This window comes from Eurytemora carolleeae, unplaced genomic scaffold (assembly GCF_000591075.1).
Source record: "Eurytemora carolleeae unplaced genomic scaffold, Eaff_2.0 scaffold155, whole genome shotgun sequence".
Classification (NCBI taxonomy): domain Eukaryota; kingdom Metazoa; phylum Arthropoda; class Copepoda; order Calanoida; family Temoridae; genus Eurytemora; species Eurytemora carolleeae.
This window is the reverse complement of record NW_019396666.1, coordinates 191,397-317,270: the sequence shown is the minus strand read 5'-3', so window position 1 is coordinate 317,270 and position 125,874 is coordinate 191,397. Positions and strand designations below refer to the sequence as shown.

Sequence of the window (125,874 nt, the reverse complement as noted above, 5' to 3'; positions counted from 1 at the left end):
TTAATCGGAAACTATCGACCATCGATACATTCTGAACATGAAATCCAACTCGGAATTCTTCCTTTATGACTGCTTTGACCTCCATTAAGCCCGAGCAATTATCACATACATCTTCCACGCCTTCTACTGCTCACATACTCCCGCCTCTTACTGGGATTTCTACGACTTACAGGAATTTCTACAGCACTCAATTCCTTCAGGCTACTACACCAGTGATAAAAGACCTCCTCCGTACTGACCTCCAACTTGTTGATCCTGCATCAACTATAGATCCTATACTCAAACCAGATCCTCCAACCAAACCAGTCACTTCAACCAAGCCTGATCTTTCTATTGAACCAGATTCTTCAACTGATCTAGATCTTTCAACCAAACCAGAACCATCAACTGAACACAATCCTTCAACCAAAACAGATCCTCCAACCAAGCTTGATCCTTCCACAGAACCAGATTCTGCATCTGACCCAGATCCTTCAACAGAACCAGATACTGCTCCTAAACCAGATCCTACAACCAAATCAGATCCTCTAATCGCACCTGATCCTCCAACCGCACCTGACCCTCCAATTGAGCCCAATTGTGCCCAATACTTCTACCAAACCAGATCTTCCAACCGCTTTAATGCTTGATTAGAAAATAACAAATTACAAATTTACATATTTCACTGCGGCAAAAATCTTCTCTGAAATTAAAAAAATAAACTGTGTGAAATATAAAATTAAACAATATCAATTAAACATACATGATGATAAGATCCATAAACATTAAAAAATAACCAAATACTAAAAACAGTGCGAATCCATGGGTTTAACCTTAAATACTGTTCTTACAGGAAATTCGTAAACAGGGGCAATGTATCCCGTCCTACCTTCCTAAATTTAAACCCACATCTACATTAATTGTATTTGTATTTGTGATTTGCACTTAGGTGAGGTTTATTTAATAAGTTGGGGGGGGGGGGGGGTGCATATCAAGTAAAATATTGAACCAATGGTATGCAGGGCATTAGCAGAGAGAGGTAAGAAAGAGGATAGGAGTTGGATTCTATCTAGGGGGTTGTGTCAGATTGGAGATTTAATCCATCCCAGTACAAGACAAGATATCATACTTTTAGCTCCGTGTTATACTTATAACTGCTAGATGAGAGTTAGTATTTTCTTGAACCCTTTCAGGACCCCTATAGATTCTGTGTTCTTTTAGATAAAAAAGGGAGGGCTCAAAACACAGTTCTAGTAAAATCTTAATAAAATACATGTTATCTCAAAACGAACAGTTCACAATATTTATAACATTTTATGTTTAGTTAAAAGAGAAATGAGTCTGAATAGAGAAGAGGGATAAACAAAGGGCAACAAGGATAAATGTCAACAATGACGAATCATGAAGATCCAAAGAACTATTAAATCAGGAATGAAAGATACGAGGAAAGAGGAATGATAGATCTAGCATAAAGAAGAATGGAAGAAGGAGTAAAGAGGAATCTATTCTAAACATGCAATTCTACTTTACATCTTCAACTTAACATATTTCTCACTATTTCCTTCGTATCCTATTGTGTAAGGTGAGATAGGAAGAAAAGATGTTTGTGTGAGTGTTAAGTGTGTGTATGTGCCCTTTTAGCGTGAACATAGAATCAAGGGTGCTTGGTGCCCCTAAAGAATTTAGATCTCATTTTCTTTATTTGATTGGAATGGAAGATTCCCTTAAAAACTAGAAATTAACATAAACTTGTGAAGACAACATTTTCTACTATTCAAAAAGTACTATTTATGCATTTCACCGGAGGTCATTGATATTTGGAGGTCACGACCTCCAGGATCATCTGAGGTTTAAAAGGGGTCTCAGAATGGAATTGGAACACCAAAAAGCCTATGATTTGATACATCACATGACCCATTTACATTGATTTCATATTTTAACCTTTTCAGAGGTAGTTTTTTAAGGGAGGTCAAACTGGAGGTCAGATATATGTGTCAATATCAGCACATAATTGTGTTTGATTAACTTTAAAAAAGTGAATTAGAGGGAAAACAGTGGTATTTTCCCATATTTTCTGAATTCATGGAGGTCAAAATAGAAGTCAATAACCTCCGATCTTAAATTTTCTTCGTGATCCATGTAAACGACCGAAATAAGAGGCTGCATGCAAAATTTCAGTCTACTATCTCAATTTTTAGGACCAAATGCAGCCTGCAAAAAATTTGGTGTCACAAAGTGTCAAAGTCAAAGGTCGTAATTACACAAAATTTGAATTTTTCTAATCAGGCATAATAATAGCAAAATTAAGCTGTAATTTTGAAAGATTGAAGTTTCACTAATTACCCATAATTATTGCAAAATGTTGCAAAATTACTTTGATGAAATTATGCCATAAAATCGCAAAATTGAAGTTTCGCTAGTTAATGCAAAATTTTGGAAAATTATTTAGTAAAAATTACGCAAAATCACCTTCTAATTTCATGAAATCGAAGTTTCGTTAATCAGGCATATTATTGCAAAATTTCTCCAAACTATTATGTGAAATTACCCCATAATTTCTCGAAATTAAAGTTTTGCTAATTACTTATAATTCTGCAAAATTATGTTAAATGAGCATTTCGCATAACTGTGCATAATTTTGCGTAAGTAAAAAATCAATTACGTTGGAAACCCTAACTGAGAGCATCACAATCTCCCTTTTTTTTGTCTGTTAGCAATTAGCGTTAAGTATTGAAAAATAAATTCATTATTTGTTAATTAGTTTCTTTATCAAGTTAGTTTTAAGCCTTCTAACAAGCAACATTTTGATCCTCATAATCTTTCATATTAACCAGAACAGAACAACTTTAGGTTCCAATGTCAAACACTTGTAAGGGAAGTACTGGTGGCTAAATAAAAAAAAATTCTGTCTTACTCTAAAATTTAAGTTGATTTTTGAGATAATTGCAAACACTCATAACTATATATTTTTACTAGCATGGTGTTTAGAAAAAACCTAGTTGCTTAAAAATATGATTGTAACTGTGATAGATTCACAAACCATTATTGGGGTTAAAATTATATTCACAACACGATCTAATGCAGAAACCATTTTCTTTTGATCTTGGTGATTATTTCATAAATACAATTTTCTTTAAGTAACCCTCTATTTCTAGAACTTTAGATAAAGCAAAATACTTCAGAACACACAACCATTGGTCTTTTTTAGTCTTAATTAGATACCTTAGCTTTTAAACATTTGTAACTAGGTAAAAATTACATTTGTCCTGAATTTATTTTAATACATATTATTAATTTTTTAAGTTCAGTCATTATTTACAGAGGTTGAAGAGCTAATTAAAAATCATCCAAACATGTTAAGGTAATTTTTCTTTGAAATATAAAGCATTTCAGATAGTATATTTTTGCAATACTAGGATTTAGGGTTCTTCCCACCCATCTTCTATTTCAATTTTTAATTGTGGCTCTATCTGTTAGCATCTTTTTGTTGTACAATATAAAAAAAAAAAAAGTTTGTGAATTCAATACCAGCTTTTGGAGCATTTTCAAAATTTTACAAAAATAAAAACTTGGGACAGAAATTTTTGCAGTTTTGAGCATCCATAAATCTTAACTTGGGTCATGTGATGTCACACACAAAATTTGGGCTAAATCGGTTCAGCCGTTTATTGGATACAAACAAACAGATAGACACCTACCAGCATAAACCCAATTAGAGTTCTTTGGGCATATAGTACAAAACAGATATTTGAACCCTATCCAGTATCCACCCCTATTAGTATCTGAACAATTCCAGTTGTTAGTTTATCGTTCGTTTTTTTTTTAATGACATCATCATTCACAAAATTTGAATATTTTTATATGGAAAGAAACTTTGCCAAGCAACCAGTTATTCTTACCCTAAAAATTGTTATAATGTTTTCAAAGTTTCTTTTCAGCTAAAATCTCGAGATTAAACAATGCTTGTTCTCCTCTTGTTATTAATCTCAAGATTAATTAACTGATGGGGATTAAGGATATCCCATTTTAAAGTTTTCAGCTCAGGTATGATAAGATGTCTATGTTTTTATTTTTGAAACTGTTAATTTTCATTTGTGGTTTGTCTGAAATGATCAGAAATCAATACTTTTCAAGCAAAAAAACCCCCACATATTGATCAGATAAAGGTTACAAGAGTAATGTTGTGCATCTGGCATGCCTCTCTATAAATGGAAAATCACTTAAAATTGTGACAGCAGACTCTAAGCCTAAGCCTAAGAAAAGAAATCTAATCTGCTGTCTTCTATATATAAAAACATTAATAAGAATAGTAACTTATTCAAGAATTCATGCAAAACTAAGCCAATATGTATCTTAACAAGCCAAAAGTCTGGACCTTATCTTCAAAAAAAACTTTAATTTGGAAACAGCAGAATTGCAGCACTTTAAGTTAGATTGTTTTAGTAACAAGGACCAGAAATCATGTATATTTTGATAATGTTTCCTGTAGTTTATTTTGTACTTCTCATTTCCTATAATAAAGTTTGAAATTGATTGTATATTCTAAAAAATATAAAGTTTTGTTTGTTTTGAACTTTTCAAAAGTCACCAAAAGTCATTTTAAACCTCTGAATGTTTGTTTCCGATCTAAATTAAAACTACTTTAAACAATAACCATATCTTCGGGTCATAAAGAACAAAATTTAAAACTCTTGATTTTTAAGGTTATGAGTTAAAGCATTTTCCTGTTTTAATTGTTGTTTCAAATTTTCTTTCACAGCATGAAGGTTTGATCTAAACAGATTGAGAGTTTGATATTCAAACATGATAACAAAAACTTTGAACATGCTTAGGGCTTAGCTTTAGTGACTAAACTTGATTTTCACTGCACAAACTGTTTGTATTTTATCTCAAGTAAGCCTTAGGTTTAACTGTTATAGCAGAAATAAACTTTCTGTGCTCTGAAGTTGCAAGTTTAAGATTCAAAAAGATTTGCTCTATGAGTTATGATCTAATAAATCTTAATTTACTCGGAGTTGGGAAGTCTGGTTGGTTCATCTTTCTGCAGGTGTGAATAATATATACTTCTTCCTATTGATGTACTGGATTTTGTACTGTCTCCCCCTGAAGAACTTCCGCTATTAACACCTGTGTTTAAGTTAATTTAGATGAAAATCATTATTTGGCACAAACAAATAAATTCATAAAGGGCCTAAGTGATCTGGTAATTTTACTTATATGAACCCTTCCCTGTCTTTTTTAGACCTTTTGATAGATTTAAACCATCTTTTATTGATTGTCTAATTTTTGATTTATCCAAGTTGGTTTCTGAAAAGCAGAACTGTAACTTTGATGCCAGCATGCATCACAAGGATAATCTCTGTTATATTTTTAATAGTTTTTGAATTTTTGAAATTTAATTTTCCTTATATAAAAATAAAAATGGGGATAGGTGTGAAAACAGTGAGACAAACAACTAAGATAAATTATCATTAAATATTTACAGCCCTGAATCCTTGTGTATTTTCCTCGTAAGATCAGCTGCAATCTTTTCACTGAGCACAGAATTCAAGTCTTTTTCAGCGTGTTCTTTCATTTTTTTCTTAGCAAGGCTGATATCTTCCTCAGGTGGGTTTATAAGGTTAACATCCTTATCATTTAGATAGGACTCCATTCTTTGATACGAATCCACAGAATACCCCGATTGACCCAACATACCATATCCATATAGGTTTTCTTGAGATGAATTATCACCAATCTCTGCTAACTCTTTGTCAACTCTTTTTAAGAATTCATCTGGTGTTTCAACCGTATTATTTAATTGAATGCTTTGACTCAGTTGCTTGATTTTTTGTTGAGTCACATTTCCATTGTTAGTGTTTTCATTTTGAATTAAATCCGACCTTTCAATGCTTTTTTCTATGCTGGCATTAAGCTTTGGCATACCATCTGTATCAATCATTTTAAGCAAATCACTTGATTCAACAAATTGGGGCTTAGTAGTTTTGTTCAAGCTATCATAATTTATGTGAACTGCATAGAATATATTTTTTCTAGCTGGTACTTCATGCTCTGAAATTAAGGTATGGGGTCTCAACAAGGAATTTAGAATATGAGCTTACCATATTTATCTAGTGTATTACATTTTTCCAAATCTTTTATTATTGAAATTAACATTGTGTCAGATGCTTGTCTAGTAATGAAACATTTTGTGCTACTTACCCCCAAGATTTCCAGCAGTTTCAACTATTCTATCCTTAAAAGATTAATAGCAAAAAATTTATTCTTCACATTTATAAAATTTTACTTACACTTATTAGGCCATCATTTAATCCATACATTTCAGGACCACTCAGTATTCCTGTTACTTCATTCTTTATCATTGATTCTTCTTTTAGTCCGCGTTCCAATGTATGATTATCTAAGAATTTTGACTCCTGTGTTAAAGAGCATTTTTCCAACCAAGTAAATAATTTATTGAAAGGTGCCTTCTTTTCAATAAATAGATAGAATGCATTTGCAGTGAAATATATTTCAACCTAAAGAATTCTTAACATACAACTGTGATTTTATTTCATATTTTTCATATATTTCATATTTGATTTGTTCAGTTTTGGATGGTTGTAACCCTGAGGCAGCACTATTTCATCAGCTTGCTTCAAGCTCATGGCACTAAATGTTAATATCAGGGTTTTACCAGATGAGAAATATTTTTGAAATCTCTAAAAATGTTTTCATTAAGTTTTCATTTGTAATACCCCAATAAAATTAAATGGGATAATTTAAATGAAAATTTATTTATCACAGAAAACACAAAGTAAGTGATTGAAGAGAAATTTAAAAATTCCCACAGTTCATGTTGTCTAGTAAACACAATTGATAAGTAAATCCAATGTTTACACTGTATAATCATGCAAAGGAAATAAATGCTTGATAGCTTTTATAAACCTTACAAGCACATTTTTTAGGATACAAGTAAATTTTAGATGCTTGATTATAAAGTTTTTAGATGAACAAATTTGAAGTTTGTTAAACAGTTTTACAAAAAGGTACAGGTTGGCAATACCTGCCCCCCCCCCCCCCACCCAACTTGACATTTTCTTAAGTAGTGCACATCTAAAGATCAATTGTATTCATTAAATTTTAAATGATTTCTTTGGTAAATTGAGTATCAGGTTATTGTATAGTATAAATGAGAATATTAGAGTACAAGTAAGTATACAATAAACCAATCCATATTTTACTTTGAGACACTTTCCAACCCAATATGCCTGAGGTCATTAATATAAAGTTGAATATGATAGCTCTCACCCCAGTTTCAATTTTGAATAGGAATCTGACCAATCAAAGACTTATAATTGAGTAAGAAATTATCATTTAAGTAAAAGTTTAATTGTATTTGCTATTGAAACTGGAGTGTTTTATTTCTCTTATTTCCCATATTGAATTACCTGGTGTTTCATTGTCAGTCATTTCATCAGGATTCTCTGTTTTGTTCTTCTTCAAATCTTGAGTTTCACTTGATTTTGCATGTTTATCTATTTTTCCTCCTGCAGGTTTCAGTGGACCTGTTGGTCCTATTCCCTGAATTTTTAGCTCTAAATTCCCAGTTGCTTGCTTGATTGGCAAATTACTTTTAGATTCTGCCACGGTTATATTGGAGATATTGGAATTTTGGAGTGCTGCTAGAGCGTCTTCATCAATAGAATCTATTTTATCATAAATTATTACAGGATAAGTTACTTTAGGAATAATTGTATTTAAAATTAAGTAATGAACTTTTCGATTTTGTGTGTGGAAAAATTAAAGAAATGAAACTTTAAAGTTCCATCTTGTTCACATTTCTTTTGGGCCAATTCTTAAAAATATTTACCCTTGAAAGGTATTATTTAAATTCAATTTTAAGTGAAAACTAGAAAAACTTTCTTTACCTGACAATGTTACAAAAGGGTATTCTTTTAAATCCTCAGATGGAATATTTTCTACTGTAGCATTATCTAGACTAACAGCTGTGACATTCTCTGCCAGGCTTTCAGTTCCGTTTCCAGAAGTGTCTTCACAGGTCTCATTAGAAGAATTAGAACCTTAATCAAAATCATGTTCTGAGGTATTACAGGTATTTCAAAATGTATGTTTTTTTAGGTCTTCTCAAAGATGTCCCTTGTGTCTATAATTCAATGCTGTTCATTTGGTCTCTTCTCACCTGCCTCGTTAGTGCAGTTTGCTTGTCCAAACCACTTCTCCTTCCAATCTGGTTGACACAAATTAACTGGGTCTAAAACAAGGAAAAGGTTGACACAAATCAATTGGGTCTAGAATATGGAAATGTTTTACACAATTCACTATGCTCATGCCAGGCTAAATTTACTGCATAAAACGTGCTGGTTTGACTCTACACGACAACTGGACAGCTCAACTCATTGCATATACAGTACATGTTGTGCCAGCTCTGACCATGCAACTTTTAAAGTTTCAGGACAATTAGACCCTTCTAATTTTAATTTCAGAATTATAGAAATTGAACAGGTAGTCTTTAAAGTCTCATCTTTTCATATTTCCTATTTTCTTTTTTAACAGGAAGGAAATTTGGGAAAAGAACAAAAACCTGTATGGAAAACCTGTATAGAAAACCTGTATAGAAAACCTGTATAGAAAATTTTAAAATTTTAAGAACATTCTTATCCCTATGTCTGATCCAAAATGGTCTGACTGAAAAGATGTCCCAATTGATAAAAATTAGTATTATAATATTTGAATACAAACAAAAGTTTGTGGATTTAAAAAAAATGATTGTGGATTTTCAAAATTTAATCAAAATCAAATTTTGTTGGAGGCAAATTTTTGTGAAGTCACACACAAAATTTGGGCAAAGTACATACATAGAAGTTAGTTATACAAAAGATATTTTAACAATAGGTTAGCTTCACTAAAAGTTATTTATAAGAAAAATTATGTTTAAAATCAGTGAACTGTGCAAAAGTTTTTTTATGATAAGTTACGCAATTAAAACCCATAGAAAAGAGTGTATTACCTAAGACAAGTGCAAGAAGTATCCCCAGGATCAATCTATTGCTCAAGGTAGGAACTGTTGAAGCCGGCATAGTTAGATGATAACTACTATATTTATATAATCACTTAGCTAACCTTTAAGCTTCTTATTATATAAGTATTTGATTCAACATTTTAGCACAAGAGTTAAAGGTTAAAAGAATGTTTTTATGTCGAAAATAAAAAGTGTTTTTTTTAATGTCAATCTTCTTTTGTAACTGGATCCTAAAGTATTAATGGTCAATATTTGAATAAACACAAAACATAAACTAGAAAATACACAAATTAAGAAAACATTACAAAACATTTGAATAATTAAAGTATTTGATTAACAAGCTTAACAACGAAGTATTTTTGTCTCTACAGGAATTATAGAAAATTAATAAAACTGATTTGAAACATTAAAGAGTCATATTTAAACAGACTACCTAGATTTTTGTTCAACAATTTTAGCGTTAAACAGTTGCTATCTCTGAAAGTAGCCATTTAGAACTGTTCAAAAGTTGCGGATTTTTCTGTTTAGGTTAGGTGCAAACAATAAGTATGTCAACATTATTCAATTTTTTTTGGGTCTCATTAACCTTGCCTTGGGTCACGTGAATGGCCATAAAAATTGAGTCTAATTGGTTCAGCCATTAACTTTTCTCGATACAAACAAACAGACCTGACCTAGTGCTTGTGTTACGCAAAGTTTTCTTCATGTTTTATTTTTCCTCGCCCCTGAATACCCTGGAGTAAAGTTGTGAAGTCCCTACGGACGGAGGAGAGTTGAGTCTGTTCCCAAGCACCGAAACCGGTTATAAATTGTAAACTTAGTATTAGAAACCATACTGTGAGTTAACTTTTCTAAACAGTTAGACATTGATATTTGTCAAGATACCTGAGTCATGACTTTGCCTAAGGCATATTAAGGTTTCTTCTACGATTTATGTATGTTTTTATGGTTTAAACTGAAAATTGATCTTGTTTGCAAATGTTGGAACTTTTAGTTTACAAATGTTGGAACTTTTAGTTTACAAATGTTGGAACTTTTAGTTTACAAATGTGGGAACTTTTAGTTTGCAATTGTTGGAACTTTTAGTTTACAAATGTGGGAACTTTTAGTTGGCAAATGTGGGAACTTTTAGTCCAGTAAATAACGAATCTTGATATTTTTTTATTCTATGGTTAAATGTGTTTATTATCTTGCTGGATCTATTCGTTAAGAAGTTCTTTTATTATATGATTAAATATGTTTGTCTTGTTCGTTTTATTTTGAATATTTTGCTGTTTTGAATAAAATAATTTCGGTCAATCTTTTAGATTGAACTGTGTACACTACATCTAGATCACTGGTATACTTGAGATGAAGATCAGAGAGGGTAGATTCAAGTCGAGTTTATGAGGCTTGTAGGAAGTTCTGATCAACATAAGCAGAGCTTGACTAGGTGTGAGGCCCCAAGGAGTATCTAGATATTTTGAGCCCATAGCCTGTAGTCTTTTTTTCTTTAAATCATGAAATATCGCGTAGGATAATCTGTTACTAAACTATATAAATAGAAATATATCTTTGCAGATTGTAAATAACAAAAGAAAAAACAAAGATGACATTCATGTTGCAATTTTCTGATTCTAACATTTCAACCCTTAAAGTTAAGTATTTTTTATCGCCACTTACGCAATTTTAATTTTTTAGCGTTGAGGGGGCAGTAATAAAACCCTAAATTTAAGAACACTAAGTGTCTCAATTGTCATTTCAAGTCTCGCCTATTTCTAAAATAACCTGAAAGTATACAACAAAGTTTAACGTATCTATCTATCTATCTATCTATATGAATATAGAATAAAATAAATAAATAATACTTTTTTGTTTTCCTTTATAATTAACTATTTCAAAACTAACTTTTTCAAAATTAACTATTTTAAAATTTACTATTTCAAAACTAAGTATTACAAAATTAACTATTTCAAAAGCTTCAAATTTTTGCATCCTTTCATATTTTGTTCTACTTCAATCTATAAAAAAAATTATTACATAAGTAAAAGATTAATATCATTAAATTAAGTAATCCAAAATAAAAAGTAATACCAAATTGCTCATTAAACTCTTTCCATTGAAGTGAGTTTTCGCGAAAAATGAAAGGGGGTAAAGGCTTGCGTCGAAAAATATTCGAAGGTGTTTGCTACTAATCTTACTACTATCTGTTAAAAACGACGTAGCGTTTATAGAAATTCAGGCAATTAGGTTTGTTAATCATTCGATAAACGATCGTTTTTGATTAGTTTTTCAATCGTTTTCACAAACGTTCGTTTCGTTTTCGGAAAAAAACGATCGTTTTTAAAAACAACCCACTCGTTTTGAACTTTTAGAAAACGAATAACGATCTTTTTTGAAAATAATCGTTTTCATAAATACGATTTGCGACAGTTTTTTTTATACGATTGTTTTTTAAAAAAACGATCGTTTTGAAAATACAATAGTTTTGAAAAAAAACGTTTATTGAAAATTATGTTTAAGATCGTGAAAGAAGGGTCGTCATTAACGATCGTTAACGAAAGGTTAAAAAACTATCGTTTTTGAAAAAAAAATACTTTATTGAATGTCGTCTTCCATGAAGTTAAACAGTTGTGGGGGAGCTAAAACTTCTTGATATTTTCTTAGAACTACTCAATGATAATTACAACGGGTCGTCGTTAATGGTCTCTACGAAACGACGAGTTTTACAAAAACTTTTTGTTTTTTAAAACGACCGTTTTTAATAAACGAATTTTTCATTACGAAACGATAATGAAAACGTGAACAGGAGGTTTTTAAAACTTGCGTTTTAAGTTTAAATAAATTTTTTTTCGACACTGGCATTATAGATTTCCCAAAGATGAGAAGTGTTTAGTAATTATCATAAATAGTGCCCAAATATCAGGCGCGCAACTAAACATTTTGTTAGCCCCCCCTACTAACTTACAAACTCCTTCGGAGGGATGGTAATTAACAGTCAGGACACCATATACTCCATCGCAAGTTTCGTAATTAAATTCTTGAGTGTTAATTACCATCCCTCCGGTGGGGTTATTAGTGTGCGGAGTGAAAATTACCATGCTCCGATGGAGTTAAAAGCATTCAATAAAAAATGTGTATTCCCTCCATTGTAAATAATTTCCCTCCGGTGGCCTTCGCTGCGCTACAGCGGAGGGGACCAAATATGCTGCTGCAAACTTCAATCTCTCATTAAAAACAGAAGTAGATCCAAAATGCTCTTACATTTTAGATTGTGAAACTCCTCCTGGGCCCGGGGCAGGTTGTCATTCATTCTTTATGAGTAACCCTGTAGGACGTAGGTACATTTGTCGGAAAAATACTATTGAGTCTGGTTTGTAAACAAAGGTTCCATGTGACTAACAGAACCAAAAAAAATGCGAGATCTTGAATCTGTCAAACAAAACAGATTTAACACTTAACACTTATTTCTCCTTGCGTTTTTATTGTTATTATATAAGAAACGTAGTTTTTCTAAAGATACTTCATTGCTAGAGCTTTTTATTGTACTAGTCTTAAAGTTTGATAAGATTAAAAAGTATACAAATACAACAAGGAATTTTTTAGATTCTATTCACTGGTTTGTCGTTTACAAAAATCCTTGCCATTGAAGATGCTTTTACAATGTTGGAAGCTAAGCCAGAAGCTGCTTCAGTGCATTAAAATCTGCTTTTAGACTCTCAGCAGCCTGCATTAGAAACTGCTTCAACACAGTCAGCAGCTGAGCCAGAAGCTGCTTCTAATTTGTCAGCAGCTTCTGCACAATTAGCAGTCTGACCAAGAAGATACTTCAGCACTGTCCGCATCTAAGTTGGAAGCTGCTTCTGGAATGTCAGGAGCCTGGAATAAAATCAACTTTCAATCTGTCAGCAGCCTTAATTCGAAGCTGCTTCAGCGCTGTCAGTAGTTTGCACTGATAGCTGCTTCTTCACTGTCAGAAGCCTGAACCAGAAGCTGCTTCAGCACTATCAGCAGCTTGGCTAAAAATCTGTTCTTCCTCGGAATCAAAGTCTTCAAAAAGAACACCACTATAGTCTACCTAAAATATTAAAAATATTAAAATACATAAAAAATAAATATGTACTTATACATAGAATATAGATCCTTAAGGAATTGAGTTTTTGCGACAAACTCAAAATTTCCAATCCCTGTATTTTAAGAACCTGATGGTGAAAACCTTTGATATTTCAATTTCAAACTTAGGCTATTTGATCGAACAGAAATCATAGTATTAAATAGCAAAGGTCTACGACATTGGGTTGCAAAGATATAAGTACTATAAAAACAGAGTGTGTGACAAAAACTCAGTTCCTTTGTTTAAATATTTGATTAAATTTTATTCCTTCAAATGGTAACAAATATTTTAAAACAAAAAGAAGTCAAGATAAATTTTCCTCCAGATCTAAAGGTTTTCGATTGTAGATTTTTTTCTTCCATTTCCTGAAAAGTTGAATCCTGCGTCCTAATTGTGTCCTGCTGCCTTACCATTTCATGATTAGTTGTATCCTGCGTCATAATTGTGTCCTCCTGCCTTACCATTTCATGATTAGTTGTATCCTGCGTCCTAATTGTGTCCTGCTGCCTTACCTATTCCTGATTAGTTGTATCCTGTGTCCTAATTGTGTCCTCCTGCCTTACCATTTCCTGATTAGTTGTATCCTGCGTCCTAATTGTGTCCTGCTGCCTTACCATTTCCTGATTAGTTGTATCCTGTGTCCTGATTGAGTCCTGCTGCCTTACCATTTCCTGATTAGTTGTATCCTGTGTCCTAATTCATAATTGTGTCCTGCTGCCTTACCAATTCCTGACTTGTTGTATCCTGTGTCCTGATTATGTCCTCCTGCCTTACCATTTCCTGATTAGTTGTGTCCTGCGTCCTATCACGAGGACCTGCTCGGCTTGAAGTGTAGGTTGCAGGACTATCAGTCTTAATAAAAAAGCATGTGTATTGTGTGGTCTGAACGAAGAAAATCGTTGGTCTGATGAATTTGAATGAATGAATGATTTAAAGGGACTGTAAAGTGTAAGGTAAGGAGAGACCCTACATACAAAGATAAAAAGCCCGATTTACAGCAATTCCCTAGAAACCTTAATCTGATCAAAAAACGATGAAAGAGGAATGAGGTAATTCCCAAGAAACCTTAATCTGATCAAAAAACGATGAAAGAGGAATGAGGTGTTTCTGTGATTTTCTACACTGCAGAGAAACCACAAATGAAAACATGCATATCTCCTTCATACTTGATCAGTTAAAGTTTTAAGGGTGCCGTTGTAAATCGGACAATGCCAGCTTTACATGAAAGGTCACTTTAATTTAGGTTTAGCTCAGCCTCTTGATAAACTATTAGATTTACCTGGCACTGGTTGAGGTATGATGCAGGACTATTCTCAGCAATACGTTTCCCACTCAACAAACCAACCCTTAAATAAAAATCTGTATTTACCGGGTGAACCCAAAAAAGTGCTGGCTAGCTTAGCCTCAATTTTGAACCAATATTAGTGCTAAATATTATTATTCCTTGAGATGATATATTCGTAATAATTATTATTAATGTTAAATAAATTAATAATGTTGTCAGAATCATTTGTCTTAATGGTTAAGTTTAACAATGAAATCGGGATTAAAAGTACATTTAGGAGCATACAAATACACTTTCTGTGTCATTGTCAACTTTGGCAAGTTTTAGTGTTCGTGTACTACACCTCAGAAATGTGTACGGCATTTGGGGTGCTAAAAGATGTAAATATTAGTAATCAATATAAGAGACAAATTATGATATACAGAAAAATAAACACCCCCTTGCAGTATACATTCTGACATCATATTTCCAATTGTTTACAACAATACCATGGTTAATTTCTGCCCCTAATATCAATCAATTAACATTTGGGATCGTATTAGATGGAATTATTTGGACCCCTGTGTTAAAGATTATTTTTTTTTGCCACAGTATGATTAAAAGGTCTTGTTTCTTTTCAATAGATGTAAAAAAAGTCTAAAAGCAATCTTAAAATGGAAAAAATGTTCTATTAGTTTAAAAACGGTTTAAATGATTGCAATTGAACCTAAATTTATTAATAGACAAGAAATTTGCGGCAAAGTTAACACAAATAGTTAAAAACTTTAGGTGACCGTTACTCGTGTACCAGTGCAAACAAAAGTCTACTTTCTATCCATGCACGGGGTGGCTGCAAATGTGATTTTAAGTGACCCTCTATGCAAGAATGGCAATGCCCGATTCACAAATGTACCCTTAAAGCTTTGTCTGATAAAGTATGAATTAGACATTCAAATTTATAACTTGGAAAACTGTATATTCTTAATTCTTGTTTCTCCACAAAAGTAACTTGCAAATTTTTACTGCAAGAACACATATAAGAATTTTCTGTATTAACCCTAGAAAAACCACAATATTTTTCAAATTATTGATCAGAAAAAGGTTTCAAGGGTTCCGTTGTGACCTTTGCCTGAAGGGTCACTTAAAATTATGCCAACAGTCCCTTTAACCTCGGAATTACCTGGAAAGTTTTGGTGGTGTTTTTATCAACGGTCTGGATTCATTTTTACGCTTAACTGGAGATTTTTCAACAGACATTTGATATTCCTAAAATATTAAAATTGGGCTTATAAAGGACTTATGATTGTGCTATTGAATTGGCTTGGCTTTGAGATTATATCGTCCATTTTGCTAATTCACGTTTCACCTAAACCTTAACGGAATTAATTCTTTGCCACAAACACTGATTTCCTAATCCCAATATCTATGCAACCCAATGTCGTAGACCTTAGATAGTTCAAACTATAAATTATGTTAAATCAAATAATTTAAGTTTGAAATATCCAAGGTTAATGCAATCAGGTTGCATTTGTTTTACAATGTATAAAAAATGTTTACAATTAAAATAGAAGATGAGCGCGAAGTGGCCTAAAAGCCTAGTGTTGATAAATACAAAAATATATTTTACCTGAGGAATCTCTGTGGGAATCTGAGAGATGGCCTCATTAAAACCGTCGGTATCGTCGAAAGATTCAACTAAGATTGGATTCAAATCACAGTCATGAGTTACTATCACAGATGGAATTAATGATCTAGGATTAAGGAGTGGCCTCGAAGGGATGGAGGAGTTAGAGGCTGAGTTTTGAGGCTCTCCGGAGGTTATAGGGTTTGAAGTTGACATTGATAGCCTTGCTATTAGTTTAGATGGAGATGGTAGGAGCATCTCATTCGAATCTCTAAAAAGATGTGATTTTAAAAAATCTAATAAAAAATGAAAAGCTAACATTAATTCATGGTAAATCTGTGACTTACTTCTGGAAAAGATGCAATAATAGGCATAAGCCGCAGGAGAAAAATTAAATTTTTTTTTTGATTAACAAGAATAAAGTTTACTATCTTCCTGCTCTAATTAAAGAATATGGAATCATTTTAGAAATTTAATGGTAAAAATATGTTACCTGGAAACTAAATATTGTCGTATTGGAGATTTATTCCTATTTCCTTGGCTCTAGTAAAACTATGTTACCTGGGCACTGAATATTGTCGTATTGGAGATATATTTCTAATTTGTTTGCTCTAGTAAAACTATGTTACCTGGACACTGAATATTGTCGTATTGGAGATATATTTCTAATTTGTTTGCTCTAGTAAAACTATGTTACCTGGACACTGAATATTGTCGTATTGGAGATATATTTCTAATTTCTTGGCTCTAGTAAAACTATGTTACCTGGGCTTGTCGTATTGGAGATTTGTTCCTATTTCCTTGGCTCGAGTAAAACTATGTTACCTGGGCACTAAATATTTCAAATTTCTTGGCTCTAGTAAAACAATGCTACCTGGGCACTATATATTGTAGTATTGGAGATTTGTTCCTATTTCCTTGGCTCTAATAAAAACAGTATTGTCAGTTAAACAGCAATGTTATCATTTAAGAATGAAGAGACGAATGAGGCATTGCCTTTGATTTCCAACAATTAATAAATAACAAAGAGTATATACAAGAAATACACCTTATGAGCTTTTATAAATGTGGTCTTCCATTCATGAATCTTAAAATGAAGATGCCGGAAAAAATATTAGATATAAATTTGTTCAACTTTATAATCTAATAAACGGAAACGAATTTTAATTTACGTGGCATTCTTAGAGGTACTGTTGTGAATAGGACTTGTCACGTACACTGCTGAAAAGGGCCATTAGGTTTTAAGTCAAAACAACTAAAATGTTTCTTGGAAAACAACGTTTTGATCCATGTTACTTAACATCCCATCAAATTCGACTCCCAGAAGTTAAAAGTTTTGGTCTTATCTAAGGTTTAAGTCATCACATAATTTGTAATTCATTTCTGGATCTTTCCAAAAATTACACATTGTGTCTTTTGATTCTGTATTTTTAAGTCGGACACAGAGTAAAATTCATCGAGAATATCAATGACAGCATATACATTGTTTGAATCATAATTAAGAAATATAGAGCAGTCGTCAGCATACAGAGACAGCAAAACTTCAAGATTTGATACTATGACACCCCTGACATTTTCGCTATTTCTTAATTTAATGCATAATACTTCAATTCACATGATAAAGAGATCTAAAGCTATTAGGTATGTTAAAGGGTAATGATATATTCCCTGCCTGATTTATTGAAGCTCTAAGTATGTTAAAGGGTAATGATATATTCCCTGCCTGATTTATTGAAGCTCTAAGTATGTTTGAGGGAAATGCTATATTCCCTGCCTGATTTAATGAAGCTCTAAGTATGTTGAAGGGTAATAAAATATTCCCTGCAGGTAGAAGTTTATAGCTAGGAGGGTCAACAAGGAATACAATTTATATCTAGGGGGTCAATAAAGTAGCAGTTTATAGCTAGTGAGTCAATCAGGTAACTGTTCATAACTGGGAAGTCAATTAGATATCATTTAATAGCTAGGAGGTAGAAAGTTAACAACTAGTGGTTCAATCTGGTATATAGTTTATAGCTAGAAGATAAATCAGAAATCAGTTCATATTTAGAAGGTCAATCAGATAGATAGTTCATAGCTAAGGTGAATTAGGTGGATAGTTCATTGCTCAGGTAGCAGTTCAACATTAATAGGTCTAATTTGAAAACTCGGCTTTTGGCGAGCACACTTTTACAGTGTAACATGGTATATTTATTCAGCAATATTTTGATTTTTACATGTAGGTGTTATTGGCTTCCGATTCATCTGACATTTTTTTAGGAACACTTTTATGTGTATGGAACTACTTGAGCTTTGTTTTTTTTTAAAGGGTGATTTGGGTCACCCTGGTGTGCAGTGTGCACTCTATAAATACAGAGTCGTGTAAAATAACAGGAAAGGTCCCTTTACTGTAATAAGAATTTAAATATTTTTAAGATTAAACTGAACAATAATGTTTTCCTTTGTCATATTAGAGTCAAGATTCATCAGTTTTTCTCTCTTTTCCTTTTCAACCTAAATAATGGATATTATAATAAATAATCGTAAAAAAGATTTATTTTATTTCAGATAATATTTCTTCTTTATGGTGTTGAAATAAATGAATGGCATCATGGTTTACTATAATTTTTTATTCATGTTGTTAATATTTAAATAGCGACCTCTGGGTATCAAGATTTCTAACTTGTAAATTATACCTTGATTAGAAGACTCTTTACTTTCTCTTTCAATGCAGTTTGGCGAAGAGGAGGTCGTCGTCTAGAAATTTTAATTTATGAAATGTGATAAAGTTTACATTTCAATTTATTGGGAAGTTTTGGGTAAAGTAATTAATTAAGTTATAAGTGTTAAAAGTCTGTTGATTAGTTTTTCTTCGTTAAGTAGTAAGATTAAGCCATAATTATGGGTCAAATTTTACCTTATAGCATCTTGAAGTTCCTTGAATGATCCAAGGATGACGACATTCTTTTTACCACGTGTTACAGCAGTGTACACATGCTGCCATGTTTCATAGGGACTACCAGACAAAGCGTATACAATAGTGTCAGCTTCGCTACCTTGGAAATATGATTATTGATTGTGATTCAATTATTTTTGATAAAATTTAGCAAAATATTCAGAATCTTTTCACCTTGAAATTTATGAATTGACAATGCCCAAGCATGACTCAGCTTGCACTTCTTGCTAAAATATAATTCAGTTTTCCATATTCAAAAGATAACAATAAAAATATGTCTTTTAAAGTAAACCTATGCTAATAGCATTTACTAAATTGTGCTACACAGGATGAAAGGGAATAAGTAAATTTGATCAGAGGCCATAACTTCTTCATCTTGTGCACATCAACGGATAAAATAAATTCCTCTTTGATATTCCGTGGTGATCATAACCCGCAGGGATAACTTTGACTAAGGGATTTCACAGAAAAGATTTAAATTTCTATCAACATGGTTGTACATTTTCTTACAAAAATCTCCCCCCCCTTTAATTTGAAAATCATTTTTCCCCCAGAAATTATGTATATTTGCGAAAATTAGGGAAAATAAATAAATATTTGGATTAAACGTATCTTAAGATAAAATACAATAAAAAAGATTTTTATTTTTGTTCTCTTCTGTATTTATTATAGTTGCTGTGTTTGTATTTTTTATTTTTATTTTTTGCTTATATCTGTTATATTATAGGACTAACTCCTGATGATGCCAAAGTTTTTGGCGAAATATATTGAGAAGAAAATTATATAATTCTAGTGCTAGAGAGTAGGGTTGGGATTTGTTTAAAAACGATCTAAAGTAAAATCTTAAGAGATAAACAACTTTCCCTTGTCAATTTACCTAAGCATATCCTTGTTTGCTCTGACAATATCTCCTGCTAGATCATCAAGTACATAGTACTCAGTAACCATACTCCTCTCCTCTTCCTCCCTTCCTCCTCCTTCCCCTCCTCCTCCTTCACCTCCTCCTCGTTTTCCTTCTTGTAGAGAACCAGCAGAGCTTAGATTGGCTCCAGGGTCGTCTCCTTCAGCCTACATCAATTTTTTTAAAATCTTATTTGTTTGTTTATTTTTAAACGCGGTTGTTTAACATTTTTTGTAAATTATTGATTTTGATGGTTATTATATCGTTGAAACTAACGAGGGTCAACCCAGACCAAATTATATTTTCAATAAAATGTGGACCTACTTTCTTAACTCTTCGAGGTTTGGTCCATCATCAAAACCAAATTTTAAATTAATGAATAAGTGGTTTGTGCGTTTACTTAATTACTAGTTAAAATTATAATTTGAGTAAAACAGTTGTCTAACTATTCCACAGTTTTAGGGCTTACCTTTATGTGTGTACTGTGTAATAGATCTAATAGATCTGAGCTGAAAACTTTATAATGAGATATTCTTAATCCCGATTACTTAATCTAATATCCATTGGACACACTTTTGATTTTCTTCTTAAATCGTTCTTACTTGGATATAGTAGAGAGAAATCAAAAACCGGCTATTTAAAATAGAGAGTCCCTCCCGTTTCTGTATATAACTATAAATGGCGCGCAAAATTTTAATTTATCGGCTTCATATACGCGACTCTGGTTGGTGGAATTTTTTACACTCTTTAGGATAAAAGTACTAGATTGGGTTAGTCTTGATATTAAGAAAAATAGACAATCAAGCTCCAATCTCTATATCCACAATTCCAAAGTTTTCAGCTCTGGTGATCCAAATATCCTCAACATGTTAAAGAGCTTCTACCTGCAATTCTTGTTGTTCCTCTTTTTGTAGTTTGACAGACTTCTTTACAACTGCTCTAATCTTGTACAGGCTACCATTCATTAATCTCTCCTTTCTCTCACGGAGAACTAGAAATAAATGGCATATTACTTGTGTGCATATTTTTAAAATTAATAAAACTCCATTGTTATTTTCATTTTGGTCTTTGAAAAACCACAACATTTAATATCCAACATTAACTGTGGAACAAGTTTTTTAAATGGAAGGGGGAATTGTGGAGGTGCAGCGATCACAAGGAAACTATAGGAAGACGACATTAAAGCAATATTGAAGTGCATTTGATGTTTTTAAAAGCAAATAGCTTTACTAGTAAGTTATTAGCTCACTTAATGGGCCTGTTTACACTGCACGATCGCTGCCTCATGATCATTGGACTATTAAAAGTCAAAACTTGAGTTTAAAAGCCGACTAATTCAGAGTTTTCTGGAGTTTTGACAGTACCTAAATTTGGTTCTTTGTAGATTCCATCGTTTATTTCTTCAAGAATACAAGATTTTATATTATCTTCGTCTTCTGATTTATCCTCAGGCTCATAAACGCTGATAAAAGTTTAATATAGTTAATCAAAGGCATATATGGGGGGAGGGTGAAGTGCCCTGTCCCCCTTTGAAACAGCGTCGGTTGATCCCCCCCCCCCTTGACAAACCTCTAAATACGCCCCTGTTCTTAATGATAAATGAAGTCTCCAAAATAGATTCGGTTAAAAGTCAGCAAACATTTTTGATGTTGGATCTTAAGGGACTGTAAGCGTAATTTCAAGTGACCCAAAATGTAAAGATGGCACGGCCCGATTTACAAAAGTAACCTTAAAACCTCAACCAGTACCGTTGTAAATCTTTGCTTGAAGGGTCACTTGAAATTAGGCTTACTCTAGTGATTAGAGTCTAATCTAGAGGATGGGGGATTTATATTGTATATATGCTTGCGCACATATTTTTTGCGCTGATTTAGAGAAAATAAATGAATTTTTCGGTAAAAAGTAAATAAAAAGAATGAAAAAAGTTGCCTGTTTATGTCTAATTCCCCCCTCCCATCATTAAAAATCATTTCTGAAAAATATTCAACCCTGTTATATCTTTACCTAATGTCGGCGTTTTTTGTGCACATCACTTTATCTCGGATATGAAATTGTTTTTTCCACTTCTAATTCAGAATAACGTTTTATTATTTTTGACAAGAAAAAAACAAGTACTTAAGTTGCTGAAAAAAACAAACAATCAATGCTGAAGTGACTTATTTCTAGCAGTACTTGTTTCAATATACAGTGTAGTGTACACCGTACAGCCAAAAACAATGCATAAAGACAGTACAGGTACTGGGTCGTGGTCATAATAAATTTATTTTGATTTCCTTTGTCAGCTCGTACATAGTATGTTTGTTGTATACAAAACAACCAAACTGGTTTAAGCTTTCACAATCCCTAGAGTCAGCAAGAAGTCAAATATTATAGGAAAAATTTAATTGACGAGGAAAATTATCTAAAGACTAAAAAAAGTAAAAAATGTCTGGGCATAACCAAACAAAATTAATATATCCAAAGGCTTAAACAGGATCAGTAAAATCTATAGCTTCCAGGGGTTTTCAGGCTCAAAAGGACCAACAGGTGCTGAGCCCCCCCTGGAAAGAAAAAAAACTTTCAGCTCCCCCCTTGGAAAAATTCCTGAGTACGGCCACTTAATATATTGTTAAAGTTAAGAGGGAAGGAAGCTTTTGAAAATAAAGAAATCATCCGGATCCGTAATAATATCCGGATCCACGGATCCGGCTCCAATGGGTAAAATATCAACAAAAACTGTAAAAAAAACCTTTTACTTCCAAAACCCAAATTTGGATCAAAAGTATTGCTTTAAGTCTCCTTTAAACTACTAAGTCCCAGTTCTCAAATGTTTGACTATTCCTGTTGATAAATGATATTATTTGAGATTTTTCATCATCTTTGATATTGAACCTCAGCTGATTATCTCTAAGAAGAGCCCAGTACAGTTCTCTTCTCTCTACTCCCAATCCTTCACGACCCTGGAAATAACTTGGTAGGAGGAGTTGATCTAAATTTTTAGGAGTAATTTCTTCAAGGTATTACTCAAAAAAATATTTTCCAATGAGGCATCCAACAAAATGGCAATTCCACAAGCATTCATTCATTTACATTAGAGAAATTGTCTTGTGGTTTGGGAAAAATTTCACTTGATAAAATATTCAAATGAGAATCAGTAACTTAATTGATGATTCATGAAGTTTAGCGCTTAAAAAATAAACAGGTTTGAAAGCAAGAAAATCACGACTTCGCTACAGATATATGTCTGCAGCAGAAACGCAATTTTAAATTGATATTATACAGTACAAATTATAAAAAACATAGATAAAAGACACGCTCCATTTTAGAAAAAAAAATAATATGATAATCTTATGAGGAAAAAAATGTAATAATGGAAATTCTTAAACGAGATGAACTAATCTTGATGTATTCTTTAACGAAGGCCGCAGGCCTGAGTTAAAGAATGCATCAAGATTATTTCATCGAGTTTAAGAATTCCATTATTACATTTTTATCCTCATAAGATTATTATTATATCTGTTATATATTTGTTTTTAATCTTTGTAAAGAAACAATCTCAAGAACTGACGAGGGTCAACCCAGACCGAAATATATTTTCAATAAATGTGGAACTAACATCTACTTTTTTACTCTACAGAGGTTTGGTCCATCACCATCACTGAATTTTAAATATTATATCATATTTGTGAGGTTCCATGGGCACATACCCAAGAAATTATATTAAAAAATAATTTTGGTGAAATCTGACTAGTTCAAGTTGGAACAGTTCACATTATGAAAGGTTGCAAATAAGTTTTATGCTCTTGTTCTGACTAACACTGTTTTTTTATTTTTCTAATGTTAAAATGTAAAAAAAAACCTTTTAGAAGTAAAAATTGGTTCTTAATTTGAAATTAATGCATGTGGTGTGTTTGTTTCCTTAGTTTAGTTTGTTTGTTTACCAAATTCTAATGATTTTGCTCGTTTTTTAAGTTACTACATTTAGATACAGCATGTTTAATTTGCCCTGAGTTTTTTTAGATGGAGAGAAGGTATAGTAGTGGATTGTCTTAATCTACTGAACAATATCGTGTCTTCATTTATAGAAGAAATCATTTTCTGGATATTAGATCCTAAATCTTCCAAAAAGATGAGATAAAGAATCAGTTCGACATAAACTGATGAAGATCTTTGTCTTTTATTTATAAAGCAAGATTTTCTGGTTTGTTTTCATTGTTATGGAGTGCTAAGACTCCATTAAAAGTGTGACACTAACATTTCAATGATAAGTTTTTATACTTTTTTTGGTTTTGATTGTGGTTTCACTTCATCATTTCGAACTATGCGAGATATGGTGACTCGGACTGAAAAGCTCTGACCATACTATCTCAAGTATGCAGAGATTTGCAAAATCTCACCAAACTTGGTTTGAAAGGAGGATGAACTAAAAAAAAAATAATAAGTAGGCAGTGGGCAGTAAGCTTTGAGACTCGGCAGTTTGATGAAAGTGTCTAATGTAAGGCTAAAGGCATCGTCCATATTTTTGGAAATGGGCAGAAAATGTTAATTTCCACTCTTCTGTCAGGACTAGTGTTGAGATTCAAATTGATATTTCTGAATTAAGGTATATCAATACTTCAAAAAACGAAAAAGGTAAGTGAGCATGAAAAGGTAAGTGAGCATGTTTTACAAAAGTAAAAAAGGTAAGTTTGCATGTTTTGATATAAAAGAAAAAGGTAAGTAAGCATGTTGTTTTTAAGTTAAAAAAGGTAAGTTTGCATGTATTAATGTAAAAGAAAAAGGTGAGTTTGCCCTGTGCATGCTGTCAGTACAAAATAATTAAGTTAATATCAATATTGATCTATACTGAAAAGATCAATATAAGGAGCGTGTAAGAATGAATATTCTTCAACTAGTGTAAGAATTTCCATTCTTTAATGCTTGGAGCGTGTAAGAATATACATTCTTTCACGCTCTGACCGTGTAATAATTTCTATTCTTATACAGTCTGAGCGTTAAAGAAAGAAAATTCTACACCTACAGTGTAAGAATAAGCATTCTTAAACGCAAGGAAGCGAACAATATTAAAATTGTTCCTCCTGAACCGTGTAATAATCGGAATTCTTACACGATAGGTTTACTACTATGGAACCGAACAGATATGATATAATACAAATTATTATTGATTGGAAAAAAATATTAAAAATTCTTACCCGCCTCGGTACTACAGTATCTAATGGTTTAGTTGTTGAAGGATCTAGTTTAAAAGCTCCTTTTCTAATCAATGGTGGAAGTTTGTACAAATTAGAAGATCCAGGGATGATTAACGAAAAGCCTGCTTCCTTATCAAACTCTGGAATCTTCTGCTCCGAAACAGGGGTGTTTACTTATACAAAAAAAATTAAATTGGACATCAAAGGGAAGGTTTTTTCATTCATTTTTTACTTTTTACCCGAAACTTTATCAATTTTCCATTAAGAATTTTTTTTCACTTCAGCGGATAAAACCTTAAAACATACCTAAATAAAAAATGATATTCCACAGGGGGTGAAGGGGAGGAATTATTTTTCAAGAAAATATACACCCCTGCTCTGAAATCTTGGTTGCATTGTTGAATATTAGGTTTCCCTCTGATCTGTGGTTGGTTTTTAATTCTACAACCATTCCTAATAATATAGGTATATCTTAAACTAGATAAAAGCGAATAAAAGGGCTGTCAACTTTATTTACAACGGTAATTTAAACCATTTATTTGAATAACAATGAGGAAGATATCCTTGTTTTTCCATCTTTGTTTATTAAAAATCTACCTAATCTCTCGAATGCATTTAAGAGTAACTTTCAAAGAAACCAAGATTGAACTTTATCATTGAGATTTCAGAGAGCAAAAAAAATTTTTGTTTGCTGAGATAGTGGTTTAAAGGTTAATGTTGTGAATCAGGAATGGAACTCTTTTCAGTGATGTCACTTGAAATCAAATTAAAAGAAAAGCAAATGTATTTCGAATTGTTTTTTCTAAAGATCTTATACTATGTCAAATTTTGATCCTCGCAAACGTTATATGCAAAAACATGTTGTAACAATAATTTTTGCATATTTATTTTGTTAGGTGAAAGATATTGCTAGGTTTTATAAGAGCAAACTTTTACAAAAGTCAGTTTTGAAATCTATCAAGTTTTATAAATTTTTTTCTAAAAAACGATGACAAACGATTAACAACAATACCCCTAAATATTTCCGATCTCTGTTTTATAATAACCCTATATATTTGTGTTCCGAGATAAAAAGTCTTTGTAGATTTATGTTTATTGATATTTAGTCACTAAATCTGCAGATGACCAGCGGGCGAACATAACAGGTTGAAAGTTTACCTTTCTGTTTGAGAGCTGCATGAAGATCAGCCATAAAATTTCCAGGATCTACAGAGGGCAGCTGAAGATGATCACCTGACAATAGAAAATTGAGATAAAATCATCACTGAAGGTTTAACTTAAAGGAACTGTTGACGTGATTTCGAATTACCCTTCAAACAAGTATGTTCGATTTAATAAGGTAGTAATAAAAGCTTTGTCTGATCAAGAATGAATGAGATATCCATCGTTTTCTATTTACTAATTACATATTTTCTCTTTATGATGGAATTGGGGAAAGAAAAAAAGTGTTAAAAAAGGAAGAAAAATATAGCCAGCCATGTGTAACCATAAAATAATCTTCGAAACTATTCCCTACCCCTGTGAGGCCAATGACATTAAAAATCATATATAAACTCCTGTACCTAAGAGTACAATTTTCTGAAGCATGCTTCCACTCCTCAGGTATTTGATCAACCAATGGAAGAGTTCCAGGGAGACCATAGAACACTCATCCACCGCAACTATTCTAGTTTCAGCAAATTTCCATACACCCAACATATCCCCACTCTTATAGATCTTCCAACTAGCTAGAACCTGGATAATCAATCAATAAATAAGTCAATCTATCAATCAAATCAATCACTCAATCAATCAACAGATCAATTAATTATTAGATCAATTCAGCAATAGATATATCTATTGGTAGATCGATATATTAATATTAAAAATACCAAAATAATAATTCATTAAATATATTTAAAACCTGATGAATAGTGAATGCCTTTTTCCCAACTCTCTTTTTAATAACACTCGCAGCTTTACCGGTAGGTGCACAGTAGAGGATAGGGCCGTTACTAGTCGTCTTTTCTACCGCCTGGAAAACATTCAACATTTTGACCAATAATTCTTTTCATATTACTCACGCTCTCATTTTTAAATGAACTTTCTGAAGAAACAGGGTTACTCACAAAGTTGAGTCTTTTATTACGACCAAAAAACTGGAAAATAGACTTTCAATTAAGTAAAAAAAATTTTAAAGTGAAAAGTTTCATTCTTTGCGGGTAACCCTGTACATATGAAAATGAAACCACTACACAATGTTGAACCTTTTTATTCATTAATTGGTGAATTTTCAAATTCGAAAAAAAAACAAAATAGGGAAGAATGTAAATGATGAAAAATCACACATTTCCATTGAAAGATTTTAAAGAACAGGGTTAAATCAAAACCATAGTTCTGAATTTCATTGCTTAGGATCAGGATCCATTGCAGATCCGCAAAAACATATGCTTAGGATCAGGATCCGCAAAAACATATGCTTAGGATCAGGATCCGCAAAAACATATGCTTAGGATCAGGATCCGCAAAAACATATGCTTAGGATCAGGATCCGCAAATATATATGCGGAATAAAAGGGCCAAAATATCAACCAAAAACTTCCACAAAAAAAAATTTTAGCTCACAAACCCAAATATCAACTTAAAAAAAAAGAGATATTATAAAAATGTACTTATCTTTAAATGACAGTTTTGGCATAAAATGAAGCGAAAAAAACAGAAAAAAAAGATTATCCAACCTTGGAAATGGAGTTTTCAGTATCTTTAAAAACATCTGGATTATGTTTTCTCCACATCACAGCCGCGCTATCAGCATCCTCCTCATCAGATGTGATTACATCTGTCTGGTTATCCGTACTGTTATCATTTGTGAGAACGCTGCTGTTAAGATCATCTGTGAGCAGAGAAGCATCTTCACAGAGCATCATTTTCTCTGCAGCTGAGAGAACTGCAGAAACTACTTCAGTTTTACCAGTACCTCCTCTACCACTGATTAGGGTTATTGGCTTACTCCGGATACACCTAATAATACAGGGTGGAACACATCATAATGGATCATGCAGAGCTTTGAATTGTGATTTTCAGACTAAATGATCTGTAAGGTTGTGTTGTATACAATGTAAACGATCTGTAAGGTTGTGTTGTATACAATGTAAACGATCTGTAAGGTTGTGTAATGTGTATACAATGTAAAGAACAACAATGAAAGTGCGCACTGCAATATATGAAAATGAAAATATCAGAAGTGATAATGAATGAATGAATAGTGAAGAATAATGTTTTTTTTTAAATTGACAAGCAATTCTTTTATTATTTTGTAAGTATTTTAACGTTAGAGCTTAAAGATAGTCCAATTCCATTATGATATGGAACGCTCTTTGTAAACATTTACATGGGTAAAAACATAATAAAATTAACTATTAACAATCCTACAGAAGTCGAACAAATAATCAAATAAAAAATCAGTATTGAGAAAACCTGCTCTTTTTTCCCTCAATTTTATTCTAAGAGGTTTTTAAGTCTGCTTTGTTTTAAAAAATTCTACAGGCTAGAATTCCTTGCAAAAAAACTGACAGGGATCTAAAAAAAATGGAGATCTTGGGATTTCGTAAAAAATCTGTTTACATGACACAGTACCCTAATCTACTACAGGAACTACAGTCCATCTACCTAGCAGCTCACATATACTTGCATCCTGCGGCGATCTGGGTTGCCCAAGCTGGAGCTTCTTTCAGATCTCGTCTCTAATAATCTTAAAATCTTATCTACTTGTATCTTGGCATTTACTGAGATTAATCTACTACAGTCCACATACCTAGCAGCTCACATCTACTTGTATCCTGGCATTTACTGAGATTAATCTACTACAGTCCACATACCTAGCAGCTCACATCTACTTGTATCCTGGCATTTACTGAGATTAATCTACTACAGCCAACATACCCAGCAGCTCTCATCTGATCTTCATCTTCTTGTATCCTTTTAAACTGAGGTTCCTCGAGATCCACAGGAAGCTCCCAATCAGGCTCCCTGAGATTAATTACTAATCTTATTTTGTTAAAGGAATTGTTCACCTATTTGAAATACATATTTCTAATATTCCTAACGAAATGGGTAATTACAATGTAATGTTACGTACTTCGCCTAAGGCATTTCTCCAAGCGGCAACTTCTCCAGTCTTCCCTAGTTGCAGCGCTCGCCCTCATTGCAGCCTGCAGCGCCAAAAAATTCTTAACAAACTTTTAGGAAGTTGCCGCTGGGAAAATTGTCACTTGGGAAGTCGCTCTTGGTAAGATGCCTTTGAGAAAATACCTAACACCATAATTACTGACTTAAGTATATCCTGCAAATGAGAACAGATTCCCTCCTCAGCTCTCCAGAATCTCATGAGATGAAACCTCTCCTCAGCTCCTTTAATCTCCTGCATCAGGACGTCGTGCTCCTATGATTAATTAATTTTGAAAAAGTCCTTATCTGTCCGTAGCCAATAAGTCACTCGACCTGTCAGACACTCCCTCTAAATACTGGGATGTAAGCCTCAAAGGGAGGGAGCCTATTTGGACCACACACTTTATGGTTTGTATGATCATGGCCGCACACTGTACAAATGGAATGGTCCATCTGCACTGCAAAACACAAATAATTATCATAGAAGAAAAAATAATAATATAAAAATAATGATGATAATCATAATAATGACCTTTATATTTTTGGTCTGTTTTTCAGGACCTATAAATAAGGGAATATATATTTGTATAGGACCTTGAGATAGTTCAGGAAAGATTTTGATTTTTTTAAATTCTGTTTTATTTTTATCTTCTAAATGTAACGTAACATATAACCATTTTTCTTCGAATTTTTAAATAATATTGAATTAGAATTTCGCCGATTTTTTGTTTCCATCTTGTGGATTTCCAAAATTCTTGAAAAAAAATAAAAAGTTGCATTTGATGTTTATTAGTGTCTGTCTAAGATAGGTTCTGTTCTGTAGTATGTTAAAAAAAAATTGATAGAAGAAAAAAGTTTCAAAACAATCCAGATTAAAAATGTTAAATATCGGTGGTCGGATTCCATGAATGAAGAGAAGTTGATAAACTACATATCGAATGTTGTAATACTTCCCTAGTTTAACTATTCTTCCCTTTTTCATTAAATACGACCCATGAACAGTCTCAAATATTGTCTTACCAGTAAAAACAAGAGAGCATCATAAGAATTCCTAGGCATCTCCTCAAGATCTTCTTCTTTTTTAGCAAGTCTGAAATAACTTTTATAAAAATACTTAAGATAGGTATATATTTCATCTAGCACATACATTACTATACCCGGAATAAAATAGTTGTATTCAATATAAAAATATATAATATATATATATTAGGGTGACCCAAATCCTTCAAAAAAAACAAATTTTAGCACACAAGCTCAAGTAGTTCCATACACATATAAGTGTTCCTAAAAAAATGTCAGATGAATAGTAAGCCAATAACAGCCATATGTAAAAATCAAAATATTACTAAATAAATATACCATGTTACACTTTAAAAGTGTGCTTGCCAAAACCGAGTTTTCAAAATAGACCTTTTTGCATTGAACTGCTACCTGAGCAATGAACTATCCACCTAATTTACCTTAGCTATGAACTATCTATCTGATTGACCCCTTTGCTATAAACTATCTACCTGATTGACCACTTAGCAATGAACTGCTTCCTATTTGATCTCGATGAGCTACCTTGATTTATCTCCTAGCTATAAACGGCTTTGTTAATACATCTCATTTTCAGGACCAATCCCTGTACGTGCTATTGGTGGTTTGTGAGCATAGGAAAGTATGCCGTAATTAGAACTGAAATTTCTAAAGCCTAATTACCTAAAACCATTACTTTTTGACTGTTATGATTTTTTGTGAAAAATTGAAATCAACTATTATTGTTAAACTAATAAATGTAGTTTAGTTCAGTTTTAAAATCGCCTTGTAGCGGTAACACTCAATTTTTACATGAAGCTGATCCCATTAAGATAAAGGCACAATTTTTGGGGAAGTGATCTACATATCCCCTGTAACCATTAAAGACTGTATTCATGTTCAAATTCAAGAAAAAAGTAAAAAAAATTTAGCCTAAGACACCCCTGTCAGCCCATTCGGTTCAGCCGTTTGGACAGCTATAGACAACATATATATGAGTCAAAGATAAAAGTGTGATTTGCGGCGCCTGGCGCAAAATTGTACCTTTTTTTGTGCAACTCTCCTGTATGGTATTTTTTCAATATTTTTTGAAATTTTTTTTGGTACTTCAATGGCCCAGTAAAAAATCCGCGAACCTTTTTTTCTCTCAAAATCAAGAGTACAGAAAAACAAAAATGTCTAAATAAATTTTGTCTATCGAAATCTAAAATTTTAAAAAGATTGATCACAGAATCTCAAAAAATTTGAAAAATTGTAGTTAGAAAATTCGCAATTTTCACTTCTGGTCTAAATTTTACGGAAAAATTGTTTTTTAATGGTTGTTAAGGTTTCAACTGACCATAGTATATTTATTTAATACTTTAGAAAATGCTAAGAAGAAAGGAACAAGAGAATTTAAGTAACTTTTCCTTAAAAATTAGACTAGAACTAAAATTGCGAATTTCCTTATTACATTTATGCGTTTTTTTGGTAATTCTTTGATTCAATCTTTAAAAATTTTTAGATTTTGAAAGAAATAATTTATATAGACATTTTTGCTTTTCTGAAAATTTGATTTTGAGAGAAAAAAGGCTCGGGGATTTTCTTTTGGCTCATTGGAGTACCAAAAAAAATTACAAATTTTCAAAAAATATTGAAAAAAACACCATATAGGAGAGATGCACAAAAAACGTACAATATTGCACCAGGCGCCGCAAATCACACTTTTTTTCCCTCACCCTGTATATAAAATCTCTTGTTTTACTTTACAGAGTTAAAATGATTAAATATTTTTGCATAGATTTTTCTGCACTAAAAAAAGATCTAATTAAATGAAATAATTGTAAATCTATTTTACCTTCTTCTAGATTTTAAATAGCTTTCAAACCAGAAATTCATATTCCCCTGGAGAACAAAGGTGTGCCCACGGTTCCGGCATTCTGTCTTGATGGCATCATACAGCAGTAGACTGGACTTATGGATATCTTCGAGCCCATCGAAGAACCAAGCAGTCTTCATAGCGAAGTAAGGGGCTTCAAGACCTTCAGAAAAAATCTTACATTGTAAAAATATCCCTTATAGAAATAAGAAATTATTATTATTATTATTATACAACCTACCATTTGATAAAATAGAAGTAATAAAGCAGTTTCTAAATATTATGTGTGTTTGCGTCAGGTTGTGTGTGTGTGTGTAATGTGCGTGTATGTATGTTAGTTGTTACCTATTTAGCTGGCCATACCCGTAACAATTAAAGAGATGTAACTTAAATTTCAATTTTTACATTTCTCTCTAAGGTAATAATTACCTCAGATTAACAGTTTAGGCACAAAAGGTCGTCTTTTCCTGAGTATCAAATTTTAAAATAACACCTGCTACTTCTCATTGGATGTTATATTGGCTTAAAGTTATTTGTGACTTATATCATTTAAATTTCAAGTCACCCTCCATGCAAATATGGCAATGCCGGATAAACAACAGTACCCTTACAATGATTGTCTGATAAAGTAATAATTATACAATGATTATACTCCTGAAATCAGATAACTTCAATTGTTGTTTCGCGGCAAAAGTGACTTGCTCATTTCTACTGCAGGGAAAAAGTATAGTAAATACAGATTTAAACACTTTTAAACCTAGACAAATTACAATATCCTCCACATTGTTCATCAGGTAAAGTTTTCAAGAGTACTGTCGTGAACCGTACTACAGTACCAGTTTTTCATGGAGGGTCACTTAATATTATGCTTACAGTCCCTTTAAATCCTACCTGAAAAGTTAGTTTCACTGTACATAATATCTGAAAACCCCATTTTCCATGGAGCCTCCTGAGTTATCTCTTCAAGTTTATCCAGCAGAGCTTTCTTCTTCCGAACCATCTCCAGTGAATCATCTGAAATATTCTGGAGTTTAAAGGGACTGTAGACGTAAATTCAAGTGAGTGTAACCTTCTTTTAAAAGATGTCCTGTTGTAGCGGAGTCTATATATATATTTCCTAGTCAAGAATAAAATCCACCAACAAGATGTTATACTACCCGCAAGTAAGTAGTTTCGGAGTGGAGAACATATACTCTCAAAAAATATGTGATTTTGCGTTCTCTGGTGAATAAACATACTTCTAAAGTGGTGTCCCAGGCAGCAAATGGACCATTTACAATTGTACCATCAAGGATTACTTAGATATCCTTATTTTATAGCTAAAATTTTATTACCAGCTTTTTCAGGCATAACCCACTGAATATTAAAAAACAAATGCGCATTTTCTTCAAGAACAATTTGTGAAGTTCTTTTTTAGGGATATATATCTTGATAAATCAAATTAACCCTAATAATTTTCCTACCTTCAGATGGTAAGATAGAAATAATTTTCTTATTAAAGAGTATTGGTGCAGCTCTGAAGAAAAAGGGTTGATTTGTTGCTAGTAACCAAACCTTACCAGCCACTGCAGAACAAAACAAATAATTTAAAATAAGAATATTGAAATGTTTCTTAATCATTCACATTCAAACATATTACCCATTTCTGACCATAAATGACATAAAGAAATTGAATATGCAAGAGACACCAATGTGGACCCCCAGACCGTGGGAAGCACCATCCCCCACCCGTTCTAATGCCGGACCTTTAACCCCCTACTATCTTTTCCAAGCCGGGAGAGTCAATGAGATACTTCTGGTGGTTGGCAAACCAAATAAGTCCATAGGATGGTTGGTATCTGACAACCGTTAAGGTGCCAAGAACATTGCACTCAAAATAGGAACCTTATTTAGTCATGAATGTATATTGTATATCTTTCAAAATTCTGAGTGACCGCAAAGCTGAAAAACTATTTGTTTTCCTGAAGAAGATATAAGCTGACGGAAAAGTTGAGCTGCAGCGGAATTATAAGATTCAAACTTATCCAGCAGTTCAGAAAGATTGCCAAGTCTGAAAAAAATACAAAAAATAATTATCATATAAATATCTAGATTTAAGATTAGAAAACCATGGGAACATTTAGTGAACTAATGAACGTTCACTCATTCAACCTAAAAAGAAGTAATAAAGTTTTTCGGACCATCTTCAGCAAGCCATAAATAATTAATGTGTCAACATTTTCGGATTCTCTACAGCAAGCTATAAATCATAAATTTGTCAACATTTTTGGACCCATTTCAGCAAGCCATAAATCATTTATGTGTCAACGTTTTCGGACCCCGCTTCTGTAAGCCATGAATCATTAGTTTGTCACCATTTTCGGTCCCTTTTCAGCAAGCCATTAATCATTAATTTGTCAACATTTAAAACTCTCTTCAGCAAGCCATAAATCATTAATTTGTCACCATTTTCGGACCCTCTTCAGCAAGCCATAAATCATTAATTTGTCACCATTTCTAGACACTCTTCAGCAAGCCATAAATCATTGATTTGTCACCATTTTCGGACCCTCTTCAGCAAGCCATAACTCATTAATTTGTCAACATTTTCGGACTCTCTTCAGCAAGCTATTAATCATTAATTTGTCACCATTTTCGGACTCTCTTCAGCAAGCTCTAAATCATTAATTTGTCAACATTTTCGGACTCTCTTCAGCAAGCTATAAATCATTAATTTGTCAACATTTTCGGACCCTCTTCAGTAAGTCATAAATCATTAATGGGTCAACATTTTATTTTTCGGACTATCTTCAGCAAGATATAAATCATTAATTTGTTTCCATTTTCGGTCCCTCTCCAGCAAGCCATAACTAATTTATGTGTCAACTTTTTTCATGTTTTTCTACTAAATATTAATTTTAAGTTCTCACCCAAAAAGGTATTAAACGAATTTTTAGAACTTTTTTATGTAAAATAAATCCTCTCGGAAATACCGGCACAATTTAAATCATTTTAGATTATTCAACACGGCACAATTTAAATCATTTTAGATTATTCAACACGGCACAATTAAATCATTTTATATTATTAAATACAGCACAATTTAAATCATTTTAGATTATACAGCACGGCACAATTTAAATCAATTTAGATTATACACTATACAGCACGGCACAATTTAAATCATTTTAGATTATACAGCACGGCACAATTTAAATCAATTTAGATTATTCACTATACAGCACGGCACAATTTAAATCAATTAAGATTATACACTATACAGCACGGCATAATTTAAATCATTTTAGATTATTCAACATGGCACAATTTATTAAATCATTTTAGATTATACAGCACGGCACATTTTTAATTTTTGTTTATAAAAGGTTGATGGAGATATTCATTATTCATATTTTGCTAGCTAAAAATTGAGTTTTGGTAGACTCAGGTTGTATCACCTGACTTCAGCTGGATTCTCGTATACAAGATCTCTAAGGAAAACCCCAAATTCATCCTTACAACTTCCAAACCCTGCCACAAGACCGTCGTCTGTATCCTTAAACAAACAAACCGTGGGACCCACACAACTGTGGAATTAGACGATGACATTAATAAACATTAATGTATGTATTTAAAGCAAATAGTTTTACTAGCAGCTAAAAAATCAATTATTGAGTGAAATGGGTCTGTGTACACTGCACAATTGCGCGTCATGTTCATGTGAATATTTAAAATCATCAGCCGTATTTTTAAGGGAACCACTGTATTTATGTCTTTTCCACATTGTTGAGATTATTTCCCTTCCAAATCGAAAAGGTTGTAAGCTATGTTTTTTTTTTGTATGCTTCTCTTATAAGTTGAGATTTTAATATAGGTTTAAAAGTTACATTTATTACTATTAGATAAAATATTTACATTTATACTAAGAGTTAATAAGAGTTGAATGTTGAGCCAATTTTTTCATGATTTTCTCTCAAAAAATACTTGTTTCGAATTTGACAAAATGTCGTTTATTTTTGGTGGATTTATTCCTTGCACTATGAGGACAAAGACAAAGTCTAGTGTTAAACCTACCTTGTCCTTTAAAGAGTTGATAAACTGAATACATATACCCATACCAAGGTCTCCCTAATTCAGTCATTCATAATTTAGATTTATATATAACTAATAATTAATTGGTTAATTGATTAACTGAATGACTGATTAATTAATTAATTGATTATTTTATTTCTTGTACATCAGTAAATAATATTTTATTGAATAATCGACAAGTTGATTGTCGACTGCTATTTATGAACGGAATGTAATGTTTATAATTGATCAATTGTTTATCGATTGATCAATTTATTTTTCGCTCGTTAATTGATTGAAATTTTGTAAGTAAAAACTATATGAATTTTCAATGAAGGAATGAAACATAATTGAATGCATGAATAAAAGAATGAAACATTAATGAATGCATGAATAAAAGAATGAAACATTAATGAATGTATGAATAAAAGATTGAAACATTAACGAATGCATGAATAAAAGTATGAAACATTACTGAATGCATGAATAAAAGAATGAAACATTACTGAATGCATGAATAAAAGAATGAAACATTAATGAATGTATGAATAAAAGAATAAAACATTAATGAATGCATGAATAAAAGAATGAAACATTAATGAATGCATGAATAAAAGAATGAAACATTACTGAATGTATGAATAAAAGAATGAAACATTAATGAATGTATGAATAAAAGAATGAAACATTAATGAATGCATGAATAAAAGAATGAAACATTAATGAATGTATGAATGAAAGAATGAAACATAGGTGAATGCATGAAAGAATGATACATAAATGAGTGCATGAATAAAAGAATGAAACATAAATGAATGCATGAATAAAAGATTGAAACATAAATGAATGCATGAATAAAAGAATGAAACATAAAAAGGATGAATTAACGAAAGAATAAATGAAAGGATGAATAATTAAATTGATGAATGAATCCCTGAGTCTGGTTAAGATGATATTGAATAACGCTGAAAGTTCCATTATGCAGCTGATTAATCTCCGATAAGTACTTCAGAAAACAAAATATATTTGTTTAAATTCCAGTTTTTGTTTTCACTAAATTCAACGGGTTACTTTATACCTTAATCAATAATATGGAAGATATCTTTGCTTTTCTAGCTTGAAAAGGGTTCAATTCAGACCATTTAATATGCTATCTGTAGCTGAAATACGCATTCAAGTTTATATGAATTAAGGGGAACCGTTGTGAATTTGAGATACCATCTAATCAAGGGTTTCCTTAATAATTGCAAAAACAGTCCATTTAATTTTTTTTCTAAAAGTTTTCTAAAAAATCTGAGCCAAAGAAACGTTAGATTCTATTTTTCTTAACAACAATTGTGTTGATAAAATTGGTGAAATACTTTAAAACTGCATTTTAGCAAAACATATTTCCCTTCGTAACTTTACACTTCAGCTGTATGGTAGCCTAGAAAAATAAATAATTAAAAAAATTATCTTGAAAGAGGTTTCTGTTAAGATTTTCGGTTTTATATTTAGAGTAATTAATTACTCTTTTATTTCTTAAATTAGGTGATGTTCATTTGTATAGTTTCGTAAAAAACATCACTCCCCTAAAACTTTATCATTGATGTCTCCAAAATATAACGACATATTTGTCTTGGCTCTAAATTATGAAATTGGAGTTGAAGAATTTTTTTTGATCGGTTAAAACGAAGCTTTAGAAGTCTCATTTTTAATAATTTGTAATCCTGAAAGCTTTAAACTTCTTAGAAAACAACACATTTAAACCCCTGTTTGAACACAACGAGAATATTTAAATTAGTTTAGTTTAAAATCTCTCAATATCCTGACCTGAAGCCAAGGCCAAGTCCAAGGAAGACGACATTTAACTGACACTGTTTCCACTAAATAAAGCAGAAAATACAAGAAAGGTCAACTTATTATTTGGTCCACAAGAAGTGTTAATTTGTATAAAATTTAGTGATTCCCTACTCTACTTCTCACCCCTCCAGCTGTTATCATTCTCCCCTGACTCTGTACTGCACCTGGTTTGTCTAGGTTGAGAATCCTCATAGTTACTTGACGTAGTTCAGGAGTTACAGATTTTAGTCCACTCACACTAAAAACAAACAAATACAATAAGAATAATAAAGATATTAAGACCCATAAAAGACCACTGTCAGTTTAGAAACCCTCCCCCCTCGTTTCAAGACAACCACCTCAACAATTCCCTGGGAAATGTTGACAAAAGAATGGCAGCAGAATAGAAAGTATGGAAAACCTGACCCCCCCAAATGAATACATAAAAGAAAGAGTACCTAAATTTCAAAGAGAAGGATGAAAAGAAGGGAATAAGAATAGATTAGTTGAATATTTTTAAAGAATTACGGGGGGAGGGGTATTGATTTTTGAAGATCTGAGCGGAAAAATGGAAAAAAGGACAGTCAGGTCTTTTATTCTATTTCGTATTTTTAACCTAATAGTTTATTTATTTTCTCCTAACAAGATTTGTTCCCCAATGAACTTCTAAAAAAATGTTATGCGTAAACGTAACTATACTTCTGGGGGAAATTATCTTCAAAAGAGGGGGGGGGAGGGGAGAAAATATACACCCCTGTAGAAGGATGAAGAAGACTAAATTAATGGATGAATAAAAATGAACCTGAATTCAAAATCCTCTTCTTCCAATTCTTCTTCGTCACTATCAAGCTCATCCTTGTCCAGTCTCCTGGAATCAATCACATTAGATCTAGTTCAATTACATTAGATCAATTACATTAGATATGTCACTTATATTAGATTTATCAATCACATTATATTTAGATCTATTAAATTAGATATATCAATTAAATTGGATATATCAATTAAATTAGATTTATCAATCACATTATATTTAGATCTATTAAATTAGATATATCAATTAAATTGGATATATCAATTAAATTATATATATCAATTAAATTAGTTATATTATTTGAATTAGATGGATCAATTTCGTTGGATAGATCAATTACATTAGATGGATTAATCAGATTAGATAGATCAATCAGATGATATTGATCAATCACATTAAATTGATCAATCAGATTAGATAAATTAATAAGATTATATAGATCAATAAGGTAAGAAAGATAAATCAAATTTAAATGATCAAACAGATTAATCACATTAAATTAATCAATCAGATTAGATTGATCAATTACATTAGATAGAACAATTATGTCAAATAGGCCAATTATATTAGATAGATCAATTACATTAAATAGATCAATTACATTAGACAGATTAATTTTTGCTGTGTAAACTGTACAGCCTGAATTTGAGTAGCACACTCGATCCTCCACAAGGTTGTTCAAACTCACGAAGCTGACTTTGTCAATTTTCTGCAGGATTATACTCCTGATATTAATTAGTAGAATTTAGAATTTTCTTAATCTGCTGCATCATTCATGTATCCTGCAGTATTTTTGGAGAAAAAATTCAAGAGATCTTCATAGCCTATAACTGCATTCAGTTAGGTTCAAGATGATCTAGGAGCACCCCCCAGGACAAGAACTCCCATGTCAAAATGCTGATCCCTCTCGGAAAGTTTTGATTAAGATTCTACCGTGAAGGCCGTTTCTAATTAAGTTAAGCAAAAAGCCGTATTGGTGTATAATGTACTGCCAGAATGGTTCATGGCTCTTTTTATTTGTTCTTACTCTATTTGAGTATCACCCTCTTGTTTAAGTATATTATGGTCTGACTAAGCATTACAGCTTTCTCAGCGTCAATACAGAAATAACAAGTAAAGTTTGAGAGAGAGGTCTTACACAGACCAGTGTCTATATAGGATCAACTAAGATCACTCAGATTAAGATCGATCAATCACATTAAATAGATCAATCACATTAGATTTATCGATCACATTAGATTGATAAATCTGCAGGAATTAGTTTGATTAATGACACACACACACACACACACCAGCACACACCCACACACGCACACCCCATTTGATATTTTTTAACAGGAACTGATCAGAACTATTTCAAGGTCAAGCGCCGACTCGAAACCATGCTAGATGGCCGAGTGCCGCGGCTAGGGGCCAAGCGCTGCAGCTAAGGCACGAACAAAACTAAAGAAAACCCCAACCTGCTTTCCACAAACGAAACAATAAGCTTCGGTCTGTCAGACATTTTCGTACCTAAAATAAAATGACATCTGATTCAGTTCTATATTTTTCAATTTGCATTTGCAAATGGATGTGTCTGCTCGAAAACATGGTCAAAGCTATCGAAAAAAAATTATATTACTGTTTATTGTTTTACTATTCTAGGTCAGGTTAGGTTAAGACTATTTCTGGGCCGAGCGCTGCGGCTAGGACAGGATAGGGGGCCAAGCGCCGCGGCATAGGACAGGCTGACCTAAAATTTTTAAAATCCCTAGTGAAGTTTTCTAATTTATTCCAAGTGTAGTTTTCTACTTTATTCAATTTTTGTCATCCCGCACTGTGTGTGTGGTCTGCAAGTAACCCTAGATAACTGTAAACTGAACTGATAGCGTTGTGAAATAAAATTTTATTTTTAATCCGTTTGTTTGAATTGTACGGATTTCGCAGAATACATCCGAGAATGTGTAACGCTACCACTGTTTTATTGGATAAAACTGCGGCAAATGCGCGAGCTTGTCTGATTATAAACACTCTTTCCAAATTAATCGACTAGTTTGTAGAGACAGTTATTTGAATGTGTATCTTTCGACCTACGCACATCAGCTATACTACACTTCCGACCTAGGCGCACGTTATTTTACAGCTGCTAGTTGGAATTGTGGCCGCAGTGCCCGGCCCCCTAGAAGCGATGCTCGAGGCCTATAGCCTGTCCAAGATGTAGCTCTCTTGAGGGAGACTGTTTAGGTCGTTTAGGGGAGGTTCAGAAGTCCTCTGGGGACGCGCACTGCCGTAAATAGGTTAAGTGAGGTTCGGAAGCAGTGCATGGGAGGTTGCCTTCCCTCCCTCCTGTCGTAGGTCTAATATTGCAATAGGTCGGGAAGTTAGTATGGTCAGAAGTTAAATAGGGAGGTTATAGCGGTTAATTTCCTAGAGAACGATTTTTGGGTCTGTCCTAGTATACGATTTTTGGACCCCCCCCCTGAATGAATGCACAAACAATTAAGATGGGAATGAATGCACAAACAATTAAGATGGGAATGAATGTACAAACAATTAAGATGGGAATGAATGCACAAACAATTAAGATGGGAATGAATGCACTAATTTTTCCCTTCTATAGATCTGTTGAATCTGCAAAAGTTAAACTGTAATCAAACATTGCGGAAAAAACTTTCTCTCAAACATTTTAGTGACAACCAAATTAATTATAATTAAAACTTTCATTAATTGGTTAATCAATGTTCTGCATAAAAGATTGGTTGGTTTTCGGGAAAGAATCATCAAAATTTGAAGAAATACTTATGTGGTCCCGGATCCATTTTGTACATGACGGATCCAGATCCATTTTGTACATGACGGATCCGGATCCATTTTGTACAGGACGGATCCGGATCCATTTTGTATAGGACGGATCCGGACCCTTAGAACTACTGTCATGGTAACCAGGTGCATAAAGTCTAGAGTAAAGGCAAAGATTTTTCTCAGTTCAACGTGGAATTTTCCAGAGAAATATATTTGAAGGTAAAGTAGGGGGGGGATGGGGGGTTGGCGACATTAGATCATTTTAAAGTTAACTTAACTTAATTCAAATGGTCACAGAGACGATCATTCAATTTTAGCAGATAACCATGAGCATTATGGCTGGTGACAGAGAAGATCGTTCATTTTTAGCGTATAACTGAGCATTGGTTGGTCACAGAGAAGATTGTTCATTTTTATCGGATAAAAAAATGTTGGCTGTTAACAGAGAAGATCGTTCATTTTTAGAAGATAAATGAACATTGGCTGGTCACATGAGAATATTGTTCATTTTTAGTGAATAACTGACTGTTGGCTGGACATAGAGAAGATCGTTCATTTTTAAGCAGATAACAAAAAATCGTCCTCTAGGACAGACGTGTTATAGCGCATAGACGATGTAATCTTACCAGTCGTTTAAAGAAATTTTTGTCTAAACTCAAGTTTTCTTGTCCATGAAAACCAATTTTTATTGGTTAAAAAAATGGTCCAAAAAGTGTGCATGTGGCGCTCTGCTTAAAAATTTATGATTGAAACATCCAAAGAACTATTAAAATTTATTTACAAAATTTCAGATAAAATGGGTGAAAACACCAGGGAAGAAGTAAAATTGGAAGGGTATGTGCTTAAAGAAGAAATCCCCATAAAAGAGGAAACTCCATTAAGTTCAGTTGATACATACACTGTATATTTAAAAGAAGAAGATGTCAAAACTGAAATTTCAGAAATCAAAGGTCAGGAACTAAGATAGAAATCCCTTACTAAAGAGACTGTCACCCTAATTAAAAATGAATTTCCCTTTTCACGACGGTACCCTTTAATCCTTTACCTGAGCAACAATTAGGAAGATATCCTTGATTTTCTATCTCATATTTTGAATTGCTGCATTCTGTCAATTTCCCTTTTCGTCTCTGCTGCTTAAATTTGCAAATCCCTTTTAAAGAAAATATTAATTGAAAACTATCAATTTTTAAATAAATTAACAAGGATATCTTCAACATGTTTGCTAAATCTAAGGTTTTAAGGTTGCCAGACAACTCTTTGTGTCTTAATATTTTACATCAATACTCTCTTTATGCGTATTCACCAGGTTTACAGCTGGTCTTTTTGTATAATTTCTGACATAATTTTCTTCTCATAATGTTGTTATTTTTTTTGCTTGATATCCCCTGTAAATTAAACTTTGATAAATGAAATTTCGACCCACCAAAAATTGAGCATTTTTAGTGAAACGTTTTTTGTAAATCTTATCTTTCTTTTTGTTTTTAAGTATCCATTTCCTAATTTGGAATGGCAACAGTAGAAGGTCACCATACCATGGTTTAACACTGAAATTTTTAGATGAAGATATGGTTTTGAAAGAAGATCCACTTAACTCGGAACTGAATAGACCCAAGAAGAGGAAGAAACAAAAGCTGACCAGATATGAATGTTTTAAATGTGAATATTCTGCCTCTACAGCGAGTAACCTGAAACTACACATGAAGAGTAAGCATGAAGGTGTGAGATATCCCTGTGGAGAATGTGATTTTGTTGCAACATTAGCAGGAAATCTGAAAATACATATAGAGAGAAAGCACTTAGGTTTGAGATATCCATGCGAAGAATGCAATTTCGAGGCAACCCAAAAATATCTTCTAAAGACACATATTGAAAGTAAACATAGGGGGATTCAATATCCATGCACTGAATGTGATTTCTCTACCACTCTTCCCTCGTCTCTAAAAGTGCATGTTCAGAGTAAACACGAAAAAGTGAAGTATTCATGTAGTAAGTGTGATTATGTTGCGAGCCGACAAAATATTCTAAAGATGCATATTGAGAGTAAGCATGAAGGTGTGAAATATCCATGTACTAAATGTGATTTTTCCGCACACAAGGCAATTACCCTGAAGAGACACATTGAAAGTAAACATGAAGGGGTAAGATATCCTTGTGAACAATGTCCATATTCTGCCACCACAACAAGTGACCTAAAGAAACATATTAGAGGTAAACATGAAGGAGGATATCACTGTTACCAGTGTGATTATATTGCCACACAGGTAGCTCATTTAAAGACACATATTGAAAGCATTCATGATGGAATAAAATATCCCTGTGACCAGTGTACATTTGCGGCTACTCGACCGGATACTCTGAAGAAACATATAGAAAACAAACATGAAGGTGTGAGATACCCTTGTGATCAGTGCAATTTTTTTGGAACTTCCCAGAGGTATCTAAAATACCATAAAAAGAGGGATCACATTGAGTGAAATGTGAATGATATATTTTGAAAAAGTTTTATGACTCAGACACTTTTACTTTACTTTTTTTCCTAATAAAACACTCTTTTTATCTCTGCTGATATAATTTCTTGGATTTTTCACTTTTTGGATTGCAAATCAGCTTTAACTATTCAAATATTTTGCTTTCTGATCAAAAAGAAAATTATCCTATAGTAACCTTTACAACAGTGAGACCCATACAATTGTGGAATAGAAGACGACATTTAAATATTAAACATTTAATGTTGTTACGTACGGAGCAAAGTGTTTTACCAGTTGTAGCTTGAAATCAAATGGTTTTGTTAAATGTGTCTATATACTCTGCACAATTACTGTTTTCATCTTCATTGAACTATTTAAAATAAAAAGTTTATTCTTATAGCCGTTATTTTACTCCACAGCTTTATGGATCTCACTTTTTATTACAACAATCATTCACAAAATTTGTAAACCATCTCTTAAATACTAGAATATTGAAAAGATCCCAGTTTCTGAATAATCAGTGACTTATAGAAAATTTATACCAATTCCTAGAAATTTACAATTTTTTTTATTTGATGCCTAGTCCATGGATCTGTTAGTATGTATATCCAAATTGTACCCACCGCTATATTTTTGGGTGCTGTATCAACCTATCATGTCTATGACAGTGACAATGGAAAGAGATTGATAGTAATTCAACTTGGTAAATGATTTTTCTCTCTCTTTGTAATATTTTTCTGTAAGTTTAAAGAGAAGATTTTCCAGTATTTTCCGATTTCCTTGGTTTTACAGTTTTAATTTCAAGGAAATTTTATGCTTTAAGAGAAATTTTTTAAGGTGGTAAAATAAGCGTTTTTTTGGCAATATTTGTATTTCCATTTTTTTCCTATATTACCATGGAAAATTTATTGGAGCAAACGTAGAAAATGCTCCAACCAACTCTAAAGTTTGAATATTAATAATTCCAGAGAGAATGGCAGAAAGTGTTAAAGAAGAAATGGTTCCGACCAAGAAAGAAATCTCAACTGATGAGGAAACATGCACAGTATACATTAAGGAAGAAGATGTAAAGACTGAATTTAATGAGACTTCAGGTTTTAAAATCTTGTTTTCGATTTTTTGAATAAAATCTCAATATACTTAATTAAATAATAGTATCATTTCACGTAATTTTTGAAGTATGGTGTTAAAAATGAATTTTTATCAGATGGCTCTAACAGATAATTTTTATTTATTGTCTTAGTGTGTTTTCAATTATCAACTTGTCATCAAACATTTTTAATTATTTACAAGTTTTACAGATTTCACCGTTCTAATTGTTAAAAACTATTCCCAGATAACCAATAAGAATTGTAGATTAGCTTTTTTGATCATGCATAAAGAAACTTTAGTAGTAAATTCAATTGACGTAAATTTCATTCAGTCAAGCTAATACGGGTATTGTTGTGAAACGGACATGCTACACTATAAAAGATAGGAAACTTGAATATTACTTTAATGATTTATTTTTCTTGGCTAATTTAAGTTAGCTTATATTTTTGGGAAATATTAGGTCAGTTTGAATTCCAAACTTTTGAATTTTTTATATTTTAGGTGAAATCATGGATAATGAAGAAGATCCCCTTCAATTGGAACCAAAGATAATTAAGAAGATTAAACATGACAATAAAAAATACATTTATTGTGAACAATGTGATTATGTGGCGACCCAAGTTGGACATCTGAGGAGACATGTTAGGAATAAACACGAAGGATTGAGATTTCCTTGTACCTATTGTGAATATGCTGCCACCCAACTAGATCATTTGAGAAAGCACATTGAAAGTAAACATGAGGGTGTTAGATACCCTTGTAATCAGTGTAATTATGTTGCCACCCTAGCATGTCATTTGAAGACGCATACGGACAGTAAACATAATGGTATTACATTTCCTTGTGCTCAATGCAGTTATGAGGGCTCTACATTAAGTAATCTGAAAAAACATATTCAGCATAGACATGAGGGAGTGAGATATCCTTGTGATCAGTGTAACTTTGCTGCCATTACAGCAGGTCATTTAAAGAATCATATAAGAAATAAACATGAAGGAGTGAGATATCCATGTGATCTATGTCAGTATGCTTTCACAACAGTTTCGAATCTAAAATCACACAGAAGGAAAATGCACAACGAAAAAAATACCAAGTAGGGTTACCCACAAAGAATAATACTGTAAAGACGACTTGATACTCTTAAATCTATTCTAAGTTTAAATAAAGTCTCCTGCTATGAATGTAGTCTTTAAATTTCTAATTTAATGATTTGGAAGGAAAGAAAGAAGTTTAAAGTTGTAGGGAATCATGAATGTATGCCAACCCCACAAGTCTGGTTCAAACTCCAGCCACATGTATGTGATAGCAAGGTAGGGGGTGTATTGAACCGATTGAGAGCCGGGGATGCAGGGCTTGGAAACCGACGCCCAAACATCCATGGCTCCGCCACTAAATGGTGTCCGCTATGCCTAAGTAAAGGGATAGTTAACCACCTTTCGGAGCATCACGTTGTTGTATCCTGTCAAGCAGTAGCCTATGAGAGGTCTAAAACAGGGCTAGGAGCCCTTATGTCAGGGAGGCCACGGAGCAGCACGGCAATCCTTACTGGGATATTAGGGGGAGATAATGTCTCAAAGGAAGTGCTGCTGAAAAGGACTGAAAAGATAAACTTACTGCTGGAGCGGTGGATGGATTTGGCAGGAACAGCTTAATTCGGGTAACCTCTTTTCTTCGCCTAAAGGGTTGTTTGATACCAACCTTCCAATGGAGTTAGTTGATGAGCCACTGGCTGGATAGTATCACCTTTTTATCTTCTGACAATGGGCTAATTGTTGTGGGTTTAAAGGTCCAGTTAGAGTAGGTGTGGGACGGTGCTTCCCATGCCTGCCGGCGGTCTGGGGGGTTCATAACGGGACCTCTTTTTCAGATTTCTTTTCTTATGTTTCTTAATGAAACAGACAGTATAAATTTCATAAAGTCGTTTCCGAAATCTCATCCTTTTTGGGTAACCCTGTAATTGATCCAAACTAGTTTTAATTTTTTTATTGATATTAAAGAAAACAGAATTCAGCATTTATTTTCCAATGGATACTTTTTACCTCTAACCTGTGATATTCATTTCTAAACTTAGCAAGCTGTAGCGAAAGCAGGCAAAAGAAAACATACCTTTAAATATCAAAGTCTATTTCCTTATTTTGATAGAAGTATTTACTGTTATTTTGGAAGGAGGCTCAGATATGGCTTCTACGGAATGGAGGTTGACTGTTTGTATGTATGTTTACCCAAATAGTTTCCCAACAATATCAACATCAAGCTGAACTTTCTATCACTAGATTTTTTAAAAGAAATTATTTACCTACTTTTATTATTTTTAGCTCTTAAACGTTGATCTCCATAGCACAATTGTACGGATTATCCCGTTTTTGTTGGCGGATTTACAAAATAAATCTGTATTAAATTTTATTGGAGGCAACATTTTTAAATTTTACTGTCATCCCACAAATAACATTGAATCGATCGTTCTGATCGATTTTACGTTTATTGGATACAAACAAACAAACCAACACCTGACGGACAACAGAAATTTACATATTTATATGATGATGCAGATTTCATTGTAGTATAATTTAATCAGAACATAATGTGTTTACAGGGTTACCCACAAAGGATGAAACTGTAAAGACGACCTATGCAGATTTCACTGTAGTATAATTTAATCAGAGCATAATGTGTTTACAGAGTTACCCACGAAGGATGAAACTGTAAAGACGACCTAAAAACTCTTTAAATCTGATGATTTTAAGGTTAAATTAAGTTTTCTGCTTTGAATATAATCTTGTTATGGCTTAATATATATTATAATGATTAGGAAAAAAGCAACAAGTTTACTGTAGCAGTGAATGAGTAATATAAGGAAGCAGGCAGCATAAATTCTACACAGTTGTCCCTGAAGTCTTATCCTTTATGGGTAATAATGTACATTATCAAAATTGTAAACCTTGAATAAATCTTTGCATTTCAGATAAAATGGCAGAAAATATAATGAAGGAGAAAATTATTATAAAGGAAGAAACTAGTCATACATATTGTGCATTTACTGCAGAGGATTCGTGTACTGCAGAGGGTTCACGTACTGCAGAGGATACATGTACTGTAGAGGATACATGTACTGCAGAGGATACATGTACTGTAAAGGATTCGTGTACTGCCGAGGGTTCACGTACTGCAGAGGATTCATGTACTGCAGAGGATTCATGTACTGCAGAGGATACATGTACTGTAGAGGATACATGTAATGCAGAGGATACATGTACTGCAGAGGATACATGTACTGTAGAGGATACATGTACGGCAGATGATGCATGTACTGTAGAGGATACAGTTACAGTATATGTAAAGCAAGAAGATGTAAAAAAGGAAAGCCCAGATATCAAAGGTATTGCTGAACACAATTTACCAAAACAGTTTTCCGATCTCTTCATTTTTTTCTTTATTTCCTTTTATCAGGGTTAATATTTCCACAAGGCTGTTAGAGCATGCTATCCAGTTACGAATGAAAACTCGTTGTCTTGGATTTTCCAAAATGTGGTCTGCCATTATTTGTCCACATTTTAAGTTATTAAAAACATTTCGCAATTATCAACAATCTCCGTCTATTTTTAAGATAAAAAGTTAGTTTTTATTTTTTTTGGAAAGCTCATAAGATATACGATATTTATTCAAAATAAAAGACTTTCTTTATAGTCTTCTCAAAATTCCCATGTTTATTTGAATATAAATCTTTTATTATAACTAATACTTATTTTATTCAGATTTTTTAATAGATTCATCTTTGATTACAGGTGAAATTGTTAAAGCAGAAGATCCCCTTCACTCTCAATCAAAAAGACTCAAGAAGAGTAAATCGAAAGAAACGAGATTTCCTTGCACGGAATGTGATTATGTGTCATCCTACAAACAACATCTAAAAAAACATGTTGAGAGCATACATCTAGGAATTAAGTATCCTTGTGACTTGTGTGACTATGCTGGAACCGAAGCAGGAAGTTTGAAAAAGCATGTCGACAATAAGCACAAAGGTGTGACATATCCCTGTGATAAGTGTGAATATGTTGCCACAACAGGATCCAGTTTAAAGAGACATATTGTAAGCTATCATCAAGGTACGACATATCCTTGTGCTTTTTGTGAACATATTGCGTACACTCCATATAATTTAAAATCTCATATTCAGTGTAAACATGAAGGAATAAGATATCAATGTGATCGTTGTGAATTTGCAGCGTCTCATTTAGACTATCTGAAGAAACATATTGAAATTGTACACGAAAGATTGAGATATCCCTGTGATCAGTGTAGATATTCAGCTGCGTCAGCCAGTAATTTAAAAAGGCATTTTCAAAACATACACGAAGGAATCAAGCATCCCTGTTTGGAGTGTGATTACGCTGCCACTGAAGCAGGAAGTCTGAAGAAACACATTAAAATAATGCATGAAGGTGTTAAAATTCCTTGTGATCATTGTAACTATGGTGCATCTACACTTGGTAATCTGAGATCACACATGAAAAGAAAACATAATGCGTGAAAAACGACGAAAAAAGAATATTTTGAAATGAGTTGAATAAGCACGTGGCATTCAATCAAGGGTTTCCAGGGGGTTTTCAGCCCCCCTCCCCCCCACATTGGCTGCTACCTACTGCTTACTACTACCTCTTGGAATGAAAAATAAATTAAGTCCCCCGGGCCCTGGACAAATTCCTGTGTTAAAATATTTAGATGAAATATTTTTAAAATAATTTTCATATCTTTCTTTGTAAAAAACTATCAATTCTAAAAAGTTTTTAAAAATTTGATTTACGCATTAATGCATTTAGATTTTAGACTGTATTGTACAGGGTGTCCCAAAAAACATGGGAATTCAGTGACGAATTCGATATCGTCTTTGTTATGAATTAGCATTGTAATAATAAATTTAAAGATATAAAAGTATTATGTCTGCTAAAGTATTTTTTATGAAAAGGGTAAAAGACGGCAAAGATGTGTTTATACTGATGAACAGTGAAGGCGGACAAGTTTACTCTTTTTGTATACTGCAATTTTCTTTTTTTACTAAGTACAACCGTATGCAGTCAAAACATATACAAACAAAATGAGCACATAGCAGACGAAACTCTTACAGATTACAGCTTTCTCAGTAGGTATCACTATACTAAATCAAAGAATTATTTAAAAAGACAATATCGAATTCGTCACTGAATTCACATGTTTTTTGGGACACCCTGAATATGCTTGCGATACCTTTATGTTAAAGAAATCTTAATATAAATATATATATATATATAGATAATTATACATTTTGTATTCAACTTTTTAATTATACAAAGTTTGAAGATTTATCGATTACATTTTAGTGGATTTTAAAAAATCAAATCACAAATAGTTTGTAGCAATATCATTCATATAAATAAATTATTCAACTGCTTGGTATAAAACTATCAGATCCAGGTAAGTTAATGGTAATATTTTACAAAACAGATGATATCAGATATTTTCTTCTACTTAAAATCGTTAATCTATTTAAAAAATAATTGACATTCATAATATATATGTTGCGTATAGCCGGCCAAAAGGCTGGACAGAATGGGAAGAAACTTTTATGGACACTCACGGGAAATTTGCACATTTTCATTTATTCTTGAATACACATTTAGGTTTTAAATATTTTGCAGATGTTTTGGCACAATTGAATTTGCTGGGTTAAGGGCTTTTCAAAGATGTATAATTTGTTGTAATTTACGCAATTTTGTTTATGTACTTGTTTAGCTTAATTACTAGATTTTTCTTTTTTGGATTTTTGCAAATTTGTCATTTTTTGTTGCTGATTATTGAAGTAGAGTCCAAGGGCTTTCCTAAAAACGTATCAAATGTTATAGATTTGTATCACAATTAAGAAAATAGAGGGGTGGGGGCAGTTTTCTAAAAGTTCAAAACAAGTGGGTCTTTTTAAAAAAGATCGTTTTTGAAAACGATTAAAAAAACGAAGCAAAAAACGATCGTTTAACGCTTTCGGTTTAGTTCATGGTTTATACAATTAGTTAGGGATTAGCGTACATCATCACTATATACAGTATACACTATAACCTCGTCGGTCTAAACTCTCAAGATGGCAGTTTTTCTTCGTAATTGTAAAACTATGAAGTTCCGAGATTTTTCATAAAAGTGAAGAAAAATAAATAACATTAATTTTTTAAACTTCGGCCAGTCATATACTCTTCCTTTGAGGTTGGGGTCATAAAAATTTGGGCCCGATCGGTTCAACTTTTGATGTTTATAAAGTATATAAACTTATATAGAGAAGAATTATATGTAAAGCATCAGCGCAGCTTCTCAGTTTTCATATTCATTAATAGAAATTCCTCCTCTTCAGTTAGTACACATGGTGACAACAATCTATATTTAGATATGAATATAGAAGATTGGTATTTTATATGTTTATAATTTAAACAATTAAGATGGGAATGAATGCACAAATAATTAAGATGGGAATGAATGCACAAACAATTAAGATGGGAATTTGAATGCACAAACAATTAAGGGGGAATGAATGCACAAACAATTAAAATGAGGATGAATGCACAAACCATTAAGATGGGAATTTGAATGCACAAACAATTAAGGGGGAATGAATGCACAAACAATTAAAATGGGAATGAATGCACAAACAATTAAGATGGGAATGAATGCACAAACAATTAAGATGAGAATGAATGCACAAACAATTAAGATGGGAATGAATGCTGAATGCACAAACAATTAAGGGGGAATGAATGCACAAACAATTAAAATGGGAATGAATGCACAAACAATTAAGATGGGAATGAATGTACAAACAATTAAGATGGGAATGAATGCACAAACAATTAAGATGGGAATGAATGCACTAATTTTTCCCTTCTATAGATCTGTTGAATCTGCAAAAGTTAAACTGTAATCAAACATTGCGGAAAAAACTTTCTCTCAAACATTTTAGTGACAACCAAATTAATTATAATTAAAACTTTCATTAATTGGTTAATCAATGTTCTGCATAAAAGATTGGTTGGTTTTCGGGAAAGAATCATCAAAATTTGAAGAAATACTTATGTGGTCCCGGATCCATTTTGTACATGACGGATCCAGATCCATTTTGTACATGACGGATCCGGATCCATTTTGTACAGGACGGATCCGGATCCATTTTGTATAGGACGGATCCGGACCCTTAGAACTACTGTCATGGTAACCAGGTGCATAAAGTCTAGAGTAAAGGCAAAGATTTTTCTCAGTTCAACGTGGAATTTTCCAGAGAAATATATTTGAAGGTAAAGTAGGGGGGGGATGGGGGGTTGGCGACATTAGATCATTTTAAAGTTAACTTAACTTAATTCAAATGGTCACAGAGACGATCATTCAATTTTAGCAGATAACCATGAGCATTATGGCTGGTGACAGAGAAGATCGTTCATTTTTAGCGTATAACTGAGCATTGGTTGGTCACAGAGAAGATTGTTCATTTTTATCGGATAAAAAAATGTTGGCTGTTAACAGAGAAGATCGTTCATTTTTAGAAGATAAATGAACATTGGCTGGTCACATGAGAATATTGTTCATTTTTAGTGAATAACTGACTGTTGGCTGGACATAGAGAAGATCGTTCATTTTTAAGCAGATAACTGAACATTGGCTGGTCGCAGAGAATATCGTTCATTTTTATCGGATAACTGAACATTGGCTGGTCGCAGAGAAGATCGTTCATTTTTATCGGATAACTGAATATTGGCTGGTCGCAGAGAAGATCGTTCATTTTTATCGGATAACTGAACGTTTACTGGTTTCAGAAAAGGTAATTAATTTTTAGCGGATAAATTTACGTTGGCTGGCAACAGAGAAGATCGTTCATTTTTAGCGGATAATAGAACATTGGCTGGTCACTGATAAGATTTCAAATTTTCTAATAACTGAGCGTTGGCTGGCCAGTTATTACAATGAAGACTGTTAATTTTTAGCGGATAAAAGAAGGTTGGCCGATCACAGTGAAGATTGTCCATTTTTAGCGGATAACCAAACGTTGACTGGTCAAAGAGAAGAAAAAGGTCTGAAAGTAAAAGTCCCAGATTGGGTGGAATAACAAAACATATTTGCACACAAATCTATATTTACACTACAACAATACAAACAAGATGGCCTTTGATACATGGAGGTTACTCCTTTCTTCAGCATTGATTCCTCCCTAGCTCCGCCTGGCAAACTGTACTTTATTATTTATAATTGTAAATCCTCACTTGTTCAAAATAGTTCATTTTAGCAGATAACTGAGCGTTGGCTGGTCATTGGTCACAGAGAAGATTGTTCACTTTAAGCGGAACGTTGGCTGGTCACAGAAAAAAAGTTCATTTTAGTGGATAAATAAATGTTGGTTTCATTTCACGTAATGAAAATGAACGGCTCTTTTATGTTAGTTAACATTCTATTGTTTTACTACACTTGTCAGGGTCAAAGAAATTTCAGATAAATTAAATTAAATCTTTTTTACCCAAAATATTTTTTATAAGGTTATTACATAATAGAAAGTGACACAAACTAGAGTTATGTGGGCACTAGACAATCTATATCTAAATAATAATGTTTTTTTGCTAATGAAGCAATTGGAAATATCTTAAAAATAATTATGTAGCTTTCACTCCTTTTCTAAGCTTTTGATCTCTAAGTTTCTTCAAAACTTCTAAAAGGCTGAACCCCTTAACAACCCCGGCACCTCTCAAAGGCCTCATAACCTCTAAAGCTGTTTGCTTTTATATGTCTAAGCAAGGACTCTAGATTATTCAATTCAAGGAAAATATAAACGGAATCTTCAATGCTTTGTGGACAAATGATGCGTACTGCAGTTACTAAAATGATTGTAAACAAACTCTATATGAAATTTGTTTATAATCATCCTAGAAAATGCAATAAACTTTTTGTACAGTGAAACCCTTAATAACGAATACATCGAAAGAATTTATCAAATGTCGTATTCTTCACTTTCTGAAAATGGAATGTTGCAGATGCTTAGTTTTTTAATTAAATGATTATATGGAACTCTTTAAAACTGTTCCAGCATATTCATGGCTATTTATTTATTTTCGCAAATACTGAAATTTACGTAATACAGTATAAAACTCGTTAAAAAATTGTCTAGATAAATTTGAAAAATTCTTCCGGTGTATTCGTTATTAAGGGTTTCAGTGTACATTAAGCGTTTTGGAGTTCCTAGAACCGATTGAATTGGAGAGAGGTCTCTAAACTACTTCAAATTTTGAATCACCAATTCAAAGTTAAAGATTCAAGAAGATTTGAATCAAAGATTTAGGGTTTAAACCAGCTGTAGTTAGTTCAGAAACCTATCTGCATTTCCTTATATTCGTTCCTGGTGTATCTTTCTTGGTTTAATATAATCTTATCATTTGTTATCACATATTCATTAGATTTCCTTCAAAGATTCATTATCACTCCGTTTACAGGTTTACACCAGAACTAGAGGAAACCAACAATTACTGGTATGACTTGCTTGCAACCTTGAACTCTTACAGTTTTTATATTTACTCTTATATTTGAGAGTGAGAAATATATTTGTTTCCATGAAGGATAAAAAAGTCTGTTTTCTACAAATAAAAAAATCATTTCAATCAAAGGATTTGGTTCAGAAAGAGTTTATTATGATCCGCTTCTATAGCCACATAAAAAGTACCAATAAAACATTTAATTTTTCCCAGCGAGTATTTTATTGATTTCGGACTTTATCCTGCACTGGAGACAAATTAGTATTTAGTTTGTTTTCAAATACTTGATCTTCCGTGGTTATATTATGTAGATAATTCATTTATGTTTTCTCTGACCAGGATATTATTTATGGTTAGTCCCAGGGGTCACAAAAAAATTGGAGCTAAGAGACGAATCAAAAATCGTCTTTGATGACCGCTAGTGGACAAATGACATACAAGACTGAATACTTTTCAAAATGTAGTTTGCATAATTGCCTAATTGTATATATATCTCCGTCAATTTGAAGATGCAAAAATAGCAGACCTCGTTTTGGAATTTCATATGTTAATTGTTACTATGTAGTTAACGTTATAATTCCAAACAAAGATGTTTATCGGGACACCCTAAAGGATAACCTGTAGAGAAGCCTAGGCTAACTATCGGGACACCCTGTAGGATAACCTGTAGAGAAACCTATGCTAACTATATAGGTCGTGTATCTAGTATCTACATGATATAAGGATGGTTTGAGCTGGTAGTCGGAGCAGGGATACTCTAGAGTGAAGAGCAACCATATCAAGATAAAGGGGGGGTATGTTGAAGCTTAGGAGAGGGGGAGGTCCACAATTTTAATTAGAATGAGGAAGGGAGGGAGTGTTTCGAATAAAAATGTGAACAGTGGGATGGGTTGGTTGAAGCTTGAAGGGGGAAGGAGTGAGGATACAGTGGATGATTGGGGAAGGAAGAGAGTGGGGGAGGTTTAATATGTTCGGAGGGGGGTGGGGGAGTGATACAGTACGAATTTAAGATATTTTGACCTATTTATATCGGTATAAATACTACTTCCCAACCCATTAAAAAGTTATATTTGGAGTGGAACTAAAATTAGTTTAAAACCAAGAAATTCAAAATTAGTTTAAAAATATTATGAAATGAAAGGATCATAGAAAAAGAAATTTGTCAGCTTTAAACCTGTTTCCTTCAATTGTAATCTCAAATTAAATTTCTGGCTGCATGGATAGTGTTTTGAAAATTTAAGTTTTCTTTCGTTTGGCACATAAAATATTTAATACTCATCTAACCTTCAAATAACCCCCAGGAAAAAGTTAATTATGGATATTTGCAGAAAGAATGAAGTTGTTTTTCATATCAACATTTTTACTCGGAATATCAGGTTTGTATAATTATAATTATATCTTGAAAAATAAGCAACAAAAACAATTTACATTAGAAAAATATACTTTTTAAAGTTTTCAACTCTATAAGGGGACTTTACATCCTCCGTTTGTAGAGTGTTCACTGGTTCATGCATGTCTCAATCACAACTTTACTTTTTCAACATCTTTCAATAGCAAAATAGAGGAAGATATGGTCTTTTTCCTATTTTGAGAAGTGACTCATCCTGAAAATTTCCTACATCGTCTCTGCTGCATTCATCATCCTTCATCAAGCACTTTTTTGGGAAACCATAAATTGGAATGATAAATTTTCAGATTGGAAAACTAGGATAAATCTTTATTCTTGACAGAATACGGTTGTGAATGAATGAGACCCATGTCCCTGTATATTAATAGAGGATCACTGAAACTACGTCATATAGTCCCATTAAATAGATTCTAGTTAGACCAATATAAAAATATCTTAAATTCTTGAAGATAATATGTTTATTGTTGGTATTTATAGTTCCTTGAAGAAGATGCGAAATTGGAACAATAAACCAATGACGTTAATCTTCAAATTGTGGGATAGAAATAGATATCAATATATATAAATTTGGCTTGTCTGGGTGTTTGGGTGTCTGTTTGTTCGTTTGTATCCAATAAACGTGAAAACGGCCGAACCGATCGGGCCCAAATTTTTTGAGGGACATCACGTGACCACAGGGAAGGTTTATGAATGTTAAAAATTTAAAAAAATGTGTTTTAAAGGTTTTTAATATTGTAAAAAAAATTAAATTCTTGAAAACCCGCGAATTTTTTTCTTTTAAATCCGCAAAAATTTTTCTTCTTTGTTTTAAAATGTAAACAAAAAGAACATGTTTATAGTATAATTCTTTTTTAATAAAATGTCAAAACGGCTGAACCGATCAAGCCCAAATTTTGTATGGGACCTCACATATCCATAGGGAAGGTTAATGGAACAAAAATCGGTAAAAAAAATCTCGGAAAAAAGGTGGATTTTATTTTTAAACATGGGCCAATACATAAAAAAATCCGCCAAAATTTGAAAATTATTTCAAATGGTCGACTACAACAGTTAAAGAAAAAATCATTTACTGTAAAGGGGACCGCCGAGTTATTTAAAAAAGAGATTTTTTAAAAAATGTTCAGAAAAAATAATAGTGCTGTTAGATTTTTTTCATTCTTATGTTTGGCCGTTGCCATCTTTTTATCATTGATTTAGCTTTTGAATGGGTTTGATATATATTTTAGGGGATAATAAGTCTAATGTTATTTTATCAACTGAATTGATGAATGCAAGTTTAGTGTATCATAATAAATTGTTTAAAATTCGGTGTTATTGATGCTCTAAACCTCACACAGATAAAAAATGTTTACAAATTACAAGAAAATAAACAAACAATCTTTGTAAGAATTGGCGTCAAGAAAATTGGCGTCAAATAAATAAAAGGGAAACGAACTCAGGTCATATGTATAAAAGATGTTTTGGCGGATAGCAATAAGACGAGGATTTAGATAACGACTAACTATATTTTAAATATAAAGTTACAAAGTTAAAAATATATATATATATCTCGTGGCTTCTAGCAACTCCCCTATTCTTCTCCTTGCCGCGAGAAGTTCTTCAAGGAAAGACGACTTTCATAGCCGCCACATAAATAATAGAACATTTTTCTATCTTTATAGAAAACTGCAATAGTTCTGCACAATTTAAGGAATTTGTGAAATTTAGAAAAACAAAATACAAGCCTTTAATCTCAATTAAAATTCACTTTTAAATACAAAATGTTAATGTATCATTCTGAACTATTTCATCATGTTGAGAATTTTTTTAAAAAAGGTTCTTGGTGGAAATAAAAGCCAAATATTTTTTTATTGGAGCCAAAATGCGGGGCGTGGAGACAGAATGGCGGGAGGCTTGGTGACGTCACTGAGGCTGGGAGACCAGTTTTGCGGGGCCGGGAGGTAATTCTGCAAATCCTGAGGTTCGGAGATCATTTTTGCGGGGATCATGGCGCCTCTGCACCCCCTCCCTCGTTCTGTTGATCATTCAGTTTGGTTTATCAATAGTTAGATACATTTTTTCACTTAGACAGAGAAAATCTATAAAGTCCAATTTTTGAAATTTCGTTAAAAGAGAGATACTAGGCGGAAAAATCAAAATTTCTAAACATTTTTGCGTATGATTTTAAACCAATGAAAAATCCTTTTTAGGCAATAGTGTTTATAATTCAAGAAATATAAAAGGCTCGATTTTCAGTTTTTCCAAAAAATAATTCAATTTTTCTCATCTGCATATTGTACAAAAGGCTTTTTCTTTTCAGTGTGTACCCAGGGTTACCCACAAAGGATGAGACTTAAAGACGACCTGAAACTCATTTAATATGACGATTTCAGGGTTGGATCAAGTCTTCTGTATGAAAGATAGCCTTTTTAATGATTTTAAAAAGAAAGACACAAATTTTTAGTTCCAGAGAATCATATTGGAAGGACCTGACAGTAAATATTCCTTACAGTCGTCTATGGAGTGTCATCTTTTGTGGGTAATTCTGTATCTGGTTTGATAAACAAAAAACCTTTTATTTATTGTCCTCGGTCATGAATTCTATCTTGGTGGGGCACAAGTTGGGTGAAGGGCAAACAAAACACACAAATGGAATCAAGGTGGGAAACATGCTATTTTCAATGGGGTTTCACACAAATCTGCCCCTTTGGTAAAAGTAAATTCAACCTGCTATATGAAGCATAAAGTCTGACCGCATCAATCTTGTTGCACGGGCTAGTCCTGTTCATAGAGCTAGGTACAGTACAAACTTTGACTGGAAAGGTTGACCCGGCTCGGAAATTCAAATGTACTATAACGGCTGCCCGTGTTTTCAGTATCTTAACGAAACTGTCAGTGTAATTTCAAATGACCCTCAATGCAAAAATGTCAATGTCCGATTAACAATTAACGGTTCCTTTGAAAGCTTTGTCTGATCAAGTATGAATTAGATATCCATGTTTTTCTTCATTTTAACTGTTTATTTCATTCGTGGTTTCTCTACAAGAGTGAATTGAAGGAAACACTTTTGAAGTCAGCAAAACGAAGTTACCTTTCACATTTTTGATCAGATGAAGGTGTCAAGGATACCGTTTTAAATTGCTATCTTTGCCCCTGGAGGGTCACTTGAAATTACGTTTACAGTCCCTTAAATAGAAAAACATCCTTGCTATATGATTCTCTCACATACAGGTGTTTTGCAACAAAAATGAAGGACAATATGGAATTTAAGTATGCCACTATTTAACTTCGGTTCATTTAAAACTAGACAGCTAGCTATAGATCAATAATAGGCTTATGCACTGTCCGAATTTAATGAACTTAAGCCGCGTCTCAAATTCCTCAAAAACCAGTTTCAATTAAGCGTCGGCTTAAATTTTGAAAAATGTAATACAATTTTAAGTGGAACCAACCATATTTGAGCTGCGGCTCAAATTTAAGCCGCTGCTCAAGTTCTTTAAATTCGGCCTCTGGGTGCTTCGCGCCCATCTTAAGATTTTATAATGTGCTCTGTTATCGTTTTTTCGTGAATTTTGAAAAATCAAGATTTAAGTCAAAGTTTTTTTCAGCTCTAACCATCCATAAATCTTCCTTGTGATCATGTGAGGTCCAACAAAAAATGTTGGCCAGCTCGGTTCAGCCGTATTGAAATTTATCGGTTAAAACCCAACCGACAAAAATAAACACCCAAACAGACAAGCAAAGTATATATATAGACTTTATAAATCAATACGGTACAGTGCAACAAATAATTGACCCCCTTCATAGTAAGATTAATGACATGCTGTTTGGTACAACACAACAATTTTAGAATTTTTCTACAGTGTTAACCAGAAAACAATGGAAGACGACATAAGTGTATTTGATGGCGTTACAAAGCAAATATTTTACCAGACACTTATAAAATTACTTTTTTGTGAAATGGGTCTGTTTACACTGCCCAATTGCTGTGTTTTATAGAGTAAGAACAAGTATATGTGCTTTATTCTAAATAGGTAAATAAACATATTTTAATATCCAGGAATATATGTTCTTGTCTTTGAGGAAGGAGACTGACTGGTTCCTGGATTCCGGTTTTCCTGTTCCCGTATTTTCCTCATAATTCTTTACTTTCATTTAATTCATTTAGAATTATTGCTGCTACAGTTTCATGGTTATTGAACTTTGTAAAGTCAAAACTTAAATGTCAAAGTCATTTACTTTTCCAGAGTTTTCTGGTTATCACTGTAATTTAATTTTTATTTTGTTAGGATATTCTGTTGATCCATCCCTACCCTTCCTACCCCCGGATAAAGTTATATTATCCGATTACCACAACCACAACCAGCTCCAGGTATAATCAGGATACATGGTAGATCCACCCCTACCAAGTCCCTACCCGTCCTACCCCGGGATAAAGTTCGATTATCCAATTACCACAACCACAACCAACTCCAGGTATAAACAGGATACATGGTGGATCCACCCCAACCATGTCCCTACCCTTCCTACCCCCGGATAAAGTTCCATTATCCAATTACAACAACCACAACCAACTCCAGGTATAATAAAGATACATGGTAGATCCGTCCCTACCATGTCCTTACTCGTCCTACCCCCGGATAAAGTTCCATTATCTAATTACCACAACCACAACCAGTTCCAGGTATAATTCCATTCTAGATAAGGTTCTACTATCCGAACACCACAACCACAACCAACTATAGGTATAAACAGTATCCATGGTAGATTTGTCCGTACCAAGTTCCTATCATATTTTATAAATTTTGAAATAAAGCCTAAAAGTCAGTCTTTGAACTTAATTATGGTAAAAGAGGTTTCAGAGATCTTTTGAATTAAGTTCACTAATCTTAATGGTGCAGTGCAAAACAGATTATCACGCTTCAGAAAATTACACTTATCTCCATAATCTTAGACTCCGTATAACTTTGCAACCTGATGTTGTAAACCTTTGATATTTTAAATGTAAACTGTTAAATCTAACATAATTCATAGTTTAAAATATCAAAGGTTTACAACATCAGGTTGCAAAGAAATGGGAATTAGAAATTCAGAGTATGTGATAAGAGTTCAGTTTTTCACATACAAAGGGACTGAATTTTTGCCACAAACTCATATTTTCTAATCCCTGTATCTTTGCAACCTTAAGTTGAAAACCTTTGATATTTCAAAAATAAACTGTTTAATCCAAAAATATCAAAGGTCTATAGCGACATCGGGTTAAAAAGATATGGAGATTAGAAAATCAGTGTTTTACATTCAAATTTAAAAAGAATAAAACAAAATACAAAATTAGATTTAACTCTAGGATATCTTGACCACACTTGCTACAGCAGATTTTGCTGAGAAATATAGGATCGGACGCAGCGTGGAGGGAAGAGAAATAGAAGCTATCAAAATATCAGGTCAAATCCTTCAACCTTTTCTTTAAGATTCAAATCTTGGAGACGTAATTTCGTTTAATGTTTGTTTATGTCCAATTATGTTATGTTTGCTTCAAACCGTTCAATTTGTCCAATTATGTTTGTTTCAAACCTTTTAATTTGTCCAATTATGTTCTGTTTCAAACCGTTTAATTTGTCCAATTAAGTCTGTTTCAAACCGTTTAATTTGTCCAATTATGTTTGTTTCAAACCGTTTAATTTGTCCAATTATGTTTGTTTCAAACCGTTTTTCCAATTATGTTTGTTTCAAACCGTTTAATTTGTCCAATTATGTTTGTTTCAAACCGTTCAATTTGTCCAATTATGTTTGTTTCAAACCGTTTTTCCAATTATGTTCTGAGTCAAGTCGTTTGACAAATTATGTTTATTTTACACTTTTTCAATATATTTAGCTAAAATACTAACAAAAGTGCCCGGCGTTGCCCGAAAAATTTTAAGAAAAAGATTGTAATTTGTTTAGCCTATGTTTCTCCCGGATACCCTTAATGCGTAACATTCTGAATCAAACACTTGGGGGTAATAAAGGTATTGGGGGGTACTCCCTCAAATAAGGGTATTTGGGGGTACTCCCTCAAATAAGGGTATTGGGGGGTACTCCCTCAAATAAGGGTATTTGGGGGTACTCCCTCAAATAAGGGTATTTGGGGGTACTCCCTCAAATAAGGGTATTGGGGGGTACTCCCTCAAATAAGGGTATTGGGGGGTACTCCCTCAAAAAAAGTCAACCAATTTGGTCAGCTATAGCTAACATATAAATGACATATATGAGCGAAGATCTCAATTATTATATAGATATTTCCTGGTTTAGGAGGACCAGGAAGTTTATCAGAACGACCTCTGTTAAAGCCGATGGTGAAGTATATTGGAAACATGCATGGAAATGAGGCAGTTGGAAGAGAACTACTTCTTGGCCTCGCTGTTCAATTGGTTAACATGTAAGTTTAAGATTTAGCTAAAGGGTTACCCACAAAGGATGATAAAGTAAAGACGACCCAAAATTTAGAAATATGACGCATTGTAGCTTGATTTTTGGTTTCTCCATTTCATTTTTGATAGTTTACTTGTAGAAAATTTCCTACTCCATAAGGGTTTCTCAAACCCATATCTATCCAGGTACAACTCAATCTCACTTTACTATCAATGTCAAACCAAACACGATCTCTTGAGCTATTAATGTCAAACCGGACATCTCATACACTATCAATGCCAAATACTTGGCACGATCTTGAGCTATCAATGTTAGCGATATTTAGTCCATACTTAACAATAAATCCCAGAAATAAACCAGTTTTGGCCTACAGTGCAAGGAAACAGACTAAAACAATCGTCTAGTAGTCTCATTCTTTGTGGGTACCCTTTAATTAGGCTGAATATAAACGGCTAAACCAATCTGGTCATTTTTTTAGAACCTCACATACGAACCCAGGCCTTACGCCTCGTAGACCTTTGACATTTCAAAATGTGACTTTTGTTAGATCAAATAATAAAAGTTTGAAATATCATAGGTTCCAAAGATACAGGGATTAGAACATCAGAGTTTGTGTCAAAGACTCAATTGCTTTAAAAGGTTGCCTCCAAAAATTTCGATTTTAAATTTGTTAAAATGGTAATAATTATAATTTTAGGTATGGTGAGGATGAGAGAATAACTAAACTGTTGAACACTGTTGAGGTATTTTTATTAATTTTCAATTTTATTTAAAGTTGGAACTTTATTGTAAAGTTTCGTTAATCTTGAAAGTTTTATCTCAATATCCAATGTGGGCAACTTTAAATTTGCGGATAAATCCCTCAAATTAAATTTTTAATGCAGAAAATGACCACCACGGGATATCAAAGAGGAATTAAATAAATTCTTGAGATTCAGAACACAACAGTTTTTACTTTTAATAATTCATTTAATTGTTAGAACAAACTATTATATTTTGTTCCTTATAACGAATAACGAATAAGAGTTATATAACAAATTAGAGTTATGTAACAGATTAGAGTTATATAACAGATTAGAGTTATACAACAGATTAGAATTATATAACAGATTTTATCTTTGCAACCCAATGTCGTAAATAATGTAAATTTAAAATACCACAAGTTTACACCTTGAGGTTCTAAAGATATAGGGATCAGCAAATTTGTGTTACAGGCTTTCTATTCACAATATTTTTGTTTTTCTCAATATCTCTTCGATGAGAGGAGTTCAAATTGAAAACATTTTACTTTAAAGTGAACCTTACTTTGATGTGATGTATATTCTAATTATGATTTAGGTCTGCCTTGTACCTACCATGAACCCTAATATCTAGATCCATCTTGTACCTACCATGAACCCTAATATCTAGATCCATCTTGTGCCTACCATGAACCTTAATATCAAGATCCATCTTGTACCTACCATGAACCCTAATATCTAGGTCCATCTTGTACCTACTATGAACCCTAATATCTAGGTCCATCTTGTACCTACCATGAACCCTGATATCTAGGTCCATCTTGTACCTACCATGAACCCTAATATCTAGATCCATCTTGTACCTACCATGAACCTTAATATTTAGATCCATCTTGTACCTACCATGAACCCTGATATCTAGGTCCATCTTGTACCTACCATGAACCCTAATATCTAGGTCCATCTTGTACCTACCATGAACCCTAATATCTAGATCCATCTTGTACCTACCATGAACCCTAATATCTAGGTCCATCTTGTACCTACCATGAACCCTAATATCTAGGTCCATCTTGTACCTACCATGAACCCTAATATCTAGATCCATCTTGTACCTACCATGAACCCTGATATCTAGGTCCATCTTGTACCTACCATGAACCCTAATATCTAGGTCCATCTTGTACCTACCATGAACCCTAATATCTAGATCCATCTTGTACCTACCATGAACCCTAATATTTAGATCCATCTTGTACCTACTATGAACCCTAATATCTAGGTCCATCTTGTACCTACCATGAACCCTGATGGGTTTGAAAGAGAACAAAGAGAGAATGTGAATGGTGTGGATCTAAACAGGAATTTTCCTACATGGAAGGAACTCGGGAATTCAAGAGAAGAACTTAAGGTAAAGAGAGGGGGGTAGAAATGGGAGTGTAAGGGTAGCGGGGGGGNGGCTTAAGAGTTGGAGAGGTCAACCGGTCAACCTGATCCTTTTCAAAATTTAATAATAAAATAAGATGTTTATGTGTTTTATGTTTTCAAAATGCACTTTTTGATTTACGTTTTTGATTGTAAAAGTGGAATTTACCCAATATAAACAAATAAAAAGAAGTAATCTCTCTTTGTTTGTTTGTATGTCTGATCATAACTCATAAACCCCTTGACCGATTTGCCTCAAATTTTGATTTGGGAACTCGGTAGAACCACGGGAATGTTCTTAGTTTTGTGATTCTTAATTCGACTTTTAAAGGAAAATTCTAGTTTCCCGATAAATCCTAATTTATGGCCAAGTACGAGTAAACGGCTGTATTAACTATGAGTTACTCGGGCAGCTCGGGGGAATTTAGCTTGTATATATATATATAAAGTATAAATTTTTATTAAGGAACTCGTCGAACCACGGGAATGTTCTAAGCTTGGTTTAAAAGTTTAAGTTGATAAGATCGGCTTTTATAGCAAAATTTAGTTTCCAGGGAAAGCTATAGTATAAAATAAGTTAAAAAATGTTATAAAAATTATAGCATTATTAAAACAAAAAGAAAAACAAAAGAAATGAAAGTGAAAAACATAAACATGGAGTGAAATCTGTTTAAACAATTACAAGACTTATTGAATGTGCTTCATCACCGCTTTAAAGTTTAAGAATAGTTTTCATGCACGCCGGCCTTGTCATACCCTGGTTAACACTATTTCAATGAAATTAGAAAGTATTTTGTAATTCTGCCTTCATGAAGTGGAGAACACAGTGGAACCCATAAAACTGTGGAATAGGGAAGACGAAGTTTAAGTTTAAAGTCAAAGAGAATAGAATATATGTTAGAGTGGAATTTACTAGAAAAGGTGTAAAACGGCCATTTTTTTGTACTGTTTCCATACTGCAGGTGTACTTTATTTGCGCTAAATAACCTTTTGGGTCCTGGAATATCATTTTATAGAAAATCTAAAATTAATATTAAAAGAAAACCAAATTATGAATTAGGCTGGTTTCATAATTGACCAATGATCATTTCACACAGATTCTATGCATTTCAGTTTACAAACGATGATTTTCCGTTATAACTATAAATCAAATGATGTTTTTTGTTCACCTAATTCATTACAAAGTTTAATTAACAGCTTTAAACAATTCAAAATTGAAATGGATAGTCTAGGGAACATGCTGTATTAATGTACTCTACTGCATATAATTTATGAACATTTACATAATTTGTACACTTTGAAATCACTTTCAGGCTGAAAGGGACTGAAAAAATTTAAACCGAGGGATTGTCTAAATTCCACTCTAATATATATTCTATTCTCTTTGTTTGAAGTATATGATGTCCTTAAAAATATCAGTAGCTTGGAAATCAGCTTATTACGTGACATGGTTTTCTGAACAAAAAAGAGTATTTTAAAATTATTGATTAATCAATGCATTTTTACTGCAGAAAGTTTTTTCTTTGTGCTGATTAGAATGAAAAATGATTCTTCAAAGATTGATCATGTAAGTGCAACCTTGATTTTAAGCGATTCTTAAAAGTTTAAGATTCTATTACCTCTCAATAGATCAACCTTTTATTAGATTCTGCCAAAGTTTAATCTATTCCACCACCGTTATATTAGATGCTATCAATGTTTATTAGATTCTATCATCGTTTTATTAGATTCTAGCACCGTTTTAACAGATTCTATCAAGGTTTATTAGATTCTATCACCGTTTTATTAGATTCTATCAAAGTTTAATAGCTTCTATCCACGTTATATCAGATTTTATTATAAAGGTTCTACCAACGTTTTAACAGATTCTATCAAAATTTATTAGATTCTAGCAACGTTTTATTAGATTTTATCAAAGTTTATTAGATTCTATCACCGTTTTATTAGTTTCTATCAAAGTTTATTAGATTCTAGCAACGCGTTTTATTAGATTTTAAAAAAGTTTATTAGATTCTATCAACGTTTTAACAGATTCTATCAAAGTTTATTAGATTCTAGCAACGTTTTAATAGATTCTATCAAATTTTATTAGATTCTAGCAACGTTTTAACGGATTCTATCAAAGTTTATTAGATTCTAACAACGTTTTATTAGATTCTATCAAAGTTTATTAGATTCTAGCAACGTTTTATTAGATTCTATCAAAGTTTATTAGATTCTAGCAACGTTTTATTAGATTCTTTCAAAGTTTATTATATTTCTCAACCTTATATCAGATTCATTAAAGCGAAAGAAAATGAAATAATTGTTTGGCACAATTCTTTTAGTACTTCCGAGTGGGCGTAGAGTTAAACAAATTCTGTTTCAATGTATCGCTGTCTTATAAGATTCATATAAAAAATGTAAAGCATTTAACTAAAGCTTTTATTATAGTTCTAGCAGATTCTTTACAGCACAGATGTTTATGATTTTTACTCGTATTATATAATCATGAATCTAAAAAATGGGTTCTTAAACAATTCACGCTTAGTTCATCAAAAATACATTAAAAACTGTTCATCAACATTTTATTAGATTAAATGAGATTTTATAAGATTTTTGAGATCCTATTAACTTAATATTTGAAAGTATTGAATTACATTGTCTATTTTGATTTGCCAAAATAAAGAAAAATTGCCAAGACCTTTAAGTGGTCGAGCACAATTTATCAATTAAGTTCAGACTTTAAAAAAATTTTTATGATGAAACTATTAAAACTGATTTTTTTCTGATCCAACAATAGAAATATCTAAAGAGCTTTTTTTATCAAGAATCTTTCGTAAAACTGGCATTGAAAACTGATCAAAAGAAGAAAAATCGAAGAATATGCATAGAAAGTTTAAAGAAGGTTTTAAACAAAAAAAGTTTTGTTATCTTTTGAATTCTGTTTATTAAAATAAATTAAAAACTGACGGTTTTCACCAAGCCGCCTCAAGGTTAACTTCACTTCACTTCATTTAATTAAAGTGAGTGTTTACAGAAAGGGTTATATGCCATTTCAATTATTGATTTACAATCAATAAAACTCTGTAGGCTAAATTCAAAATGACTATTTTTATTTGAACGTTTTTATGTTATGCGTGTTAGCTTTTATAGGTAATTTCAAGTAACTTTAAAAAAGAGTGGTATTTTCGATTAACAATGGTACCCATAAAGCTTAATTTGATTGACATAATCATGTTAATCAATTTAAAGATTGATTTTTTAAAATTACCTTTTATCTACGAAAGCGCATCAGTGTTGTGGACAAATTCTTTTGGATTCATTGGAGACGCATGAAACGTTTCCACGATTACTGAGTTTGAGCGCAAAGTCGACATTCAAAGTCATGAATTAGGGTGGGTACGTTTTCAGAATCGTTTTTTTTTAAATTACTAATTAACGACGACGAAAACATATAGTAAAAATCTATTGTAAACAAAAATTGTTAATAAATCGAAGTTAGAATTAATTATTCCCTTTATCATCATTATATTGAATTTCTTTGTTTCTAGGAATTTGTTAGCAGATTTCTTCAAATTCTTCAAATGTCGTCTTTTTTAATAAAATTCCAGAAAATCTGCGGAAAATCTTTGTGATTAAAGAGAGATTATGGAATCTAATAATTGAATAAGATCATATTTTCGATGAAAAGAGTTAATTTTTATTTTCTCAACCTGTTCCTAAACATCTAATTAGTTTACCATTCTGAAAATTTATCCACCCAAATGTACGATTTTGAACGTCGACTTTGCGTTCAAACTCAGAATTTACAGATCTTTAAAAGTGTTATATGTCACAAATGAATCCTAAAGAATTTGTCCACAACTCTGCATACTCAAATTAACTACCTTACATTGCCGGTCTGTCCCTTTAAAAAAAAGATACAAAATCGATCATTGTAACAAGTTAATTTTTGCATCATTTTGGGATTGTTTTTGGGTAATTTTTTTCTTGTTCAGAAATACAATTTTGAAAACATATGCTTTTCTTACACTAGACAAAAAAATGACCCATCGATCATTGTAACAGGTTAGTTTTTGCATCATTTTGGGATTGTTTTTGGGTAATTTTTTTCTTGTTCAGAAAAACAATTTTGAAAACATATGCTTTTTTTACACTAGACAAAAACTAACTGAATGAACATCACTTGTTGTGTATCAGACATCTCTTTAAATGGAACATGACTTAAAGTTTGAAGAGAAGTGACTGTGAGACACATACATCCTTATACCTGAATAGCATCATAGGACATATTGTACACACTTCAGCTTTACAAGATAAATGTAAGTTGCAAAAATTGAACATTAAAAGTGCAGACCCTTTGTGCGTCCTGATGTGAACAAACTTTACTCAAATGGACGCACTATTGAGGACGTACGAATGTGTTATTTGAAACTAAACTTTTCCTCTAAAATTCAACCGCCTCAACTTTTAAATCTTTAAATCAAGGTAAAACATTTCCCGTGGTGCTACCGAGATGCCCAACCAAAATTTGAGGCAAATTGGTCAACAGGTTCATTAGCTTTGTAAGTTGGACATGCAAACATACACACAGAGATAGTATATATATATATATATAAACTGGCTAAAGTGCTCGGCGTTGCCCGTAAAATTAAAAAAAAAGTTTGAAAAAATATGATTTGTTATCTTTTGTTTCTCCCAGGGTACCCATGAGTTTCCTCAACAAAATTCAGCCAATTTGGTTCAACCATGGTTCAATCGTTTGGCCAGCTATAGCTAACATATAAATGTATTTTATTATATAGAGATTAATGTATTAATAGAAAGGAAAGGAGAAGGAGACTGCAGCAATGATAGATTGGATTCTTGACAATGATTTCCTACTTTCAATAAACTTTCATGATGGTGCTGTAGTTGCTAACTACCCTTGGGATGATAGAAACATGAGGAAACAATTAATATTTATACAAAGTTTGTTGTTGCATCATTCGAGAGAGAGAACTGGGTGAATTTAATATTATTGTTGCATCATTCCAGATATAACTGGGTACACCTATTATTATTGTTGCATCATTCCAGCCAGTATTAGGCATAATTTGTATTATTAATCCATCATTTCAACTAGAATTTGGGACAATTCACTTTTTTATTGCATCATGCCAGCTAGAACTAGGTAAAGTTAATGTTAATTTTGCATCATTCCAACTAGAACTGAGTAAAGATAATGTTATTATTGCATCATTCCAAATATAACTGGGTAAAGGTAATGTTATTGTTGCATCATTCCAGCGAGAACTGGGTAAATTTAATGTTATTGCTTCATAATTCCAGATAGAACTGAGTAAAGTTAATGTTATTGTTGCATCATTCTAGATAGAACGGGGTAAATTTAATGTTATTGTTGCACCATTCCTTAAAGTACAGGGTAAAGCTAATGTTATTATTGAATCATTCCGGTTAAAGCTTGTTTTTAATGTTAATGTTGCGTCATTCCAACTATAATTGGACAATTGTGTCAGTAGTGCAACATTTTAGCAAGGTCTTGGCAACTTTAACGTCGTTGTTGCATCATTCCAGATAGTGATTGGCAAAATAATGTTATTGTTGCATCATTCCATCATTTCAACTAGAACTTTGAGACAATTCACTTTATTATTGCATCATGCCAGCTAGGAATGGACAATGTTCATATTTTTATTGCAAAATTCCAGCTAATGTTTCTGAGCTAATCATTTAAAATTTGAATCTGTTTTTATTTTCTTTCAAATATGTCTGATTTTAAAGAAAATTTCAGTTACAAATTATTTTCATAACAGAAAATAGAAAAATTATTCCACTGTTTTCTTATCAGTATTTCACTATAGATATTACATTGTTTGATGTACAATTGATGGATTATTCATAATTGTTAAATTTGATTATTTACAGATTTCTATTTTTTTTTCTGAAAAATATTGCATTTTTAATTTTAAATATATATGGACATATTTTCAGATTATTAAATCAAATGATTATTAAGTTTTTGAGGAGAATTGACATTTTATTGATTGATGAAACATTTGATTAGATTGATTATTTTATAAATAAATATATTGTCTGCAGACCCTCTACTGTATCTAAACGGTTTCTTTCTGATGGGGAGAATAATAGATCCCCGGACACCAAGGTCTTTGAGAACCTGGCCAAGCTTTACTCATCCAGGCATACTACTATGCATGTTGTAAGTATTTAAGTGAAATCTATTGATTTCAGGGGGTTATCAGGCCCCAACGAGTGCTGAGCCTCCCCCCCCCCCACCTGGAAAGAGAAAAAAAATTGAGCCCCCCCTAGACAAAAACATGAATACGCCCCTGTGATAAATGTATGTGTACGCCTCTGAATTCCTACTTATAGATACTTATTGAATAGCTGTCATATCAAGATTACCTTTTATCATCCCTGAATGATCGTATTAAGTTGCAGTTACACTTTATTTCACAAAAATATGAAAAATTAAAGTTAAAAAAAAAACAGAATTTTGACATGCGTAGTTGGCTTTATGTAGATATTTCAGAGAAAAGTCATAGAGTCACTTTTTTTCAAATTGAAAATCTTGAAATTTTTTTTTTGTCAGGGTGGAGCCAGCTGTGTGTCCGCCGGGTCCTTTGATTACTTTGAAGATGGAATCACTAATGGAGTTGATTGGTATCCAATCGCTGGAGGTATTTTTAATCTAAACCCAAATTATATTTTTTTTTCATAACTCTAAAAGTGTTGCTCTGAGGCTGTTAAAATTTTCATACTTTTTCTCAAAACTGGATTAATCACGAACTAACTAATTCCTTCGGTACACTTCCTAAATACCTATTTTTTTCTTTGCCGACATAAACCTCTGTTTTGGCCCATTTTTATATAGTGCATGGTTGTTTTTCATATAATGTTTAGCTTTTATATAAAAGCATAATTTTTGCAAAGAAATTTAGCAAACTTTTTTGCACACACTCCTTACAAGTGAATGTGCAAGTACTCTTTACATGCTAAAAAATGGCATGATCAAGAGACTAGAATACTTAACTTTGATAACTTTCAGGTATGCAAGATTTTAACTATCTATTTACAAACTGCATGGAGATAACTGTCGAACTATCATGTAATAAGGTATAAAAATAACACATATTTTGATCTTACATTATAAAATTTGAACTTTTATTTTTTGATGCTATGATTTTAAATTTAAAAAAAAAAATTTTTCTTAATTCCGTAATGTTTTGTTTGATATTTCAGAAACCTGGAGCTGACAAATTACAGGGTGAATATGCTAAAAATATTGGTGAGTTAAATACTTTAAATACTTTAAACATAATTTTCATATTAGGAGCATAATTACAGGGACTGGATCAGTAATTTCAATAAAAGATGACAGTGTCCGATTCACAATCATTAACAATGTGGAAGAAATTGTCGTGCTTCTAGGTTTAAAAGTGTTTTATTCTGACAATTCCATAATGCGTTCCTGTAGTAAAAATATGCAAGTTGCTTTTAAGGGTACCGTTGTGAATAGGGCTTAGTCATCTTAGCATGGATGGTCACTTCAAACCGTGTTTACAGTCTCTTTAAATCAATCTTTCCGCTCAAAGATGTTCCTGAGGACCAAAATGATCGAAACTTTGAGCGATATAATGTTTGCCAAATGGTCCTCAAAATGTGTCCTTCCGTTTTTTCGAAAATAGATTTAAAATCAGATATTCATATTAAACTAGGCCTAAGCTTGAACTCCAGATGTAATCAAGTTTATTGAAATCTGTCTCGATACAAACAAACCCTGGCAAACATTTTTTTAGAATTTACTCTTGAATTTGCGTGAGATATTCTTTTTTTGTATTTTAAGAATCAATGTTGGCGTACATTGAGTCCGCAGAGAAAGCAGTGAGAGGACTGGTAATGGACTCAAACAACAATCCCGTAGCAGGTAAACTTTCATTTTCATCATTCCGTAGTAGGTTGACTTTCATTTTTATTATTTCTTAGCAGGTAAACTTTCATTTTTATCATTCCGTAGCAGGTAAACTTTCATTTTTATCATTCCGTAGCAGGTTAACTTTCATTTTCATCATTCCGTAGCAGGTTAACTTTCATTTTTATCATTTCGTTGTAAGTAAACTTTCATTTTTATCATTCCGTAGCAGGTTAACTTTCATTTTCATCATTCCGTAGCAGGTAAACTTTCATTTTTATCATTCCGTAGCATGGAAACTTTCATTTTTTATCATTCCGTAGCAGTTAAACTTTCATTTTTATCATTCCGTAGCAGGTTAACTTTCATTTTTTCATTTCGTAGCAGGTTAACTGTCATTTTTATCATTTTGTAGCAGGTAAACTTTCATTTTCATCATTCCGTAGCAGGTTAACTTTCATTTTTATCATTTCGTAGCAGGTAAACTTTTATTTTCATTTTCATCATTCCGTAGCAGGTTAACTTTCATTTTCATCATTCCGTAGCAGGTTAACTTTCATTTTCATCATTCCGTAGCAGGTAAACTTTCAGTTTCATCATTTCCTAGCAGGTAAACTTTTACTTTTATTTTCATCATTCAGCAAGTAAACTTTCATTTTCATTATTCCGTAGTAGGTAAGCTTTCATTTTTATCATTCTGTAGCAGGTAAACTTTCATTTTCATTTTTCCGTAGAAGGTAAGCTTTCATTTTAATAATAGCGTAGCGGGTAAACTTTCATTTTCATTCTTTCTTAGCAAGTGAACTTTCATTTTCATCATGCTGTAATTGTCCTGTTGTGGGTGAGCTTTTATTTTTATTATTCCCTATTTTCCTTTCGGGTAAACTTAAATCTTCATCATTCCAAAGCAGAGGCCAAATTTAAAGAATTTGAGCGGCGGTTTAAATTTAAGCCGCGGTTTAAATATGGTTGGTTCCAGTTAAAATTGTACCAAATGTTTCAAGATTTAAATCGGCGCTAAATTTAAACCGGGTTTTGGCAGATTTAAACCGCGGCTCAAGTTCTTTAAATTCCATCTCAGGACAACTTTTAATTTTTCTCATTCCCTAGTGATTAAATTTTCATCATCATCTTTGCAGACCTTGATAAATATTTTTATTTTATTTCTAATAAACTAGAGTTAAACGTTCATTTTTATCAGTTTGTGATTTCCTACAAATTTTTTTTTTATGATAATTGATATTTTTGTATTTAGATGCTGAAGTGATAGTTGAGGGGGAGGGGAAGATAATCACAACAACGAGCAGGGAAATATCTTTTCATCATTTTATTATTTAGATATTTGAAATACAGTAGGGCACTGTACTGATCTGTCATATAATAAGTTTTTTTTGCGAAGAACCTCAAAAACGGCGTCAAAAATAAAGAAACGATTTTCTTTTTATTCTTTTTTCTTTCAAAATCATAATTAAATTAAATAAAATTTTCCCATAACATTATTTTCCGTCGTTCATTTGGATGTTTTACACAAAACAAAAAGACATGATCACGTTTAAAATTCAATAGGAATTTAAATTAAAGAAATGAAAATGAATTGAATGAAAATAAATTGAATGAAAATGAATTGAATGAAAATGAATTGAATGAAAATAAATTTAATGAAAATGAATTAAATGAAAATGAAAAAGAAAATGAATTGAATGAAAATGAATTGAATGAAAACGAATTGAATGAAAATGAATTGAATGAAAATGAATTGTATGAAAATGAATTGAATGAAAATGAATTGAATGAAAATATTGAATGAAAATGAATTGTATGAAAATGAATTGAATGAAAATGAATTGAATGAAAATGAATTGAATGAAAATGAATTGAATGAAAATGAAATGAATGAAAATGAATTGAATGAAAATGAACTGTGTGAAAATGAATTGAATGAAAATGAATTGAATAACAATGAAGTGAATGAGAATGAATTGAATGAAAATGAATTGAAATAAAATAAATTGAATGAAAATAAATAGAATGAGAATGAATTGAATGAAAATGAATTGAATGAAAAGGAATTGAATAAAAATGAATTGAATGAAAATGAATTGAATGAAAATGAATTGAATGAAAATGGATTGAATGAAAATGGATTGAATGAAAATGAATTGAATTAAAATGAATTGAATGAAAATGAATTGAATGAATATGAATATTGTGTCCTTGTTGTTGACATATTTTTAAAAAATAAATTGAAAAAAAGATTTTAAAAGGGGAGAATATTGGAGACTACTGATCCCAGGGAAATACAGGTTAGTTACAATCTTCGTGAACTTTTTATTTTTAATCGGTGGTTTTGGATTTGAACCGGCGGTACGTAGTTCAGCCAGGTTTGCCAGGTTTGCAATTGTCTGTATTTCCAGACTTTTAAAACACTCGCAGCTCTTTCTTTTAACAGTTTTAGCTTGTCAAGTCGCCATTTTATCTTCATATAATTTCGGTGATTTTTCCCACTTACATTCATGAAATTCTAAATAAAATTAGACCGGTGTCCTGTATTGAGCAGATTCTTTCTTGGGGCGGACTCATCCAACTCTTGAAGTTGTAACCATTTAACACAATGGTAGACATAAAAATCAATGTTAAAACATTAAAAATTATTAGTTGACATTTATTAAATACCTATTTAGTTCTTAAATGTGTTTAAAGGGGGTAAAAAGGCAAAGAAAAGGTTATTTCCTCTAGAAAGTCGACCTCCATTCAAATCATCCATCAATTAATATTTACTCGAGACATAGTTCTATTTTAATGTGTTTTCAAATCAAAATACATTCATAAATATCGGAAAATGTCATAACATTGCTTTTTATGTATAACATTGTGTTGAAATGCTTAAAATGGAGTCCGCCCCAGGTAAGAGTCCGCTCCATGCATGACACCGGTAATAAACGTGCTACAAACGAATGCAACGTTAGTATTTATTTTATATATATACATGACCAAGATATAAAGCTAAATTATTACAAAACATTTATAAATAATATTCCTTGGAACTCTGTAACTTAAAAAAAAAATCGATCAGCCCTGTAGTAATTTCCCCGCGTCCTGTATACGCCCCTGATAATGATAAGAATGACACCTAAACATTGTCACCGTATTGTTTGTGTGGGTGGTTGGGATTATAAAAATGAATTCTGACGTGGTAATATAAATAAATATACTCTAACTAATAATGTGAATAATATGGACTAAATATAGCTTAATGAAATAGAAATAAATATATGCACGTTGTACGTACTTTCCACAATGATACATTATTTATAATAAGTTTATTTAGAACATGTTTATAGAAGTTTATGACAACATATCGTAATGAATGATTTATTAGAAACATTTCTTTCATACTTATAAATGAGATTTTTTCTCAGAAGGAACAAAAAAATGAAAGATTCTATCTATTTACTTCATTGTAATGGGTAGTATTAAGTGCGAAAAAGTTGTTTGTTTAAGATCAAGATGAAAGTACATTTTTATTTTGATCGAGAACAAACTAGTAAAATTAAAAATCACAGCAAAAACTTTTTCGCACGCATGATACCCATTTCAATAACATATATCTTTATACTCAATTTTACTCAAATTATTTAAAAGCAGGTCGATAAATTAGGTATGAAATTTGAAATTTAATACCAGGGTGAAAATGTTACTTTTTAGCCCTGTTATAAGGCGATAATTTCTTAAAAACAATTAAAAAATTTTCTGCTAATTTTTTAATTCATTTGTATAGATATATTTACTAATGCTAACGAAATAAAAGTAATATACTGAGTATTGAAGACAATGTTTTATAAACAATTAAAAAAATACTGTTAGGTTTAAAGCTGTTGGGAACGGCCAGGAAAGTGACTGGACTGAGGTATTATAATCTATATATAAATTTGGATTGTCAGTCTCTCTGTTTGTTTGTATCCAACAAACGGCTGAAGCGATCGGACCCAATTTTTTTGTGGGACATCACGTGACCACAGGGAAGGTTTATGAATTTTAAAAATTAATAAAAGTGTTTTAAAGGTTTTTAATTTTGTAAAAAAAAAAATTCTTGAAAATCCGCGAATTTTTTTTTAAATCCGCAAAAATTTTTTCTTCGTTGTTTTAAAATGTAAACAACAAGAACATGTTCACAATTTAAATAGAATATGGGCGCGAAGCGCCCTAAAAGCCTAGTAATATAAATAATGATTTCTAATTTCGTTTAAATTATGAAAAAAAATTTTACAATAAAAATGAAAGATTAATGATGATTTTAATATTTTTCACATTTGTTTATTTTGTTTTTTAATTCATCTTCTGACAGTTTGACAAACAAAAAGTATTATTCGACGCTTATTCCAAAAAAACGTAATTTTGAAAATATGTTTTCTTTAGAAAAGAAAAACAAAATACTAGTAATATCTATAGTTAAAGAAATTTTATTTTAAAAAAGATTTATTGTTTTTTTTTGACAAAAGAAAAAAGTTATTGTTATATTGTTAAAGGAAATATAACGAAACTTGGTTACAAATAATAAAATCTTACATTTCTGGGTTTAAAAAAAAATCTTTTAGACAATAGTTTGTTTTTATTTAATATATTTATTTAATTTTAAAACTGAAAAAGGTTGATGTTACTGATGGCCCAGGTCCTAGGATTGACCTCAGATTAACAAAGGTACGTTTTTACCATTTTGAATATTTTTTTTTTGATGCCGTGCTACATGACGTCATTACAAATCGAAATACTGTTTTCATTTCGAAAAAAGCGAACAATTTGTTTAGAGTTTAAATCATTTTGGGAGAGGGGGGGGGGAGGAATCATGGTTCGTCAAAGGCGGTAAAACGTTTTTAAACCTTAGATTTCTGATTAAAGGTTCAAAATATTATTATCAGGGGGAGCGGGGGGAGCTCTTTGGCTGGCTTTACACGGATTCAAACAACTAGAGGTAGGGCTGGGCACGTTACAGGAATAGGGCTGGACTCGTTACAGGACTAGGGCTGGGCACGTTACAGGACTAGAGCTGGGCACGTTACAGGACTAGAGCTGGACACGTTACTGGACTAGGGCTGACACGTTACTGGATTAGGGACGTTACAGGACTTGGACTGGACACGTTACAGGACTAGAGCTGGGCACGTTACAGGGCTAGGACTGGGCACTTTAAAAGGACTAGGACTGGGCACGTTACAGTACAAGGGCTGGGCACGTTACATGACTAGGGCTGGGCACATTACAGGACTAGGACTGAGCACGTGACAACATTTTTAATCCGATCACTGATAGTTAGTAAAATTATTAGGCCCATACCACTCAAAACTAAAGTAAATTGTTTAGTTAAAGTAAGTGTTTATTACAATTTACTTTCTCTTTTTGTCTAGTCCTCTGTAATGCGAAACCATTTGTTTATTTTCATTTCTTGGTGTCATTTTTCATTTCTTGGCGTCATTTTTAATTTTTTGGCGTCATTTTTCATTTCTTGGCGTCATTTTTCATTAATTTCAAAATAACTTCCGTTTTTACAGAAACTTTGCTCAGCCCTCCTTGAACAAATTCAAAAATATCCTTAGCTAAAGTGCGAAAGTAAAATCGAGATTTGTTAAAATACTAGTAACGGAATTGTGCACAATTATTGGTGTCACTGTATTTCTATAGAAATGCGCTAGAATTTCCTGGATATGTCGTTTTATTTTATTTAAGCGTGCTCAGACAGCATTTGATCTTGATATCCATCGTGGTAAATTTTTTGAGGGATCGATTCAAGTGCTTGATCTCTCGATTAAAGTGATCACGTTGAAGTACGAATTCCGCAATGTCTCCATAGGACTGCACAGATACGGATTAATGATTGTTTATCCACAGGTCGAATTTGAAGAATTTAAACCGCGTCGCTGAACCGCCAAAAACCGGTTCCATTTCACGTGGAACCAATCATGTTTGAGCCTCGTCTCAAATTTGAGGGTCAAATTCCTTAGATTCGGCCTCAAGATCCATGTCCAAAAGTTTTGACCCAATACAAGCTTAAATGTTCTAGTCACTATATCTTTGCGACCGGATAATGTAAACCTTTGATATTTCAAATTTATATTATTTGATCATAGTTTGAACTATTAAACGACATGATTGAAAAAAAGGGTTTACTAAATCACAGTATGTGGCAAAAACTCGAATTCCTTTGTGTTGGGTCAGAACTTGTTCAGCTGATTTTGTTATTTGTTTCAGGCGGCTGAAGAAACAACTGTGAATCCAAATACAACAATTGAGAATGAAAATGATATCAAGGAAAACATCTTTAACAAATTTCATGAATCTAATTTTTTTAAAATTTAATTCTAATTTTCATTAAGCGACAAAGAAATTGAGTCTTTGCCGCTAACTCTGATTTTCTAATCCCTATATCTTTGCAACCCAATATCTTAGATCTTAGATATTTCAAACTATAAATTCTGTTGGATCAAATATTCTAAGTTTGAAATATCAAAGGGTTACACCATCAGGTTGAAAAGATAACGGGAGTTAAAAATTAGAGCTTGTGGCTAAGACTTAATTTCTTTGAAATCCACAAGTAGGGGAGAAAAGTATTTATATAAACTTTTGCTTAAAAATATATAACATGATTCAAAACAGGCTGGCTTGTAAAAATGGGGAATGAAGACGACATGCACGTGCGGTGCTCTAAAAACTGGAATGCTTCTAAATGGACCTCAAAACCCGGAATGTTTATAAATTGACCTCAAAACCCGGGATGTTTATAAATTGACCTCAAAACCTGGAATGCTTATAAATTGACCTCAAAACCTGGAATGTTTATCAATTGACCTCAAAACCTGGAATGTTTATAAATTGACCTCATAACCTGGAATGTTTATAAATTGACCTCAAGAGTAACTATGTATAAAAAAGAGTGCATAATTTCTGTATTTGATCTCTTGTACAAGGGTAACAACGTATAAAAATCATAAGTATTTTCATTAAAGAAGAAGAAAAAAATAAAATAAGAACTCTTAAATTTTCTTATTAAATAATCAAGTAAATGTTTGAGGACATTCTTAAAATTCTTTTAAAATTATAACAATATTCATTTTATTTCTACCCTAGTTGATACCATTTTTTCATTCAGCAATCTGTTAAAATGACTTTTTTCTTAAAATTTTAAACACGTCATTATTCTTGTTACTTGGGAAAACACTATAAGCTATGACATCCCTTTGTATTTTAAAGGTGGGGCTAGTCCTCTGTAATNATTTCCAATGTATATAGTTAACAAATATATATATATAGAAGAATACCGGGACGATCTGTAGTCACCTAGACTAATTTCCAATGTATATAGTTAACAAATATATATATATAGAAGAATACCGGGACGATCTCTAGGCACCTAGACTAATTTCCAATGTATATAGTTAACAAATATATATATATAGAAGAATACCGGGACGATCTCTAGGCACCTAGACTAATTTCCAATGTATATAGTTAACAAATATAATATATATAGAAGAAGCCAAAACCAAAGTTATTTCAGTGACTTAAGCGTTTTACCGTATTTAGTAAACTCTTGTTCATTTCAAGTACCGGGTCGACTTTTAACCAGCTAGAGCAAGCTGTACAGTAAAATAACAGCCTATGTAAGGCAAACCAGGACAGGCGCCAAATGAATGATCCCCTTTTAGTGAAATTTATGTAGTGTGTGTGCATACTGTACAACTTGTTCTAGCAGCCTAAAAGTTGGTTTAGTAATTATAAGGAATCTGATTTTCTAGTAATATTAATCTGTAATATTAATGATTAAACGATTACGTCAATGACCAATTGTTGTTACATTAGTTTCCGCGTCCTTTGGCGGTTATGTTGAAAGGGGGTCTGACTTGATTTCCACGGAATGATGATTGACAATTTATTTATTTATTTATTTATTTCTTTTCTTGGTTTGTTAAAGATGATGTTTTTCTGCAGGGTATCCAGGTAGAAATAGCTCCTGGTTGGTGTTTAGAGATAACAATATTCAGACTACCCGGCTGGTGCTAGTCCTAGACTACAATATTTAGACTACCCGGCTGGTGCTAGTCCTAAACTACAATATTTAGACTACCCGGCTGGTCCTTATAGTCATAGACTACAATATTCAGACTACCCGGCTGGCGCTAGTCTTAGACTACAATATTTAGACTACCCGGCTGGTGCTAGTCCTAAACTACAATTTTTAGACTACCCGGCTGGTGCTTATAGTCATAGACTACAATATTCAGACTACCCGGCTGGCGCTAGTCCTAGACTACAAAATTTAGACTACCCGGCTGGTGCTAGTCCTAAACTACAATATTTAGACTACCCAGGTGGTGCTAGTCCTAGACTACAATTTTTAGACTACCCGGCTGGTGCTAGTCCTAGCCTACAATAATTAGACTACCTGGCTTGTGCTAGTCCTAGACTACAATATTCAGACTACCTGGCTGGTATCTTAAATATATGTTTATGACGTGAATTCCTGTACGGACCCAGGACCCGGATCCGCATAAACACCGCTGGCAAGAATTATAATTTCTGTAAAAATATTTATCTTTAGAGCTGTTCTAATCTAGCTAAATCTTGCTTTCCAATAAACCTAATTATATTCTAGAAGTAATTGCATTAATAGAACAGGATATAAAGATCCAGGATGTTATCATTTCATCGTGTCATAGCGTCAATGATAAAACAGAATTAGAATTTTCTTAAATTCGTCGTCATCGTAAACCTAATACTTTAAGCGAAACATAAACATATACTTATAATTTTATCAGAAACATACATTTAGATCAATGCCCCGGATATTTGGGGGAAAGCAACAAACACCAATTTTACATCCAACCCCCAAATGACGTCAAAAATGAATTTGCGGCATGCGCTCTTCCCTATGACATTCTATTTTTACACCTGTGTTGTCGACAGGTGCACTTGTCCTGTAAAGAAAGTCTACCCTCTTATGTGTTTTAATCATTTCAACACAATTTTATACTTCAAAACATCCGACACCCAAATGACGTCAAAAATGAATTTGCGGCATGCGCTCTTCCCTATGAAGTCCTATTTTTACACCTGTGTTGTCGACAGGTGCACTAGTCCTGTAAAGAGAGTCTACACTCTTATGTGTTTTAATCATTTCAACTCAATTTTATACTTCAAAACATCCGACACCCAAATGGCGTCAAAAATGAATTTGCGGCATGCGCTCTTCCCTATGAATCAATCCAGATACAACTCTCTCAAACTCTATACTCTCTACCGAGAGCTAACACGTCTGATCGACTGTAATAAAACAGAGTTTATATTGAATTAACTATATTTTAGAATAAGTTACAAATAAAGATTAAATCGACCGATAATACGGTCAGGTGATTATAACGTAATATTTATATATACAGGTAGGTTCAGGTTTCCAAGATATGGGGGTTATTGCTATATTTATTACATATCAAGTATTTAAGATCATTGATCAAGAGATTTGTAGATCTTGAGATTCATTCATATTTGTATTCAACTACAAAGCACGAGATAATACAAATAAAAAATCACAATTTACTATGTAGTTTGGCCTTACCTAACCAGAGTAGGTTGTTGGTTGGCCCATTATAAGCGAATGAGAATTGTAAATAAATATATGGGTGTACACTGTACAGTGTACATTTTAAACATAACACTGATGATAAATCAGGAAAAAGGTAAGGAGGTGGTGAAGAGGTTTTAAGAGAAAGGGAAGGTACTCAGCGGAAGGGTTGGAACATATATTATTAGAGTCATATTTATGAATTACAGGGTGAAGAAAATAGTAAAGACTAAGTTTATCCACATGAAACACGGTTTTTTTTACAGATATAACTTGCATGACTATCTAAATAGTTCTTGGCGACTTTTCTTTTAAACGATTTTGCAGATTTAGTTTCTTTAAGCTCTAATTCAATCGAATTCCAGAATTTTGGAAATAAAGCAGAGGGAAAACATGCTAGCGTTTTAAAAAGAACCCGCTCAAGTTTATATGATTTTGTTCTATTTGGTTGAGCTAAAGAATTAAACATATCATGGAAGGAAGTTGGAAGGCTTTCATAAAAGTATTTATGCATAAAAGATATGTTTATATGTATCATCAAGATTTAGATGTTCTAATCTGAAAAATATTGGATTTAATGTGCCTTAAATGAACTATTATTTACTGCTCTAATTGCCCTTTTTTTGCAAAAATTTGATTTTCTTTAGTTTAGCATTTTTTACGCCCCCCCCCCCCTTCATGTTATAATTCCATACTCAATATGTGTCCTTAGAAGTACATTATATACCAGTAGACGAATGTTTAATGGTAAAATGTTTTTAATCTAATTCAGAGCAAAAAATTTAGCAAGCAATCTTATAGGAGACACGTTCAGTGTGATAGTCCCAATTTTAAAATTCATCAATTTTGAGTCCAACAAATTTATCTATTTGTACAGTTCTTTTTAGAATCTAATTTCCAATTTTTAATTTGCAGTTCTCGGGATCATATTTTTATTCCTAAATATCATAAACTTTGTTTTGGAAACATTTAGTGTTAAACGGTTTGCCTGAAACCATGCAGCTGCCCTTTTTTAGTTGAAAGTTGGCAACAATTACTAAAGTTTCGATATGTGCAGATGATTTTAGAAAACTAGTGTCATCAGCAAATAGATTAGTAAAAAAAGACGTTGCTAAAGTCAAATCGTTTATCTACATGAGAAATAGTAGGGGCCCAAGAACACTTCCCTGGGAAATTGTTTTTTCTTTAGAAAAAATACCATTTATACATCAATTAAAAAACCGTAGTACTCGAGTTTTTCTTAAAGAACAGTCAAAAGCTTTCTTTAAACCAAAAAATTCCCAGTTTAAATTCTGGTTGGGGTTTATTAAGGTTTTCGTAGATTTTTTGCATTATATGTAGTAATGGTTGATTAGTATTATGTTTTGGTCTAAATCCATTTTGATGTTGATAGAAAATCTCTAACTTGTTAAGATATATCACACATTTGTGTCGTAGCTATTTTTTCAAGAAGTTTACTGGGAGAATACTAATTGGTCTGTAGTTATTAAATTTATCTTTTTCGTCAGTTTTAAAGATATGAATTATTTTTGCACATTTATAATCACTAGGGATATATCCTGTTTAAAAAGAAAGGTTAAAAAAATGAGCTATAGGATAGACAATACTTTCAATTATTTCCTTCAGTAGCTTGTTCCTTACTTGAACTAGAGAGAGAGAGAGAGAGAGAATATAAAGGTTGTATATTTTCTACTATATTTCTATATCTCAGAGAAACTATGAGAGTAATCATCATATTCTTATTGCTTAGGTTCATAATACTTTTAGATCATTATTATTAGAACATTTTTCAATAAAAGAATAATTTAGAGCTTAAAGAGCCAAAAGACGCAATTTCAAGAAGCAGTTCACATTGGTAACCTTTAAACCTAACTGTCTACGCAAAAGTTATTGTCGGGATTCTTTGAAAAAATAACTAGTTTAATTTCAGTTTTAAACAAGTGGCTGGCGCAGTTATGCATTAAAGACAAATATAGGAATGACAGATTTCAACAATTTTTAAAATATGAAAACGGCAATATCTTACCCATTGTTACTGATATAAAGTTTAAAAAAGTACCGCCATAGATCTAAATTGCCACTCTAATAATCGAGGGTTACATGATTTAATGTCAATAGGTCCGTTTAAATGTGACCGCAAGTTTTGATGATAATATTGTAATCAAACAAGAATTCGCGCTATAAAAATCAATTAATTTACAACTTCTTAACATTTGATGATTTAAATTTTTAAATGCAGGGTGAAATTCTTATTGCAACAAACATACTTGCCAACTTACCAGCTAAATTATAAAACAGTTGGGGTTGGATGTTTTTTTTTTTAAGTATGTTATAAAATATCGATAGAATCTATTTTCAAACCTCAAAGAAAAATATTTCTTTTTTAATGGAAATTAAAAATGTTCTTTTATGAAAATGAGAAAAAAGTTTTCATGTTTAAAGAATCGGGTTTTCTGTCGCTGATTTCTCTACCATCCGAGGAAGCTTTGGATTAGACTATCCAATAGAGGTAAACATATTTTTTATTTACAAATTTTCCTTTTTTCAAACAAATTAAAGAAACATCAGTAATTACCTTGACTCTTTGTACTAACCTTCCTTTTATAAAGAGAATAAAACATGAACCTCTCTGTAAATGGAAGTTCCAAACAGTCCCTTTAAGAAAAGTTTATATTATATTTTTCTTTTTAGATTACTGAAAAACTTAATGTTTTAGGACTGGCCAGAAGCATTGACTGAAACAGTATATTTTCAAAATTCGAACGCCAGGTAAAAACTGAAAATAGAGATTGATAAAAAAACGTGAATGATAGATTTATAAAAACTTTTGGTATTTTTTAATTAAAAGTATACAAATTTGAACGATAATTCTAAATACACAGAGAGTCAAACTTCCGTACTTGGGCGTTGTGACTTTTTATAAAAAGACATTTCAAAGATGGATATTTCTTAGATGGACATTTCATAAAGATGGATTTTTCATAAAAAGACATTTTATAAATGGAAATTTCATATATGGACATTTCATGTTATAGAAGACATTTTATATCCACGACATTTCATAGCCAGGACATATCATAGACAGGACATTTCACATTTCATAGACAGGACATTTTATAGACAGGACATTTCATAGACAGGACATTTCATAGACAGGACATGTCATAGACAGACATTTCATAGATATGATATTTTTTAAAAACAGGACATTTCATTTAAATGAAACATTTCGTAATCAGAGAGGATTTTTTAGAGAATTTCCCAGAAATGTTCAATCTATAAAATGTCTTTACTTATTGTCTTTATTCTATTAAATTTCCGATCTTTCATTTTGCGATCTATGATTTTGCGATCTATGATTGTGCGATCGGGATCACGAAATAAATAAAGACCTCCTTGTAAAGAAAGTCAGTTTAATAATTTTTTTGGTTCATAATTAATTCTTACTTGAGGTTACCCACAATGGATAATACTACGAATACGTTTCCATGTAATTAATTATTAGACATAAAAGAAAAAAGGAATTGAGTATTTTGCACAAACTCAAATGGGCTAATCACGATATCTTTGCAACCTGATGGTGTAAACCTTTATTATTTAAAATTTAGACTTTTTGATCTATACGAATTCATAGTTTGAAATATTTATGGTTTACCCCATCAAGTTGCAAAGATATAGGAATTATACGATTAGACTCACATTCTTTACAGTTGTGAATAATCTATATAAGGGAACAGCCAGTGTTAATTCCGTACAGTTGTCTCTGAAGTCATATCCTTTGTGGTCAAATATGCATACAAACATATTCGGAAACAAATTGAAATTTGAAACACATTCGGAAACAAATTGTTCATACTTTTGAGGAAGAAAAAATACGTAATTTCATTTTTGCCGTTACTCGTAACTCAACCGACCCTGTTGTGTAAAAACCATGAAAACAAACCTTTTTCTTTAGAATTAAAGACTACTACTCCTCCCGCCCCTCCCCCGTTGTCAAATGGCTAACTGATCAGGAAATCTCCAAACCGGAAGTAGTTTCATCAACACAGTTTCCGGTTCCACTCTACCGACACAGAAAATACAACGGACCAAGAAAAAATCTTGTAATTCGTCTTTAAGCCTAAAAAACGTTTAAATACTACTAAATATATAATACATATACAAAAGAATCGGAATAATATACATATATATATTTGTAAATTTATCAAAAAATTTTAAATAAAAATATATGAAAATATTTTATACATTTTAAAAAATAGACAAAAGAGAGAGTTTTTCCCAAATAAATATTATTTAATATTAACACTAAAAAATGACATGTATTATACTACCACTTCACAAGTACTGCTATCGTAAAAAAATAAAAAGAGAAGTTTGGTTTTCATCACTAAGAAAGAAAGTTCCAAAGTCAAGTACAAAGAAACCTTTCACTTTCTTCTATTTGAAACTGGTCGAAGTGCCCGGCGTTGTCCGTGGAATTTTAAAAACACTTTGGCAAAAAATTGGGGAATATGAAATTTTTTTAGCCTATGTTACCCATAGGCTTTCTCAAAAATTCAGCCAAGTGTTGTCCAACCGTTTGGCCAGATATAGCTAATGCATATGTATATATATTGAGCGAAGAACTTTTTATTTTGTAGATAACCTAAGTTACATTTTAGATCAAAAAAGCATAAAATGTAAAGTATGTGGCTTAAAAAAGAAGTTTTTTCCCGAATTTTAGTTAAAGAAACAAAATAGTGAACAAAAAAGTGTTTTACCCCCCCCCCCCCCTCCCCTCCCTTGAATTCTGTTTGTTACATCCCCCTGTATTGAAGAAAAGGCTAATATCCCTTTTAGAATCCCCCCACCCCTAACAACAAAAAATTGGCTTTAAAATTTGGATTTTTCCCCACTTTCCCCTTTCCTTTTTGATCCCTGAAAGAAACTGATAGATATAGTGAAATGCAAATTAAGGCAAACAAATTTTTACAATAAATTCTAAAAATATAATTTAATGGAGCCAAAAGACCCCTGAACTTAAGAAAAATAACACACTCAGGGGGGGGGTTAATGCACTACTGCCCCACATACCTCTTATGATTCCCCCTGTACCCCCCCCCCTCAATCCTTGAAGATTTGATTACACTCCCTCCCCTCAGAAAAGTACTATTGCGCCCCTGAAAGTTATCTTCTTTAAGAAAGTACTTCCTACGCCCTTTATTTTTTTTTTAATTTCAAAAGATAAACTAGCAGTAGAGATAAGAACTTATTTTTATGTTTAGCTAGTTCGTTTAGAATAAAGATAGAAATATGAGATGTGTAGTTCTCTTAACTTTAATCGGATTTTGTTTCGGAAGCAAATATCCGGCATCAGGGGCGTCAGGAAATAGGTAAAATATTGATGTCTTTGATTTTTCTTTCCTCATTTTATTCATTCGGTCATCATACTTTTTAAGCCTAAAACCTGAACAAGGATACAGTCGATCAAAGCGGACAGGCAAAGAGAATAGAATAATATTTCAGGGCCCAAAAGGTTATATAGCATAAATATGTGTACTGCATACTGCATGTGTACTACATGCAGTATGGAAACAGTACAACAAAATGGCCGTTTTACACTTTTTTCTAGTAAATTCCCCTCTAATATATATTCTATTCTCGTTGGGGATATGTCCAAGCTTTAGGTGTCGCCAGCCCAGGTCCTTAAATTTACGTACTTAGCCGACCCTTTCTTTAATATAAACGTTTCTAACATTGATACCTAGACAACTGTGAAAGTTATTTTCAAACTTCTTAGACTGCTTCTTAGACAGCTTCTTAGACAGCTTCTTAAACAACTTCTTAGACAGCTTCTTAGACAGCTGCTTCGACTTAAAAACAATGTATTTGCTTGGGCTAAAATTTTGGGCTAATATTTTAAACAAGGGCGTGCATATCTTGGTTCTCAGCGATAACATACAAAAAATGGCACACTCACTTAGGAATTTATTCAGAAAGTTTTATATTATTTAAGATTAACTAGCTTCAAAATATCAGGTTTGAAAGACTGTAACGGTTATTTATAAACGGATACGTTCATTAATTTATATAAAGTAGTAATCTACCTTTTACCAATCCTATTCTTCATTCTTCAGTTTAAGATTTGAAAAGTGTGATAGCTCTGAGTTCTAGGGGCACTGCCCCCCTGCCTCCCTGTATACGCCCTTGTTTACAACAACATCAATTACACTTCATTTTTGTTTTAATTTTGTCTTCCTATTCCACAGTTTTCTGGTTATAACTGTAGAATACCTTAATAGTTCTTCAACAGAAGAATGCTACGGTGAATATTACATCTTATACACCCTTTAATGACATTTACAGCTAGGGCTGGGCACGTTCCGACTTTTTTGAAATAGTTCCGTTCCGTTCTAGAATTAAGAACTTTTGCTAGATTGTTCTGTTCTCATTCCTTTTTTCCGATTGTTTCGTTCTCCTTTCCGTTTCATCCCATTCCGTTTCGTTCTTAGTCTAAGAACGATCATCCCGTTCTGTTCCGTTCTTTGTGTTCTTAGTCAAAGAACGGTTCCATCCCCCCGTTCTGTTCTTATTCAAGAACGTTTTCATCCCCCGTTCCGTTCTTAGTCAAGAAGATAGGAGGGATTGGGGAGGGGGTAGTGTTACCTTAGAGATGTCCAAGACAATAGCTATGTAGAAAATAGGCTGTTTAAAATGTAAAAAATGACGATTTTATTTTAAAAAGTTCCTAACTTTCCTGAATGTAAACGTTCTTTTAAGCTAATATCCATTTTGTTCTGTTCCGTTCCAATATTTTTGAGAACGCGTTCTTTGCATTCCATTCAATTTCGGAACGATGGGATTGTTCTTGATAGTTCCGTTTGTTCTTGTAAAAGAATGATTGTTCTTCAAGAACGACGCCCAGCCCTATTTACAACTACAGATTGATCCCGGTACTGTGATATATAATTTCGTCAAACATTCCAAGAATCTTTTAGCAAAGTTATGTTTAACTATTATTTTGTCCCTTTCTCATCTTTATGATATATTTGCTCATTAACGCTAAACAAATTTGGACCTACTAGCTGTTTGACGTTAATTAAATACAAATAATCATTATTTATGTAAAGAGATATGCTCGTTCGATCGTTTCACCTGAAAAAAAAAGACAATTTATAAACATTTAGTTTTTTGTTGCTAAAAATCAGCTAGAACAATTGGGTAGGAAATAAAAAAATAATAATAAATAAAAAAAGCTAAGGTCCAAAAAATGAATTCCTTTTTTAAAAATTAATTGAGCCCGTTTAAAAAAGGACCGTACATTCGTGATTTCAATTAACCCACCAGGAAAAAGGTGTTGGTCCTCCTCCAGGAAAAAGGTGTTGGTCCTCCTCCAGGAAAAAGGTGTTGGTCCTCCTCCAGGAAAAAGGAGGTGTTGGTCCTATTCACAACGAAACACTTTTGTCCCTTTAAAATTTATCAACGAGGGTAAGGAAAACACTTTGCGTTTGTTTTCTAAAATGGTGGTCGTCTTGCCGTGCGCTAGCGTACAGTGTGAACTCAAAGCAGCTGATGTCACACGTATCCAGATTTTTCTACACGGTTACCCACAAAGGATGAGACTCCAAAGACGACCGGAAACTCTTAAAATGTGACGAACCCTTAGATGCTGAAATCTTATGGCTTTTTTTATGTTTTGACAAAGAAAGAAACACGTTTATACAGTGGCAGGGAATGAATATAAGGAAACTGACAATATAAATTATGTACACACGGCTTTAAGAAAGAAACACGTTTATACAGTGGCAGGGAATGAATATAAGGAAACTGACAATATAAATTATGTACACACGGCTTTAAGAAAGAAACACGTTTATACAGTGGCAGGGAATGAATATAAGGAAACTGACAATATAAATTATGTACAGCAAGGCTCAACATTTGTGCGTAACTCTGTATGTCCAACACGGTTTTCAAAAATTATAATGTAAATATAAATTTTTTAAAAAATTTTCTTTGTTGATTTTCTAACCGATTTTATTTCTTTAAAAAAGTACATTATAAACAAAATCAATCCATATTAAATAACAAAATACTTTAATACAGAGAAAACAACATTTAAAGAAAACATGAATAATGCCGGACGAAATAAATGTACGGTCGGACGGAGAACAATTGTGAGAGCACTGCCGAAAAATTATCTTTGAGACGGCCTTAACGGGGTCTGGCCGAAAAATGAATGCTTTTGCTCATCCTGGACTAACCAGGGTTAGATGTGTTCGGTTTCTTTCATTTGGGATAAGGACCGAACTGTTAAATCAGCGTATGCCTTCCCTCCCAAATAGGACACACCACTTTATACAAATAGCGGGTCATTTGAAATTACGCTTACAGTCCCTTTTTAAACGAAAATGTAACTGTTTAAACTAGGATTGTTGGAGGGGAGGAGGCAGAGGTTGGTGAATTTCCCTGGCAGGTGAGAATTAAGGATGTTTTTTTTGTTGTAGATTTTTAAATACTCAAGGTTCTTAGTTATACATTCCGCGGATTCCTAGAAAGGAATTGAGTCTTTGTCACAAAATCTAATTTTCTAATCCCAATATCTGTGCAACCTAACAGAGTAGATCTTTGGTATTTCAAACTTAGATTCGTTAATCCAACAGAATTACTCAAGGTTTTTTTAGTTATATATATATATTCCGCGGATTCCCAGAAATTATCGCGGATTTCCCCACCAAAAATTTCTTGATAAGCGTACAATGTGAGTATATAGGAGACACACCATACAGTAGTAAATTTCACGTAAGATATTTTATGTTATAAAATCCTAACTCATCTTATTGAAGAGATATTAAGAAGATGAAAAATGTTTTATATTTATGATATGAAATCGGATAAAGATGGCGTAAAATCTTCCCCTTGGATATTTAGAAAGATTAAATTTTCCCATTTGATAATTGAAGGATTTTTAGAATGGTTTTGGTAAATTATATAGCCGTACAAAGCCTAAGGGTGTCACAAATTATTTTTAACATATTTTTTTATTGTCTTATAAACCGGATAAAGTTTAATTTTTGAAAAAAACTTTTTATTCTGGATATTTGCAAATATATTTTTAAAACTTTCTTAAATCGACATATTTTATCTAAGACGGTTAAGTTAAAATAAGCATTGATAAATACTGCTTTATATCGAGTAGATATTCTTAAACATACTGATGTAAAACCTTTCGGAAAGTAGGAAATAATCTGCATATAATATTTGCCAAACCAAACCAATTTTTTTTGAACAAAAAATATTTACTATTTATAAATGAGTGCACTTTAGGTTTAATTTCATTCTAGTTTTGCATAATTTCCATTTATGTCAAAGCTGGTTTAACCCTTAACAATAAATCAAAAGGCAGTAGCCCATCGGATTTACGCGCATGCGGCGTAGAGTGCAGGTTCTCTCTCTGGAGCATGTGCATAATTCTTTTGGGTCAAACTGCGCGCGGCGGGTCAGCGTTAAAAAAAATAGGACGTAAGTTTCGACGTACTTTTGAAATTTTTAAAATCCTCTCTTGCACCTGAGCTGAAAACGTTAAAATGTGATATCCTTAATCCCGATCTGTTGACTTTTCTGGAGATTAAATTCATGTGGAGAACAAGCCATATTTAATCTGGAGATTAAGAAAAAGTTTGAATTAATCATTAATCCTGATATCCACCATTCTAAAGTTTTCAGCTCAGAACTATTAAAACAAGATGTCTAATTTTTTATTTATTTAAAACAATACATTGTTTGATATCAGGTTTCTCTTCGTAACTTTCTGTCTGGTATTTCACATTTCTGCGGGGGAACCATTATACATCCTTCATGGATTCTTACTGCAGGTACTTTTACTTTCTATTAAAGGACATTAAAGGGACTGTACAGATAATCTAAAGTGGCATTTTTTTTGCAAAGTGGTATGTCCGATTCGTAACATTGCATTTTTTTCTGATCGAGTATAAATAAGATATCCTGTGTCAGAATTTAATTAATTTAAGCCACATCTCAAATTCCCAAAAACTGGTTTCAATTGAGCGCCGGCTTAAATCTTGAAAAATTGAATACAATTTTAAGTGGAACCAACCATATTTGAGCTGCGGCTTAAATTAATGCCACAGCTCAGATTCTTTAAATTCGGCCTCAGATCTCTTTAGCTAAGAATTGATTATTTTTAATTGTGATTCAGACATACCACCCTGAAAAAGAAGGTCACCTAAAGTTATGTCTTTAGTTCAGTACCTTCAAACTATTTTCTTTGTACTTTACTTTTAATAAGATAAACTAAAAGTTGACAAAATAGTTAAAATTAAAAATTCTTGAAATTAAAAAATTTTAATCAAATTATGTCATAATTCACATTTTCAAGATGATCAAAGAAATAAACATAATTTACATAAAAATTGTATATTTTTATGCACTTGATTTACAAACTTTTCAGTAAAGACTCCAAATTTTCACTGGAGAGAAACTTTCATATATAAAATTGGAGACCTCACATTCTCTTCAGAATCTTCTATATTTTAGCGGCGCAGATTTTCATCATAGACCTGAAAAAGATGCTTAAAGGGAGTGACCGGCCATGTAAAGTAGTTGAACTGAGGACGCAGTGTTGTGGAAAACTTCTTTAGGATTCATTTGAGACATATTTCACTTTTTAAAAGTCTGTAAATCCTGATTTTGAGCGCAAATTCGACGTTCAAAACTCCTGATTTGGGGGTGGATATGCTTTCAGAATTAGTTTTTTTTAAAATTATTAATTAACGACGACATAAAATGTAAAAATATTCTACAATAAACTACAGACATTAGGAACATTTTGAGAAAATAAAAATTAATCTTATCATCGAAAATAAGTAATCTTGTTCAATTATTATTTTCTATTATCTCATTATTCTAGTTTCTCGTTATTCACAAAGATGTTCGCAGATTTTCTATAATTATTATTGAAAAGACGACATTTAAAGAATTTGAAGAAATCTGCGAATAAATTCAAAGAAAATTAGAAATTCAATATAATAATGAAAATGAAATAATCGATTTTAGCATTGATTTATTGACAAATTTCTTTTGTGAAATATGTTCCTTGCCATCTAATATGATTACTGTATAATTTTTACTTTATTTTTCGTTGTCGTTACTCAATAATTAAAAAAAAAACTAATTCTGAAAGCTTATCCACCCCCAAATCAGGAGTTTTGAATGTCAAATTTGCGCTCAAACTCAGGATTTACAGATCCTTAAAAAGTGAAATATGCCTCAAATGAATCCTAAAGAAGTTTTCGACAACACTGCATACTCAGTTCAATTGACTTACATAGCCGGTCACTCCCTTTAATAGTGTAAAATACAAAAATAAATACACAATATTGTGTTGTAATATTTCTATCCTAATTACGAAACCTCTTCATGCGCCATTCCAAGAGATTTTAGAAAACTGTGATTGCAATAGGGTAGAAGATTATAATTATTTCAGCTCATTGTCTGGATGGACTGACTCCTATTCAGTATGAGGTTGTGGCAGGTATGTTTTATTTAACATTTTACCACAGAACAGGTAGTCATAGAAGGATCATTGACGCAGACTGCCCTGCCTACCTAGCTTGAAAGAGATGCTGCATGAAGCTGTATATTTCAAGTTAATCAATAAATAAAGGTGTAGAATTTGGGGGTTGTTGTATATTTCCACAGTGTGTCCAGTGGTTCCAGGGAGGGAGTGTGGCTAGAACTTAGTAACAGTAAACTTTCTGTGACACAGCGGTCTCTTTCCATCATATCACATTGGCCCCTTAAAAGAATTACCAACCTAATTCATCATATTAGTTTCTTTTTAGTCTACCTTGATTCCATTTTTCAGGACAGCACAACATTCATCTACCAGATATTCATGAAGAGGTAGTTATTTTTATACATTTATCCATTTTTGTAATCTTAATGATAAAGCTCTTGCTCATATATATATTTTTATATATTCGCTGTAGCTTACCAAAAGGATCAAGTTGGCTGAAATCAGTTGAGGGAACCTACGGGTATCCCAGGGGTGTGGTGGTGGTTGAAAAAATGTCAGAATTTTTCTTTATTCCACAGGCAATTCCGGGTATTACATAAGCTAAATCATGATTTTATACTTAGTGGGGGAAGACGGTGGGAGTAACTATGACTATGAATATTAAACAATGGCAACGTGGGACATTTCAGTTAGTTATTCTTTATGCTGTTTAGATCCGACGAATTGATCTAGGAATAATGCACCCTAACTACACTTGGAATGATAAGGTTGTAAACTTTTCATTATTTAAAAGGAATGCCCATACAGTATTTTACTGAAATAACAATGATATTTTTCATTAAAAAAAATACATTTTCCTTAATTTTTTTTTTACTTCATAAATTACATTTGGAGATAATCATATATATGTATATTTATCTATTGTATGTACAAAGATGGTTGTATTTGATGAAGATGAAGGTTGTCTCTGAATTTTGAATTTATTTGACGCATTAATTGGTGAACCATAATTTAATAATTCTTCTAGTCCTGGCATTTCCAATATGTCATCTTCAATTTTTACTTTTTCCAGAAATGACTAAGGGAACTCTGTTGTTACAATAATCATATTTGGAAAAGTAAATTGTAAGTATTATAAACTTAATAATTCTAGTTTATTTCTTTAGGAGTTTGATATTGGATTAGTCAAGTTGAATTCCCCTCTTAGAATGACAGATTATATAAAGGTATAAATCTCTAGTTTTGAGTGCTGACACGGCAATTTTGGTTTCGCCCCTTGCTGTTAAAATTAACCACCACATTTTTTTTAATTCGAAAAAATGATTCTCTATCCAAAGGGAGGCATTGTGCTCTAAAAATGAAATTTAAAAGTTACTACCTTGAGAAAGTGATGATGCAGAAGCATCCACTTCCCTCACAGTCTGATTACTTTGCATTGAAAAAATATTTTCAAGATTTTTATTTAAATTTGGTTCATAGGTTCCATTTCGTTATATAAAGATCCGGAAATTATTTTTCTCCTTTTGTTAACTATTTATGTCAAAAACCTTTCAGAGAAAAAAGAAATTTTTAATAATTTTTTTAATAGTTTAAATTTGGTTTTTGAGAGCAAAAATTTTTTTTACAGTTTTTTGTTGATATTTTTCCTTGGATCCAAAAAGCTTAATGTTGTTAATATCCTCAGCACTAAAGTTTAATTGATGTTGTTCAGAGTATAAATCAGAGCTTGAATATTGAACCTGAGGCTGGTGTATTGTGTACAACAACAGGCTGGGGAGTTACTGAGGAGGGAGGAATGTTCCTAGCTGGAAACCTACAGAAGGTCAAATTATTAGATTCTTTATCTTGACAATAAGCTCAAACAACCTCTCCGCGATCCAATTCTTAAGCAGATGAAGTTCTATTTCTGTTATGAAGCAGAGAGCGCTATAATCTGTATAGTCCCTCACAGAGCACTACACTTTCCCTTTTAGTTTGGCGAATTCATCTCATCTCTCTGTTTCCCTTCTAGTTCAGAATTTATAATCCAATCCAAACTTATATCTGTGTTTGTCCTTGTTTGTAAAATTCATTTCACTTAGTATCAATTTGATAATTTGCCACTGAAATCATGTTTTTTTTGCATAGTATCAGTCAGCTCAAATGGAGCAAAAAGCAAAAAAAATAGATTAGGGGGGAGTGAGTTTAAAAATGTTATCACAGAACTGCGGTGATAGTCAATTCTTACGTAAAAAACAATTCTAAGAACAATTTCTTTTATGACACTTTTTGATAGAAGATCGTCTTCCTATGCTAAATGGCACACAGGTCCAGAAAAAGAGTAAATTATAGGTCAAAAATATCAGTGCCGGTTTGCTTAAGAAGACGACCTCCAATAAAAAAGTTTCATAGAAGAAATTGTTTTTAGAATTGATCTTTACAGTAGAAATGACTATGGCCATGAATATTGGAAGCATATTGCGAAATAACAGATTTCAGAAAAAAGTTATATATGGGTAAAAACTTGCAGTGTCCGTTAGCTAACGAAGACGACCCCCAATCAAAAACTGTCTTAAAAGAATTTGTTCTTAGAATTGTTTTTTGCATTTAAATGCATAATGATTGGAAGCATTTTACTTATGTCACAGATCTCAGAAAAAGACATAAAGGTCAAAACTTGCAGTGCCAGTTAGCTAATTAAGACGACTTCTAATCAAAAAGTGTCATAAAAGAAACTGTTCTTATAATTGTTTTTACATAAGAATTGACTATCGCTGTAATGATTTCAAGCAAATTGTTTTTTATTTTTGGAAATTCACTCCCCCCTAATATAGATGCTTTTACTTAATACTGAATTACTATAAGTATTATAGATTGGTTAATTGATTGATTACTTTGTTGATTTGTTAGTTTATTGATGGATTAATTAAATTAGTTTGGAAGAAAGAAGCTACTTCAGAGTCCCTGTTTTAATCCTATGAATTGTCTTTTGTTTGCTATCTCTAGAGGTGTTGCTTGTTCACTAAGTGAGATTACAGGGTTTCCAGTTGTTATTAGAATTAGAGTTTTTCTAATATTTTATTTTGGTAAAGGTTGAGGTGCCCATAGTGGCTGATGAAGACTGTTTTATGAAGTATGGATATCTCATGAGGTCAGCCAACAAATTTTTTTAAAAGATGAATTCGAAACAATTTCTTGTGTATATTTGATAAATTTTCACGTTTTTAATGTTTTTAAAGGAGGTGAGCTGTTGACCCAAAATTGCTAATCCTTATACTTTTGTAACCTGGTGATGCAAACCTTAGATACTTCCAACTAGGGTTTTTAACTCAAGTGGATTTTACTTGCATACAATTGTGAGTCATGTAAACTCCGCTCAATTCCGCTCAATTATGTGCAATTTGAGATGCGCGACGGAATTCCAATTGAAAACCCGACTTCAAAAATATACTATTTGATCTAACAGAATGCATAGTTTAAAATGTTTAAGGTAACGGGTTGCAATGGTTTAAGAATTAAAAACTTGGAGTTTGTGGCTAAAACGCCATTTTTTTAGAGATAACATGATTTGCGCCGGGGGAGAGGATGGCAAGGTAAATAATGTTTTTAACTTTACCTGAAAATTTTGTGCTGAGACAAGAGAAATATCATTGTGATCACTGACCGATCTCTCTAAATGAGAAAAGACAGATCAAACAATCTTTAGAAAACTTTTTTCTGGACTGAAGTAATTTGCTTGGATTGCCTTTGGTAATTTTAGATTTTTCCAGCATACTGTGACATCAGTAAACTTTGGAATAAGTACACGACTGGCCCAGACTTAATTTATGATCTTAAATAATCCTTTGATGAGACACAGCATTGTCCATGGTACACAGACCCATTTCCTTTGATAAATTGGTTTTTAAACTAATGGTAAAACTATTTGCTTATTAGCAACAAATACATTTAAGATGAATATAGGTCGTCTTCATTTTCCACAGTGTTAGGGTCCCACTGTTATACAACAAGATTTCTTCTATCTTTGGCTTTCATTTCCTGCGTCTTTTTAGAGAAGTTTTAAAACTAAATTTAGATCACACCCTTTCCATAAACATTCTTAAATTCAATTTTGTGTGTGATCAGCTTGCGGCGTTGTCTAAAAATCAGTGATACAAATCACAGTTTAAAAATAATACTTTCAGCAGTAGGTGAACTCAATAGCCAGGGAGGGTTATAGCTGTACCTCCCTCATGCACGCGGATTTCACGGTTCAGTTCTTATTATAGACCAACACACATGTTTGAAATTAATTAGAAGAAACTAAATGCATCTCACCCTGGTTAGTCAAGGGTGCTGTTTAACTGTTAAATTCTTTAATTGATTTATAAAGAAATTTAAGAAGAAACACAAACAGAACTAAGGAGTAAAATGGGTTTATATACTGTTCCTTTTTGTTGTAAAAAACTAAAATATAAAAAAGAGTTGAAAATTGAATACCATTTTCAGGATTCTTGCTCTGGAGACAGTGGAGGCCCATTAGTCTGTCCCCTTGGTCCTGCTGGTGAGGTTGTTCTAACAGGAGTAACTTCATGGGGTCAGGGCTGTGGAAGGTAATAACCATTAGTCTGTCCTCTTGGACCTGTTGGTGAGGTTGTTCTAGCAGGAGTTACTTCATGGGGTCAGGGCTGTGGAAGGTAATAACCATTAGTCTGTTCTCTTGGTCCTGCTGGTGAGGTTGTTCTAACAGGAGTTACTTCATGGGGTCAGGGCTGTGGAAGGTAATAACCATTAGTCTGTTCTCTTGGACCTGTTGGTGAGGTTGTTCTAACAGGAGTAACTTCATGGGGTCATGGCTGTGGAAGGTAATAACCATTAGTCTGTTCTCTTGTACCTGCTGTTGAGGTTGTTCTAACAGGAGTAACTTCATGGGGTCAGGGTTGTGGAAGGTAATAACCATTAGTCTGTTCTCTTGGTCCTGCTGGTGAGGTTGTTCTAACAGGAGTAACTTCATAGGGTCAGGGCTGTGGAAGGTAATAACCATTAGTCTGTTCTCTTTGATCCGCTGGGGAGGTTGTTCGTGCAGGATTATAATGAATGCCCTACTCTAATCCATACCAATCCAGATACAACCTTCAGTATACTCAGCTATCTGTATTACCAGATACAACTCAATCTCAAACTCAAGGTTCCTCAATACTGTATTGTGTAGATACTACATAATCTCAAACTGGAGATTCCTCAATACTGTATTGTGTAGATGCAATTAATCTCGAACTGGGGATTCCTCAATACTGTATTGTATCGTCCAGGTACGTAATCTCTAACAGGAGATTCCTCAATACTGTATCTTCCAGATACACTTAATCTTGAACTGGAGATTCCTCCATAACACCTTGGTCAATATTAATCTGGATATAGCTCTATCTGTATTCTCAGGTATCTGTTTAAAAATACAATTCAATACTTTCATGTTGTGACTCAGGTCCCCTCTCGTTTGCTAGACGAGGGACAAATTAGAATTACAAGTTGTAGTTAGAATTACAAGTTTTACATAGCTATCTACAATCACAGTTAATTAAGTACCAGCGTAGTTGGAACACAGACAATGCACAACATAATATATACAGGTTTACAGGTATAGGGTTTACTATGAAATTTATTACAGGAGTAACCTCATAGGGTCAGGGCTGCGGAAGGTAATAACTACATAAAACACCACCAATTAATGCATATATGCAAATCTGCAGGAAATAGTGATATTAAAGGGACTGTAAACGTAATTTCAAGTGATCCTCCATTCAAACATGACAAAGCTTTCAAGAGCTTTGTTGTGAAACGGACATTGCTCACTTTTAATGAAGGGTCACTTGAAATTGGGTGAAAACTTTTGCGAAAAGATGCGAAAATTTTCCTTTGTATTTTGAAAACTCTTTCGCAAAATTTCGCATTTTTTCGCGAAAATGATTTAAGCGAAAAAATTCTAAAATAATTTGTGAAAAAAAAATTCTCCGAAAACCATAGCTGCAACAATTAATTGAGCAAAAAAATTGTAAAATTCTTTGCTCTGAGAGCTCAGCATTAGAAGTTTTATTATATTATAACTATTAATTACTCTTCCGTATTTTTTTAATTGTTCGCGAGAGATGAAGCGCGAAAAATGCGAAATTTTCGCTGAACGATTTACCCTTTTTGCTGGAAACCCTAGTTGAAACTGCGCTAACAGTTCCTGAAAGAATTCAACAATATCAGTATTTTTTTCTTAAAGTTGGAGTTACACTGTTTTCTCAAGAGAAAATTCACTTTTTAAGTTTATTTTTAGGCCAGATAAGCCTGGTGTGTACACTGAAGTAGCTTATTTCTTGGAATGGATTGAAGAAACAATTGCTGTAAATAGCGATTAGTTGGGACGATGCAATTGCTGATAAGAGCAATTAGTTGGAAACAAACAAAGAATGTTTAAAAAGTTTTTTTTGCACAACATATAAATACAAAATTTTCAAAATGATTTTGATAGAATTGCAGTATTTCTTTAATTAACATTTCCGACTATATTGTGAATGTTTTGTCAAAGAATCAGAGATCCTGGGACGGTCTTGGTCTCTTAGGTCTTTGGAATAAAGACAAACAAATCCAAATTGGGTCGAGACTCTGGTTTTTTGGGACAGTCAATAAGTCCGAGAACCATGATTGGAATAAGTAGAGATTTTAGACGTCATCGACTATCTTTCGCCACATTTGTATATAGTTGTCTAAGTCGTATGTTGCAATTTTCTTAATTTGTATGGACGCTAAGTTATTCGGTATGAGACGTCTTTAACAATTTTCTCCTTATAGACGCAACAGAAGAAGTAAGATAAGTAGCGATCAAAAGCGCTTTTTTATCGCATTAAGCCTATACCACCTTACATTTTTCGCGAACACTCCCTTTAAATATAAAGGGGTTTCGGAATTTAAGAGGTTTTAAAATACATAGGGGTTTTGAAATGAATAAGGGTTTGGAATATAAAGGGGTTTGGAATACATAGGGGGTTGGAATATATAGGGGGTTGGAATATAAATGGGTTTTGGAACATCCAGAGCCCGGTTTTGAAACATGTAGTGGTTTATAAATGGCCAGAGGTTTTTGCAACAAGATAGTTATTTTTTCACATGTAGTGGTTTTAAGAACATCTAATGGTTTTGTGAACATGTAATGTTTTATTATTTAAGAACATTTAATTGTAATAGTTTTGAAAGAAATTTAATGTTTTCTAACATGCAGTGGGTTTCTAACATTTAGTGGTTTTCTAACATGTAGTGGGTTTCTAACATGCAGTGGTTTTCTAACATGCAGTGGTTTTCTAACATGTAGTGGTTTTCTAACATTTAGTGGTTTTCTAACATTTAGTGGTTTTCTAACATTTAGTGGTTTTCTAACATGCAGTGGTTTTCTAACATGTAGTGGTTTTCTAACATGTAGAGTCAAGTGGTTTTCTAACATTTAGTGGTTTTCTAACATTTAGTGGTTTTCTAACATCATTATGGCATCAACACAAGTTTTTGGGATATGGTGTTATGTAAAAGATAAAAAATTCATATTTACAAAAAAATCTTCTTGGCTTACTTTTGAATATATTTGTATCCTTCTGAGACGACTAATCCAAGTGCATAACATATAAATGATTTCATCTACTGAGAATGTATTCAGAAGACGACATTTAAAACTGGCTTTTTCAAAAATAAATAAGTTAATGGTAAGGGTAAATTTGGGTTTGGAAATTGGATTTGGAAGTTGATGTTATGAATTTGAAGGATATTGTATGGAAAGAGAAGGATAAATTATGGAAGAAAAAGGTATATATTATGAAATGGAAGGGTATATAATGGAAGGAAAGGGTATATTATGAAATGGAAGGGTATATAATGGAAGGAAAGGGTATATTATGAAAGGGAAGGAAGTGGAAGTGAAGGAAATGGTATATTATTAAAGGAAAGGGAATGTTATGGAAGGAAAGGGTTTATTATGAAATGGAAGGGTATATAATGGAAGGAAAGGGTATATTATGAAAGGTAAAGGTATATTATGAAATGGAAAGGTATATAAGGGAAGGAAAGGGTATATTATGAAAGGGAAGGGTATATTATGAAATGGAAGGGTATATAAGGGAAGGAAAGGGTATATTATGAAATGGAAGGGTATATTATGAAAGGAAAGAGTATATTATGAAAGGGAAGGGTATATTATGAAAGGAAAGGGTATATTATGAAATGGAAGGGTATATAATGGAAGGGAAGGGTATATAACAGAAGGAAAGGGCATATTATGAAATGGAAGGGTATATTATGAAAGGGAAAAGTATATTATGAAAGGGAAGGGTATATTATGAAAGGAAAGGGTATATTTTGAAATGGAAGGGTATATAATGAAAGGGAAGGGTATATAATGGAAGGGAAGGGTATATTATGAAAGGAAAAAGTATATTGTGAAAGCAAAAGGATAAATTATGGAAGGAAAGGGTATATTATGGAAGGGAAGGATATATTACGAAAAGGAAGTGTAAATTATGAAAGGGATTGTTATATTATGGAAGGGAAGGGTATATTATGAAAGAATTGGATATGTTATAGTGGGGAAGGGGAAGTGTCCTAGATTATATTGAGGAAGGGGAAGTGTCCTAGATTATGTTGGGGAAGGGGAAGTTTCCTAGATTATGTTGGGGAAGGGGAAGTGTCCTAGATTATATTGAGGAAGGGGAAGTATCCTAGATTATGTTGGGGAAGGGGAAGTGTCCTAGATTATATTGAGGAAGGGGAAGTATCCTAGATTATGTTGGGGAAGGGGAAGTGTCCTAGATTATGTTTGGAAGGGGAAGTGTTCTAGATTATGTTGGGGAAGGGGAAGTGTCCTAGATTATATTTGGGAAGTGGAAGAATCGTAGATTATGTTGGGGAATGGGAAGTGTCCTAAATTCTGCTGAGTAATTCACGGTAAAGTGACGAATACAGATTGAATGGTATTAACTGCAGGCTTCAAATGTAATCAAGCTGCAGAAATTTTCAAACGTCGTTTTCAATCAACCCGCGGAAATTTTTTAATTTTGTTTTCATTTTGATATTCTGCATTTTATGTTTTTTTTCAGATAGAGATTTGGAAAATAATGAATAAGTCTATATTTGAGTTTAAAACATGAACGTGCTGTTATTTTATTAAATGTCATTGTTTGGTGAAATGACCTACAAAACATACAGAACAAAATGGCCGACTCATTCACGATAGTTGTAATACAAAAACACGTGAATTCAAGGCTTCAAGTTAATAGAAAGTAAAGAGTAAAATAACCCAATCATTGAACGGTTTAAGATTTATTGTGTAGGCTTTACATATACATATAAGTAGTGTGTACGTGAAGTAATAAAACTTTGCAATATCACAAACAGATTAAAATAAAAGTTTTGTTTTAGCTTTTTATTCTGAAAAAAAAGTTTGAAAGAATGTAATTTGTTACGGTTATGAGTGACTGATGTTTACATTTAGACTAATTACAGTAATTACAAAATCCTGAGGGACGTGTTAAATTTTAAGAAGACATAATGGGTGTCTCTCAGAGCTACAGTGGAACCCAAAAAACTGTGGAATAAGAAGATGACTTTTAGACTCAACAATTTGTTTTAAATCTCAATGGTTCAACACTTACAAGCTCACACACAAAAAGAGATAAGAATTTTGCCAATTAATTCTTAAGAACTAAAAACAAAAAGCAATTACTTAGAGTTCTATATATAAAAATGTCCCTCTGGAATGTTTTATAGATAATTTGGTAATTTTTATGTCAAAACCATNGGGGGGGGGAAGGTGGAAAATGTGTTTGAATGATTTCTATTTTTATGCAAATTATTAATTTTTCGAGAAAAAGTGGCGATGCAGACAAAATAAAAAAAATAATTTTCCAGGGAGGGGGACGTCCCCACAATTTTTGAGGGGGACATTTTTTCGTCTTGGTTCTAAAAAACATTCGACGAGGGGAGGAAGGCTTTAAGCCACAACAACTTCTCCTCCGAGCCACATTCTCTTCATTTTTTCGTCAGAACCACCTCGAAATCCTCGTCCTTTGATTATTATGTGCTTAAAAGTTTCTAATTCTTGTAGATAAAACTAATTTTAACAAATCTAGTCACTTTAAGGCATAAAAATGAATAGGTTAAAGTATTGCAATGATTAAATCATGTTTGAAACTTTAGAAACATGAAAATGATGTCAAACTTTATTTAGGTAAAACTTAAAACTCTTCTGCCACCGTAATGGCCAACCTTCGCGATATAAAATAAATAGCAAAATATTTTGCATATCTCTGTCTATCATTTTCCCCATGGAACCACCCGGAAAAAATCTATGGTTTTCACTCTAATTAACAATAAAGTTCTTTATCCTCGGAATTATTTGCGGCAGTCTACACCAGGAATATCTGAAAATCGTAAAAATGGTGAACATTTTTTAGGATATATAACTCGAAAACTTCAATTCTATTAAAACTATTTTTTTTCGATTTATTAAAACTCAATATTTCATTAATGCCCTAACGTGGCCCGATTCTTAAAAAATAGTTTTATCTTGGAGAACTAGACACTAAAAATAATATAGGAAGGACGAGGATTTAGAGTTGGCTCGGACGAGAAAATGAGATTTAAAAAAGAATCGAGCTTACGATTTGAAAATATCTTTATTTCCAAATGTTTTAAAAAAAATCTTTAAACCATCAAATCCAATTCTATTTAGAATCATAAATCTAAATAATGTTTTATACACACAAATTATCATATGCGTGTAATATGTATATAAAAAATCATCGAAAATTATTGATGAAAATCAACAAAATATAATAATTCGTATACGAGCGTACCGATACAATAATTTGGATTTTTTATTATAACAATTTTTAAAAAATTAAGGTATATAATCAAAAACTACAGAACTCTAAAGCGAGGCTGTACAATGTTGCCAACAGAAGTATGAAAAAATATGAATAAATAACACAATATCAAAAACAAACAAACAAAAAATAGAAAATAAAAAACTAAAAATGAACATAACAAAAATAAAACGAAAAAATTCCCGAATATTTTAAACTAAGATATAGTATATGCATGTTTGGCCTTGAAAGCTCAACACATGATTAAGATAAAATCTACACTTAATAAAATACCTCTTAATAAAGTATCCATGAGGAAGGGTATATTATGAAAGGAAAGGGTATATTATGAAATGGAAGGGTATATAATGGAAGGAAAGGGTATATTATGAAATGGAAGGGTATATAGGAAGGTAATAACTACATAAAACACCACCAATTAATGCATATATGCAAATCTGCAGGAAATAGTGATATTAAAGGGACTGTAAACGTAATTTCAATACCTTTGATATTTCAAACTTATATTTTTTGATCTAACAAAAGTCATAGTTTGAAATTTCAAAGGTTTACGACGTTGGAATCCAGGGATTAGAAAATCACAATTTGATGCAAAGAGTCAATTCCTTTAAGGGCTAATTTAAAAAAATTTAAGATAAAATAAGTCAATTTGGAATTACTTAATATCCATTACAAGAAAGGCATTTATTTATATTGTTATATGTACATATATATATATGTACGTATATATGTACATGTTTATGTACAGTGTACTGTAAACTAGACAGACGGAGAAGATCAAATATATGCGACAATACCGATAGGACTTTGCGACCTTGTATCTCCTCTAGTTTATATTTTACGCACATATGAGCAAATTTGTTCGATTACACACTCCTGTATGCCAAGTCCATTAGCGCCTGATCCAATCAGGGTTCAGTCATGTGTTTGTTGTATATTCTAAACCAATAGAAATAGTATGGCGGTAACATCTATCTTTCTATCTCATTTAATCCATCTGAGTTATGAATTTATCAATCGGCGCCAAATGTAAATGGAAATATTTACTTCTACTGAAACAATAGTGTACAGATTAGATTGTTTTCGATCTTTTCTTTTATCAATATCTCGTCAATATAAGAGGAGTTATATTATTGAAAACATGTGATTGCAATTTACTTTAACATAATGTCAAGGAATTGAGTCTTTGCTGCAACAATTTCTGATTTTCTAATCCTTATATCTTTGCAACCCAATGTCGTAAACCTTAGATATTTCAAACTATGAATTTTGTCAGATAAAATAATCTAAGTTTGGTCACAGGTTTACGCCATCAGGTTGTAAAAATATAGGGATTATGAAATTTGAGTTTACGGCAAAAACTCAGTTCCTTTGTTGATAAGCAAAAAAAGAAAAAGTAATCAAAGAGAAAAAAAATACTCTAAAGAATGCGAGAGCTTCAATTTAAATTTAGCATAAAAGCATAGAGAATAGAATATATATTAGAGGGGAATTTACTAGAAAAAAGTGTAAAACTTGTATTAATGTACTCTACTGCATATAATTTGTGAACATTTACATGATTTGTACACTTTGAACTCCCTTTCAGGCTGAAAGGGACTAAAAAAATTCATACCGAGAGATTCTTTAAATTCCCCTCTAATATATATTCTATTCTCTTTGAATAAAAGTCTGAAACTATTTGACAACAAAAATGATTTTTAAAAAAAACTTAAAGATTGCAAAAGAAGGCAGTGTAAAAATATTGTATGAAGTATGAAATTAACAAATAAAAAGCAATGTGGGAATGCCAACACCTTCTTTTACACTGAAATAAATACTAAATGTAAGTCTAAACATTGAGCAATATTTCAGCTTAATTATCAGCCTACAACAAAAAAACGCCTGAAAGTCATCCAACGCCCACCCCGCCCAACACAACGAAACAATAATAAATTAAGGACGGAGTTTAATTAGCGTGTTAATTATCACATTGACACCTCATTCACATCTGGTTTTATAATACAAATTATAATTCTAATCTTATTAAACATGGTGTCCAATAAATTTAGTAGTGTTCTGATGATGAACGTCTTTTTGTTCATTGGCATGTTCAAAATTAATATTGAACGGCTGCAAACCAGGCAATTTTTTGGGAAACTTCACAATGGAAGGTTTGGGAATGTTAAAAAAAAATAAGTATTTACTTTCAAAATATAATTCCAATCTATGTTTTGTTGAAATATTTTTTATCGTGTTTTCACAAATGTTTTTTAGATCCAATGGTTTTAGAATCTCCCTGCCCACTCAGTAGTCCTATGTCTGTGCAAACTAGTTCTATTACTAACTATAGGGATGGGCAAATTTTTGTAATTTTAGAAATTTTTTAACTGCCCAAAAAGAATTTGAGATTTTTTAATATTTTAAAATTGTCAGCTTATTCGTCAGCTCATTTGTCAAAAAGCATATTTTCCTTAAACCCAAATTATAACTCTGATCAAAGATATAGTTTAAAAACATTTTTTTGACATACAAAACTGTTTTAAAATTTTAAAATGAAATCAAACAAATGTGCCTTTCTCATAATTATGTGTAAAATCAAAACCAGAGTACGTACGAGGTCAAATAGTCCTAAGAGTGATGACTTAAAAAGTAAAAAAGCCTTGAATTTTTAAAAACAGACCACATAACAACGCCCCTCTCTAACGACAACTCCTTTGAAGTGCGCTATATTGAATGGAGTGTTGAAGTATAAACATGTAATTAGTATTCGAGATATATAAAGATGTATAATATAGATAAATATAGATTAGGTAAATTATTACCCTCAAGTCTGTTGTTCAAGGGCATTCCCGCGTAGAGAAGTAGTAATAAACATTCTACCACGAAGAGTTTTGGTTATTCAAAGGAATGTTCACATTTTTCATAATCTTACCGCTCAAAGATGTTCCTAAAGGCCAGCTGCATATTCGACTCCATCTGCCAATTGATATTTTATACTGAGTTTACTAAATTTATATGCCGCCCGAAATAATAGTGATAAATGTATGCAAAAATAATATGAATACTCTGATAATGTGAAGCCTTCAATTCTGTGGCATTTTAATGAAAAATTAGTCATCTCCAAATTTAAGATTTTTGGCTTGGGCTCGTTAGTCTTCAGAACCCAATTTTACACATTAATTGTAGATTTTTCGTTTTTCCTATTTTTTACCTTTTTTCAAGATATGGACTACGAATATTTATTTATAAAAGGCCTCTTTTGTTATATTTTTAACGGATTTGAATGAAAGAGAAAAATATTATTAAAATTAAATATTCCGAAACGATTCAGGATGCACTTTGCTTGTAGTTAGTTTTAAGCAAGGCATCTCTTAAAATAAACATTTACTTGTAATTAAATATATTCATAAGAAACAAAAAATGGGTATACTCTGAAACCTAAACACTTTAGTACTTGATCGCGCCCATGAAAGTTCTCTGATGTTCCTGTCTCGAGAAATTGATATAAAACAGTGTCTAGTTTATATGAAAACTCATATTATTTTTAATTGTTGTATCTATCTTGAAATTATGCTTACAGTAACTTAAATGAAATATTTAGATTCCTAACAATAGGACAAAATATTATTTATTCTTGTTTATTCATCAAACTTTCTTCCTAATTACAGACAAGGTTTGTTGTACAATTTACAATATGTACATTGTACATTGTACAATGTACAAGTACGAAATGAAATGTACAATACATACAAACATCCCACTGTATAAGTGATTTATTGAAAAGTTTGACATTATGGTACGGCGGCCGGGGACTTTTTATTTTCACTTCTACAGGGTGTCTAGCTGCCATCTTATTTTTTTCACTTCTACAGGGTGTCTAGCTGCCATCTTCTTTATGTTCACTCCTGTTTGGTTTCAAAGTGTTCTGTTTGGTTGCTGATTTGTCCTGTTTGGTTATGAATTGTCCTGCTTTGTTGCAAATTTCCTGTTTGTTTGCAAATTGTCCTGTTCAGTTTCAAACTGTTCTGTTTGGTGGCAAACTCTCCTGTTTGGTTTCAAATTGTCTTGTTGGTTTCAAGTTGTACTGTTTGGTTGCATTGCAAATTGTACTGTTTGATTGCAAACTGTCCTGATTGGTTGAAAATTGTCCTGTTCGGTTTCAAACCGTTCTGAATTGTAACTAATTGTACTGTTTGGTTGCATTGCAAATTGTATTGTTTGGTTGCAAACTTTTCTTTTCGGTTTCAAACCGTTCTGTTTGGTGGCAAACTCTCCTGTTTGGTTTCAAATTGTCTTGTTTGGTTTCAAGTTGTTCTGTTTGGTTGCAAATTCTCCGGTTTGGTTGTGGGACCTGATTGTGTCAATGGTTCTCATGAAATTAGCTCCGTGTTACTCCAGCTATATCTCTAGATCAATTCCTACTCACGGTAAACTAGAGGTCCTGGTTTGAAATTCAGTGAACCTTGACTTTAGAACCCATTTTCAACCCATTAAATTTGGTATTGAAAACTTTTCTGTTTGCTATATATTTCAAATATTTAAGTTTTTAGCGTTTCTTACACTATTTTTGACGAATTTTAAAAGAGAGTTGAAAATATAACTGAAAATATAATTAAGACAGAATGCACTTTGTTGTAAATAGTTTTACTTTTTAAATATACCCAGCATATACCCAATAGAAACCTTTAGAGGAATATACCCAGCATATACCCAATAGAAACCTTTAGAGGAATATACCCAGCATATACCCAATAGAAACCTTTCCAGGAATGTACCCAGCATATACCCAATAGAAACCTTTACAAGAATATACCCAGCATATACCCAATAGAAACTTTTAGAGGAATATACCCAGTAAATACCCAATAGAAACCTTTAGAGGAATATACCCAGCATATACCCAATAGAAACTATTACAAGAATATACCCAGCATATACCCAATAGAAACCTTTACAGGAATATACCCAGCATATATCCAATAGAAACCTTTACAGGAATATACCCAGCATATACCCAATAGAAACTTTTACAGGAATATATTTTTTTGCGATAATTCAAAAAGTATTTTAGGAAGCTCAAATTTTCTGGATTTTAAAACTAGCCCATGCCCCTCACTTATGGCTAAAAGCCTAAATGCCTTATTGTAGATCGCACATTTTTTTTCAAAAATATTTTGCACAGACTTTTGCACACGTCGTTCTTTTAAAGGGAATTTGCACATTTTCAGTTTCTCTTGAATACACATTAAGGTTTTACAAATTTTGCAAATGTTTTAGCACATTGGAATTTGCTTGGTCAAGTTCTTTTAAAAATGTAAAATTTATTGCAATTTGCGCAATTTTGCTTTGCACTTATTTTTCTTAATATCTAGATTTCGCAATAAATATTAGGAGCTTTGCAAATTTGCCCTTTTTGTGCAAATTATTGAAAAAAAAGCCCAAGGGCTTTCCAAAAATGTATGAAATGTTATAGATTTGTATAACAATAAGAGAATAGAGAGAGGGGGGGGGTAAATTTTACCCCACCCAGCCAGTCAGTAAACCAGACATCAGCCTAAATAGGGTTAAACTTTTAAACATCGATAAACGACATTTTTGATCAGAGAAAGGTTTCAAGGGTTGTTATTTAAATATCATCTTCGTATTCAGGGTCACTTGATATTAGGCTTATAGTTCCTTTCATTCTAAAGATATGGAAAAAGACGACATTACTTTGAACGCATAATTTTAGAGTTAAGCGTTGTTAATAAACGCAATTTATCCCTTTGCTGCAGTCCTGACTTGAATACTTTTCTTATAAATGTACCCGTCCGACGTTTGTACCAGTCCGACGTAATTGTACTAGTCCGAAGTTTGTACTAGTCCGACGTTTGTACTGGTCCGACATTTTTGCGTCCGACGTTTGTACTGTCCGAAGTTTGTGGCGTCCGACGTTTGTACTAGTACCGGAAAAAGACGACATTTGTCTTTGAACGCATAATTTAAGTTAAGCGTTGTTCATAAATGCAATTTATCCCTCTGCTGCAGTCCTGACTTGAATACTAAAACATGGTCGGACAAAGATATCTTTCAACACTTAAAATAAATCATAAAAATATAAACTTGATCCAAAAGGATTGGGGTTGGCTATAAATTTACTGGAGGAACGGGTCTAGTTGCCAAATACAGTGATGTGTAATTTAGTCAGATTTCAGGCAGTTTAAACCTCGTTCAATACTTGATCCTACAGCTCTATAATGCAGTTCTTATATACAGGGTGTATAAATAAACATACGGGGTTTAATTGACAACTCAAAAGTCGTCTTTAATGTGCGGTAATTTGCCTACTTTCGGGTATTTGTCAATTTTTGCAAATTTCATCTTTTAAGAATTGAACATTTTGACATTTAATTATTATTTTATTGGTCCACCCTGTATTTAGAATTTAAACACTGATATTCATAAATCACAATTCCATCCGTTTACCCGCACTTGAGAACGGTTTTCCAAGAAACTAAGTGTTCGCTATTAAATTCGATTCACTCAACTTAGAATCTCAAAACCAAGCTAAGAACATTTCCGTGGGTCTCCCGAGTTCCCCCCAAAAAAATTTGAGGCAAATCGATCCAGGGTTCCTGAGTTATGATCGGACAAACAAACAAACAAACAAAAAGACAAGCAGAGATTTAACCTTTATATATACATAGATGTTTATTATGTTTTAAAGTAACCAGTGTACTGCACTTTGTTTGAGAGTTGTGGGAGGAAGGTAAACAAACTCAGTCTACCTGAGACGCCCACAAGTTATGGACATTTTCTTTGCTATTGTAATTCCACATATATTTCTGATTTTATCAGAAAGTATAAATTTATGTCTCGTGTTTAATAAATCTCCCGTTTATAAACTGTCAATTTAAAGTGCAAACCTTTAACATTCAGATCGTATTGAGATATTTCGCATCAACAGTGTGCAAATATTTTGCAAGGTCACGGCTTAGGTTAAAAATAGTGCAATTTCATCCTGACTTATTGCTGAGCAGAATTTATGCTGCAGCATTGTTCTACTACTGCAACCCTCTTCCCATGCAGCGTGTTCCACGTTAAAATTACCGCCATTTTTTAATCCGCCATTTTATTATGCATAAAATTTAATTTAATATTATCAACATGTCTGCATTACTCTGCCATATTGCTGTTGATCATAAAAGAAGATGTCAAAATATTTGTTGTCTGAATTCAATAAATATATTTTTATTAGAATTTAATTTTTATTTAATTTTTGACATCGCCCACCCCCCTAATTTTTTTACATGAACCTTCATCACTCTAAAACAATTTATCCTTTGGTTTATCAAGTGGGGTACAATTTACTGGTATAAAACTGATACAAATCTAAACTTGTGCACTGGACCCATATAACAGTGCTATGTAAACGGGACTACAAGAGGAACGGACGAAAGGGGTTTCTGACCTAATTCTCAAGCATTGTCTACATACTGCACTATATTTTTGGAAAACATCTTATCTTTAATTTCAAACTACCAATCTCAATATCAATATCAATAATTTTCTTAGAAATTACACGACTCCTTTTTCTAAATACGACCATTTTGTTCAAATTACAAATAATTTGTTTGAAATTTCGAACACTTTTGATCGAAATTACGAACATTTTGTTCAAAATTACGAACATTTTGATGGAAATTATGAACATTTTGTTCAAAATTTCGAACAATTTGTTCGAAATTACATTAGATATTACAAAATTTTTTTTTAGAGTTTTCTAACATAACAGGTCAGAAAAACTTTAGGTATGTTTTTTTCTAGATCGGTTGATAAGGTATCATAAAATGCTTGCGGTTTATGATGTACACATTGGAATACCTGCGGCCCAAAATAATTTTTGCAAATATAGGTTTGATAAAGTGATTTATTGTGCGTGCATGCAAATTCGTGGTTAGGTTTTATTTCCTAGCTGACGCAAAGAAGGTTATTATTACTTCAAGATTATAATTGTTTTTTTTTTTACTGAGACACACGACTTTACGAGGGGAGGAAGGCCAACCACATCAATCTCTAGTCCGAACCACATTCTCATCATTTTCTCGTCCGAACCACATCGAAATCCTCGTCCTTTCAATATTATTTTTTTTTAAGTGTCCGATCCTTGAAAATAAATACATTTTTTAAAAATATGGTGACGTTAGGGCATAGATGAAATATCAAATTTTCCCAATTAAATTTAAGATTTATGTAAAAATGAAAATGCTCCATAAACGATGTTCTACAAAAAAGCGTCTGTAAAGAGCCCTTTCTTTCGCGGAAAATGCCGCAAAACATTCTCAAACTCGATGTAAACAACTTTTAGTAATATTTCAGCTGAATTTGGGTTAGAGATATGACTTACAATTTTTATATGATTAAATACTGTTTGAATTCATAGGGTTGTGACCAATTAATTGTAACAAATGATTTGAATAATATAAATTGAACATTATTTTTTCTAGAATTTTAAGCATGCGGCAGGCATATAGTGATCTCTTAGTGGGGATAAGAAATCTACCTTATTTGTAAATAAATCAGAAATCAATGATTATTTTGTATGGGTTGAAATGGAAAGATTAAAGACCATGTTCACGCGAATTCTTAGGTATAAATTTTTATTTGTGAAAGTTATCCATTTTGGAGGCAGAAGAGATTCAATTTTGAACCTAAATAATGTTTGACATCATTCTTGTGGATTTGAAGATTCCAACATCTCAAAATCCTTGGAAAACTTTATTCTAGTCATGTTTTATGCCCTAACGTCGCCATATTTTTGAAAAATGTATTTATTTTCAAGCAATCTGACACCTAAAAAAAATAATATTGAAAGGACGAGGATTTTGATGTGGTTCGGACGAGAAAATGATGAGAATGGAATGTGGTTCGGACTAGAGATTGATGTGGTTGGCCTACCTCCCCTCACTTTACATTTGCTTCAGATATAAATAAAGAACCGACAATTCAAGACCCTCCATTTAAGAAGAGGGGCATATATTGAACCCTTAATCTGGACAATGATGTGAAATAGTTTTTAATTCTAATAATTTCCCGACTATTTTTTCATGCAAGAAATGCGCAAGTCACTTTGTAGATAAAAACCACAAACGAAAATAAAGTTATTAGAAAAGTTGGATTTATTCTTGACCAGACAAAGCAATGTGTGAATCTGCATTTATACAGAAGGGTAACTTAATTACACTTTCCGTCCATTTCTTTCTATCTTTCTATCTATCTATCTATCTATCTATCTATCTATGTATCTATCCATCCATCTTTCTATCTATCTATCTATCTATCTATCTATCTATCTATCTATCTTTTTATCTATCTATCTATCTATCTATCTATCTATCTATCTATCTATCTATCTATCTATCTATCTATCTATCTATCTATCTATCTATCTATCTATCTATCTATCTATCTATCTATCTATCTATCTATCTATCTATCTATCTATCTATCTATCTATCTATCTATCTATCTATCTATCTATCTATCTATCTATCTATCTATCTATCTATCTATCTATCTATCTATCTATCTATCTATCTATCTATCTATCTATCTATCTATCTATCTATCTATCTATCTATCTATCTATCTATCTATCTATCTATCTATCTATCTATCTATCTATCTATCTATCTATCTATCTATCTATCTATCTATCTATCTATCTATCTATCTATCTATCTATCTATCTATCTATCTATCTATCTATCTATCTATCTATCTATCTATCTATCTATCTATCTATCTATCTATCTATCTATCTATCTATCTATCTATCTATCTATCTATCTATCTATCTATCTATCTATCTATCTATCTATCTATCTATCTATCTATCTATCTATCTATCTATCTATCTATCTATCTATCTATCTATCTATCTATCTATCTATCTATCTATCTATCTATCTATCTATCTATCTATCTATCTATCTATCTATCTATCTATCNATCCCCTTCCTTGTTTAGAATTATGATATCTTTTCTGACCCTTGCAAAGGGATTTGACACACATGCAATACATACAATAGAAAACCATTCCTTACAGTTGACAGCGGTGTATAATTTACTGTTTATTTATATTTAAACCCATATTATCTTCGTGTTTTATAATGCTTATACAAATGGCATTAAAGACCATGCTAAATAAACTTACACCACAAAACTTGCAATGCAGAAATACAATTAGGTTAATGAAACCAAAATTATTAGATTATCTTAGATGTGAAAAATATCTTCCATCCTCTCCTGTTTTTAATAGGGGAGGGGGGGCATTAAAATTAAAACCCATGTTAAACTTATATCCACCAAAAAACTTACAGAAATAAAATTTTGTTAAACAACAAAAAGATTATTTATATAATATTATTCATGGGATTGAACGGGGATGGAAAGTACCTTTCAATCCCTACTGCATATGTAAGGTGGGGTTGGGGGGGGGGGGAGTTCCTTCTCTCGACCCATCGTATCGTCATCTTCTGCAGTCTGTCAATCAATTAGATACCCTTCTATTGTACATGCTTTCAATCTATCATTTATATCCCCCCTCCCTCCCCCCATTCTCCAACTATTCTAGAAGGCTTTCAATCCAATACACCTTGTTCCCCCTCCCCCTTCCCTCCTGAATTGGATTAGTGTGCGTGTAATGGGTTGAATAAATGCTTATGATCTGATAAAAATTCTTGGAGTATTAAGGATAAAATAATTACATTTAGAGATATTTAGAAAACTAGGCTTTTAGGGCGCTTCGCGCCCATCTTCTAATTAAATTGTGAACATGTTCTTTTTGTTTACATTTTAAAACAAAGAAGAAAAAAATGTTGCGGATTTTTAAAAAAGAATTCGTGGATTTTCAAGAATTTAAATTTTTTTACAAAATTAAAAACCTTTAAAACACGTTTTTTTAATTTTTATCATTCATAAACTTTCCCTGTGGTCACGTGATGTCCCACAAAAAATTTGGACCCGATCGGTTCAGCCGTTTTGACGTTTATTGGATACAAACAAACAGACAGACAAGCCAAATTTATATATAGATTGGTTGAATTTTGATTATTTAAGAAAAGTATTGTGAAATCCGAGGATTATCTTTTTTGTTTGTAATTGTTCATCGAAGTTAAGTGAATTTCTATTCATGATTTTAATTTTTGTAAAGATGTTTAAGATGCTTTTAAAGTTTTAAATTGCAACTTCTGCAGTTTGTATATAGGGGACTTTTCAAAATGTTCTAGTCGCAGCGCTCAATCCCTAAGTACCAGAACACACTACACCACATAAAAGTAATAACCAGAAAACTTTGGAATAAGAAGTCGACTTTTAGAATCTTTAGTTATGACTTAAAATACACTTACAGACTGCAAGTTATGACTTAAAATACACTTACAGTAGATCTGATTGGGTTGGATAGTGTAGGAAGCATTTAAACCAATTCTATTTGAATAAAGGAAGGATGGACACCTCGTTTCAGATAACACTGTTTGTCAGATGTAATATACTGTACAATGTACAGTGCTTAATATATTTAATGTTCTCTGCTGTACCTGTATATTGTATACTGTACAATTTACAGTTCATATTGTGTATATAATGTTCTCTGCTGTACCTGTACAGTGCACACTGTACAAAGTACTTTGAAAAGGGGAAGACAAGTATGCTTGTACAATTTGCCAAGAGCATGACTTTTCCAGATTGTTTAGTTTCTGCAAATCTTAAAGATGAAACCTAGAAATCTCTGAAAAAGCTCATAACTTAAATGAGCTATTGGTATAAAATTAACCTACTTAGCCTATGAAAAAGACAACTATATTTGCTTGGCACAATATTTAAAATAAAATTNCCCCCCCCCACTAGCACCTGACCTATCAAAGCTAGAGGTCTCAAATTGAAAAATGAGTAGCTTAGGTTAACAATGACATTAATTACAATCACCTATTTTGTGTTTTTTTTGTGGAAAAAAACGAACGATAGACTAAAAACGAACAAAAAAACGAACAATTAAAAAACGTTCGAACATACTTGAAAAAACGATAGCTTTTTTACTGAACAAACCAATTTTCTTAAATATTAAAAAAATATATATATTTTTTTTTACGGAACGAACAATATTTTGCAACAAACTTTAAAAAAACAACTATATTTTATTGGTGAAAGAACTATTATTTCGAACATACTTAAAAAACACTGTAGTTTTTTACTAAACGAATGATTTTACTGAACAAACGACCGGAATAGATGGAAGATGAGCAATCATTTTGAGTACAAACGAAATTCATTATTTTTTAAACAATTCAAAATCAAAAAAGCCGAAGGAAATGGGTTGTTCACAGACAGGAATAGGGCTAAACACTGTAAATTTTCGTGTTTTTTGTATCTGTCTGTTAATCATGTATATGAGTACAGTGAAGGGTATAAATGAGGTGAGAGGGGAGGGTATTGTATATTTTAAATAGGTTGAAATAGATTCAACTATACTCAACTTATAGTGATAAACTATATACAATATACATACATACACACTCATAAATATCTAGCCCAAGGCTTAAAACACATATTTTACAAGGTTTTTTGTTGTTGAAAAAAAGAGCGTATCACACTCTCCGCTAAACGCTATTATATCTTCTGTCAGTGTACTGTACAGCAATTTACTGCATTAAACACTATTATATCTTCTGTCAGTGTACTGTACTACAATTTACTGCATTAAACGCTACTATATCTTCTGACAGTGTACTGTACTGCAATTTACTGCATTAAATGCTACCATATATTCTCACAGTGTACTGTACTGCAATTCCTTCATTAAGCGCTACTATATCTTCTGTCAGGGTACTGTACTGTAATTTACTGCTTTAAACGCTACTGTATCTTCTGACAGTGTTCTGTACAGCAATTTACTTCATCAAATGCTACTTTATCTTCTGTCAGTGTGCTGTACTGCAATTTACTGCAGAAAGCACCGAAAGCAAAGAATATAGAATATATAAGAGTGAAATTTAGTCAATCCCTCGGTATGAATTTTGTCAGTTCCTTTCAGCCTGAAAGGGAGTTCAGAGTTCAAATCACGTAAATATTCAGTAGAGTATATATTAATACAGAAAGTTCCTAGACTATCCATATCAATTTCGATGAGAACGCACAATAGAAAGTTTGAGCTAAAAAGGATATTGTTGAGAATCGGACATGCTACTCCATATATGGAGGGTTACTTTAAAGTATGTCTAAAGTTAGAAACAAAGAGAATAGAATATATATTAGAGTGGAATTTACTAGAAAAAAGTGTAAAACGGCCATTTTGTTGTACTGTTTCCATACTGCAGGTGTACTTCACATATGTGTGCTATATAACCTTTTGGTCCCTGAAACATCATTTTATAGAAAATCTAAAATTAATATTAAAAGAAATTATGAAATAGGCTGTTTTCATAATTTACCAATGATCATTTCACATAGACTCTATGCCTTTCTCTTTACAAACAATGATTTTCCGCTATAAATATAAATCAAATGATGTTTTTTATTCACCTTATTCATTATAAAGTTTATTTCACAGCTTTAAATATTTGAAATTGAAATGGATAGTCTAGGGAACATACTGTATTAATGTACTCTACTGCATATAATTTGTGAACATTTACATAATTTGTACACTTTGAACTCCCTTTCAGGATGAAAGAGACTGACAAAATTCATACCGAGGGATTGCTTAAATTCCACTCTAAAATATATTCTATTCTCGTTGATTACAACTCATGGAAAGTAAATTTATATTTAAAGTTCCTCTTTCTAGTAAATTCCACTCTATGTTCTATTCTCTTTGGTTTTAAAAGAAATACAAGAAACAACGAGTTTATGAAAATTATAAAAAGTTTGCATCAGACCAATTAAAAAACTTTAAAATATTGTTAGACCATTATTATTTCATTTGGTAAAGATCTTGACCTTTGTTTTCCATGTGTACAGACTACAATCTGCATTATGCAATCTGCAATATTTAAAGATATGCTTATACACTGCATGAGCAAACCTAATAAATTTTGCTTTAAGTCAGAGCTCTACTATACCTTGAACTAGAACTATATTTAATGGGAGTGTTCACCTAGTATAACTTGAACTAGAACTATATTTAATGGGAGTGTTCACCTAGTATACCTTGAACTATAACTATATTTAATGGGAGTATTCACCTAGTGTACCTTGAACTAGAACTATATTTAATGGGAGTGTTCACCTAGTATAACTTGAACTAGAACTATATTTAATGGGAGTGTTCACCTAGTATACCTTGGACTAAAACTATATTAAATGGGAGTGTGCACTTTTTTTCTAGATTTTAGCTTTCGTTACGATAGTGTTCATCAAAAGTATTGCACATTATGAAATTTTATGGCATAGAGTAACGTTACGTAATGAATTTTCTGCACTTGAATACCTTATACAACGTTAAGCTTTTGTAAATGTCAGTGAAAAACAGTAAGCTCCGTTGCGCTTTTGCATTTACCGTTTTAAAAACTTTCCCAACGTTGCGCAAAAGCTTATGTAATATAACCACAATTTTTTAACGTTCCACTTTCATGCATGGTAAATATTTTCAGATACCTTACGTTACACTTTCTCTTGGTTTAAGATCTAAAAAATGACAAACGTTTTGCTTTAATAGAACGTCATTGGGGCATAGTTCTGTACGATACAAGAATATTTTTTGTTAACCTTACGTTTACTAAAATGCACCTTTTCTTACGTTACGATTTATCGAAACGTTATTGTGAAAACTTTTTGTTACACTTTTTTACAATCAAAACTGTTTATTCCTTTCGTTTCTAAGAAAGATTTAAAAAAATGTGCTATACGTTGTATTAAAATTTTGTATGAAAATGTGACTGCAAGTTTTTAGCATTAGACTTTAAACTCAAAGTGTGTCTTAAAGGGACTATACGAGACGTAATTTCAAGTGACCTTCCATTTATGGAGTGGCATGTCCAGTAGGGGTGATCAATATTGGAATAAGGCCAACCACCCACCGTAAGTCGCTGCGTTTTCACATAAAAAAAAATATTGCAATAAAAAATTTCAAAATCGACCATAGGGTTGCGATTTGACGATTTAATATCGGAGAATTCACCGTAAGGCCACAAAAAATCTATTTTATTTTTTTTCATCATTTTCTTGGAAATTAAATGCTGAATTCAAATCTAAAAAGCGTTTTAAAAAATTGAAAATTGAGTGAGTTAGAGCTAAAAAACTCATAACATTAAAAACCGGAATATACCGTTATTTGGTCATAACTTCTTTAAATTTTAATATATTTAAAAATAATTTTCGAATCTGAATTGAGCATGAAATTTCCAAGAAATTGATGTATCATATTATTTTTTAAAATATTTTTTTAGGCCTTACGGCGATTTCTCCAATATTAAATTGTCAATTCGCAACCCTATGAACGATTGTGAAATTTTTTTTTTATTTCAATATTTTTTTTAATTTAAAACGCAGCGACCTCAGGAGGGTGGCTGGCTGATTTCTAAAAAAAAGTCACAAATCAATCACCCTTAATGTCCAAGAAAGGAAAACACTCCTAATTTTCAAATCATCAATCAGATAAAGGTGTACACGTTATCATTGGGAGTTGAGCATGGCTCTCTTTAAATGTAGGATCACTTGAAATTATCATCGTGTATTTGACGAGCTTAAAAAATAGACATGTTTTGGGACACTTCATAAAATAAGTTTAAATTCGGCAAGGCAAACCACTTTTGCATGTGGAACAGTAGTTCTAAATTATTTTAGATTAGTTTAGGGTCATTTTTTTCTTTTTTTACGTAATGCAGACTGACCCTTTTCTTCTATCTAACAAAATTCATAGTTTCAAATATCTAAGGTCTACAACATTGGGTAGCAAAGATATAGGGATTAGATATATAAGTTTGTGAACAACTCAATTCCTTTAGACATTCTTATCTAACAGAAGTCATAGCTAGAAATATCAAAAGTCTACAACACCAGCTTGCAAAGATGTAGAGATTATAAAATTATAATATGTGGCGAATTTTTAGTTCTTTTGTGTTTTTTTTTATGTTACTTACAAAGTGAGTAAAAAAGTTGCATTAGCTTTAGTTTACAAACCACAATGAAAATGTTTTAGAGTACATGTTTGGGGTTAAAAATATCAAATATAGTAAGACAAGTGCTAAATTGTTTCTAACACAAACAACGCAAAATAAAGATGAAACCCAGCAATTGTGTTTGTTCACAGACCCGTTCCACTTAATAAGTTGATTTTTTGCTATTAGTGAATCATTTGCGTTATAACAGAAAATGCAAATGTAAAATTTTTTTGATGCCGTCTTCCTTTTTAAACTGTGGCAAATCAAAAACCTTTACCAAGAAACAATTATATTTTTTTTTTTCAAATTTACTAATCCCTATATCTTTCCAACCCGATGGTTTAAACCTTGTATATTTCAATATTAATGGTCTACGACATCTGGTTGCAAAGATATATTAAATGAAAATTGGAGTTTGTGGCATAAACTCATTTTATTTAAACTTGAAATGAAAAACCATTAGTCTTTGCGGTCATAATCATCAGTCGAATCTCTTACATAAATATATTAGAGACGTTTAGAAATGTGTTCACCTAGTATACCTTGAACTAGAACTATATTTAAAGGGAGTGTTCACCTACTATACCTTGAACTATAACTATATTTAATGGGAGTATTCACCTAGTGTACCTTGAACTAGAACTATATTTAAAGGGAGTGTTCATCTATTTGAAAATAAACTTACTTTACCAATACACTGCAGTACACTGAAAGATTCAAAGTATTAATGTTATATATTTATCTTATATGTACACTGGACACTGTACAGTGTGGGCGGATTTATAGGTAGCTAACATTTTGGCAACTAACAAACTGGTAACTAACAATTTGGTAACCACTGAGGACCACTGTATTTTTTCACCAAGGTCGTCTACGTTTTCCCTTTTTTCTGCGGACCACTTTGCATTTTATTATAATAGATATGGCCGCAGCGCTTGACCCCTTAGCCTGTTCTAACCACAGCGCTTGGCCCAGAAATGGTTTCAACCTAACCTAATCCCACATATCGGATATCCTTGTATTATTTTTGATAAATAAGGCCGCAGCGCTCGGCCCCCTAGATTCTCTGAACCTAGCTAATCTAACACCATATATCGGTTATCATTGTTGTATTATTTTTTATTTATAAGGCCGCAGCGTTCAGTCCAAAAATGGTCTCAACCTAACCCAACGCCACATTTCGGATATCATGTATTTTTTTATAAATAAGGCCGCAGTGCTCAGCCCCCTAACCTGTCCTAGCTTCAGCGCTCGGCCCAGAATTTGTCTTAACCTAACTAATCCTACAAATCGGTTACCACTGTATTTAGTTGGATGAATATGGCCACAGTTCTCGGCCACCTAGCCTGTCCGAGCCGCAGCGTTCGACCCAGGAATCGTCTTAACCTAACCTTAACCAAATTGTCGATTACCAAATTGTCAGGTTACCAAATTGTCAAGTTACCAAATTGTTAAGTTCCAAATTGTTAGTTACCAAATTGTCAGGTTACCAAATTGTTAGTTACCAAATTGTTAGTTACCAAATTGTCAAGTTACCAAATTATTAGTTACCAAATTGTCAGTTATCTTACATATATTGGACCTGTATATCGATAAATCCCATGTATATTGGACCCCCCTGTACATCGATAGATAGCTGAATTGATGTTGAGCTGTGAGTAAGCTAAAGATTTGTTGCTCCGACATTAAGATGAAGATAAGGATTAATGTTTCCAACATTTTTAGATCACGAGTTATGTATTTACACAAGGACGAACCAATAGACAATATTGGGATAGTGATTGGGTCAGGGAGGGATGGCTAGCCAGCCACAAAAAATCCTAGTCCGATACGTATTTTCCTCTTTTATCGTCTGAGCCACCTCCGCATGCTCGTCCTTGGCATTTTTTAAGTGTCAATTTTTTTCAAAAATGAAACTAAGGTTGAGCTAACGTGGCAAAATTCTTCAGCAGCAACTGAAACACAAGAAGAATTAGGAATGTGTATTTGGAGTTTGTGGCTCGGAAGAAGAATTATGTGGCTGGCGCCTTTCCATCCCCTCTTTGGATAGATAGTATCGATATAAATAAGTTTTATATCATGATACACTAACCATTTGTAAACATTAACAGGATCGGTCGTTACACTTATGAGTTTCAGTAACTTTTATCCATCGTAAATCAAGGCCATATTTTAAAGTTTTTTTTCTGGAGCCATAAATTTGCAATTGTAATCAACAAATTTGCGTGTGGAAGTGTAAATGTAATGTTACACAAGTAACAGTCCCTTTAATATATTCAGTGTGGGTATACTAAGTAAAAATCACGAAACCTCCAGTAAATTTACATTACCAGTAAATTTACATTACTGATAATTCTTCTAAGACACTTTGTATCAGGTAAATGACATCTCTGAGTCTGCTTTTAAAAAGTAGACTTACGAAACTGTATGGAGGGGGGGGGGGAGGAAGGGTAAAGAATACAACATTGGGTAGCAAAGATATAGGGATTAGAAATATAATGAACAACTCAATTCCTTTAGACATTCTTATCTAACAGAAGTCATAGCTAGAAATATCAAAAGTCTACAACACCAGCTTGCAAAGATGTAGAGATTATTTCTTTATGTGAGAACATTCTAAACCACTGTAGGATATACTCATCACATTTACATACACACACAGACACACACTCAGACAAACACCCCGACACCTTCACTTTACACTCACAAAGACACTTTTAAAACACTTTTACACTCACACAGACACACCAACACGCAAAAAAGCACACACAAATATAGCACTTATTGAAAAAACACAGAGAAAGCGCGTACATATAGACAGAAAATACACATTAAAAACCAAAAAATGTTGAAGTAAAAAGTTTAGACGGATTTCTTTCTGATTCCTCTAAACAGAAAACATTTTTTTTTTTTAAAAAAGAATCATGTCCCTAATTAGATAAAAGTATTGAAATACAGAGATACCCAAAACATATGAGAATATAAGACGACCATACACACTGTACACTGTACAGGTTATTATCAAAAGCCTTAAAGTTTAGTAATGTCTACTTATTTACTATTCTCTTATATTCTATTCTCTTTGGCTGCAGACCAAAAATAATTCTTGAATTCTTAGACTGCCATCAAGTTGACAAATTTTGGGTCAACCTTGAAGTCAGATTTTAATAAAGAATTTTAAAAAAATCTGTAACAAATTTAAAATATAAAATCAAAGCTGATTTAATGAATCTGAGAATTAGCTGAAGTATACAGCTTAAACCAGCGTGCAAGGTAACTGGTTCAAAGTTTTCTCGCTATTCAGTAATTTTTTTATCACCTCACGTGTTTTTATATTGCGTTTTAAAAGTAATTTTCAAAATTATCATCGACTTTTGGTTGAAATCTTGCAACATTCGGATCACTGTGACATGTTCGTTATCATAAGTTTAGTTTAATCTATATGCCATTGAATAAAAAATTACGGAGGCTCAAATCTCAATCTTCGCGTTTGAAACACCGCAAGTAAAAGGAATGAATTACTTTTAGTATTTTCTTGGCTCTTGAAGCTGGATGACCCGATCGAAAAATCTGAATTGAACATTAGTCTTTCAATTTCAACACTTTTGATGCTTTGACCGTGTAGTAAAGCATCCAAAGTGTAATTTGAAAGCATCATAATCAACATTTGAAAGCATCATAAGCAAGGAGCAATCAAATTTGATGCCTTAATCACTTTTTTTAAAGAAAATATTAACTTCCCAGTCAAATTATGACTTCATAAGCTAAGAATTAGGAAGCATTGTTTTTCCCTGTGCTTTTCAGATGGATTTAACTCCACAAACATTTCCTCATTGGTTTTAAAACAAGAAGAAAGAAATTCTTAATATTTCAGGTCAAAAATCATTTTTGATGCTTTTCAGAAAAAACTGAGAAGGGCAATTTTTGGCAAGAGTCAAACTCTTATACAAAATTGAACGAGAAAAATGAGACTTAGAAATGATTGTGACTTATAATTTGAGACTTAGAAAGTGTCTTAGACATGATTAGGTCTATTGAGTTTGTCTTCAAATGGTGACTTATATCTTGAAATGACATTTTTGATGTTTCCCTATAGGTTAAAGATATTTTAGAGATTTCCGCAGCTTGGGTTATGTTAGGTTACACAAAGCATCACAAATTACATGTGAAAGCATCATAATTGTCCTAATTGATAAAAAATAGACTGCAAGGAAAAATATTAAACGAAATTAAGAAGCAGAAGGTAGGTGAGGGGGGAGGGATAAGTAACCCCTTTCCCGGCCCTACTGCCTGATGAGTATTTACCCTATACACACTAATCACATTTGCATACTTCATAACTAGGCAGTAAGGCAACTAGTCAGTAAGGCAACTAGGCATTCTCAGGCATAATCAGGCCAATTCATTTACATAGACTACTTTCTTTCTCTCTTCTTAAATACTTTCCACATATGTTGCTCTATACAGTAAACCATTTGCTAGTTTAACAACACACACTTACCCTCCCTACCTTCCCCTCCTATATATTTAAACATGTACACTAAAAATAATACATTAAATGATAGGATCCTAATACAGATATACATCCCTATATATTTAAACATATAAACTTAATTTAATTAAACCTTCTAAATGGAGCACATATCTAAACCTTTATTGACATCCCTATATATTTAAACATATAAACTAAAAATAATACACAGAATGATAGGATCCTAATACAGATATACATCCCTATATATTTAAACATATACACTAAAAATAATACACAGAATGATAGGATCTTAATACAGATATACAGACCTATATATTTAAACATATACACTAAAAATAATACACAGAATGATAGGATCCTAATACAGATATACATCCCTATATATTTAAACATATACACTAAAAATAATACACAGAATGATAGGATCTTAATACAGATATACAGACCTATATATTTAAACATATAAACTAAAAATAATACACTAAATGATAGGATCCGAATACAGAATACAGACCTACATATTTAAACATATACATCAAACTGAATTTAGTTAAATCTTCTAAAAGGAGCACATATCTGAACCTTTAATGACATCCCTATATAGTTAAACATATAAACTAAAAATAATACACAGAATGATAGGATCCTAATACAGATATACATCCCTTTATATTTAAACATATACACTAAAAATAATACACTAAATGATAGGATCCTAATACAGATATACAGACCTATATATTTAGATATATACACTAAAAATAATACACTAAATGATAGGATCCTAATACAGATATAGAGACCTATATATTTAAACATATACATGA

The 125,874-nt window shown here is 32.3% G+C and overlaps 7 protein-coding genes across 13 annotated transcripts; 5 read left to right on the top strand and 2 right to left on the bottom strand.

Annotated features, from left to right (window-relative positions):
* Window positions 1-4,496: 4,496 nt before the first annotated feature.
* On the bottom strand, window positions 4,497-9,242 carry LOC111707122 (uncharacterized). 3 transcript variants are annotated; one of them, XM_023480129.1, is made up of 11 exons: window positions 8,990-9,242; window positions 8,162-8,233; window positions 7,890-8,042; window positions 7,410-7,667; window positions 6,270-6,379; window positions 6,181-6,214; window positions 5,467-6,030; window positions 5,209-5,286; window positions 4,989-5,106; window positions 4,704-4,752; window positions 4,497-4,605 (listed from the first exon to the last, which is right to left on the bottom strand). In XM_023480129.1, the coding sequence occupies exons 1-11, from the start codon at window positions 9,057-9,059 to the stop codon at window positions 4,579-4,581; spliced, it is 1,533 nt and encodes a 510-aa protein (XP_023335897.1). In that variant the 5' UTR covers window positions 9,060-9,242; the 3' UTR covers window positions 4,497-4,578. The 3 variants fall into 3 exon arrangements, with proteins under 3 accessions (XP_023335897.1, XP_023335898.1, XP_023335899.1); XM_023480130.1 differs by lacking the exon at window positions 5,209-5,286 and having other exon boundaries at window positions 8,990-9,241; XM_023480131.1 differs by lacking the exons at window positions 5,209-5,286; window positions 5,467-6,030 and having other exon boundaries at window positions 8,990-9,236.
* Window positions 9,243-12,502: 3,260 nt separating this feature from the next.
* Window positions 12,503-42,618, bottom strand: LOC111707100 (DNA helicase B). The gene is made up of 38 exons (XM_023480098.1): window positions 42,522-42,618; window positions 40,156-40,207; window positions 38,684-38,749; window positions 38,067-38,140; window positions 37,873-37,925; window positions 37,454-37,486; window positions 36,995-37,066; window positions 36,064-36,117; window positions 35,448-35,545; window positions 33,972-34,060; window positions 33,474-33,575; window positions 32,902-33,024; window positions 31,990-32,173; window positions 30,156-30,225; window positions 29,300-29,409; window positions 28,911-28,997; window positions 27,707-27,989; window positions 26,893-27,003; window positions 26,552-26,723; window positions 26,148-26,222; window positions 25,363-25,442; window positions 24,990-25,139; window positions 22,639-22,757; window positions 22,092-22,161; window positions 21,823-21,884; window positions 21,183-21,280; window positions 20,703-20,809; window positions 19,795-19,985; window positions 19,092-19,144; window positions 18,879-19,017; window positions 18,658-18,718; window positions 18,422-18,475; window positions 16,857-16,906; window positions 15,986-16,253; window positions 15,539-15,624; window positions 14,374-14,440; window positions 13,869-13,946; window positions 12,503-13,058 (listed from the first exon to the last, which is right to left on the bottom strand). The coding sequence occupies exons 2-38, from the start codon at window positions 40,197-40,199 to the stop codon at window positions 12,954-12,956; spliced, it is 3,738 nt and encodes a 1,245-aa protein (XP_023335866.1). The 5' UTR covers window positions 40,200-40,207; window positions 42,522-42,618; the 3' UTR covers window positions 12,503-12,953.
* Window positions 42,272-44,032, top strand: LOC111707101 (zinc finger protein 711). Its single transcript, XM_023480099.1, has 2 exons — window positions 42,272-42,426; window positions 43,034-44,032. The coding sequence occupies exons 1-2, from the start codon at window positions 42,273-42,275 to the stop codon at window positions 43,948-43,950; spliced, it is 1,071 nt and encodes a 356-aa protein (XP_023335867.1). The 5' UTR covers window position 42,272; the 3' UTR covers window positions 43,951-44,032.
* An 836-nt stretch (window positions 44,033-44,868) lies between these two features.
* LOC111707102 (RE1-silencing transcription factor B) lies at window positions 44,869-46,772 on the top strand. The gene is made up of 2 exons (XM_023480101.1): window positions 44,869-45,038; window positions 45,538-46,772. The coding sequence occupies exons 1-2, from the start codon at window positions 44,918-44,920 to the stop codon at window positions 46,131-46,133; spliced, it is 717 nt and encodes a 238-aa protein (XP_023335869.1). The 5' UTR covers window positions 44,869-44,917; the 3' UTR covers window positions 46,134-46,772.
* A 1,230-nt stretch (window positions 46,773-48,002) lies between these two features.
* Window positions 48,003-49,698, top strand: LOC111707099 (RE1-silencing transcription factor B). The gene is made up of 2 exons (XM_023480097.1): window positions 48,003-48,412; window positions 48,819-49,698. Exons 1-2 carry the CDS (start codon window positions 48,004-48,006, stop codon window positions 49,562-49,564), a joined length of 1,155 nt encoding a protein of 384 aa, XP_023335865.1. The 5' UTR covers window position 48,003; the 3' UTR covers window positions 49,565-49,698.
* A 6,191-nt stretch (window positions 49,699-55,889) lies between these two features.
* LOC111707121 (carboxypeptidase N catalytic chain) lies at window positions 55,890-81,078 on the top strand. Of its 4 annotated transcripts, none has more exons than XR_002766380.1 (19): window positions 55,890-55,933; window positions 60,234-60,316; window positions 61,292-61,388; window positions 62,236-62,362; window positions 63,053-63,098; window positions 64,378-64,506; window positions 69,326-69,450; window positions 70,605-70,722; window positions 71,116-71,203; window positions 71,572-71,639; window positions 71,766-71,811; window positions 72,370-72,450; window positions 73,691-73,742; window positions 74,700-74,738; window positions 76,300-76,342; window positions 77,083-77,133; window positions 77,352-77,404; window positions 78,679-78,738; window positions 80,416-80,448. XR_002766380.1 is itself a non-coding variant. In XM_023480128.1 (19 exons), exons 1-18 carry the CDS (start codon window positions 55,891-55,893, stop codon window positions 80,485-80,487), a joined length of 1,368 nt encoding a protein of 455 aa, XP_023335896.1. In that variant the 5' UTR covers window position 55,890; the 3' UTR covers window positions 80,488-80,519; window positions 80,760-81,078. The 4 variants fall into 4 exon arrangements, 3 of the variants coding, with proteins under 3 accessions (XP_023335896.1, XP_023335895.1, XP_023335894.1); XM_023480128.1 differs by lacking the exon at window positions 77,352-77,404 and adding an exon at window positions 80,760-81,078 and having other exon boundaries at window positions 80,416-80,519; XM_023480127.1 differs by lacking the exon at window positions 77,352-77,404 and adding an exon at window positions 80,640-80,660 and having other exon boundaries at window positions 80,416-80,519.
* A 2,670-nt stretch (window positions 81,079-83,748) lies between these two features.
* On the top strand, window positions 83,749-100,029 carry LOC111707115 (anionic trypsin-2). Of its 2 annotated transcripts, XM_023480118.1 has the most exons (14): window positions 83,749-83,795; window positions 84,488-84,554; window positions 84,762-84,814; window positions 90,455-90,500; window positions 91,818-91,899; window positions 93,531-93,578; window positions 93,912-93,949; window positions 94,277-94,330; window positions 94,730-94,789; window positions 95,275-95,385; window positions 96,635-96,693; window positions 97,099-97,135; window positions 98,031-98,134; window positions 99,844-100,029. In XM_023480118.1, the coding sequence occupies exons 1-14, from the start codon at window positions 83,764-83,766 to the stop codon at window positions 99,923-99,925; spliced, it is 873 nt and encodes a 290-aa protein (XP_023335886.1). In that variant the 5' UTR covers window positions 83,749-83,763; the 3' UTR covers window positions 99,926-100,029. The 2 variants fall into 2 exon arrangements, with proteins under 2 accessions (XP_023335886.1, XP_023335887.1); XM_023480119.1 differs by lacking the exons at window positions 83,749-83,795; window positions 84,488-84,554; window positions 84,762-84,814 and adding an exon at window positions 87,298-87,417.
* Window positions 100,030-125,874: the final 25,845 nt, after the last annotated feature.

Excerpts from the sequence above, each read along its gene's own strand:
- LOC111707122 (XM_023480129.1), bottom strand. The coding sequence starts at position 9,059 with ATGCCGGCTTCAACAGTTCCTACCTTGAGCAATAGATTGATCCTGGGG. Across the intron at positions 8,043-8,161 it reads AAACTGCACTAACGAGGCAG|GTTCTAATTCTTCTAATGAG; the intron begins GTGAGAAGAGAC and ends ATTTTGATTAAG. Across the intron at positions 5,287-5,466 it reads GAAAATACACAAGGATTCAG|AAACCAACTTGGATAAATCA; the intron begins GGCTGTAAATAT and ends TCTGCTTTTCAG.
- LOC111707100 (XM_023480098.1), bottom strand. The coding sequence starts at position 40,199 with ATGTCTGACAGACCGAAGCTTATTGTTTCGTTTGTGGAAAGCAG. Across the intron at positions 37,067-37,453 it reads TGAAGTGTAAAGTTACGAAG|TACTTATCGGAGATTAATCA; the intron begins GGAAATATGTTT and ends TGTTTTCTGAAG. Across the intron at positions 22,758-24,989 it reads ATACTGTAGTACCGAGGCGG|GGTCGTGAAGGATTGGGAGT; the intron begins GTAAGAATTTTT and ends AGTTATTTCCAG.
- LOC111707101 (XM_023480099.1), top strand. The coding sequence starts at position 42,273 with ATGGGTGAAAACACCAGGGAAGAAGTAAAATTGGAAGGGTATGTGCTT. Across the intron at positions 42,427-43,033 it reads TGAAATTTCAGAAATCAAAG|ATGAAGATATGGTTTTGAAA; the intron begins GTCAGGAACTAA and ends TGAAATTTTTAG.
- LOC111707102 (XM_023480101.1), top strand. The coding sequence starts at position 44,918 with ATGGCAGAAAGTGTTAAAGAAGAAATGGTTCCGACCAAGAAAGAAATC. Across the intron at positions 45,039-45,537 it reads TGAATTTAATGAGACTTCAG|GTGAAATCATGGATAATGAA; the intron begins GTTTTAAAATCT and ends TTTATATTTTAG.
- LOC111707099 (XM_023480097.1), top strand. The coding sequence starts at position 48,004 with ATGGCAGAAAATATAATGAAGGAGAAAATTATTATAAAGGAAGAAACT. Across the intron at positions 48,413-48,818 it reads GGAAAGCCCAGATATCAAAG|GTGAAATTGTTAAAGCAGAA; the intron begins GTATTGCTGAAC and ends CTTTGATTACAG.
- LOC111707121 (XM_023480128.1), top strand. The coding sequence starts at position 55,891 with ATGAAGTTGTTTTTCATATCAACATTTTTACTCGGAATATCAG. Across the intron at positions 60,317-61,291 it reads ACAACCACAACCAGCTCCAG|GATATCTTGACCACACTTGC; the intron begins GTATAATCAGGA and ends ATTTAACTCTAG. Across the intron at positions 71,640-71,765 it reads TCGAACTATCATGTAATAAG|AAACCTGGAGCTGACAAATT; the intron begins GTATAAAAATAA and ends TTGATATTTCAG.
- LOC111707115 (XM_023480118.1), top strand. The coding sequence starts at position 83,764 with ATGAGAGTAATCATCATATTCTTATTGCTTAG. Across the intron at positions 83,796-84,487 it reads ATCATATTCTTATTGCTTAG|AATCGGGTTTTCTGTCGCTG; the intron begins GTTCATAATACT and ends TCATGTTTAAAG. Across the intron at positions 93,579-93,911 it reads TCAGTATGAGGTTGTGGCAG|GACAGCACAACATTCATCTA; the intron begins GTATGTTTTATT and ends TCCATTTTTCAG.